A 144,179-nucleotide genomic window follows, 5' to 3' on the forward strand; every position below is an offset into this window, starting at 1 on the left:
TAGATGCCTAAAATTTGAAACCTGGAACTCAAAGGTAACCTGAACTTAAAAGAAAGAAAACAGATGAAATGCCAAAAATTTCCTTGGTATAATACATAGAAGAAGCCCCCATAACTTTGGTATTGGAAGATTGGGGTGCATTTACCATGTGTTACTATAAATCATTTCCTAACTATATCCCTTGAGAAAGACCAAAAGATACTTTCTTTACCAAGACTTTGAGAAAAATATTGTGTCATGAAAGTACCAAGATCTATGAAACGTGCTTATTGGTAATTTGTTTAGGATTTAAGATGCTTATGAGAGGGATTGTACTAGAAATAGGTTTCTGGTTTCAGTGGGTAAGAGAATTACAGAGGAGCAGAGGCCAAGTAGTTGCATTTAATCTCCATGATAAAAAGGCCAGTATGGTAAACAAACCCTCAACCTGGCTAATCATTTGGAGATTCCTTAGGACAAAGCCAATTCAAAGTTTCTAGAAGATTCCTAAGTGATATGCACAATGGCTAATCATTTGGAGATTCCTTAGGACAAAGCCAATTCAAAGTTTCTAGAAGATTCCTAAGCGATATGCACAATACTTTGTGAATGTTGGGGGAGGGTGGAGCTTCATGTCTGATGAATTTTGGTCAAACTTGAGAAACCACAGTATAAATTTGTTATCACAAACCCAGTCCCAATACCTGAATCAGTTGCTAGACCCAGTTCTCCTTGAAAGAAATAGAGGCAGATAGCATCATGATTGGACCTTGTAATAATATCAAAGTATGTATCATGTTTCTTTCTCCAAGTCTTTCTCAAAGGAATATGGAGCCATTTATCACTGGGAAAATGAAAGTATCCAGACCTTTTGCAGATTAGTAAACACTAACTCAGTGCTAACACTATTGTTCACAAAAGTCCCAAATACCACCGTGGTCCATAAATATCAGATAATAAATAAATATTTGGCTCAATGGACTCCCAAATCATTCTATTTTTGAAATACAGCACACACACACACCCCCAAGTACTAGCAAAATCTCCACTAGTTTTTTTTTTTTTTTTTTTGTGGTACGCGGGCCTCTCACTGTTGTGGCCTCTCCCGTTGCGGAGCACAGGCTCCAGACGCGCAGGCTCAGCGGCCATGGCTTACGGGCCCAGCCGCTCCGCGGCATGTGGGATCTTCCCAGACCGGGGCATGAACCCGTGTCCCCTGCATCGGCAGGCGGACTCTCAACCACTGCGCCACCAGGGAAGCCCTCCACTAGTTTTGATGAGCCATAAAGTAGTTTCCCCTGGAACTTCTTGTTCTTAATGAAATGTGGTAAATTAAAAAAAATTAAAACAATAAACCATCCCTAGGGAAATCTTTTCCTCCAAAGTATGATTAGTGCTGCTATCAAAGACTTGAGAAATATAGGAGTGGTGATCCTAATATAACTCCACTTATGTCTCCAGTAGCAGAGGTGCAGAAAGTGAGGAATCTCAGACAATAAGCCTGAATTATCTCAAGTGAAATAGATTTGATTCTAAGGGTAACTGCTGTTCCAGATGTGATTTCTGTGCTGGAGAAACTCAGCACACTCACTGGCACTTGGAACTCATTTGTGGATTTGGTAATATTTTCCTCTCTCTACTAATAAATAGGAAGTATCAATAGAAGTTTGCCTAAACAAACAAGGACAGTGATATACCATAAATGTCTTGTCTTTTCTTTTCAACCATGTCCAAATTAGTTTCCAGGGTCTTTGACTGTCTCATCATTCCCAAGGACATTTTGATGGTCTACTACATGGATAATTCCATATTAATAGCATCTGGAGGGAAAGAATTAACAGGTATCTTAAATACTTTGGCAAGATATATGCAGGCCATAGGTTTGAAGATAAATTTCACAAAAATACAAGGTCTCACCACTATCGTGAATTTTCTAGTGACCCACTGCTCTGGCGAATGGTTTGTCCATGTGGTCAGGGGATTAGAGGGGCAAGTTTGAAAAACTGTAGCAAGGGCATTTAGGTAGGAGGTATGTGTCTTTCAGAAAAATTATAGATTGTGAGCTTATTTTGAAATGCTTACCAAAGGTCACACTCACTGCAGAGGAGGCTCTTACTAATCAGTAGTGATTTTCTTGAAGTATCCTTCTCTTGCTCTGTTATGTATTTTAAGTGGCCATGGAACAAGGTTCCATGATGGCTCATGATGGCTTAAAAACATGCACCATTCAGGCTATGCCCACTCATGGATGTCCAAATTACCATCCACTATAAGTAACACTAAAATACAGATATATATTACATCAAAGAGGACCATCCAGGTGTCTGTAACAGGGTAATAACGTCAAAACCCTTCCAAGATAGGTTGTATCAGTTTTATTCACTGGCATAGATATTTAATATGGATTTGTATCCTTGCCCATCAAGCATCTTCAAGGAATATTATAAGGGTTCTTACTGCTCTAACATTGTTACAGATTTCCACATATTATTTCTTCTACTGTGGAAAGTACTTGAGAGGAAAAAAGGCAAAGGACTGATATGTTTTGAATCATTAGCCTTGTTATATTTGATATAACCCAGAAGTATCTTTCATTATAAAATCTTTGAATGACCTATTGAAATCTCAGTTACTTAAAAAATTTTTGCTTCTCATTCCCATAAATTTGGAGTGTGCTGTTTTAGAGCTATTAGGCCATAAGGGAAGCATATTTCCACCAGAACACAACATTTCTATTGCTATAGAAGCCCTTTTCATAACACTGTCATTTTCAGCTTCATATGACTCTAGAAAAAAAATGAAATGCTAAGCATTTTAGTATTGGTTGGCATAACTGATCCTGATTCTGAAGAAAAAATAGGGCTATTACTTTACAATGAAGAAGGAGAATTATGGGTGTAACCCATGTGATCTCTCAGGGCACCTTCTTATTTATGATAGTGTAGTTCAATGAAAGAAAAAAATCATAAACTAGAAAGACTGCCAAAGGCTTGGATGCAACAACAATAAAGGTTTAGGTAACTTAGGTTCACAACCAAAAACAACCTACTTGGTCAGCTGGGGTGCTGGTTGAAGGCAGAGTATGCAGAATGAGTAATGAAGGAGAGAAGTCATAAACAGAGGCTCTGCTTTCATACACAGTTGTAGAAATGAGGGTAATAACGCCTACATGTCTGTTTTTGCCATATGATGAATATATTTACATACCTTAATCTCCAATTTATTTTTATTTTCCTTCATTATTGTATATGGTGTATGCTACTTAACATTTGGTTCATGAAAGCAGAATTTCAACATGGGATGGTGCCTGCATAACAGGAATGGACATTAGTGGATTTTGAGCTGGAATGAAATAACTGATGAGACATTACTTTGTCTCCCTTTGGTGAAAGAGTGAGTATGCTTATTGTTGCATGGTTGTATGATGTTCTGAGTATCCTTTTTCTTTTCCTTTCTGGAAATCTAAGCATAGGAAGTATTTACACAAATGACAAATGGTGATAGCCCTTTTTTATTCTCTTGTCTACTCAGCGTCTCTATGCCCTTTGTAGTTCGGACAATTTCCCCATTGCATTGGTTTGGTGAGACTCCATTTCAGAAACAAAAAGGACCATGCAATTCTCTTTTCTCGCTCCATAGTAGCTGGAGTGAGGTTTTGGTCCTAGGCTTCGCTAACTGGGAATATATATTGAAGGAGTAATGCAAAGATAAGGGGCATTTTAGAAATAATTTAATTTGGTTTCAGAAGTGTTGAAATCAGTGGTGGGAGTTTTGCAGTTCCAGAAGTGAGCTACCAGAGATAATAGGGCCAGTGGAGCCAGAAGAGTTTTCTATCCAGAGCCTTTTTCCTGGGCCAAGCCCTGGTCTATGTTTTCTACTTGCCATCAGGCTCCATACAACACCCTGACTTCAAGACTTTGAGCTCTCTAATAGCCTTTGTGGTCGGGTTAACAGGATTGATTTCTGTGGACTCCAACTTCAGTAAGTACAACAATACTATTTGTGTTTTGTTAAAAATTGTATAGTTTTATATGTGTATGTGTGTATATAGTTATATATATGTATAGTTATATATATAGTTTTATATATACATTTATATTTATATATAACAAATTATCAAGTTATAGCTAAGTCATCATAATACTTTTTTCATTTCTCTTTCCTTTCTTAAACCTGACACCCAATATTAATATTCATGAGAAGATAATGGCTAGATCATATTTTTCCTGTAACAGTATTCCTCCCCTGAATGGGGAGCTACTGTTTATTTAACTTAAGTATAAAATTCATTTTAATTTTACCTTTCACAGTCCAATTCCTGATATTGATCACAAAGCACATGCCTGCACGTGACACTGTGTTAGGTGTGATGTAGACAGAATAAACAGACACAGGAACCCTCTCTCAAAGTCCGTTTGCAGCCCAAGAGAACCAGTGTGATTATAAATAAACATGAACATTCATAGTGTAGAACAGAGATGGGGGAAATTAATATTTTTATCTATTTATTTGATATGATGTACAATGGCTGAGTGTCAGATTTGGGAGAGAAATAATGTTTTTATATGAGAAAAGAACATGGAAAATATGAGAGCTTTTTATTTTATTTTTTCCCAATAGTCAGTGTAATTATTCAACTTGGTGGTAAACTTTAAAGATTCAAAATGAGTTCTTTCTCTATTCATTAAGATAGAATCATGAATGTTTGGCATAGACAGCATATGTCTGTGCAGGACAATGTGCTATGTCTGACTGCTAATAAATCCCTCATGAAGTTGAGTCTTCTGTCTTTATGACATTTGAGCTCCTGGCATACTAATTTTATCTGACACAATACAGTCAGATCCTCCGGATGTGTCTTCATATTGATCAGTTTCATTTAAATAGTGGGTATTTGTTCCTTTAAGACAGTATCCTAGAAGTACCTGTTGGATGAGTAGTGGCGCAAAACATGCATTTATTTTTACATGGTTTAATAGATACAGTTTGAGTTCTGAATAATTAAATAATGTTTGATCTTATAAAATGTTTACAATTGGAAGTATTTTACCAGAGATTAAGACTTCAGAAGGAAGTTGAAATATTATCATTTATGCTTAGTGTAAAATTTGACAAAGATCAAAAATAGTTGACATTATGCCTGTTGAATCCCAATTAGTCACCTGATCTTTACAAAAGGTATCTAAAATAAATGTGCAAGGACTCTTCATTGCCTACAGACATCAATTCCTCCACACTTGCCCTTCTTCTGAGTACCTTTTGCTTCAAGAGAAACTGTGCCCTTCTCCAAGGCAAGAAAGAAAATGCTGATTGACATGGATTGATCTAGAGAATATCATGCTAAGTGAAGTAAGTCAGAGAAAGAAAAATATAATATCACTTATATGTGGAATCTAAAAATTAATACAAATGAATCTATATACAAAACAAAAATGGATTCACAGACATAAAAAACAAATTTATGGTTACCAAAGGGGAAGGGAGGGGGAGGATAAATTTGGAGTATGGGATTAACAGATACAAACTACTATACATAAAACAGGTTAGCAACAAGGATTTACTATGTAGCACAGGGAACTATATTCAATGTCTAGTGATAAGCTGTAATGGAAAATAATCTGAGAAAAAAAATATAACTAAATCACTTTACTGTACACCCCAAACTAACATAATATTGTAAATCAACTATATTTCAATAAAAAAAGAAAATGCTGATTGGTTTGAGTTAGCCATAGTGGTTCTATTATTGTGTTGTCAGTAATTGGTTCAGAAGTGAGCTTGTGACACAGCTGTAACCAGTGAGACTTAACTAGATATTCTGAGGAAGTTTCTCTTGTTGCTAAAATGGAAAGAAACACTGACTGCTTTTGGCAGTTTTCCTGTGAGTATATGATGCTTCAAACTGCTGCAGCCATACCGCAAACAAAACAAACAAAAAAAATTCATGAGGAGAGAGGCCAATATGTCAAGGTTTGCAGAGCAGGAAGACAAAAAGAACCTGGCTTATGGACTATATCATAAAGCTTGTGAATTATCCTTGCACTGCCCTATCCTTGGACAGATTATTATGTGACATATGAAAGTCATTATTACAATAAAGCATCTTTTGTTATGTTTTCTATACTTGTAGGTAAAATGTTCTAGCTAATTTAATAAATGTTTTTACTACCAAAAGAAAACTAAAATTGCTATTCAAGTATATGTAGATTAGAGTGACTCAGTTTTAGGGATAGCATTGATTTGACTCTCTTAGGGAAACAAATCCTCTAAAAAACTTTAGTACTTTATTACTGGTGTGTTGTTACACCATTGTTGAGAATCTCTGAGAATATGCTGGAGTGGATAAGGGGAACTCTACATCGTACTCTAGTCTGTCATTGACTATGATGGCTTGGATATCGTTAGTATCATCAATATAAGTTGAAGTAATGAACGATGATGCTTTAGGGACCTCAGCTTTCTATCAGTGAGATGAAATGATTATATGTTAGTTTATTAAAAATCCATTCCAGCTCTAAATTTATTTATTCTGTTTATTTCAAAATCATGATAATTTGTTTCTTGTAAGAAATAATTTACAAAAGTTCCTAGAATCCTGGGAAAGTTTATTTATCTGTTTATTTATTTATTTATTTCCTTTTCTTTTTATGAGATGAATAGTTATGTACTTTGACACCAGCATTGACACAGGCACTGGGGATAAAACACTATACAACAAAAATGTGATCCATGCCCTTGCTGATCAATAGAAGAGAATCATTTACAAAACTACAAATATAAACATTTAGTGAGATCCACAGGGTCTGAGAATACATGCCCAGGGAAATTAACTTGAATCTGAGATTTTAGGGATATGTAGAACTTAACCTGTCTGAGGGGGCTTCAGGCTTAGAGAGAGTAGCAGTATGGATGAATGTACAGTGTAGAGTGAAGGTTGAATACATTTGAGAAACAGAAAAGATTCCAGTGGTATTGGGGCAGTGGGAAGAGATGTGTAATATGAAGTTGGATAGAAAGGCAGGGACTGGTTTTAGAACACTGTTAAAAATTGTCTATTTTATCACTTTCCTTTGGAAAATGGTCATTGTCTTTTGGGGTAAAAGAGGAAAAGTTGGAGGGCTCCCTGCTTTTGTCTCTCCAGACATACGTGTTCTTCTCTTGTGATCTTCTTTTTACTCCTGAACATGGCTCAACCACTCTTTGAACATAATATCTATCTTTGTGAAAGCTGCATTTTCAAGATCTTCACTTCTAGTGCTAGGTGACCTTACAAATGAGGCTTACCAGTTCGGCAGAAGAAATCAAAGTGGAATGAAAAGTAATAGTTTAGGAATGGTCTGGCATCCAGATAAATATTTTCTAGGCAACTGAGTGCCCATCCCCTGTTTTTAGTTTGGTAGTCACTATACAACAATATAGAATAAACAAAGCAGATCCTAAGAGGAAGCATTATATTCATGTATGTTTTTTAACACACTAAAAGGCAATCAATTAATTATTTACTCACACCCATACTAGGCAGTTATTGCCTGGCCTAGGAAATGAGATCAGTACAATCAAGAAGAAAACTCAAACACTCTCTTATACTAGCCATATTGACTTATTTTTATCCCAGATAAGCCCTCATTGAATTTGAATATAGTTCCTATCTACTTAAAAAATGAGTTGACTTGTATATAACTAACAAGTACCTACTGTATAGCACAGAGAACTCTACTCAATACTCTGTAATGGCCTATATGGGAAAATAATCTAAAAAAGAGTGGATATATGTATATGCATAACTGATTCACTTTGCTATATACCTGAAACTAGCACAACATTGTAAGTCAACTATACTCCAATAAAAATTTTTAAAAATGAGTTGACTAACATTTGGATGAAATGTAATTTTTCACATTATATTGATTTCAGATAACAACTCTTAAGATTCCAAGATTCTTTCCTTACTTAGATATTTTCTATAAATATTTTTTTCTTTATTTTAACAATTATTTTTGAAGTTTTATCATTTTTTTCTTGAGATTTCCTTTAGGGCTTCTAAGTGTTGGTCATTGAGTACTTCTCATTTTTTCCTTCAGTTTTGAGTTAACTTTTGCTAATTTCTTTCAGTTTGGGGCTTTTGTTGTCAATAGTTTCTACCTCAATAAAGGTAGAACAAGATGATTTATCATTCTTAATATAAAGCACATGTGACTCAAGCCCTGGAATTCTCTTGTTCTCATTTTAACAGTGAATCATTGAGTGTGACATGTATCCCCGAAAGAGTGTGTTTTGATAAATATTAGTTCTGTGGCATGTACTGTGGTATATGTATATTTTACACCAGAGCTTCTGTATTTTTCAAGGAAAAAAATGGGACACAGGTCCAAGAGACTACAAATCTAAGTGGAAAATGGCAGAATAGAGTCAGGAATCTGAGCTGATTGTTGGCAGTATTACAGGAAAGGAAAGACAGAATCTTGGAGTTCCATGCTACCCAGGCAACCAGGACTGAGAGACCAAAATGCCAGAAAGAATTAAATGTGTTTAGGTGAGCTTGTTATTCTGTTCCACATTTCCCATGAAGGCATTTGCTGATTCATAACTAAGCCCAACACAAAGTAGCAGTTAAAAGTCTAGGAAATCAAGCAGAAATTATGGAAGTCTCATGAAGTTGAGAAGATAAAATTGGAAGCCAGGAACCTCAAGAAAGGGTGTCATGGTAAATAGTCCAGAATTCCAGTTAGGACCATCAGAGGGCTATGATTGAGAAGTAAGTTTTCATTTAATATAGTAGCCAAAAGCTATAATGTGGCCATGGAGCATGTAAAATGCACCCAGTCCAAATCAAAATACACTGTAAGTGCAAAATACAGAGCAGATATTGAAGCCTTACTACAAAAAAGAAGAATATGAAATATCCCATTAACAAACTTACATTGATAATGAGCTGAAGCAATAATAGTTTGGATATATTTGGCTAAATAAAGTAATAATAAAAGTTACTTTCTCCTTCTCCTTCCTACCATTTAAATGAGCCATTTAATGTTTGAAATGATATGTGTCTCATATTTCTTTTGAAATGCACTGTGTAAAGGTGAGTCAGAAAAAGACTAGACCTCATAAAGACTTAAGGTTTTAATTTGATCACTTCTAGGCTAGATTTAAGATGATCTTCACTCTTGCTAACTACCTATCAAAAATCAAAAGAAAATACTTTCTGGAGGGAGATGGCTGCAGCCAAAACCTTAGGCAACTATGTAACATATATTTTAAATTGTCATTTAATCAACAATTTTCAAACATATTAAAAGGTAGAATTAAATGATTATAAGACAGCAGAAAAAAAGAAACATGATAGAAATAAACACATACACCATACTCCAGAAAATGATATTATCAGACATAGACTTTAAAATAAGTGTGATTAATATGTTTAAAAAATAGATGCCAAAATGTATAATTTAAGCAAATAATCTACAGTGAAAAAATCAAAGGGAAAACATAGCACTGAAAAATAAAATAAGCAACATTAAGAATTGAATAAATGGGTTTAATAGCAGATTAGATACAGAAAAGACAATTCACTAGAAGAGAGCCATACTAAAGCATAAAGATAAAAAAAATACATAAGATAACACAAGCATATTTGTAATGCAATGAAAAATTAGAATATGCATGCAATTTGAGTATCTTAAAGGAGGAGAGAGAATGGTCCAGAAGCCATATTTGAAGTCATACTGGACAATAATTTTCTAAAAGTGTTGAGAAACATCAAGCCTCAGATTTTAAGAAGAATTATAAGCATAGATCAGGATAAACACAAAGAAAGCTGCATGCTAGCACATCAGAGGTAAAATACTAAAAATTTTAGATTAAGACAAGGAAATACAGGAAGGAATGAAGAGCAACAAAAATACATACTAATGGTAAAATATGTGTGTATATCTAAATGAACTTTAAATATGCAAAATAATAATACATTATTTGAAGCATGTAAGGCCCTTGAACTCTCAAAGAAGTGATAAAGTTTAATTTATAGATTAATTTATATTAGCTTCTAAAACCAAGGATGAATGTAGTTATCTCTAGGCTAAAAAATGAAAGAAAAGCAAATATGTAAGTAACAAGCTAATAAAGGATAAAAATGCTTGATACATCCAAACAAAGAAAGAAGAAAGAAGAAAAATTAAAATATATTGACAATTAGGAAAAATAATAAGAGGAGGAATTTAAATTTAAATATATTAATAGTAACAAACTATATTATGTATAAATAGATTACTTGTGTCAATGAAAAGATTGGATAAATCTTAAAGATGGTATAAATTTTTACAAAGATTGGATAAAAAATGTGGATAGGGCTTCCCTGGTGGCGCAGTGGTTGAGAGTCTGCCTGCCGATGCAGGGGACACGGGTTTGTGCCCCGGTCCAGGAAGATCCCACATGCCGCAGAGTGGCTGGGCCCGTGAGCCATGGCCACTGAGCCTGCGCATCCAGAGCCTGTGCTCCACAACGGGAGAGACCACAACAGTAAGAGGCCCACAAACCACAAAAAAAAAAAAAAAAAAAAAAATGTGGATAATTACACATATATGAAATAAATATATATATATATGAAATATATAGATGATACATATGATGATATATATGTGTAGGATATATAAAATATAGATATAATCTATATCTATATAAATAATATCTATAGATATAGATAAGAATGCTTAGGAAATTAAAATAGAAAGTTTATGCCATGCAAAGACTAAACAAAAAAATTCAGATGTAGTGAATATAATAGCAGACAATGTAGATTCCAAGCAAAAATACCTCGTAATGATAAAATATTCAATCCAACAAGATGATAAAAATTCTAAATGTGTATGCACCTAAAATTATAGCCTCAAGAAAAAGAAATTGATAAAACTAAAAGGAGAAATAGACAATTTACAGTTAGCTTGTGATTTTAACCACCTTGTTCAGTAACTGATAGAAGAAACAGATTAAAATTACTTATATCTCATAGAGTATAGATGATTTCAATCACATGATTATCAAACTTGACCTTATTTACATACATAGAAATCTGAACTCAATAGCTTAAGACCATATGCTGAGCCATAAAGTAAGTCTTGACAAATTTCTAAGGATTGAAATCACAGAAAGTATATTCTCTAACCACAGAGTAATTATGCTAAAATCAATAGAAAATAAAGCAGCAGAAAAAGCTTTAATTTTTCCAATAGTTTTCTAAAGAATCCATAGGTCAAAGAATACATTAGAAAATATTAGAAAATATTTTCTGCTGAATGATGATCAAACTGCAAATTTTCAAGACATGTGGGATGCAACATAAGCAATGCCTAGAGGGAAATGATAGTCTTGGAAGCATATATTAGAAAAGAAGAATGGCTGAAAATCAATGAGCTAAGTGTCTTCTGATGACATTAAAAACAGAAGTACAAATTAAACTCCCAAAAATGTAAAAGAAAGGAAACAATGAATAAGAGCAGACTTATACTCATAAAATTAAAAAAAAAATACACTATATAGAAAATAATAAAGTTAAAACTCAATTTTTAAAGACTGCTAGGATAAAACGTAAGACAAATTAACAAAATAAGGAATTGGGGGAAAAACAATATTATTAAGATATAATATTATGAATAATTTTATGTCAATGATTTTTTAAAATTATATTAAATGGACAAATTCCTAGTAAAATATAGCTTTCCAATCTGATACAAGAAATATTACAAGCACTAATTATTTCTATATTTATTAACTATAGAAAGTTTAAAAATAAACAGTATGAATCTGTGGTGTTAATTATCAGGATATTGGTTATTTTTGTCTAGGAGGGTGGGATAGTAACTGGGAAGGGACTTGAGGAGAACTCCTGATTTATTTTGTTTTCTTTTCTTTTTTTTTTAACATCTTTATTGGGGTATAATTGCTTTACAATGGTGTGTTATTTTCTGCTTTATAACAAAGTGAATCAGTTATACATATACATATGTTCCCATATCTCTTCCCTCTTCTATCTCCCTGCCTCCCACCCTCCCTATCCCACCCCTCCAGGCGGTCACAAAGCACTGAGCTGATCTCCCTGTGCTATGCGGCTTCTTCCCACTAGCTATCTACCTTACGTTTGGTAGTGTATATGTGTCCATGCCTCTCTCTTGCTTTGTCACAGCTGAACTCCTGATTTATTAATATAACTTCATTTTTTGATCTGAATGGACAATAATATATATTTTTAAAGTTTACGTATACAATTATCCCCCCTTATCCACATGGGATACATTTTAAGACCCCCGGTGGATGCCAGAAACCACAGATAATACTGAACGTTATATATGCTATGCTTATTTTTATACATACATACCTATGATAAAGTTTAATTTATCAATTAGGCACAGTAAGAGAGTAACAATGAATATTATATAATAGTAAAGGGTACAATCCATCAGGAAAACAGTTATTAGTATATATGCAGCTAACATAGGATCACCAAAATATATAGAACAATTATTAACAGAACTAAAGTAAGAAATTGAAAACAACACTATAATAGTAGGGTACTTTAACACCCCACTTACATCAGTAGAAGAATCATCCAAACAAAAAAATCAAAGAGGAAACAGAGACCTTAAATGAAACATTATATCAGATGGATTTGATAGATTTGTACAGAACATTCCATCCAAATGCAGCAGAATATACATTCTTCTCAAATGGACTTGGAACTTTCTCAAAGATAGACTGTATGTTGAGATACAAAAAAATCTCAATAAATTTAAGAAGACTGAATAATATCAAGCATCTTTTCCAATTATAATGGTATGAAACTAGAGGTAAACTACAAGAAGAAAGCAGGGAAAATTACAGACTTGTGGAGACCGAACATCATGTTACTGACCAACTACTGGGTAAACAAAGAAATCAAAGGTAAAATAAGAAATACCTGAAGACAAAGTAAAATGAAAATCTGACACACCAAAATCTATGGATACAACAAAAATTATACTAGAGGGAAGTTTACACAAATACAGGCCTACCTCAAGAAACAAAAAAAAAAAATCTCAAATAAAACCCAACCTTACTCCTAAAGGAACTAGAAAAAGAAGAACAAATGGAGGCTGAAGTCAGTAGAAGTAGGGCATAATAAAAAAAAGAGAAGAAATAAATGAAATAGAGACTTAAAAGACAATAGAAAAGATCAATGAAACTAAGCTGGTTCTTTGAAAAGACAAAATTGACAGATTTTTAGTTAGACTAACTAAGAAAAAATGAGAGAATGTTCTGAAAAATAAAATCTGAAACAAAAGAAGAGAAATAACAGATGCCACAGAAATACAAATGACATTAAGAGAATATATGAACAACCATATACCAAAAAAATGGACAACCTAGAAGAAATGAACAAATTCTTAGAATCATATATCCTTCCAAGAATGAATCCTGAAGAAATAGAAAATCTGAATAGACTGATTGATTACTAATAAAGAAAGTGAAACAGTAATTAAAAACCTCTCAAAAAAAGATGTCCAGTGCCAGATGACTTCACAGGTGAATTCTATAAAAATATTCAAAGATTTAATACCTACCCTTCTTAAACTCATCTAAAAAATTGCAGAGGAAGGAATGCTTCCTAACTTATTTTATGAGGCCAAAATCACCTTGATGCCAAAACCAGACAAATACAATGCAAAAAAAAAAAAAAAAAAAAAATCACAGGCCAGTATCTCCAACAAATATAGGCACAAAAATCCTCAACAAAATATTAACAAACCAAATACAGCAATATATTAAAAGGATCATACACCATGATCAAGTGGGATTTATTCCAGGATGCAAGGATGATTCAACATCCATAAATCAGTCAACCTGATACACTGCATTAACAAAATGAAAGATAAAAACAAAATATGATCATTTCAAAAGATGTAGAAAAAGTATTTGATAAGATTCAACACCCATTTATGATAATAACTCTCATAAAAATACATAAAGAAGGGATGGACCACAACATAATAAAGGCCGTATATGACAAAATCACAGCTAACATCATGCTTGATTGTGAAAAATTGAAAGCCATCCCTCTGAGATCAGAAACAAAACAAGTATGTCTACTCTCACCACTCTTATTTAACACAGTATGGAAGCCCTACCCAGATAATTTGGCAATAAAAGAAAAAACATACAAATTGGAAAGGAGGAAGTAAAACTGTCACTATTTGAAAACGGCATGATTTTGTGTATAGAAAACCCTAAAGAGTTAAAAAAAAAAAAAAAAACCCTATTAGACATAATAAAAAAATACAGTATAGTTGCAGGATACAAAATCAACAATAAAAATATATTGTGTTTCTATACACTAAGAATGAGCTAAAAGAAAAGGAAATTAAGAAAACAATCCAATTTACAATTGCAAAAAAAAGAATAAAATAACCAGGAATAAATTTAACCAAGGAGGTGAAAGACCTGTACTCTGAAAGCTATAAGACATTGTTGAAAAAAATTGAAGAAGACACAAATAAATGAAGCAATACTTCATGCTTATTGATTGAAAGAATTAACAATGTTAAAATGTCCATATTACTTAAAGCAATGTACAGATTCAATGAAATCCCTATCACAATCCCAAAGAAATTTTTCATAGAAATAGAACGAAAAATTCTGAAATGCATATAGAACCACAAAAGACTTTGCATAGCCAAAGTGATACTTAGAAAAAAGAATAAGCCTGGAGGTAGCACAGTCCCTAATTTCAAACTATATTACAAAGCTACAGTAACCCAAACAGCATGATATTGGCAGAAAAACTGATACATAGATCAATGGAACAGCATTGAGAGCTCAGAAATAAACCCACACATATATGGAAAATTAATTTATGAGCCAGAAGTAAAGAACATACAATAGAGAAAGGACAGTCTCTTCAATAAATGGTATTGGGGAAACTGGACAGCCACATGTAAAAAAATAAAACTAGACCACTATCTCACACCATACACAAAAATCAACTCAAAATGAATTAAAGACTTGAATGTAAAACCTGAAACCATGAAACTCCCAGAAGGAAACATAGGCTGTATAATTTTTTTTTTATTGGTCCATATGTGACCCATCTTATTTTAATTAATTATTTAATTATCAGATACTGAAATCTAATTATGAATCCTTCAAATGTGTAGTTTTTTTTTAACATCTTTATTGGAGTATAATTGCTTTACAATGTTATGTTAGTTTCTGCTGTATACCAAAGTGAATCAGCTGTATGTATACATATATCCCCATATCCCCTTCCTCTTACACCTCTCTCCCACTTTCCCTATCCCATCCCTCTAGGTGGTCACGAAGCACCGAGCTGATCTCCCTGTGCTATGTGGCTGTTCCCACTAGCTATCTATTTTACATTTGGTAGTGTATATATGTAAATGCTACTCTCTCGCTTTGTCCCAGTTTACCCTACGCTCCCCCATGTCCTCAAGTCTATTTTCTACATCTGCATCTTTATTCCTGTCCTGCCCCTAGGTTCATCAGGACCTTTTTTTTTTTTTTTTTAGATTCCATATATGTACGCATTAGCGCACTGTTCATGGGAATGTAAATTAGTAGAGCCACTATGGAGAACAGTATGGAGGTTCCTTAAAAAACTAAAAATAGAACTACCATATGACCCAGCAATACCACTACTGGGCATATACCCTGAGAAAACCAAAATTCAAAAAGAGACATGTACCATGATGTTCATTGCAGCACTGTTTACAATAGTCAGGACATGGAAGTCACCTAAGTGTCCATTGACAGATGAATGGATAAAGACATTGTGGCACATATATACAATGGAATATTACTCAGCCATAAAAAGGTGAAATCTTGTCATTTACAACAACATGGATGGATCTTGAGGGTGTTATGCTAAGTTAAATAAGTAAGATGGAGAAAGACAGATATCATATGATTTAACTCATATGTGGTATATAAAAATCAAATAACAGCAAAAAATAAATAAATGAATAAACTAAACCAAAAGAAAACAAACATGTAGATACAGAGAACAGAGTAATGGTTACCAGAGGGGAAGGGGTCGGGGATGATGAAATGGGTAAAGGGCATCAGCTGTTTTGTGAGGGACAGAAAGTAGATTTTTGGAGGTGAGCACCCTGTAGTGTTTACAGAAGTAGAAATGTAATGTTATACACATGAAACATTTAATGTTATAAACAAATGTTACCTCAATAAAAAATTAACAAAAAAAGAGATTGACAACACTAACTAATAATAAAATAGAACAATTATAACAATATACTGTAATAAAAGTTATGTGAATGTGGTCCCTCTCCCTCATTAAATATCTTATTGTAAAATTTAATGCCTTTTCCATCTTAACTAAGCACTGTGGCTGCTACTGCTGCAGTTTGAGGTGTGATGGCAAATGTAGCACAAATTTCTTTTTCCTCCTTCACAATTTCACTGATAGAATATTTGTTCTTACCGGAGATATTAGCAACCTCAGCAAACAATTTGTTTTCTTATTAACTAGAGAACTTTTACCTTTTCAATTAAAGGAAGCACCTTATGGCTTCTCTTTGGCATGTGCGAATTGCCAACATCACTACTCTTATGCTTTGGGGCCATTATTAAGTAAAATAAGTGTCACTTGAACACAGGTACTGCAGTGCTGCCACAATCAATCTGATAACCTAGATGGCTACTGAGTAATGGGTGGGATAACTGGACAAAGGGATGACTCATGTCCCACCTGGGACGAGGGGGAGGGAATGAGATTTCATCATGCTATTCAAACAGTGAACAGTTTAAAACTTATTGTTTATTTCTGCAATTTACCATGTAATATTTTCAGACCTTGGTTGACTGCAGATAACTGAAACCTCAGAAAGCAAAACTTTGGATAAGGCGGGTATACTTTTCCAAACTATGGTTAAGGAAAAAACAAACAAACAAACAGACAACAAAACAATACTTCAATCAACGATGTTAAAGGAAAGACAAATTATCCTTCTACAGAAAATTATATTACAAAAGTGTTGACACATGAAAAGCCAAAGATATGTAACCAAAAATATAGGAAAACAATGCTAGAGGTGTGTGGCAGGTTCTTAATTGATAAAAATAGTATGCTGTTTTTCTGGAGAAGTTCAGCATATATCATTTAGGATGCTTTTACTTGTGCAGAACAGAAAAAACAGCCCATTTGTTGAAACAGTAAGAAAGGGAAACCAGGATCTCACAGAAGAGGAGGTTCAAGATGAGCAGACTTAGGGTTATGCAGACCCAAGCTCCTCCCTTCTCTCAGTTTTGCTCTACATGGACTTTAACTTCACCCCAAATCTAGATACTGTGGTGACTTGCAATGGTCCTTATCAGGGTTTATGGTTTCTTTGTGCATGTCTGGTGACAGAGAGATGAACTGCCGTCATTTGGTTCCTTCTTTCTTGTCTTCTTTTTTAAATTTTCTATAATTTTACAGTGATTGATAATTTTTAACTTTGGGGTTTTATTCCAACATAAAGATTGTTTAATTTTTCCTTTTAACCATTAACTTTTTCTTCTTTTATTACTATTTTTTAAAATTGAAGTCTAATTCATATACCGTTAACACATCTTAGTTTCAGGTGCACAACATATTGACTCAATATTTGTATACATTTTGAAATGATCAATGCAATAAGTCTAGTTAACATCTATCACCATACATAGTTACAAAGATTTTTTCTTTTTTTCTTGTGATGAGAACTTTTAAGACCTACACTCTTAGCAACTTTCATATGTGATACAGCATTATTAACTGTAGTCACCATGCTATACATTACATCCCCATAAGTTACTTATTGTATAGATGGAAGTTTGTACCTTTTGACTCTCTTCACCCATTCCCTGTCCAATCCTCCCTCCCCTACACCCTGTAACCACCAATCTGTTCTCTGTTATCTATATGTTTAGTTTTGGGCTTGTTTTATATTTTTAGATTCCACATGTGAGATCATACTGTACTTGGCCTTCTCTGTCTGACTTATTTCACTAAGCATAATGCCCTCAAGGTTCATCCATGTTGTTGGAAATGGCAACTTGGATCCTTCTTAAGAGCATTGTCCCTAACGATTTTTCTTAAGAATTGTCCCCAACTTCCAGAATCTCATTAGTCAGAACTGGATCAAATGGTCTATCTTTAATCAGTATGGAATAAAAACATCCTTAGAGCAATCAGACCCATCCTTGATGGTGGAACTCAGCTTCTCTAAGGCAACAGACTGTATGAGGGTGGGCTGGGGATATGAATAAAACAATGGGATGATGAATAGTGAGTACCTCAAGCAGTCATTAGGGTCCTCTAGGAAATATGGATGCAACATCCATTCAACAATTTCATTCATAATTGTCCCCTTTGTATTTCTGTTTTATTCACTAGGATATTTTTGCTTACTTGTTACTTCTTGAGAATTGTGCCTTGAATATTCTCTGCCATTAAGCATCCTTGACTTAGATTTGTCTAAAAGACCTTTTAGTACTTGCTTTAAAACCTATGTAGTTATACTTAAATTCTTGCATTAAATTTTTATATGAAATATTTTCATTTCCCAAGTTATACACTAACTTCAATCATATTTATATGTGCATTTCATGTTGGCCTTTGTTTTCTTAATGTCATTCCATTGCATTGAATACTTAACATTAGTCCTGCTCTCACACACCACACATTTTCTTGGAGCTGAGAGCAATGCTCAGAGGGGAGATTTGGGATAAAGTTATCTGGAAAAAAAGGCAAAAGCAGTAGATAAAGGAGTGTTGGGAGCTGGATTCAACCATCCTGCTAAATTCAGAATTCTGGCACATTTTGCATCAAAAGAAGTTAATATTCCCAGAATGTACTTTAGGAATTTGGGGCAGCTTCTGAGGCATGGACCAAATATCAATATGCCCAAAGTTCTTTAACATTGTCAGTGCTGGAAACTTTCCTCGGGATCCAGTCTAAAAGAAGTGGATATTCACTAACCACACTGTGACTCAATCAGCAACAGTATAAAGTATCTGATTCCATTTTTTTATTTGTAATAGATAGGACATATCCTCCGAACTTCATGACTTTCTTGTATGACATCCTATTATCCTGTTACCTGCCTATCCCAGACTGTTGTTATCAGGTTATCAACCTTCACTTATCACAGATATGTGTGTACATATACACATATACAGGAAATTGGAGATACCAAAAATGAAATTAAAAGTATAATTATTTCCATTCAAAATATCCAGTTTTACAAAATAATTCACAATAACATTATTTATAATGAATTTCCCTATGACTCTGAAATAGAATTTTATTGAATTAATGCTCCATACCAAAAAAAAAAAAAAAAAAGAAAATCAAAGTTTTGCAACAGGATGAAAGCAAATACTAATTATTATAGAAATTATTATCATTCAAGTCTTAACTGTATACTGTAGAAAAAAAACTGGCTTTACTTTTTAGATAGTGTTTCAACATACCCTCTGCTGTCTGGTAATAAGATATTGGGTCATTTATAAAGGTTCAAAGAGATCTTTAGATTTCCAAACACACAAAAAGCTAGAAAAGACTATGTATAAACTCTTTACAAAGTGGTGAAGATGACTATAGCTGGATCTACTCATGCAAAATGTAGGATTGAAGCCTGAAATTGGATGTAACTTTAAAAACAACAGCTTGGTTGCCTCCCTGAGCTCCTGTGGAGATAACATATACTCCAAAGCTGGGTAAATCTGTTGTAGATCTTGGCTGCAATTTATAGGTGGTGCATCTTTGGAAAAGTCACATCATCTCTCTTGGCCTCCCTTTTTTCTTTCACAAGATGGAGATAATTGGTGAATTGAACGTGGCCTCTGGGATAAGTCAAACCCTCAAATTTCAAAAACTACTGATCAATAAAGGTGTGATTTATGGCAAGCTCCTTTACTTTCTCAAATGTTTCCCATCTACAAAATGGGAGTGATGCTTAACTTGCAGATTTCTTGAGAAGATTAAATAAGATATGTATTTTTCTTGTAGTACATGAAACCCAAAAGCATTTGATAACAGCAAGAGGGCTCTACCACGGGTTAGGAACTATTTGAGGAACTAACAATACATAGGTGAAAGGCAGCAGAACGTTTAACTGCAAAGAACTCAGCAAAATTAAGTTCCTGTAGGGTTTAAATGAGATAGTGTCTGTAAAGAAAACTAGCACATGTGAGCACTCAATGCATGTTACTTTTTACTTTTTTTTTTTTTTTTGTCCACGCTGTGCAGCATGTGGTATGTTAGTTCCCGGACCAACCTGTGCCTCCTGCAGTGGAAGCGGGGAATCCTAACCCCTGGACAGCCAGGGAATTCCCAGTTTTTAACTTTTTTAAAGTTTATTTTATGGAAGTTGACTCCTGATGCTCAAAGGCTACATTTAGAGATGTTTAATGAATAAGATCTCTAAATAAATAATTTTCACTTAATATTTAAACATAATTTTAGAAAATGTTGCAGGGTGTGTAGATCTCATTTATAATGGTGGTAGTTGTTTCCTGGGCATCTATGGTTGCCCATGCACTTTCATTCCCACTACATTCCATAATGTTCTCCACAACTTCATGAGAATGTATCAGCTGCATTTTACTAAGAGAAGCTCAGAGAGGTTAGGTAGCACGCCTGAGGGCATGCATCCAAGCTTGCGCACACATGCATGCATTGTGACGCTCACTGTGTCCTCTCCCTTCCCGGATGCCAGCTGTCTGGTGCACTGGCACTTTAGGTGCAGCCGAGGGCACTTGACCTTTGTCCATCCCATTAGATCATCAGAGCAACCAACAGGGCTGTGACACTTAAGGTGGCAAGGCAGCTGCAGGCTTGCCCACCTGACAGCTGGATTTGGAAATAAACGGGTGCAAGGTAATGACTGCACTGCCCAGGGATTAGAAAGGCTGGGGCTGCTCTCTGAGGCTCCCTGCATCCATGTGCGCTGCTGCTAACTATAGTATTAGCAGGAGTAATAATAATGTCATGGTAGCTTGGTAGTAACAGCAGTGGTAATGCTAGCCGCAGTGGAAGCAGCAGCAACACTAGTAGTGGTGATAACAATAATAAAAGCGGGAGCAGCAATCACAATAATAATACGCCTTTTCAGGAAAGATGGTCTAAAAGGGTTAAGAATCATAGGAAGGCGACAGTCTGGACGGGCTGAAAACCCCTAGCGGGATGGAAGGGTATAAAGATGCCAGGAAGTGGCTGGGGAATAATAAAATAAGAGGGAAGCTAAACCAGTGACCCTTGTCGGCAGTGAAAAGCGGCAGATTAGAAAATGTTTCATGCTAATTTCCATGGAGATTTCTTTAATTTATAGAAGATTGCTTCCCAGCCTGGCCTGCCGCGCGCCGGCAGTGTCCTCGGTGGTCGCGCTGCCTGGATGCTCTGCAGCGCGCGGGTCACTCCTGCGCCTCCGACGTCTCTATCAGCTCCGCCCGCGCGCTCTCCTGCCCCTGCTCTCGCTTTTTTTTTTTTTTCCTTTCCGCCACAGTGTTAGCATTCTTGTCACATGATGGCTTCATCGGGCCCCCTCTTCTCCTGATCCTTTCAAGCTCTTTCTCCTGCCTGGCATATCAAAGGAGATTTGTGGGTCACCGAGCCGGGACGCCGCATATGAAGTCATCAGCCCGCTGGGCACCACCTCGCTCATTTGCCGCGTTGTTCTTGCGAGACGCTGGGGGTTGCTGGGTCTCTTCAATAACTCGATTAGTAGTTAAGCGACATATGTGAGCTTTGAAAGATGTTTTATATATATATATATGTATATGTATAAAGTTAGAGACAGTCCGAGAGTTTAGTCTCACTCTCCCAAATGAAACTTATTAGAGCATAAAATAAAGGAACACATCATAGGACTTAGAAATGCTTTACAGAGTTATTATTGTTTAGCATTATGGTTATTATTTTAGGATTTATTTAACAATTTAAATATTAAACTCAGTGCTAATTCAGCCACAAAATTACGAGCTGCAATTGTTTTTGGTATGTATATATGTGCACAGGCCTTTTAAATAAAAACTGTTTTAGGTTTACCAAATAATTGAGATTTGAATGCTTTTGCCATAACAGTAAAATACATTTTAATTGCAAGTGTTATACAAGGTATCTGTATATAGATGGATGGATATACCGTATAAGATGTAATCTCTAAAATAAAGACTCAGACATAGAGAATGGGCTTGAGGACACAGGGAGGGGGAATGGTAAGCTGAGTCGAAGTGAGAGAGTGGCATGGACATATGTACACTACCAAATGTAAAACAGATAGCTCGTGGGAAGCAGCCACATAGCACAGGGAGATCAGCTCGGTGCTTTGTGACCACCTAGAGGGGTGGGATAGGGAGGGTGGGAGAGAGACACAAGAGGGAGGAGATATGGGGATATATGTATATATATATATAGCTGATTCCCTTTGTTACAAAGCAGAAACTAACACACCATATAAAGCAATTATACTCCAATAAAGATGTTAAAGTAAAATAAAATGAAATAAGCCCCAGAGACAGGCTGAGTATTTAAATGGGTTTCCAGGTAAAGATGGCTCTTGTTTGCAGAATTCTGTAGGACAGATGAGAAGACTGCTCCTTCCTACCTCCTCATGATCTTGCTCATGCTTCATCCAGCTCTCTTAAGGCAGGAAATGGGCATAATTCCCACTGAAGCTCTAACTAAAGCCTTAGGCACTGGCTTCAGTGGAAGTTGGAGTAAAACTGTTCTGCCAAGTCATTTTTGATGAAAGACTCACAGCCTTGGCTGCTCCTATAGTCTGTATTCCTTTTAACTGTGTTTTTTCCTATACTTGAAACTTTGTTTCTCCTACACCTGAATGGATACCTTCCAGGCTGTATTTCCAAAGGGTCACTGCCATGTTGCCTTATTTTTGCAGACACAATTGTTATGAATAGGCTTTAGTTAGTCACACCTTGAAAAGTCAGGGCAAGTTTCTTTGGCATTAATTACCTATCGTAAAATTCTGCCTTTAAAAAACTGAAGTGTCCGCTGAAAATTTTGCCTAAAGACATAAATTCTCAATCAGTGAGGTGTGTTTGGGGAAGTACAATGTGGGCTTTGTATTGAAATTCTTTTTGTAACTAAATGTAGCAATAAATTGTATATCTTATATATTATATTTGTATATCATATAATATCAAAAAATATAACCTTTTTCTATGTCATGCATAGATTAACTCACAAGTACTATATTTAGCTAAAGAAAAGTTCTTGAGGCCCTTTTCCAGAACTTTGCTGTTTAATCACTAAAAATTACTCAGAGTTGAGATGGCAATTATGTGACATTCCTGCCACCATTTCCTTCTACCATGCCCGTGGCAGGGGTTGGCAAGAATCCTGGTCGGCATGTGTCTAAACAGCTTCTTCAACCCACCAACCAGGAGCCCAGGGCCTATACATCAGATGAATTCTATTTGTCATCCATTATTCAGGTTAATAAGCATGCTTTGTAATTGTGAGCTAATAAAATTGTCCCTTATTATCAGTTCTTGAATATTTACAATGTAAAGTTTTTATTTGATGGTACCTATGACAAGAAGGTTGATTTTTTTTTAAATTATTTTGGCCGCACCACGCCACACGTGGGATCTTAGTTTCCCAACCAGGGATCCAACTCATGCTCCCTGCAGTGGAAGCATGGAGTCTTAACTACTGGACCAACAGGAAAGTCCCAAGAAGGTTGAGTTTATGTATGTTTCAACCCCAGGTGATTTTGGACAGATGTTAGACTCTACTTTGCTGTTTCACTTTGACAATATTCAGAACCTCATTTGTAGAATGTAGAGACCCTTTAGATAAGTTCCTGCATCTGGAAGCACTGCCTGTAAACTGGGGTTGGATTTCCAAAATGAGAAAAGACATACATTTCCAACTGGCTGCCATAGTCACTTGCGGCCTCCAGATTTTGATAACACGGCTACAAATATTTACACTGAAGAACTGTGATTCATAACCAATTATAATATTTTTAATAATAGCATATTAAAATCTTTCTCTCTAACAAAATGTGGAAGGTATTAAGGAGTTTTTCTTTCTTTCTTTCCTGTTTCAAACATACATACATTTTGCATCTCAGAAATTTCTAATGAGGCATGGTGTCTATGGTAGAAATATTAGTCTGGAAATGGAGCATATGCTTGGAATTATAGGATTTGGAATTTGATAACCCCTCAATCATAACAGTGGTCATGGGTCACGTCTATTAAAATGAAACCTTAGCTGTCATGTGGAGGGAAAATACCAACATGTTTGCTTTACTTTGTTCTCATTAAGCTCCTGTGTTTAATTTTGGTCTCTCATATTCATCTCTCTTTGTCACCTCCTCAAAATTTCAGATTACTCTTGCATTTAATTCTGGGCTTAATGACTGTACCTTCTCACAGGATCAAATACCATCATCCAGAGTTAAAGTTAGGCAGGATGGTAAGTGTTATATCATTAATTTCATAAATATGCAATAGTAAAATTAAGTGTTACCCAGTGCTGTCAGTGTTCAGCAAATTCCTTCATGTATGCTAGAATATATTAACTGACAATGTGCCTGGGATATTAGATATTCACACTTTGTAAGAAGATTTTCCAAAAGTGATTTTGCCCCTTTTGTTTAAGGGTTGTATGGATTGTCAAGATAGGAAATGAGAAAGGGGGATTTTATATCACATCTTAGTGCCCAGACCAGATATGTCACCACTTTCCACTGTCAGTGGAAATGTTCTTAGTGGACTCAGAATCCTTATGACACTTTGATTCTTACATTAATACTGATGAGAGCTGAGGTATAAGCCAGGAACTATTTATTAGTGTCTTAATGCAGATAATATAACCAAAATAATCTCAATATTTAAGCAGTGTTTTAGGAGCTTTAGGCCTACTTGCCTTATTTGGATAATCCTATTTTTTATCTCTTTTGGGAATCTGCAAATTTCCATTGATTGATGTTGATGACATCTCCAGTCTTGCTTATGTCTTTTGGAGTGAAAAGATGGAAAGCAGTAGCTGGGCCTAAGATGAGAGAGGGGCTGGGAGCAAACAAAGATAGAAAGTACAAAACAAAGAGAGGAAACATTGCCAGTAGAAAGGCTTTTAAGATTTTTAGTACATATAAGTGTGTTTTACCCCTCCACCCATCAGTGCTTCCACTTGACTCTGCCTATTCATCCAAAAAAACAAAAAAAAAGAGAGAGAGAAAAAAAAGCTTTTGAAGGTTGAGTGAGAAGAATACCCCCAGATGGCACCAAAAATGGCACATGAAACTTACGAGAAATGGCACATGACTTACTTTTTAACTGCTTTCAGAACCCAAGAATAAATGGGTAGGGATAACAGTTAGGGTTCTGAGAATAGACCCTACCCAAAGTCTGGCTCCTGGGCCGGGCTTCCCCAGCCTTGGCACAGTTCATATTGGTGCTGGATGATTCTTTGCTGTGGGCTGTCCTGTGTACTGCAGGATACTTAGCTGCATTTCTGGCTTCTAACCCACTCTCACCATTGTGGTGAGATAACCAAAAATGTCCCCCTCCAAGTTGCCAAATGTCCTTGGGGAAATCGAGGAGGCAAAATGGCCTTGTGTTGAGAACCACTGTTTCGGGATACTTCACTTTTTCACTCACTGTGCATTTTCCCATCTCTTCTCTTCTCCATCCCTTTACCACTAACACCTTCTCTAGCTTCCTCCCTTTCATCTTTTAGGTCTCAGCTGAGTAGGTAGCTCCTCTAGGAAGTTCTCCTTGACTTGGAAGGATTTAGGTGCCTTACCTGTGCCCCAGACCTAGCAGGCATCAATCAGTCTTTACGGCCTCCCACCCAACCCCCATGGGAGTGCTAGGACCTTTACAGGAACTGAGTCTGCCCTCCAGGTACTTCTGCCCCGAGCATTGTTCCTAACACAGGAGAAAAAGTGCCCACGGGATGGATGCTGAGCAAGCAAAAGCGGAAGACTGAATTACAGGTGTGCTTTGCATATATGGATCCCTATTTTGACCAGGGCAAATGCCAAAGCAATCTTCCCTTTCTTAGTAAAGCCTGAGCCTCTTTCAGAGCTACTTTATAAAATTCGCTCCACAGCAGCATAATGACGAATGTAATTTCTAAGGTGACTGGCTGCTTTATTTGGCTGTTATTTTCCCAAAGAACTCATTTAGGAATTTAGGTTGATAAAAATGTCAGCTCTGCTGGTGCTTTTCACTTCAATATGGCATATTTCCCTGGTCTCCAAACCTTGGGGAAAACGCTCCCCTAGAGAGCCGGAGGAAAGGGAAGCAGGCCTCTCCTTGTGCCAATGTTTCCTGCCCTCTTCTCCAGGCAGTCTGCTTGTAGAGAAAGAGGACTTGGCAGGCAATGAGGTCTTTCCATGGGCATGCGCTGGAGAGTTTCCACCACAATGGCAGGATCACACCTTGTGTCTGGATCCTCTCCTGCTTCATTAAGATTTTTCTGTGCTGTTCCCTCTCATTCTTCTTAGGAAGTGGGCCATTTCAAAAGGAGTGAGATGACTCTAATTTTGTGCTTTCAAAAAGCACACAGGCAAAATTTAGATACATATGGATGCATGGACCCAGCATATGAGCTGCACTGACTCCCAAACACTGCAGAGGATGGTGTCTGAGCAGGATGTTCTCTCCCTTTCAAGCCCAGGAGCCTCTCCCTCTCCTTGGCCTTGAAATATCTCAGCAGGAAATGTAGTTTTAGCAAAAGTAAAGGCACACCAGAGGACAGAAATTTAATGTAAACAAGGCATAAAATAGTGAGAAAAAGATTTTTCCTCTTGCTTTGGTATCTCCCCCTACCTTGCCTGCTTACCAAAACAAACAAACAAACAAAAAGTAGGTCAAGTAACATACCTTCAGAGGAAGAAAGAAGGCTGAGACAGAATGTTCTCAACACTGTCTTGAGTTGGCATGGTCATCCAGTATCTGTGTCTCTATCTCCCTCCATTTGTCAAAAATACAATGAAACAAGCTAATGAGTGGTTTCCAAATTGCAGGCAATCAAGAATGCCCCTATTTTAAGTAACAAAACCAAGTAACTGAGTACCAAAAGACCACATCCACTCTTGTGATACATGACAAGTTTGTGAATTAGTATGTTTCCCTTAATGATAATTCTTGACATTTATTGAACATATGTTGTGTGCTAAGTCACTGAGCTAAATCAAGAAGTCACTGAGCTAAGAACGTTATAAATATCATCTCATTTCATTACAACAGCCACTTACAATTAACATCCATCCACAGGACTAGCGGAATAAAACAGTGCGCAAATTGCAGGAATCAGGCACGTGGAGTTCAACTTGGCTGTTTAATTATTTTTATTTTTTAATTTAACTTTTAATTTTGAGATAATTATAGATTCACTTGTAGTTGTAAGAAAAGAAACTTAGAGATCTGTGATCTGTGTACCCTTTGCCTGATTTCCCCCCGATGGAAACATCTTGCAAAATTTGAGTACAGTATCACAACCAGAAAATTGATACTGATCCACTGATTAGAAAATGCCAAATTTGTTTTCCAGAGTGGCTTTACAAGTTTACAGTTCTACTAGCAATGTATGAATGATCTGATTACTCTGACTTTTCACTGGCATTTGATGTTTATCATTATTTTTAATTTTAGCCATTCTGTTAGGTCTGTAGTGACATCTCATTGTGTTTTTAGTTTTTTTTTTTTAAGTTTTTTTGATGTAGACCATTTTTAAAGACTTTATTGCATTTGTTACAATATTACTTCTTTTTTATGTTTTGTTTTTTTGGCCACAAGGCATGTGGGATCTTAGCTCCCCGACCAGAGATCAAATCACCACTCTCTGCATTGGAAGGCAAAATCTTAACCACTGGAAGGCCAGGGAGTCCCTCATTGTGGTTTTAATTTGCCTTTCCCCAGTGGCTAAGCACCTTGAACATCTTTTCATGTCGTTTACCTATCTTGGTATGTAGCTCTCAATTTTTAAAATTTCTCTATCTCCCTCCATAGATAGATTTTTTAAGTAGATATCCATGTATATGAATAAAGATGTAAGGGGCATCTTGTTATTTGTCATATGGCACTCAGAAGAAGATGAATAAGGTACAGTCAAAAGAGATTCATGGGAGCCAATATCATATGGTCTTTTCGGATCTTTTGCCATGCACAAAGCTGTAATGTAGGCAGTGGGAAGAATTACTATCTGTCTATCAATCTATCTATCTTTCTATCTATCTATCTGTCTATCTAATCTCAAGAACATTTAGGATGCTATTAATAGTAAAGAGAAAGTTCCTGGAGTATCTAGTTTTTGTTTTGTTTTAACTTCAATAAAAATGTGCTTCTAAGTGCTTGTTATCATATACTGATCCATGGTCCAATTTGAAGGTTTGTTTCTTTGTGTTTTTTCTGTAGAGGGAGAGATCACCGTGGGGTAACCCTGCTCTTTCACTGCGTCTGGGTCGTCAGAGAGGTGAGAACTAGAGTCAATAGATCCCAGCAAATAGCATGCTCTCTGGTGAAATCCCCCACTATTTTCCTTTATTTCTAAACAGTTCTATGTTTTTGGTGTTCTGGGTAACCCTCCAATTATCACCTTTAGAGCTAGGTCAGCAATCTTTCTGGTGAGATCATGAGATAAAAATACTTTGATATAAGACAAGTCACAGTGTGACTTCCAGTTGGTTAGTTAACATCTCTGAGTCCACTTTTCTCAACTGTGACTCAGGAATAACACTTCAGATTGTAGTTGTGAGGATTAAATGGGATGATCATGTACAGTGTTAAGCATAGGTTCTGCTCATGATAATCACCCCCCACACCCTGCCTCCCAATGACATTTCCATTTCTACCTTTTCTTGCCTCTTGCTTCAAGCTCTGCATACTGGGAGCCCTGATTTTCCACTAACAACGGTATTAACTACACCAATTTGGTATAACCAGTCCCTATTGAACTCACTCAGGCACCTGGGGATTAAGATAAGTCTCCTGCTGCCATCACACACCAGCTAAGTTTTTCCCCAAGCGCTCTGAACTTATTGCATCAAGTCACAGGGTAGAGACATTTTACTTTGGAAGACTGGCCTATCTACTCCAACTTTCTTGTTATTTCCCTTAAAAAGCAAAAATTAAAGATTAAAGACTGGGGATTTCCCTGACATATGCTACATCATGGATGAACCTTGTAAATATGCTATTTGAAGTAAGCCAGACATCAAAGGCAGATCCTGTATGATTCCACTCATGTGAGGTACTTAGAGTAGCCAAATTCATAGAGTCAGAAAGTAGAATTATGGTTGTCAGGAGCTGGGGGGAGGAGGGAATGAGGAGTTAGTGCTTAATGGGCACAGAGTTTCAGTTTTCCAAGATGGAAACAATTCTGGAGATAGATGGTGTTGACTTTGTACAAAACTGTGAATGTACATAATGACACTGAATTGTACACTTAAAAACAGTTAAAATCGTTAATGTTATGTATATTTTATGGCAATTTAAAAATAAATCAGTAATGTTTTGATTTGTTTTGTTTTAATGACTACCTACACTTGAATATGTGCAGTGGCAAAGACCTCACTTCAACAGGAAATCCAATTTAATTTTGGATAGCTCTAATTGCCATAAGATTTTCCTTTTGCTGGACTGAAATGTGTTTCTTCTGAACATTAAGCAGTGACCTTAGTGCTTTCCCTTTGAGTTGTGTAAAACATCTTCCACACAATTGTGTTTAAACATCCAAATTTTGGTACTGCATTTTCCCTAAGCCCCTTGTTCTAAATAAACAATCCATTTTCCTTTTCCATTGGCTCTTCATATGGCAGATGTTTCTAGACCTGGCTATTTTATCATTCTTTGCTTAATTGATATTCCTATAAAACAACTATTCCCCAATTAAAAAAAAACAACAACACAAAAAACAAAAACATGCTGCTGGGAACTGACCACCATTCACTTGAGATGAATGTATCATAACCTTCATGTTTGTGGATACTATGGTTCTATTAATGCATCCTAATATGGCATCCAACTTTTAAACACTCATGGCAGAGTTTTGTCTCAGTTATAACTGCTATGTGGCCACTTAAAACATTCTCATGTCGTAAGTTGCCTACCTCCAGATGCAGAGCCTATCTGCTGATTCTCAGTTCATTTGTCTATTCCTCCAGCATGGTGGAAAGCCTTCTACTCATGCCAGGTTTGGGGCCCTGGAGATGCCAATCTGATTCCTGTTGTCAAGAGCTCATGGTATTTCGTGAGTTAGGTGGGAGGGGTGATGAGCAGCATGCAACATGAAGCTGATAATTAGCCAGCAGGAGAGATATGCAGCGATAAAATATGGACCAGATGCAGGGGTAGTATAGGAGATGCAATTGATGGGTTAGGACAGGAGGAGGCTTAGGGCAGGTTTCCTGGAGGAGAGGTCTGACAAGGGATAGTATTATCTAATATTATAATATTATGTTTGCTTAATCCTTCAGAGGCTGACCCTTGTCTATTTTGAACCTACTTCTTTTACCTTTCCCTCTTAGTGGCATGATCTCACACACTCTGAAAGTGATGACCCAGCTGTGGCTAATTATAGCCCAAACTGAAACTCACTGCGCCATCCTTTTGTCTAATTTAATTTCTGGTGCTACATCTTCCACTCTGGCTTTTCTGTAAACTTTGTCCAGTGTTGGCCCCTAATCTTCAGGAATAACAAGAAAAATATTGTTTTCATTTGGATTTGCTCAGGCACCCAATAGGTGCTCAGGAAAAATGTCTAGGGAATGAGTGAACAAATGACTGAGTGAACAACATGTGTGCTAACTTGTGATCATCTAGGGAGTCATATGTCTCTTAATTTTGATGTCTCAGTCTTGTCCTTAGGGAGCTACTGGGTAAAGTAATAATTGTGACTCTTCACAAACTTAACTCAAAATGGATCATAAACTTAAATGTAAAATAGAAAACTATAAAACTCTTAGAAGATAATAGGAAAAAACCTAGATGACCTTCAGTATAGCGGTAAATTTTTAGATACAATACAATCCATGAAAGAAATCGTTCATAAGCTGGATCTCATTAAAATTAAAAACTTCTGCTCTGGGAAAGACAATGTCAAGAGATTGAGAAGACAAGCCACAGACTGGGAGAAAATATTTGCAAAAAACACATCTGATAAAGGACTTTTACTTAACATGTACAAAGAATTCTTAAAACTCAACAGTAAGAAAACAAACAAGCTGATTTAAAAGTAGACTGTTGACCTTTATAAGCATTTCACCAAAGAAGATATACAGATGGCAAATAAGCATATAAAAAAAATCTCCATATCATATGTCAGCAGGGAAATTAATATTAAAACAACAATGAGATACCACTACATACTTATTAGAATGGCCAAAATTTGGAACACTGACAACACAAAATGCTGGCAAGGGTGTGGAGCAACAGGAACTTTCATTCATTGTTGGTGGGATGCAAAATGGTACAGCCACTTTGGAAGACAATTTGGCAGTTTCTTATAAAATTAAACATACTCTTACCATATATTCCAGTAATCACACTCCTTGATAGTTACCCAAAGGAGTTGAACACTTCTTTTTATATAAAAACCTGTACACAGATGTTTATAGTAGCTTTATCCATACATGCCAAAACCTGGAAGCAACCAAGATGTCATTCAGCAGATGAATGGATAAATAAACTGTTGCACATCCAGACAATGAAGTGTTACTCAGTGTTAAAAAGAAATGAGCTATTAAGCAATGAAAAGATGTGGAGGAACTTTAAACGCATATTACTAAGGGAAAGAAACCTATCTGAAAGGCTGCATACTATATAATTCCAACTATATGGAAAGGGAAAAACTATGGAGACAAAAAGATCATTGGTTGCCAAAGGTTAGGGGTGAAGGAGGAATGAATAAGCATAGCAGAGAAGATTTTAAGGACAGTGAAAATACTCTGTATGATACTATAATGGTGGATACATTTGTCCAAACCCATAGAATGTACAATACCAAGAGTGAACCCTGATGTGAACTATGAACTCTGGGTGATTATGATCTGTCAATGTAGGTCCATCAATTGTAACAAATGTACCACTCTGGTGGGGGAGGTTGATAATGGGGTGGCTATGAATATGTGGGGGGCAGAGATCATATGGGAGATTGCTGTACCTTCCCCTCAGTTTTGCTGTCAACCTAAAACTTCTTTTAAATAGTCTTAAAAAAATAATAGCAATAATTGTGGGTTCCCAGAGTTTGGAAACCATTGTTGAATTTGAATCTGAATTTTAACCAGAAACTTGAAAGTTTGTGGTGCTCACATTCTGTTAGACAATAAACCAATATTTAATACCTGTTTGTGTCAGGGGATGGCCAGTGCCAAAATAAAAAAAAAACTGGGTTGGCAGTGGGGTCAGGTGGAGGGAGCATGATGACGAAGCTAGCAGTACCTTGCTCCCTGTGATTTGTCAGAGAGCTTCTCTGAAATGGTCAAGTGAGGAGAGACCTAAGTGGAATCTCTGGTCACATGACAGAACAATTTTAGGAAGAACAGTGTATACATTTGTAAAATTTCTTTTAGCTTTTACTGGATTTTTTTAATCATACAAAATTTATAGAATAAGCATCATATTACTTAAAGAAAAATGCAAATGGATAAACAAAAATGAAGAAAAAGAGCCATAAGTGTAGAAAAACATGTTGTCTTGCTATTCATTATAAAGCATCCTGGAATTAAGAGTGATCTTTATCCTCTCTTTATTTTCCAATTTTTCTTTGTTTTTTTGCTTTTATCATGAACAAGAATTATATATTAAAAAAATAAATACACTATACAAAATGAAGTTTCCCTCAACAGAGAAATTTAAACTTCACAAGCTTAGATTTTATGGGATCAGTAGGCACAGAGTAGACTAAAGTCAGCCCTCCCTATATGCCAGTGCAGAACCAAGGATACGGAGGGCCCACTATTTTTTTTTTTTTTTTTTTTTTGCCATTTTATATAACAGACTTGAGCAAACAATGGATTGTGGTGTCTACTAGGGTCGTGGAACATATTTCCCATGGATACTGAGGGACAGCTGTGTATGGCAGAGTCAGCTTGCTGTGACAGAGCCGGCCTAAGTTTTGTCAGGTTTCTCTGGAAACCTCTTAATCTTTAACCAAGCCCTGACAAAGTGTAAAATGTAATAGGGAACTGAGGAATGGTCAGCTAGCCATCCAAAGCTAACAGAAATCCTGAATAGAGAGAAAGAGAGAGAGATAGGGCATGAGGTTGGGGGGGTGGAGAGAGAGAGAGAGAAACAGAGAAACAGAAACACAGAGACAGGGAGGGAGGAGTGGGGAATCATTTCACTGCTTTCAGGTTAAGTGAAGCAGGACACCAAACCCCTTGCATTCTGGAGCCATTCTCTCAAAACCCATTCACAGGTTTACCTGCGATATAGACAGTGAGGATAAAACAATTCTCTTAAGTGTTCTTCGCTGAGGTGAGTTTTATAGCTTAGCTGGGAATTGCCCAGAGAGCACAGACACTCGGTTTCTAAGCCTAATAGCATGTGGGAAGAAGTGTTGGTAGCCTTGAAGGAGAATCTTTTCTCTTGACATTTTCTGAGCACCTCTGAACACTCAAGGGCTGCTTAGAGTTCAGATAAAAATCTGCTCTTTGAGATATTTATCTGCACTAGTTTTAATCTAAATCTTTCACACCACCCATCCCTGCAGAGGGGTCATAAGCCTTCATTGAGTTCTTTTTAGCCATTGGGCTGCTCTTTGATTATTTTGGGATTTTACAGCTAGAGTAAATTTCATTTCATATTTTGTTTGAAAATAACAAAAAAATAGATATTGGATTTTTTTCTTTCTTTTGGGCTTTTGGCTCCTCAATAAACCTTTATATTTTTTCCTGTGCACTGAGATCCTCCAAGTTAATGCACACACTCAGAAATTTTAAGTATAAGCAACAACATGTCAATGAACCTTAGGGGTGTTTTTAAAGAATCATTTAGTAGGTGAAATCCTCCTTTTGGTTCTAATGGATCAATACTCATATGACCCTCTTGCATGGGAGCTGATTTTCCTCAGGATTCAAGTAAACTGCTTTCCTTTGGAGACTTTGAATATTTGAATGTAGAACACTGGCTCCTCGCCTGGTTCTAGTTGTTGGGCTTGTGGGATATTGTAAAACACATAATGATACTCTGTATGGAGAAAGACAGGATATGGCTTTTCCATACTTTCAGCAAGTGGCACTTAAAGTTTTGTAGATGGAGCTGGAGCCAGGGTGTCTAGAACACCAAGCTTTCTGACGGTCTAGCTTTTAAGTGCAGCATTTGGCTTTTCATAGTTGGTGACCCTTGGGGCTTGTCCACTAACAGCATCCTCTGATATTGGTGCTATATGTTAGGACTGTCACAGGAAGTCTAAATTAAATGGCAAGTACCCTCATGCCTTAGATCTTCTTTGGAATATCTGCACAGAGATGGGCCCTCCCTGAAGGAGGAAGAAAAAACTCCCTTGGGGAGCCAGAAGTCAATAAAGTACAGGATCTGTACCAAATTGATTGTACCCATAGAAAGGCATTGGCTGCATAAGGTATCAATTAGAGTTTTATTAATAGGTGCAGTTTGGAAGCTTAGATTGACATTGATTTTAATGAGGAATTTATCAATCAAAAATTAGCCCATAGTCATTTACTATTGATTCCAAAGTAGGGATCTTTAGTGAATTATAACAGCAAACTGGCTTTGGTATCTTAAAGGAAAGTTAGTGTCTTTTAGAGAAAAATTATTGTTTTGGCTTTTGAAATTTTATATTCATGTGCTTTATTCTTTTATTCTTTTTTTTTTTTGCTCATATATTCAAGAGAATGAGAGAGTGGACAGGAAAACATCTGGAAGAATTACATCATTCCTAGTGTTGATGTCAATATGATGTCATAAATATATAACATGAATCTACTTACCATACTATGTGATATACAGTTCCCTCAGAGACTTATGGGGAAATGATTTTCCATAAATGACTTATCATTTAAAGCATAAGGGAACTTAATATGTAAAGAAACCCCATGAGAGGGCTTCCCTGGTGGCGCAGTGGTTGAGAGTCTGCCTGCCGATCCAGGGGACACGGGTTCGTGCCCCGGTCCGGGAAGATCCCACATGCCGCGGAGCGGCTGGGCCCATGAGCCATGGCCGCTGAGCCTGCGAGTCCGGAGCCTGTGCTCCGCAACGGGAGAGGCCACAGGCCACAACAGTGAGAGGCCCGCGTCCCGCAAAAAAAAAAAAAAAAGAAACCCCATGAGGAATCTACGTGCAAAGTGAAGGACTTGCTTGCAATGTGAAACATCTCCTGCTTTACAATCCGCAGTCTTGAAAATTGCAATTCTAGATCTAAAGATTTCTACCCAAATGGTTTACACCAGTTCCCTAATGCATGTACAGTTGCTTCTCTGTCATACCCATCTGTGTGGGGTGTTCTGATTTGTATATGTCTTTTCAAGTAAAACATGGTCAGAAGAGGCTTCCCAGGACCACAGAACCCAAAAAAATCAGCTCCATATCCCATTCTAGCACTTTCTATTTCCTTGCCCTATTTGATTTTTTTATACTTACCACTATAAGAAATATATATATATATATGACAATACACAAAATTATATGTATTTTTTCTCTCTGTGCCTCCTTTCTCCTTCAACTAAAATCAATTGGAATGGAAGACCTTGCTTTCAGAAATTCAGTCATTTTGTTCATGGTTGTAGCCTTGTTGCCTGGGATGTAGTTACCCTCAATGCATATTTTTTAAATGAATCAGTGGTTGCTTTGCTGAGGTTAAGTAGATAGGTAGCATTATTCATGCCCCAAACTGAAGCAGGTAATACTGAGCATATATTTACAGGCAGAGTCTTATTAGCTGCAAGCAAGATGCTTTGACCAGGTCTCTCAGATGGCAACAGTGAAACAGTTAAGAAGGAGAGCTGGAACTCTGACTCTGAAGCTTATTGTGCTGTGGCCCTCGGATAGTTGCTTCATCTCTCTGAGTCCCACTTTCCTCACCCCTTAAAATGGGTTTTATTAACTAAAATTAGAGTTGTCATGTCATCTAACAATCCCACTTCTGGGCATATATCTGGACAAAAACATACATGCACCCCTATGTCCATGGAAGTACTATTCGCGATGGCCAAGACATGGAAGCAACATGAATGTCCATCAACAGATGAATGGATAAAGAAGATATGGTACATATATATAATGGAATATTACTCAGCAATAAAAAAGAATGAAACAATACCATTTGCAGCAACATAGATGGACCTGGAGATTATCATACTAAGTGAAGTAAGTCAGAAAGAGAAAGACAAATACCATATAATATCACTTATATGTGGAATCTAAAATATGATGCAAATGAAGTTATCTATGAAATAGAAACAGACTCACAGACATAGAGAACAGAACTGTGGTTGCCATGGGGGAGGATGGGTTGGGGAGGGACAGAGTGGGAGTTTGGGATTAGCAGAAGCAAACTATTATATATAGAATGGATAAACAACAAGGTCCTACTGTATATCACAGGGAACTATATTCAATGTCCTATGATAATGCATAATGGAAAATAATACAAAGAAGTATATATATATATATATATATATATATATATATATATATATATATATATATGAATCACTTTGCTGTACAGCAGAAATTAATCCAACACGCTAAATCAACTATACCTTAATTTTTAAAAAGATGGATTTCATTAATGGTGATAGCTGTGAGATCTTTATGATGATTAAATGAGCAACTATCTACACAATGTTCATAGAAGTGCTTGGCACAAAGAAGAGCACCATAAATGTTAGCTATTTTATTATTATTGTTGTTGCTGTTCATTTATTTCATTATTGACATTTTAGGCTATTTTACTCAAAGGTATTTTATGCTAAAAATGCAAATCAAAGCAATTGTTAAAGCCGGAATTAAGGTATAATAAGAGTTAAGCCACTGGTGTATGAGAAGATAATTTAACAATTTAACATTACTACTTTTGCCCATGAGATGTTTAATGACCACCAGTGGGGAGTTCTGCCTTCTTTCTACAAGACTTCCCTTGCTTCATTTGCAAAATAGGTGCTTACATACACAAGATTTCTCTTTAACAGTGTTTTCCCAGTTCAGCTGCCATTCTTCTGATTAACCAACTCTCTCTTTAAAGACTCAAGTCATGAAGTTATTTTTTTGTGGCATTCACTCAAGTATAGAAACAAGGATTGCCAATGCTTTTCCAGCAGGCTTCATTTCATTTTCATCATGCAAACTTGCAGATGTTGTTTACATGAAAGACACATTTGTAGAAAGAAGGTAATATTGACAGATAACATCTGCTGTAAGGAACAATTCTGAAAAGTGTTGTTAAGCTAATTCCTTTATTTTGCTGTAATTTCCCACAATTGTTAGGGCCTTAGTCATGAGTGTTTAACTCAAATTAGAACATAATTTTTGGTAAGTTTTACTCTCTTAAACTGTTCTTTCTGATATTTAATGCACATCAATATGTTTAAAACTTGTGTACTTTCTGTGTACCTAAAAGCTTTCAAAGACTTCTAATTTCTAGAATAAAACCCAACTCTATGTATGTTCTATATGGTTATATGTGATTTGATATTTCCTATTGCTTTCATTTCTTGACACACCCTTCTTGCTTTCCCTACGGTGCTCCCCTGACCTGGTTTTATTTATTTTTAAAATTGAGACATAATTGACATATAACATTGTGTAAGTTTAAGGTGTATAATGTATCGATTGGATACATGTATATTGCAATAAGATTTCCATTGTAGCATTAGTTCTATTGTATCACATAATTATAATTTCTTCTAGTAGTAGGAACAGTTGACAGTTCATTTACCATCTCAGAGTTTTTACATTCAGTGTTTATCTCTCTGGACACTCAACCCCAGATTTTCACATGGCTTATTCCTTCTTATCATTCATGCCCTGACTTAAATACTAACTCCCTGGATTTTCTCTTCCATATAATACAAAGTAGCATACCTCTACACCAGTCATTTCCTAATACATCTTCCTTCATTTTCATCATTATTCTTAGCATTATCTGAAATTATTATCAAATATATATACATACACACGTGTACATATACAGTTATGCAAATATGTATAAAATGTATTTTAAGTTACTTCATTTTATCTGTAAGACTTAAGACCCACAAAACCAGAATCCTTCTATGCCTTTTCCCTTGCTGTATCTCTTGTGCTTAGAACCACATTTGTTGGCCAAGTGAATAATTATGTGGATGCCAGGTACTATGGGGGATACAGAGAAGTTTCAAAGGGGATTTTAGCTCTTTAGAAGCCTTCTGTATAATAAGAGAGTTAAGCCACTGGTGTATGAGAAGATAATTTAACAAGTCAGTATAATTAAGTGATGAAAGCTATAAATACTGGGAGATCTGAAAGCAGAGAAATCACTTTACACTGATCAAGGGTGGATTGATAGTGGTGGTGGGTTTTAAGCTGGGCCATGAAAGAAGAGTGGGGTTTATAAAAAGAGCATAGTCATAATTCAGCTCTTTATTTCATAAATCCAAGCATAAGTCATTTCATTTTAATTTCACCCTACGTGTATTCAGTAGAGCCCAGGTGAATCAAAGGAAGAAAAAGCATGTTGGTTTCATTTTTTGTTGCTGTCCTCATGGATCTTACATGAATTAGATGATCCCCCAAGTGGAGTTCTGCCCAGCTTTACAGCTCTGTCATATGTCCGTTGCCCTTTACCTCTTATGTTTTAGATGTACTGTTTCCCCCACCCTGTAAATCCCCTAGAAAGTGCCCTGTTCATCCTCTTTTCTGGACCTTCACTCAGGCTTTTCACTGGGCCAGCCCTCTCTCCTAGCCATGCCATTTCACCTAAGGCCTTCCTATCCTTCACTTTGTAGTTTATGACTCCATAGCTCAGAAGTTCCCTCAGTTTTCCTCCAGACTAGCCTTGGTCTCCTGCCCTCTGCTTTTACCATCCTGTGCTTCTCTTCTATTGCCCAGCACAATTGTTATTACCTGTGGAATGATTGTATCTCCCCCAAGACTATAGCGCATATAAGGATAGGGATTCTGTTTTCATCATTTCTGTGTCTCATGACCAGCACAGTGCCTGGCACATCAGAGAAGTTAAGTAAGTGTTCCCCAAATTGCTGAATGAATGTGGAGGAGAGGTAGAAAACTGTAGTCCTTACATGGGATGTTGGAATGCCGAACTTGATGTGAAAACATTTCTACCATCATAAAATGTTGCTTAATGGAAACCAACATGAAAATGCCAACACTACCTTATTTACAAGGTGCTTTGTTCACTAGAGCTATTAAAGGGCCATCTTGATGGAAAGTTGTGTATAATTGTAGGTATTATGCCAGAGACCACTTACTGTTAAGGATGCCAGACCAAAGAGGCAGTGCTGTACTCTGGAGACCTTCACCCAACAGCATTATTAAAAGAATCTGTAAGGGTTAACAGATGGGTGGTAGCTCATTAAAACCAACCCTAAATGCTTTACTTTGACCACAAACTCATAACATGGAGAATTCTGGGGAGCCTAGTGAAGTCCGAAGTGCATCCTTCAGGCTGCCTCGTTAGGCTTGCCAAGAGGGTGGGCACTTTGAATAACAGTTAATAGCAATAATAGCTAATGCTGATGGGGACCTCCTCTCCTCTGCCATGCACTATTCTGGGTGCTTTATACATATCATTGTCAATCTTTACAGAAAACCTTCTAGGTTTAAATTTTATCATCTTCATATACAGTCTAGGAAATTGAAGGTCAGAAAGACTTTGTGGTCACAGGGAAGAAACTGTTAAAGACTGTCTTTTCCCCTTAAACAATGACAATTGACAGGGTGTCCCAATTGCTCTAATGGTGCTCCTTATAAGAAAATACTGTTGGCTGATATAACATATGCCTCTCACTCCCTTGAATCTAAGATACTGTGCAGTGTAGAATGTGTCTTCAACTCATGACATGTTTGGCTATGTGCAAGTGCCCCTAACCTCTCTGTAAGAAGAGAGGGATCTATGTCATAAGCTTGAGGTAAGGATTAGAAGAGTTGGCACATGCACAGCAAATTGGATCACGCCTGGATCTTCATAAGCACATGAGAGATATTAGTTATCATCCTGAGGCATTTGAGGTGAGTGCTAGTTTGTACATTTTTATCCATTCCTTTGTCCCACAGCCATTCACTGAGAACCACTCCATGCCTAGCCCTGTTTTAGTTTTCAGTGACTGAAGAGACCTGCTGCATTTCAAGATCTGTGCTCATGATCTTGACCATTTTAACAAAATCTTTAAGTTGGATAGTGTAGTATTTTAGAAAATCAAAAAAGTCTTATTTCATCTGAATATTTTACTTTTTTTTTTTTTTTCTTTTTTTGTGGTACGCGGGCCTCTCACTGTTGTGGCCTCACCCACCGCGTAGCACAGGCTCCAGACGCGCAGGCCCAGCGGCCATGGCTCACGGGCCCAGCTGCTCCGCGGCATGTGGGATCCTCCTGCAACGGGGCGCGAACCCGTGTTCGCGCGTCGGCAGGCGGACTCTCAACCACTGCGCCACCAGGGAAGCCCTATCTTACGTTTATAAGTAATCAATTTTATTTTCTCCCTTAATTCATGTCTTTGGAAGCCTGTTGGCTTTGTTTTAAGATTGATTGGGCTGTTTTGGCAGAAACAGTGCTTTAAGGAACCAACAATCTTTCCACCAGGCACTCAACTCGTCAAATGTTGGTTTCTAGTTCATTGTCCTGATTTTGACAGACAGTTGTCTGTAGACAAAATACTATTTCTTTCAGTGTTGCGTCTGGGTGTAATACTTTGAAGATACATGAAACCTCTGCTAGGTATCCCTATTTTAATTAAAATTCAAGTCAATAAGTTACTATGATCTAAATATAATAGTGTAAAATGATCTCCCTCCTCTGAGGATAGGGGAGATGAGAGCTGGTCTTGTCTCCCTGATGCCCCATTACTGGAAAATGCCTTGTCAAGTGACTCAGGATGTTAGTTCCCGAAACAGGGTTACACTTTAGTTAATGGGAATGAAGTAGCTTTCTTAGAACAATTGGAGATCTACATATGCACAGTAATAGATAAGTTTTATTCTGGATGTGTTAGAAAAGGGAAGTGGATGCTTGGTGAGGAAGACTCAGCTCTGCTTCCTCTGCCTGAGCAATGGGAACAGAGCTTCCCCGAGCCCCCCTGTCCCACCCTGTGGCATCTGTAGTCACTGAGACATGGGTGCCCACTTCCTTAGCACCCTGGAAAAAGCCAGTGGAGGAAAAAAATTTAGTAGTCAGTGGATTGTCAGTACTGAAGAGGCTGGGGATGAGAGATCATCACCACAAGATTATAAAGGGTGAATGCCTGGGAAAAGAATATGCTATAGGAGACAGCACTCTTGAGTACAGGGCAGTGAGACTGGGATGGTAGGTTGGTCAGGAATATACTGAGAAGGGCAGGTGACTTGGGCATCAGGGCAAGACATTATGCTGAGAAGAAGGAACCTGAAATATTTCCCTTGTGCCCTATGTATTCTTGGTCTATGAACTTATATGCATTATGCATTTAATATTCCCCATTCCCTGCATAGCCCTAAGTATTAGATGCTCACTCTGAGGCACAGAGGGGTTAGTAACACAGTTCCTACTGGCAGCTGTGTCCAACTCCAAAGCAATTTTCTCCTGTAGGAGGCAACTGGGAATCATGGTGGTGGGGATGAGAGTTGAGTAGCAGAGGACCATGACATGAGTGCAATATGATTCCAGTTCAAGAAATCACGCTCAAGATCTTATCCACAGGGCTTCCCTGGTGGTGCAGTGGATAAGAATCTGCCTGCCAATGCAGGGGACATGGGTTCGATCCCTGGTCTGGGAAGATCCCACATGGCACAGAACAACTAAGCCTGTGCGCCACAACTACTGAAGCCTACGCACCTAGAGCCCGTGCTCCGCAACAAGAGAAGCCACTGCAGTGAGAAGCCCGCAAACCACAACCAAGAGTAGCCCCAGCCCACCACAACTAGAGAAAGCCGGCGTGCAGCAACAAAGATCCAACACAGCCAAAAATAAATAAATAAAATAAAATAAAAATTAAAAATAAATCTTATCCACAAAGCCAGTGCAAAAGAACATTAATTCATTTTCTCTCATCTAAATGTTTTTATTTCAGAAAAGGCTAAATATAATTAATGTAAGGTTTGATATATGTGCTTATTAATAAGTGAATCCCTAACAAGATTCTAGCTTAATGAGTTACAGGTATCTGTGGGGATGTAAGAAGGTCAGAGTGTGATATAGTCAGATGAGACTAGATTTGTTTTTATGTCATATCCTCTCCCTATCAGTATGTTACTTTTGTGGTAGATTTCTGAGTCACACCAATCAATAGAATTATCCTCTTCTTTCTTTCTGTGCCTTCATTTAAACATCAAGGTGAAATTCAAAGGCTTGTAGAGACTACCTGGGTCATTCAAAAGATCACTGGTCTTCTGGGAATTGCCTTTGTTTTTTCATCACTGCATTTTATTGCCCAGGTTTGGGTTGTGTCCCCCGATCACCCTTGTCTTCCTCCTCACACCCTTTAAGGAACTGAGCACAGCACATGCAAACAGTTCCTGTAGACATGGAATAAGGTGAGGGGATAAAAAACAGGGGTTTGTTTGTTTGTTTTTTTGAGCAGTTTAATTGCAGTCTTATGCGGGAACTCCCAATGATGACCAGAGATTTTATAAAACATTGTAGCCTCATTCAACAACAGACTACTAATTAGTTCATTTACTTGGGTACTAAACTCATTTAAGAAAAGGAGCAGAGCCTAATTAGAGAAATCTCAAAGGATATTAAACCTCAATCCTTTAAAGTTACAGTTTGAGAAAAACACAAATTCACAAAAGCATACATATTTGCACACATGAACTTGCATGCACACACATACTGAAACCGAGAACTCATATGAATAGTACTCCCAAGTGTTTGGTGATAGCTGTTAATTAGAAAGGACTTCAGTCACTATTGTTGGCCTTATATATATAAAAAAGACATGGCTAACATGAAATATATTCACACTGAACCAAACCATAAATTCATTCTCCCTTCAACTTCAGAATCTTTGAAAGATATGGTGGAAATTAGAGGTTATTCAAAAAAAAAAAAAAAAAAAGACATTGGTGTGCTATTCTTCCATCATTATGGTATTTTTTCTTGCATTTAATGGGATTTTTTATGAACCTCAAATCTTATTTAGGCTGATGCTTGTGTTCTGGAAGACCAATCATTTCATTTATTTGTATAGTCCCCAGATATTTTCTCAATGGCAGTTATATTCCAGGCATTGTACAAGGCACTTTGTAGGGGGTTACCAGAACCAGACATGAGTCCTGCCATCTCAGGGGCAGATATATATCAGTTCAATCAACAAATGATTAATGATTGTTTGCAAATGCAAAGGTTAATAAGGGATCATCCTTTTAGAAAGTGAGACAGAAATAGAAATAAGTAATATACACATACACATGCATATATATATTTCATTCTATTATCTACTATTCTGTTATAATTATATTCTAATTATTTTATTAGACAGATGATAGATAGCTAAATAGATAGATGGATAGATAGATAGATAGGTAGATATAGATATATAAAGACATATGCAGAAAGGAACTATCCAATAGCCATATTAATAGTGTTTTGGAGACAATTTTCATATGTGTGGATTTCTTTGAATCTCACTTTCATGCTTCTCCTCTCTCTCCCTCTTTCTGTATTTCTCTAACACTTATTGCGTGAAGACCCTCTGCCGGTCACTGTATTGGCTGTGTGCCATGTTGAGTATTTGTCATTTAATATTCTCAACCATCTTATGAAGAAGGAGCTATTATTTCTAATTTGTTATGAAAAGGAAATGAAAACTAAGCAAGTTTAAAGAACTTGCTATGCACATGAAACAAGCAAGTGGTGAGGGCAGGATACAGATTCATACAGCCTGACTTCAGAGGCCCCCTACCCTGTTCTGAATTGGGATGTATAACTCTCTATAATAAGATAAATTATACATCAATGATATCACATCAGTGATATTTGTATATAAAGTATTACTAAACCAAATGTGAAAAGAAAAGTCTGATTACAACATATTATTACCTTAGTGGTTTCTCAAATCACTTTTTCTTCCTGTTTTCTGAGGTTAATTACAGTCATATGAAAACACAGAGACACGGGGAGAACATGTGAAGATAGAGGCAGAGACTAGATTGATGCATCTACAAGTCAAGGGATGCCAAGAATTACAGGCTGTCACCAGCAGCTAGGAGTGAGGGATGGAACAGCTTCTCTTTCAGAGCCTTCAGATAGAACCAACCTGGCCGACACCTTGATTTCAGAATTCTAACCTCCAGAACTGGGAGATAAATTTATTTGTTTAAGCCACCTAGTTCGTTTTAATTAGGAAACTACATAGTCATGGCTTAGCTTTGTAACATATATAATATATTACATTATATACAATATAACTAATTTGCACTATGGGTTTTTAAATGTGAATTTATTTTTGTCAGAGTAAGCTCTGAGGAACAAATGACGAATTAATAGGGGCAAAGTAACACTTTGGAGATTAAATATTATTTTGGTAAATCTGAACATCCTTAATAATTATTAAGAGGCTGCTCTATTTGTCATAAATGTGCATGTTAAATTAGTCAGCTGGTCTCACTGTTAATCAAAGAGGGGGTCAGGGGTCATAACCATCAGCTACACAGGAAAGATTCATTCCCTCTCCCACATCCTGAGAACGGACTTCCTGGCTTGCAGCCACGGCAAATGTTAACATGTGTATGGTGTGCATTTTTGCCCAAGTGGAAAGAGTAATTTCTGGTTATAAAAGTAATGCCTGCTCTTTGCAAGGAATTTAGAAATAAAAAATACGTATATTAAGGAAAATAAAAATCCCCTGTAATCCCATCATCCAGAGGTACCAAAATCAAATGTGCGTATATGAATACCTACAGTAGGTGTGGTCAAGAATAAGATTACTCCACACATAAAAATATTTTTCATCTTGCTGTGTATTATGGGGATTGTTTTCTGCCGATAAATTATGACTAGATATTTTTAAAAATAGATCTTTATTGGAGTATAATTGCTTCACAATACTGTGTTAGTTTCTGTTGTACACCAAAGTGAATCAGCTATATGCATACATATGTCCCCATATTCCCTTCCTCTTGAGCCTCCCTCCCACCCTCCCTATCCCACCCCTCTAGGTGGTCACAAAGCACCGAGCTGATCTCCCTGTGCTATGCTGCTGCTTCCGACTAGCTAGCTATTTTATTCTGTAGTGTATATATGTCGATGCTACTCTCACTTCGCCCCAGCTTCCCCCCCCACCCCTTGTCCTCAAGTCCATTCTCTATGTCTATGTCTTTATTCTTGCCCTGCAACTAGGTTCATCAGTACCAATTTTTTTTTTTTTTTAGATTCCATATATATGTGTTAGCATACAGTATTTGTTTTTCTCTTTCTGACTTACTTCACTCTGTATGACAGACTCTAGATCCATCCACTTCACTACAAATAACTCAATTTCATTTCTTTTTATGGCTGAGTAATATTTCATTGTGTATATGTGTCACATCTTCTTTATCCATTCATCTGTCGATGGATGGACATTTAGGTTGGTTCCATGTCCTGGTTATTGTAAACAGTGTTACAATGAACATTGGGGTGCATGTCTCTTTTTGAATTATGGTTTTCTCAGGGCATATGCCCAGTAGTGGGATTGCTGGGTCATATGGTAGTTTTATTTTTAGTTTTTTAAGGAACCTTCATACTGTTTTCCATAGTGGTTGTATCAATTTACATTCTCACCAACAGTGCAGGAGGGTTCATTTTTTACCACCTCCTTTCCAGCATTTATTGTTTCTAGATTTTTTGATAATGGCCATTCTGACTGGTGTGAGGTGATACCTCATTGTAGTTTTTCTTTGCATTTCTCTAATAATTAGTGATGTTGAGAATCTTTTCAGGTGCCTCTTGACCATCTGTATGTCTTCCTTGGTGAAATGTTAAACCATGCATGGATACAGCGTAATAGATTTAACCATTCTCCTGTTGGTAAACACTGAAGTTGCTGTAGTAATTTTTGTTGCTTTGAACCATCTAATCAATTTTGTGTACGTATGTTTGTAAAACTGATTACTTCCTTGGAATCTACATATATTTACAGGGAGCTGTGAAATATTTACGGTACCTAGTTAAACTACAGGTAGGCTAGACAAGCAGAAAAATGTTAATCTTGGAGAGCTTGGGCTCTGTTTAACTTGATTGTTTCCCAAAACCAGATGGTTTCTTTGGTCTGCCTGTCTCCAGATGATACCATTTATGGGAACAGAGCTCTTCAGGGACAAATAATAATAAAAGGCATGTTTATGTCACTAAAAGGTCTTATAGCTCAAATATAACATGTGCAATGAGTGAGTGATTCTACAACCTGATTTTCACCCATACAGGTCAGACATAATGAGTAGGGGTGTGTGTGTGTGTGTGTGTGTGTGTGTGTGTGTGTGTGTGTTGGAAGGTCCAGGTCGCTGATGACTAATTGTAGCAAGGTCAGTGTGAATGGGGTGAACTTATTGGGATGGATATGAAAGGTCTGAGACATCTGAGACGGATCAGCAAGGGGCATAAGATTGAAAGTGAGAGGGAACAATTGTGGAACAGGGGAGGCTTGGATCTGTCTGTGGTTCAGCTGCCACATCTTTCCTTCTGGGAAGCCTCCCCTCTCCTCTTTGGAGGGAGTATTTATCTCCCTGATAACTTTCAGGATACTTCTGACAGCCTATGGATCTCTACCTCTCCTTGACACAATTGGAAGCATTTTTCAACATGTGAATATATACGTGAGCGTACTCTAGAGTGTGTTAAAGTGAAGTTGCTGAAATGGGCCCAAGGCAATTTAGGGGAAAGCTTTGAGGAGAGAGAAGGGAAGGGAACCCTGAGAACCTTGCACCGGTACTTTATGGGAGAGGTGAACTGCAATGAGGCACTTTGAAGCTCAAGTGTGTTCCAATTTCATGAACAGATAACAGGGCTGGAAGGTTGGTGCTCTGCCCCCTCAGCCTTCTCCTGTACATGACTGGGACCCTAGGTCTTTCTCTTCAGAATTAAACCTAACCTTAACTGTCAGATTAATCCTGTTCTCATGAGAAACTCTAGAAACCTTCATTTAGGAGTCCAGCATCAGGACGTGTGACATTGTATCTTAGTTCTAGTAGCCCTGCCCTCTCCTCTGCCTAGATCCTTGGGTAATGGGTGCACTCATTTTCTTCCCCAGGCCTCAGTCCTTGCATTGAGAAGCTGCCTAGAGAGCCATTTCTTCTGGAACTATGACTGACCTTGCTCTGTTTATTTCCAGCACTGGGGACCAACCCAGGAGATAGAATATTCTCTCTATTTTGCTTACTGCTTTATAGAAGTATTATTAACACAAAATAAATGTCATATATTTAAAATGTGCAATTTGATAAGTTTTGATATATGCCCACAATCATGTAACCATTACAACAATCAAAATAATAAACCTATCTATTACCTGCAAAAGTTTCTTTTTACCCCTGGTTATCCTTCCCTCCTGCCTTCATGCAACCACTGATCTTCTTTCTGTCACTGTACATTCATTTTCCTTTTTTCGAATTTCAGATAAATGGAATCATGCATCATGTACTCTTTTTTTTTGGCCATGCTTCTTTTACTCAAGATAATTATTCTGAGATTTATTCCTGTAGTTGCATGTGTTAATAACATAACATTAATTGTTAAGCAGTATTCTACGTATTATGTATCACAATTTCTTTATGTACTCATCTGTTGATGAATATTTTGAATTGTTTCTAATTTTTGGTTATTACCAAAAAGAGCTGCTATGAGTATTCATGAACAAGTCTTTGTATGAACATATGTTATTGTTTCTCTTTGACAAATAACTGGAAGTAGAATGGCTGGATCACATGACAGGTGTATTTTAACTTTTTAAGAAACCACCAAATTGTTTTCTAAAGTGTTTGTACCAGTTTATTTCACCCTCAAAAGTATATTAGAGTTCCAGTTTCTTCCAATCTTCATCAACACTTGGTATGGGGATTTTATTAATTTCTCCACTGTAGTAGTTATACAACAGTATCTAACTGTGGTTATAATTTGCATTCTCCTAATGACTAGTGATGTTGAGCAGTTTTTTTCATGCACTTATGTGTTATCTTTATGTCTCCTTTGATAAAATGTCTGTTCAAGTCTTTTGCCCATTTTTATTGGGTTGTTTGTTTTCTTATTATATTTTGAGAGTTCTTTATACATTATGGATATAAATCCTTTATCAGATATAAATTGCAAATATTATCTCCAAGTCTATGGTTTTTCATTTCATTCTCCTAAAAAATGTGTTTTAAAGAGCATGCATTTTTACTTTTGATGAAGTTCAATTTACCGATTTTTTTTCTTTCATAAATTGTGCTTTAATGTTGTACCTAAATACAACCTAACCTACGATTAACCCCAGAATTTTCTTATGTTTACTCTACAAATTGTATAGTTTTATGTTTTATCTTTGTATCTATGGTCCATTTTGAGTTAATTTTTGTAAATGGTATGAAAAAAGGCTTGAAGTGGGATTCTTTTGGTTTTTTTTTTTTTTTTGGTTTTCTATTTTTCACATGGCTATCCAATTTTTTCAGCACCATTTGTTGAAAAGATATCTTTTCACCAACTAAATGCTTTTGCATGTTAGTTAAAAATTTGTTGTTCATATATGTGTGGGTCTATTTCTGTACTCTGCTCTTTTCCATTGATCTATTTGTCAAAAATATTGATGTCAGTTCTACATTGTCTTGATAATTAGGCCTTTGTAATAAGTATTGAAATCAGGTAATTATAGTCTTCCAACTTTATTCTTCTTTTTAATGTTGTTTTGGATATTGTAGGTCCTTTGAACTCCTTATGAATTTTAGAATCAGTTTGTCAATTTCCACAAACAAAATTGGCATTTTCATTTAGACTGTGTTGAATCCAAGATCAATTTAGGGAGATAAATAAAAGGTGGCATATTCATACAATGGAATACTATTTGGCAATGAAAGTAATTATGCACTGACACATGCTACAGTGTAGATGAATCTTGAAAATGTTTAAAATATTTATAAACAGAAACCTCAATTAAATAGAACTGGGAGATCTGAAGGGGGAGTTCTCACACTCTGAAGACAGCAGAGGATCCTCCAAAATAAGAAAGACTCTTCCTCTTTCCTGGCAAGGACTCAGCCAATAAAAAACCATAAACTTTGTGTTTACCATAACCTTCCCAATTTCCTTTTCCCTCCCTGTAAAAGTGCTCCCATTCTCTTGCTGGGCTGGGATTTGCTTGTCTCACCATGGTTACAGACCCCAAATTACAATTCTCTTCTGATCCGTTTTTTGCTGGAGAAATATCTGGCAGTCTATTTATTTTAGGTCAACACATGATAAGTGCAAAAAGCCATTCACAAAGAACCACATATTGTAAAATTCAATTTTTATGAAATGTCCAGAATAAGCAAGTTTATAGAGACAGAAAGTAGTTTTGTAGGGCCAAGGAGTTGGAGGGGAAAAGGAATGATTGTTAGTGAGTACAGGGTTTCTTTTGGTGGGACAAAATATTTTAAAATTAGATTGTGGTGATGACTGCATAATTCTGTCAGTGCACTAAAAACCATTTAATTCTACACTTTAAATGGGTGAATTGCATGGTACTTGAATTATATCTCAATAAAACTGTTTTTGTAAAAAGATCAACTTGCAAAGAACTGATATCTTAACAATCTTGAGTCTTTGGCCCATGAGTATGGTATATATTTTCTTTTATTTAGGTCTTCTTTAGTTTCTCACAGCAATATATTTTGGCTTTCAGGTCTTATATATCTTTTATTTTTTTTTATATTTACCCCTAAATATTTCATATTTTTGCTGATATTGTAAAGTGTATTTTTTATTTCAAGTTTTGGTTGCCCATGTGTAAAAATACAATTGATTTTTTTTTTTTTTTTTTTGGTACGCAGGCCTCCCACTGCTGTGTCGTCTCCCGTTGAGGAGCACAGGCTCCAGACGCGCAGGCTCAGAGGCCATGGCTCACGGGCCCAGCCACTCCGTGGCATGTGGGATCTTCCCGGACCGGGGCACGAACCCGTGTCCCCTGCATTGGCAGGCGGACTCTCAACCACTGCACCACCAGGGAAGCCCTACAATTGATTTTTGTATGTGGATCTTGTATCCTGTGACTTTGCCAAACTCACTTATTAATTCTAATAGCGTTTAGGTAGATTCCATAGAAACAGACAATCACATGGTCTTCAAATAAATCTCTCTCATGGACACACTTCTCTAATAATGAGTGCATCCTGTACCCCTATCTCTCTAGTTCTCTTTGCCTCATCATGATGCTACTGATAATGTATTCCCAGATTCTGACTGCCAATGAAGGCTGTTCTGAACATTGGGCATTACATTATCCTGACTCCATAAACTATCTTTTAGGAAAAAGGAGTTCCCAGGCTAAGTAGCTGGCTCCAAATTAGCCAACTCTATAAGAGCATTTAGTTTTTGGTCCTGAAGGCTCCCCATCTGGTCCATGTGATTGTCTACTGATGGTTCTGAGATCTTACTTTGATGGATAAAGAAATACAGAGAACCATGTTTAATACTACAGGATTTTCTTGAGAAGGATTTTTTGTTTTTTTGTTTTTTTCAATCTGGGAGAACGTGGGCCATATAAAATAGCATAAATAAAAATACAAATTTCTGGTTTATCTTAAAAAAGAGAAGGCCCAGCAAACTTGGATATATATTTCCATTTGCTATGGCAAGATAAATGCTGCTCCTGAGTCACTTGACTGATTTAGGTCATTTACCTGACCCTTATATTTGCATTTGAGTTTCAGGTTCTGCCTTCATCATGTGGAATTGCCTAGGCTTAGCAAGAGACAGGGACTCATTCATTTGTTTATCTATCAGTACTCATTGAGCTTATAGATTGCATGCCAAACACTATGGGAGTTATTTTCTACAGGCAGAAAAATTAACATTTACTCCCTGTTTCCAGAGAGCTCACAATTTAGGTGGAATCATTAAGATGCTATTGTTATATATCTTTTTGAATTATAGTTCTTTCAGGATATATGCCCAGGAGTGGGATTGCGGGATCATATGTTAATTCTATTTTTAGTTTTCTGAGGAACCTCAATAGAATGGATGGACAAAAAGATCCTACTGTATAGCACAGGGTCCTGGTATAAACCATAATGGAAAATAATATAAAAAAGAATATATATGTACATATATACATATACATATATCTCTCTATATATATCTGAATCACTGCTGTACAGCAGAAATTAACACAACATTGTAAATCAACCATACTTCAATAAAAAATAAATAAAATAAAATATCAGTTTTGGGATAGATTAAAAAAAAGATGCTATTGTGCTGTGTCATTTCAGAATATGTTCCTAAATGAATATAGAATAGGGGGTGGTGGTCATAAAGAGCTTTCCAGAAGAAGTCAGAGTCTCTGGAATACAAAGAATTGCTAGGTAGAAAAGGAGGAGAAGATGATGTACTGGTGGAGGGAACAGTATGCGGAAGGCACTAAGGCATGAACTGAAAATACAAGCGTTGGGACTTGCAATTAATTAATTATGGCTGGGACTGAAAGGATGGGGAGGAACTGAAGCTAGAGATAAAAGCTCCAAAACAGAAGTGACTATTAAAAGAGAACATTGCTTGCTGTTAAATTAATTGCCTCCAGTAAGCCCAAATAACTCTTACTTAACACAAGTGGATAACTGTTTTCCAACCAGAAAGTAGATTACTGGCTGCCATGTAAGATTCATAAGCTCCACCTCCATCACTCTGTATCTCTTCTGGAGATTTCTGTTATCATGTGGAGTATGTGCATGAGTTGCTCACACATTTCAATTTGCTTTATTTTTTTTCACACGTTCATTTTTTTTTCCTTTTGTAGAAATAATTTTCTTGTATCCTCTCAATGTAAGTTAAAGGTACAGAAGTTTTTTTGGAAAGAATGAAAATGATGAGCTCTCAATCAAGCACTAGTAACCCCAGACAAACAACTGAACTTACAAAATTTCTATTTCAAACATGGTATTCCAACAGTGGGATTTCTTCAATGCTTTTTTTGTGCTGGTTTCATCATCAGTGAGGCCATTTCCCACCCTCACTCCCGTTCATCTCAAAATTTCTTGGCAACATCCCGGTGAAATAAAATCCCAATTAACCCTCATTAACCCGGTAACATTTTCTAGGGGAGGTGTTTCCCAGTATCATGAGAAGAACTTAGGTTGTGATGAGAATACAGTGTGAGTTGAAAAGTCTCTAATATCAAATCTAAGATGGGGGAAGGACAGACAAAGGAAAGGAAAGGAAGCTTAAAGTCACAAGGAATGATAATGTTGCAACAAATGTGAATTTATTATTATTTACCTTCAGGAAAACAGGAAAACGGTTCGTATCTTCTTCCTTAATTGCTTGGTTGACCTCAGGGGAAAAAAAAGAGAGAGAGAGAGAGAAAGGTAAAGAGGTCTAAGTTAAATGCACAACATTTCTTCTGAAAATGCTCAGCCTTTGCCCCCAGGTGCTTTCCTTTTCGGCTGAGTACCCATGTGGTTTCTGCGTTTTCTGAGCAGAGAGAGCCGGAGTTGCTCTAATAGCCCTTGAGAAAGTGCTTCAGGAGGTATTTGCAGAGAGCAGGGTGCCAGGCCACAGCCTTGTCTCCTCGACATGTCCCAGATATTGAACCTTCCAGTAACTACAATTACAACCCAAACCACAAAATGTAGATTTACAGATTGTTTTCAACAACACCCATTCAAATTTACTTATATTTACACTAGAAAAATTAGGGTAAGTGCTATTGTGACCAGAGAAACAGACCAGGATCAATAACCAACCAATTCTTGGCTAATAAAGCACTTCTCTAAGGTCTACGGTTGCTCTATTCTGACTTTGAGGTTGGCCTCTAATGTCTTATCCATTGACTTTTCCCGTAAATATGTCTAATTGAGGCTATGCAGGATTCTAAAGAGAAATGATACACTCAGTTTGGTAAGAATTGCTAATTAACCAAGTATGTAAAACCCGTAGCTGTAGCTGCTGCGACTCCCAGCATTGCTCTTGTGGTGAAAATTTATACACAAGGAATTAAACCATCAACTTCCATTTTAGATATAGAGACTCTGCGTGTGTGTCTCTGTGTGTGTGTGTGTGTGTGTGTGTGTGTGTGTGTGTGTGCGTGTGCGTTACTTCTCCCTCTTCCAAACCCTAATGGTTCCAAAATCACTTTTAAAAAAGGAACTTAAAAGAAATGTCTGTAACAGTATTTTCCAATGTTATAAACCTTTAACCAGGAAAATAACATACAGGATATTTTCATGTTACACAGGAATTCTTCAATCATGCTTAGCCTCAGTATGTACAAAGTTATCTTGTTTTACAGCCATGAAAGATTATATTTCATATTAGAAAGGTCAAGAGAGATTAATTTGGGTCCTTGTATACTTGAATCATTCATTTTGTTCTGGTAACAGAGCAGGGTATTTAATCAAACCTAAAGGAAATAAAATAATGAATGACAAGGGAAAGGAACAGTGAGAGATCAAGAAAAGGTTTCTGAATAGATATTTCCAGGTGGGAGTGTCATGCCACAATGATGCCTGTTCACGCAAAGGCTTTTTGACAAAGTCACCTCTGCCAGGAGTGCTTGGTTGATATATCCTGCCTCCCCTCACCCCTTGTTATCTCTGTTCCTTTGGTCAGAGGCAACAATCCCCCGCCAGTTTGATTAGAGTCTAGTACAGGGGTGATGTTTGAGATTACCATTACCACAGAGGCCTGTTAGTGTGGCTCTCTTTTGCCCTGTTCCTACCTGACCCCAGGTCACAAGGAAAATAAGGTGAGAGTGTGACTCGGAGTAAAGCTCTCGCTGGTGCTGGGGTGGGGAATGCACAAAGAAATGCCTGCCTTGCAAACACCCTGGCTTTACTGGTATCCTGGGACTCAAGTTTTCCATCAGATTTATTTCTCTCCTCCACTTTTTATGGAAGGAGGGCAAATCATAGCAGTGTTCCATTTGAGGGGGGAGAAAGGATCGGTTTATTTAAGTTGAAACAATACAGGCTATGCCTACCAGGATGTCATGAAGACACTCTTATGTGGTTAGAACTATGACGTACCTAATGGGCAAAGTATAGATTCCATAGTCTCCATGTACCTGTGTCCTGGTTGGACCAATCTGAAAGTGTTAGAATATTATAGTCTAAGAGTGATATAACATTTTAATACAACTTAATAAAACAAACCAACATAATATGTTTATTGCCAATTTGATCTTCAGGGAAAACTTGAGAGAGAGGAACTATTTTTATTCCAATATACAGATGAGGAAATTACAAAGTTCCATTCTCAAGGATTTCACAGTCATATGGAGGAAACACTGAGTGATACTAGTTTATGACAAAGGATGTCATACAGGTATTTGGACAGCTGCTGAGGGACGACTGCCCTACACCTGCCTACACCAGGTTTAAGTTTAAGGTGCACATTGATGGAACAGAAGTCATTTAGAGCAAGGGTCCCAAACCCCTGGTACTGGTCCATCGCCTGTTAGGAACCAGGCTGCACAGCAGGAGGTAAGCAGCGGGTGAGGGGGCTAAGCTTCATCTACCACTCCCCATCGCTCCTCATTGCTTGCATTACCGCCAGAACCATAGCCCCCATTGCTCACATTACTGCCTGAATCATCCCCCCACCACCCCGTGGAAAAATTGTCTTCCATGAAACAGGTCCCTGGTGCCAAAAAGGTTGGGGACCGCTGATTTAGAGAAATGAGGAGTCCTCTATTATGAAGTATCACTGATGAGTCCCCAGACATTTGATCTTGAAAATTAAAAACCTGTATCCATTAAAACACAATTAAAAAATTAAAGAGATAAGCCAGAAACTAGAAGAAGATATTTTCAGCCTATATAACAGGCAAAGATTAGAATTTAGCATATACAAAGAGCTCCTACAAATAAAAAGATAAATATATCTAATTAGTAAATAGACAAAAAACATGAATAGGAATTTTAGAGAAGTGGATATTGCCATTCAATATGTGAAACATTCATCTTAGCTTTATTAGTAATAATGTAAATGTTAAGACCACAAAGAGAGATCATTTTGTACCACTACACTGGCAAAAATCAAAGGAGTCTAAATAAAACTCTTATATATTGCTGGTAGGAGTATTAATTAGTGCAACTACTTTGAAAACAATGTAGAATGATCTTGTGAAGTTAAATGTTCACGTACCCTAAGACCCAGCACATGTGTCCCAGGAGATATGCCTGTGAATCTTCATATCAGCACTGCTCATAAGGGCAAAAAGCTGGAAACAACCCAAATATCCATCAACAGGAGAATGGATAAATAAATTGTGGTATAGTAAACATGATGGAATATCTTCAGTGGTAATAATGAATAAGCTATAGCTACAAACAACAACATGGATTAATTCTGGAAATGTAATATAATTCTGGAAACACAATATCAAACAAAAATAGCAACACAGAGAAGACTTCATACAGTCTGATATTTGCATAGTAAATCTTAAATATAAGTACAATTAATCGATATATTTTTAAAGCATAATACATATGTGATAAATGCATTCTAACCAGACAAGGGAAAATAAACACAGATTTCAGGATGATGAGTGCTTCTATAAAGAGGTAAGATAACAGGAGGGGGAAGGGCACATAGCTGCAAGTTATTGGTGATAAAAGCTCATTGGCAACTATATTAGAATCTCACACATTGACTGGGAAATTAGACTAAATGATATATAAAATATTTTTTACAGTGAGCCAAAATGCTCTAAATAGGCAAAGTACATCCTTTCACTACAAATTAGTAAACTGGAAATGATGTTAAACAGAAGTTACCTAAATTCCTAAAAAAGTGTCATTTTGAATTGCTCAAAGAATGCAAGAGTGAAACCCTCAACACAGATTTTTCATGAGCCCGCAATATGAGAACAATAGTCAAACTTATCAAATATGACAATGTTAAATGGTAAATTTACAATCTTATATGCTGAAAGGAAATACATTGAACTATTCTTTTAATAAATATTAAACTATGCCCTAAGAATATAAAGAACAAAGCACAATGAATATTAAAGCAAAAAGCAATGAATTAAAAATAGGAAGAAATACAATGTATTAGTGCAAAAGCTAGCTCTTTGAGAAAAAAAATGATTTCCTGGGAAATTCAACAACAGAAAACCTGAAAGAAACACTCAGATGATTAGCAAAAGAAAAGAGAAAGAACAACTGAAATGAAATTAACATAAGAGATGACCCGGATTCCTTCTGCTTCGGACCACTCTGCCCTTACACGCTTTTCTCACTCTTGGTAAACAAGTAGGAAGGATACAGAGGAGGGGGGTGCTGCTCTGGTCTTTGTTTTCATCTTCTCATTGATTCGATTATACAATAATGTAGCTAAGGGCACTGTATTCTTTGTATATTCATTAGAATACTGGGAGGTATTTATGAATTTTTAAAGACAGAGTTCTGAGTCAATTCTTGGTTATTGACAGCCCCCTTTGCCCAGAGCACTGGGCCAGGCAAAGTTCAGGAGCAAAAGAGGGAGGGAGGCCACAGCACCTACCTTCAAGGAGCAGACTAGCCTGGGACTCTGCCGGCAAGGGTATTCCCTGACTAACCTAGCCTCTGGCAGATTGATTCTCCTGATAGAAGAAGGAAGAACAAGGCAAGGAGAAATAAAGGTTCCTGATAGCCAATGACCCTGCCCAGCTTGGGACTTCTGGGAAGACCAGCATCCCTCCCCTCTTTTCCCACTTCCCAAACTGAGTGGCAGGTATGATAATCTGCAGTGAGGGTTTCAAGAATCAGAGTAATCATATGATAATCATAACAGATAGTTGAAAAAAAAAAAAAGATACTTTTAAAGAAAAAGAACACAAAGGGCAAGTTATAATGAATATATGTATATAAGTAAATAAAGGCTATAGAAAAAAATGCCAGTTTAACAATAATTATCTCTGAGTGACTGTAATTTTCTCCTTTTCTATATTTTCTAAATATTCTACCATAGAAATTTATGAAATTATATCTTCATAAGAAAATTATTTTCACACTATTAATATTCTCAGCAATTTTTCATTTATGTAAAATAATTTTCTTTTTAGCCTCACCTTCCTGGGGGCCTGCTCTTTCATTTGCTGTGTGAATATATAACCAAAACTCTGTAACTTCTGGCCTCCAATTAAAGAAAGGATTGGGTCTAAGGGAAATAGGCTCAGCTGGGAGTGCTGGTCAGTGAAATGAGTCAGGGGCAGTGAGTGAGGAATAATGGCACTGCTTACAGTTGTGTTCTTGTAAGCAGAGTGAAGAGAATGTTGGGGCAATTATCCAGTGAATAATAATAATTATAATCCTTATATCCAATATAAGGATAGGATCCTCAGAATCAAAGATTGAACAACTTAGGACTTCGCTCTTGTTGCTATTTTCTAAAGTGATTCACAAATTTACCTCCACTTTAGAATCCCCTGGCATCTCTCAAATCTCCTGCTGTCCAGAACACATCACAAATCAATTAAATCTACATCTCTGGGGCTGGAAACCAGGCTTCTGGACATCTTTAAATTTTCCAGTGATTCTAATATGGATCCAAGTTTGAGAACCATCCAGGTTTTCTTTGCATGGAAGAGAGATAATTAAACAGTAATCCCTCTTGATTTGCATTGTTCAACCGGGTAGAAGCAGTTTAAGGAGTTGCTATAAGACCAACATCACATTTTGACCTCTTTGCAGGATCCATGTCTAAGGAGTTGGACCATACCACAGGCAGACTTCACTACATGTGTATAAAAAGATCATGTGATATGTTAGAAAAAGTGCAAGCTCTGAAGGCAAACAGACCAGAGCTTCATTTCATTACCTGGGTCAGACCCCTGATGTGCCCCAGCTCTTACTGCAGCCAGGAGTGTCCAGGTCCACAGAGTCCTGGACAGTCCATAGTACCTGCAACCTGAGAGTACCTGGCCTGCCTCCGGCTGGGCTACTCACCTCTTCCTGAGCCCAATTAGTGTAGACCACTGGGGACTGAGAGCCCTGGAAAGGTGCCTTCTCCTTTCTTCCCAGGCTGGTGTTTTGAGACCTTCTTAAGCCTCCTCAGAAGGTCCTGTAAGCGTTCCATGGTAGACACCTCCACGTGCTTCCTTGGTTTTCTTTCTTTCTTTCTTTCTTTCTGCCTCATACCCTGGCCCTAGATCATCATCCTGGAGATTATATCCTCATATACGCTATCTACATATAACAGGTCACTCATCTCAGTCTTTTGTTTCAGGGGAGCCCAAGTTTGGACACACTCCCAGTATCTCATGTACAGAGTTAAACATTTGGAGCATAAATATAGTAATATATTTTTTGCATAGGTTGCTGTAAGAATTAAATGAAAAAATAAAAATGATAAATAACATATAATGACTAGCTCCATGTACTAGGCATATCTACTCCATAAAGAAGGTGTTTTTCACCAGTTCCAGACACAGAAACTGAGGTATAGAGAGGTTCCCTAACTTTTCTGGGACTTAAATTCAGTGCTGTTCAACTCCAGAACTGAGGCTTATACCTTACCAGAATATTTTCTTCCCTTCATTTACTACCTTCCCATGACCTTTCAATCTCCCAAATAAAAGCCAAAAAAACGCACAAAAAACAAAAGATCATAAAACAAAAAATAGAGCTGCTTCTCATCTCAAGAGAAAAACTTCTTAATTGGCCAGAACTAGTTTGAGATAAAAGCTGTCCTTGTGTGTCCATGGCATGTCCTTACTTCCTCTTTCCACTTCTCTGTGCCTCAGACTGGGAGTGGATGCTACAATCCAGACTCATGGTGTAAGGGATACAGAAACACCTTCCACAGTCAACTCTCAGCCCAATTTATGCTCAATGCGCTATGCTATGCAGAGTCATAAAAAGGCAGAGGATTCAAGCTCACCCCCACTATATACAGCTGTAGGAATGAAAATTACATTTTAAAAATTCCAGAAAAATTCTTAGTCATTTCGGTCTTTTCAAAAAGCTAAATATTTTTAATGTCATCTATCTTATCATTGTCTAATTTGTTAATACCTTTGCATCAGTTTAAAATAATGAAAGGCAGCTTTGTTGTCATTGGAAGACATAGAACTTAAGCATTCTTCTAATACCAGCTGTATGCCTGTGTGAAACTTATTTTGTCTTAAAAAAAATGAAAGGGTTCTACTGACGTCTATGTTATGGCATAGAAAAGGTGTAAGAAAAGAGTTCTTGTGGTAGAAATACCACACATGAGGCAGTACTTGGTTTAAAGGGAGAAGAACTCTTAATATCTACACAGAAGTGAGGGCAAGATTTGACTACCTATGATGTGAAAAGCTCTGAGAAGAGGATGGAGAGGACAACCATACATCTTGGTTTGCCTGGGATACTTGGTTTACCTAGCTCAGAACTAGTTACTAGTTACTCTTCTTGTCCTATTATCCAAAGCACTTGTCCCAGATGAGTATTTTTAAAGTATTATTTTCTCATTTTTAAAATATTATTATTAATCATGGCACTGCAGTCTTGTCCAGGGCTGTGTGAGATGCATGTATGGTAAATGTATCAATAGTTCTTATTCTAAGGCTTAGTCAAATCTTAAAAACAACCGGTGATAGCTCTCTCCTGACAAAACATAACTACCACCTCCTTTTCAGGGACGGTATACAAGAAGCTCCCTGTTAATAAGTGCACTGGGCATGGGCAGCTGGGACATCTAGTGCCTTGAAACCTCAAGTTCTGGAGGGAATGAAACTGAACAGGATCCTGCAAGGCCTTCCCAGGGACACATCTGCCACCCTGCCCATGCCCCTGCATCCTGTTTGTAGAAAAGCTTTAGCTTACCCAAGTTCCAAAGAACAAATTTAATCAGTAAAGTGAAAAAATGTAGAAGCAAAGGAAAATAGTCAAGCAAGACAAATTAATAATAGTTTAGCCATAAAACAAAGTCAAAGACCCTTAGTTCTTCCTTAAGGACTTATAGATAATATCTTGAGCCACATCCTTGAATTGTTTAGTATTTGCAGATATTAAGACCCCCATAAGGTGGAAGACTTTAACTACCTGCTGACCACCAGCATGCAGACCTCAGACCGGAAAGAACCAGAAGGTTGATGATTGAGATTACCAAAATCTCACCCTGTTCCCTCACCATCAAACAATCAGAGAATTGTGCATGAGTTGATAGGGTACCCTGTGACCCTCTCCCTCACACTGTCTTTAAAAATTCTTCCCTGAGGGCTTCCCTGGTGGCGCAGTGGTTGAGAGTCCGCCTGCTGATGTAGGAGACACAGGTTTGTGCCCCGTTCTGGGAGGATCCTACATGCCTCAGAGCAGCTGCACCCGTAAGCCAATGGCCACTGAGCCTGCGTGTCCAGAGCCTGTGCTCCACAACGGGAGAGGCCACAACAGTGAGAGGTCTGCGTACCGCAAAAAACAAAACAAAACAAAAAAACTTCCCTGAAAGCCATCCAGGAGTCTTTTGAGCATGAGCTACCTGTTATCCTTGCTTTGCCCTGCAATAAACACTGTACTTTTCCTTTGCCATAACCTGGTGTCAGTAGATTGGCTTTCCTGTGTGCTGGGTGATCAAAACCAAGTTTGGTTTCATAACGGAAGAAGCATCCAATGCCACTGGTCCTGCCAGCCTTTGAATATGTATGATGGCCTAAGAATCCTGGTTGGTGGCTCTATTGGAAACTTAGGAAATTATAGATTAGTTACATATGAAATCTGAGTGAGAAAGAGGTTAAGCAATACTGCCATAAAGTGTATAGAGAGAGTAGTATAAACCCTCTTGCAACTATGGTTTTATCATTTATAACATGGTGTAAATTTACAACTATTCCTTTATTCTATTATTGATATTATCTCATTTTGGGGCAATAAACCTGTTCAGTACCAATGACTTCAGAAACAGGAAGCATATATTGAATAAAAAAATCAGGCTCAAGGTCTAAATTTCTGTTGGAAATTTGCTGATAAATGACTAATTTGACAAAATGTCAACATTTGTCATCTGCCATGAAGATCCTGAGGATATCACTGATCACATGAAAACCAGAAGACACAAATATGCTGACAAAACATCAATATTCAACCTCAACAGTTTGTAGTGATGTTAAAACTGTGCCAAAAAATGACCATTTAATGAATGCAACTACAGAAGATAGGTTTATAGATTGTTTTGTGGCACATGACTTCCACTTGAATCGTGTAACTGCTCTCCACTGAATTTGCTCATTTTTTTTAATTGCAAGTTGTGTAACCAAGACTTGTGAATTGTACAAGAAGTCAAGAGAGAACTGCTAATGTGTCATCTCTGTTAGAAAATGAAGAAAACGGCAAGGGATGAAGACTCCAGTTTTATATCAGTGTCATCAGATGTTTTAAGTAGAATTTAGTTAATTTCAATATTGTTTTATTTTCATCCAATTTATTGAATCAAACTAAAGCTACTGAAACATATTCTATCAGAGATGAAATACCTGACATTATTATGCATGTTACAGTCAATTCAGTCAAAAATTTCAACATAGGTAAAGATTTTGTTGATTTTGGGGTAACAAAACCAATTTAAATTTGGTGTAGTGTTGTGATGAAAGTGATGTTTTACTAATTTAATAAATCTATGGTGCAGAAATATTTTTATCAGATTGGTTATGGTACATGCATAGTTCATAATTCATCAAAACAGACTGCTGTAATGTGCCAAAAAATAGAAGTAGCTGTTGTTATAATTGACAATTATTTTTAAAATTGAGATGTAATTGACATATAATGTTATATTAGTTTCAAGTGTATTACATAATTATTCAATAATTTATACACTGTGAAATAATCATTAAATAAGTTTAGTTACCAACCAAGAATTGATATTTTCATGTGTACAGAAAGTAACTAAACTACAATTTTGTATATGAGACAAAATTGATGTTGAATTTTAAGAAAATGAAATGGCAGTATATACTTTCTCTCTTTGCTGCCCCCATTACTTGATTTTTTAAATATTTTAGATTTATTGAAATGTATTTATAAATAAACATATATGACCGACAAAGGTTGTAAAATTTCAGGAAAAGCTTTGTTTGCATTTCGTTCAATATATTGAAAAACATCAATCAGAATATTCAACCAATGGAACACCAAAAGCTTTACTGATAACAATAAAAAAAACTGGCAAACAGGAAAACAGTCAAAATCAAGACTGAAACTGAACAAAACAAATAATGAGAGTTGAAATTGTACATGATTTAATTTTGAAATCTATGTTCTTTGGAATATCTTGATTTTGAGAAAGAATTTTCAGTAATGTTCTTATATTAAATTGGATACATTTTTATTCTGTACTGGAATGGAACAAAAGTGAAGAGGTCTACCATTTGTAGTACCTAAGTTTGGTGAAATTATATTTAAAAGAATCATAAATGGAGACAATTTATTTGATGAGTTTCATCTTTGAAAAATAGTTGCTTTAAAACTGAGAATGGAAACAAAATGAAAGTGTTTATAAAAATATCTTAGCCTAACCATTTACATATTTTCAGGTTAGAAATTAAATTTTCTTCATTTAATAGAATATACTCTTCACTTACCAGGTACATCTGCATCTGTAAGAAAAGTATTTTCTTAAAAAATTGCATGTTCTATATAGTAACAATAATAGAATGTGCCAACAATTAAAATTATTAGCATAAAGTTCAGCTCTGTAGAAGATCATAGGCAACTTTATGAAAAAGGTAAAAATAATAAAACCATGTATATAGCACACATTATTCTAAAGAGCACCAATGACATGGTACTAGAGACAGCTAAAATCAGATTAAAATATCAAATATTTAGCAAGTATAATTATTCTGCTTGTTATTTTTTAATGTTTAGATAATCAAAATAATACATGTTAAAATGTACCTAGCTTGATGTTATTTTTATTTTTCAGACAGAATTTCCCTTTTCAAGATAGGTTTTGAATAAAACTATTTTATAGATCCACCAATGTGGTGAAGCCAATTGGTGCCAATAAATAATTATTAAAATATATAATTATAATTGTTTTTATTTCCCTTTCACTGAAGGCTCTCATTCAAGGACATAGGTTAATTATATGGTCACCCTTCAGGAACCTCAGAGTCTAGCTCAGTGGGGGCTGAACATGTATGCTGAAGTCATTGAAATAACCACATGAGGCAACATGGGAAAGGTAGGACAGACTCAGTGATTAGTTGCTAAGAGAATGACTCAGATAGTGATGCTTGAAGCTCACAGGACAGTGAGGTCACTGCTGGATTTGAAAGTTTTTATAGAGATGTTTACCTTGGGTTAGGCTCAGGAAGTGAAAGGGATCTGGTGAGACTCAGGAAAACAAGGCACAGTTTGGAAGAGAACTTCCTGGATGACCACAGTGCAAATAGCAGACAGTCAGGACTCAGTGAGATGGCTGTTACTGGCTTTCCTAGAACCTATCACTCTCTCGGGATCCAATAAAGAACATTTGCTTCAGGAAAGAGCCAAACTCCTTCTGCTACTCATTGTTTCCAGCTTGGTCTTTCACAGTCCCCTCAGGCTCTTCTTATCTCTCTATGAGTAAGAGAACATTTCTTCACTATGGCTTTTCTTGAAACTGTCATTCAATTTGGAGGCCTGAATATATAGTGATGATGATGGTAGTGATAATGCTATTCTATGACCCAAATCTCCTTGAGTGTTTGCTTTAGCCATTAAAAATGAAGAGTCATAATGTTACAGTTTCCCAAGGCCAGGGTGAAGCCCCATGTCCTCCAGGAAACCTGGCTTCTGTCAGCATCAGTACCAAGAGTATGATTTTTTTTTTCTTTTGAAAATAACTTTATTCTTTTGGCAAAATAATATTTATTGTACAAATGAAAATGATAAAAATGGTAACCATTATTAGCACTTTGGTGAATATCCTTTCAAACATTTCTCTAAGCATATATATGCATGTGTGTATGTTTTTTATATAAGTCAGATCATACTATGCATTTTGTTTTGTAGTTTTCCTTTTCACTCAACAATATTAAATGGATGGCTTTCCATGTCAATAAAAATGGTTGCACATCATTGTAGGATCTACATTTTGTGCATGCACCATGTTTGACTAAATGTTCTTTGGAAGAGCATCCATTTTCTCTTATGAATAATGCTGTACTGAATATCTTGTGCAATCCTATCCAGCTTGTATGATTATGTCTTAATTTGAAATATTATGGTAGGGTAGCAGGGTCAAGACATATATGCACATGATATTGGATACATGTGGTCAAACTGCCCCCTGGAAAGATTGTCCTATTTATGTGTATGTGACATATACCTCAAGCAAAAGCACATGTTTTCACACATACAAATTAAACACTGAGTTTTAATAATGTTTTAAATCTTTTCTATATTAACAAAAATAATATTCCATTGTCTGTATATCAGTGAGGTTGATCACTACTGCACATTTACTAGCTATTTGTATTTCTTCATTCACAAATCATCTCTTTACCCATCTTCCTCTTGGACTCCTCCCCATCTTTATAGGTATTTATTATATATGCCTTTAATTCTGTGGCTTGTATTTCAGTTTTGCTGTAGAGAAGTTTTTGACTTGTTTGGTTTTAACTTGAGGTAGACAAATATATCAGCTGTTTCCTTTTGTGCTTTCCAATCTTTATTACATGCTTAGAAAGCCCTTGTCAACCACATTAATAAACTTGCATCTTTTGCTTTTGCTGCTCATCAAATGTTGCCTTAAATTATTTGTTATTCTTTCTATGCATTTTACCCATATTCCCAAGTAGATCATTGGTCAAGGAGTAGAAGTTACCTTATTTGTTTCCCATAGATAAAGATCCTAGCTTAGCACCTTGTATATGGGAGTAATTCAGTAATTATGATTGATGAACCCCCACATATCAAAAATATATTTATAACTAACATCTGGTGTTGTTGAGGATATGGCAAAAAAGGTATTTTTATCTTCTTTTGGTTGGGCTTTAAATTCTTAAAATCATTTTGGAGGACAACTGGTAACATATACCAAACCCCTTTAAGATATAACTTTACCCCTCAGAATTCATTCCTAGTCAGAGATATATAGAAAAATAAATATACTAGGGGAATATACTTCCTCACAGATTTATTTATGGCAACAAAAATTTAAAAATATCCTAGAGGTATTGCATAATGTATGACGTATTTATAGATTATTATACTGTAAAATAATGTGGTTAAAGAAAATTACTTTTAAATGCTCTTGATGTAATGTTAAATTAAAATTTAAAAAAACAGAAATTGTATTTCATCATAAAAGTATTATATGCCCATAATAGGGAAAGTTCATATGGTATAGAAGGGAATCATTTGGAAATTAAAACTTTTTTCACCCCTTTCTCCCAACTCACTCCCCAGAAATAACAACAATTAATAGTTTGTGTACTTTACTTGGTAAATGCTTCTACATTTTAAATAATGCAAGTATATGCATCTCTGTTTCCTGATTTTTTTCTGAAACCTTAGGGATCTGGAGCATTTTCACTACTTCCTAGTTCCTCTCCATTTCTCTTACTTTTTGAAGGTCAGAAACATCACAAAAATGTGTCTAGAGGTGTGTCTTTTTTAAAAATTTCATCTAATTCTCCCTGGAGTGGAGATGATGGTGACTCATTTAAATCTAAAGACTGATGTATGTCTTCTGCTCTGAGCTATTTTGTTTTATTATTTCTTCATTGTTTATCTTTTGTTCTGGAACTTTTTCTACATAGCTATGGGAGAAGATGGGTAGAGCTTCTATTTTATATTCTTACTAATATTTTTATTTCTTTTCATTTTACTCCTGGCAATGGGAAATTTATTTATTATCTTCCAGGTCCCCAAACCAATTTTTAGTTGTCTGTATTTTTATACAATCTATTCATTGAACTTGGGAGGACCATATGTTCCAAGAATTCTTGTTATTCTTTGGCTTTAACCACACCTTCTAGTTTTATTGTAGCAGTGCCTAAACTGAGAAGGTGGTCTCAGGGATGAAGAGAAGGAGAGTGCAATGGAAAATCTAGAGGGATGTTCAACAAGACTGCAGGTGTCTGGATCTGGGACTTGAGGAAGAGGAACACTCTCTAGTTTCTTGTCCAAGTTCAGTGAGAGCTCTGGCTTTTCAGATGTGTAAAGGGCTGAAGCTTACTAGCTTTGAATTCTTAAGTGTGTGGCTCAGAGCCTGCTGATCTGAGGAATGAAATAAAAGGCAACATTTGATGAACATTTTAAAAAGGTACAGGGAAGGATGATACACAAAGAATTTACTTCCTTGAAGTGGCAGTGTTTTAGTAGGTTGAGTATCTTTTTGGGATAAGGAAGTGACATTTTAGGTTGAGAGATGAAACATATGCAGATAGAAAAACAAGAGAAACATTTATAGATAATGATGATGATGGTGATGGTGATGATAACTACTCTAATTTACCAAACATCTCCCTTGTGCCCAAGCAGTGGGGTCCAAATATTTACCATATGTCCAGGCACCAGGGGTAAGTAAATATCTACACTGAACTTCAGTCTCATATGGTTCTTGGTGGCTATTATTTTCCCCATCATTTATAAATATAATAAAACCAAGCGTTCAAAAGCAAACACAGCAACAGGTAAGAAAGCTGATCTCCCTAATGCCAGTATCTCTTGCTCTTGGATGCTCCCTGTACTTCCTCAAGGTATCCAGCTTGACTAGAATAAGCACATTATGCTTGTAAATGGGGAAAGAATAGTAAATGATTTTGTAGGCCATGCTCAGAAATAGAGATTTTATTTATCAGGCAATGGACAGTCACTGAAAGTTCCTGAGCAGAGAAATGTTATGAACATGGATAATCTGCCTATGCTATGCTAGTGGATTGGTTTTGGTGTAATGGAAAACAAAAAGGCTAATTAGGATTTGTTGCAGAGTTGATGGAGAAATCATGAGGTTTGAGACTGGAATTGTATAACAGGAATAGAGATAAGGGAATTGTATGTAAAGGCTTGAGTGTGTGAGGTGTAGCAGAGAAGTAAAATCACCTAGAGCTGGGGACAAGCTTGGGGATTCTTGGAAATGTCAATTGCTACTTTGAGAAATGTCCAGAGGGGTCACTGGTTTGAACAGTCTTGTGTTGACTGTCTGTTGATGACTAGAATGTCCACTTTGCCCACCTCATTAGACATAGTTAATGTGCAATTTTCTATTCCGTAGCAAGAGAAACAAATTAAAAAATTGAAACAGTAAAACAAGAGTTTATACCTCATCAGATTGGGTATAAAGGAAAACACTTCAACATGATAAGCTATGATAAACCCATAGCTAACTCAATGTTGGGAAGTTAAAAGCTTTTCGCCAAAGATCAGGAACAAGAAAAGGATTCCTTCTCTCCACTCTTAATTTAATAAAGTTCCGGAAGTCCTAGCTAGAAAACTCAGACAAGACAAAGAGAGAAAAGACATATAAATGTAAAGGAAGAAGTAAAATTGTTGTTATTTGCAGATGATATGATTTTACATATAAAAAAATCTCAAAGACCAAACAAAAAACTGTTGGAACTAATCAATGAATTCAGTAAACTTGCAGGATATAAAATCAACATAGAGAAATCAGTTACATTTCTGTACATTAACAATGAAACATCTGAAAAAGAAATGAAGAAAACTATTCCATTCACAAGCATCAAAAATAAATTTAACAAATGAAGTGAAAATTATGTACAAAAAATACCCCCAAGTCTTTTTCCTTTTTAACATCTTTATTGGAGTATAATTGCTTTACAATGCTGTGTTAGGTTCTGCTTTATAACAAAGTGAATCAGCTATTCATATACATATATCTCCATATCTACTCCCTCTTGCATCTCCTTCCCACCTTCCCTATCCCACCCCTCCAGATCATCAGAAATCACTGAGCTGATCTCCCTGTGCTAGGTGACTGCTTCCCACTAGCTATCTATTTTACATTTGGTAGTATTTATAAGTCCATGCCACTCTCTCACTTTGTTCCAGCTTACCCTTACCCTTCCCTGTGTCCTCAAGTCCATTCTCTACTTCGCTACCTCTACATCTTTATTCCTGTCCTGCCCATAGGTTCATCAGAACGATTTTTTTCTTTAGATTCCATATATATATATATATATATATATATATATATATATATATATATATATATATGTTAGTATACAGTATTTGTTTTTCTCTTTCTGACTTACTTCACTCTGTATGACAGACTCTAGGTCCATCCACAGCACTACAAATAACTTAATTTTGTTCCTTTTTATGGCTGAGTAATATTCCATCGTATATATGTGCCACATCTTTATCCATTCATCTGTTGATGGACACTTAGGTTGCTTCTATTTCCTGGTTATTGTAGATAGAGCTGCAATGAACACTGAGTTAAATGACTCTTTCTGAATTGTAGTTTTCTCAGGGTATATGCCCAGTTGTGGGATTGCTGGGTTGTATGGTAGTTCTATTTGTCATTTTCTAGGGAACCTCCATACTGTTCTCCATAGAGTCTGTATCAATTTACATTCCTACCAACAGTGCAAGACAGTTCCCTTTTCTCCACAGTCTCTCCAGCATTTATTGTTTGTAGATTTTTTGATGATGGCATTCTGACTAGTGTGAGATGATACCTTATTGTAGTTTAATTTCATTTCTCTAATGATTAGTGATGTTGAGCACTCTTTCATGTGATTGTTGGCAATCTGTATATCTTCTTTGGAGAAATGTCTATTTAGGTTTTCTGCCCATTTTTGGATTGGGTTGTTTGTTTTTTTGATATTGAGTTGCATGGCTGCTTGTAAATTTTGGAGGTTAATCCTGTGTCAGTTGATTCATTTGCAAATATTTTCTCCCATTCTCAGGGTTGTCTTTTTGTCTTGTTTATGATTTCCTTTGCTGTGCAAAAGCTTTTAAGCTTCATTAGGTCCCATTTGTTTATTTTTGTTTTTATTTCCATTTCTCTAGGAGGTGGGTCAAAAAGGATCTTGCTGTGATTTCTGTCATAGAGTGTTCTGCCTGTGTTTTACTCTAAGAGTTTTATACTGTCTGGCCTTATATTCAGGTCTTTAATCCATTTTGAGTTTATTTTTGTGTATGGTGTTAGGGAGTGTTCTAATTTCATTCTTTTACATGTAGCTGTCCAGTTTCCCCAGCACCACTTATTGAAGAGGCTGTCTTTTCTCCACTGTATAGTCTGGCCTCCTTTATCAAAGATAAGGTGACCATATGTGTGTGGGTTTATCTCTGGGCTTTCTATCCTGTTCCATTGATCTATATTTCTGTTTTTGTGACAGTACCATACTGTCCTGCTTACTGTAGCTCTGTAGTATAGTTTGAATTCAAGGAGCCTGATTCCTCCAGCTCCATTTTTCATTCTCAAGATTGCCTAGGCTATTCAGGGTCTTTTGTGTTTAATAATTTCAAACTGAATTTTTTTGTTCTTGTTCCGTGAAAAATGCCATTGGTAGTTTGATAGGGCTTGCAATGAATCTGTAGATTGCCTTGGGTAGTGTAGTCATTTTCTCAATATTGATTATTCCAATCCAAGAACATGATATAACTCTCCATCTGTTTGTATCATCTTTAATTTCTTTCATCAGTGTCATAGTTTGCTGCATACAGTTCTTTAGTCTATGTAGGTAGATTTATTCCTAGGTATTTTATTGTTCTTTTTGCAATGATAAATGGGAGGGTTTCCTTAATTTCTCTTTCAGGTTTTGCATCATGAGTGTATAGGAATGTAAGAGATTTCTGTGCATTAATTTTGTATCCTGCTACTCTACCAAATTCATTGATTAACTCTAGTAGTTTTCTGTTGGCATTTTTAGGATTCCCTATGTATAGTATCATGTCATCTGCAAAGAGTGACAGCTTTACTTCTTTTCTGATTGGATTCCATTTATTTCTTTTTCTTCTCTGATTGCTCTGGCTAAAATTTCCAAAATTGTGTTGAATGATAGTGGTGAGAATGGGCAACGTTGTCTTGTTCCTGATATCGGTGAAAATGGTTTCAGTTTTTCACCATTGAGGTTGAGTTTGGCTGTGGGTTTGCCATATATGTCATATTTACATGTTGAGGTAAGTTCTCGCTATACCTACTTTCTGGAGGGTTTTTATCATAAATGGGTGTTGAACATTGTTGAAAGCTTTCTCTGCATCTACTGAGATGATCATATGATTTTTCTTCTTCAATTTGTTAATATGGTGCATCACGGTGATTGATTTCCGTCTATTGAAGAATCCTTGCATTCCTCAGATAAACCCCACTTGATCATGGTGTATGATCCTTTTAATGTGCTGTTGGATTCTGTTTGTTAGTATTTTGTTGAGGATTTTTGCATCTAAGTTCATCAGTGATATTGGCCTGTAGTATTCTTTCTTTGTGACATCTTTGTCTGGTTTTGGTATCAGTGTGATGATGGCCCCATAGATTGAGTTTGGGAGTGTTTCCCCTTCTACTATATTTTGGAAGAGTTTGAGAAGGATAGGTGTTAGCTCTTCTCTGAATGTTTGATAGAATTCACCTGTGAAGCCATCTGGTCATGGACTATTGTTTGTTGGAAGACTTTTAATTCCAGTCTCAATTTCAGTGCTTGTAATTGGTCTGTTTATATTTTCTATTTCTTCCTGGTTCAGTCTCGGAAGGTTGTGCTTTTCTAAGAATTTCTTCCAGGTTGTCCATTATATTGGAATATAGTAATACAAGTAATTAGCTTGTAGTAATCTCTCATGATCCCTTGTATTTCTGTAGTGTCAGTTATTACTTCTTTTTATTTCTAATTCTGTTTATTTGAGTCTTCTCCCTTTTGTTCTTGATGAGTCTGGCTAATGGCTTATCAATTTTGTTTATCTTCTCAAAGAACAAGCTTTTAGTTTTATTGATCTTTGCTATCATTTCCTTCATTTCTTTTTCATTTATTTCTGATCTGATTTTTATGATTTCTTTCCTTCTGCTAACTTTTATTTTTTATTGTTCTTCTTTCTCTAATTACTTTAGGTGCAAGGCTAGGTTGTTTATTCGAGATGTTTCCTGTTTCTTAAGGTGGGCTTGTGTTGCTATAAACTTCCCTCTTAGAACTGCTTTTGCTTCATCCCATAGGTTCTGGGTTGTTGTGTCTCCATTGTCATTTGTTTCTAGGTATTTTTGTATTTCCTCTTTGATTTCTGCAATGATCACTTCGTTATTAAGTAGAGTATTGTTTAGCCTCCATGTGTTTGTATTTTTTACAGATCTTTTCCTGTAATTGATATCTAGTCTCATAGCATTGTTGTCGGAAAAAATACTTGATACAATTTCAATTTTCTTGAATTTACCAAGGCCTGATTTGTGACCCAAGATATGATCTATCCTGGAGAATGTTCCATGAGCACTTGAGAAAAATGTATATTCTGTTGTTTTTGGATGGAGTGTCCTATAAATATCAATTAAGTCCATCTTGTTTAATGTATCATTTAAGCTTGTGTTTCCTTATTTATTTTCATTTTGGATGATCTGTCCATTGGTGAAAGTGGGGTGTTAAAGTTCCCTTGCTATGTATGTGTTACTACCGATTTCCCCTTTTATGGCTTTTAGTATTTGCCTTATGTATTGAGGTGCTCCTATGTTGGGTGCATAAATATTTACAATTGTTATATCTTCTTCTTGGAACAATTCCTTGACCATTATGTAGTGCTCTTCTTTGTCTCTTCTAATAGTCTTTATTTTAAAGTCTATTTTGCCTGATATGAGAATTGCTACTCCAGCTTTCTTTTGGTTTCCATTTGCATGGAATATCTTTTTCCATCCCCTTACTTTCAGTCTGTATGTGTCTCTAGGTCTGAAGTGGGTCTCTTGTAGACAGCATATATATGGGTCTTGTTTTTGTATCCATTCAGCCAATCTGTGTCTTTTGGTGGGAGCATTTAGTCCATTTACATTTAAGGTAATTATTGATATGTATGTTTCTATTCCCATTTTCTAAATTGATTTGTGTTCATTATTGTAGGTCTTTTCCTTCTCTTGTGTTTCTTGCCTAGAGAAATTCCTTTAGCATTTGTTGTAAAGCTGGTTTGATGGTGCTGAACTCTCTCAGCTTTTGCTTGTCTGTAAAGGTTTTAATTTCTCCGTCAAACCTGAATGCGATCCTTGCTGGGTAGAGTAATCTTGGTTGTAGGTTTTTCTCCTTCATCACTTTAAATATGTCCTGCCACTCCCTTCTGGCTTGCAGAGTTTCTGCTGAAAGATTAGCTGTTCACCTTATGGGGATTCCCTTGTGTGTTATTTGTTGTTTTTCCCTTGCTGCTTTTAATATGTTTTCTTTGTATTTAATTTTTGATAGTTTGAGTAATATGTATCTTGGCATGTTTCTCCTTGGATTTATCCTGTTTGGCACTCTCTGTGCTTCCTGGTCTTGATTAACTATTTCCTTTCCCATATTAGGGAAGTTTTCAACTATAATCTCTTCAAATATTTTCTCAGTCCCTTTTTTTTTCTCTTCTTCTTCTGGAATCCCAATAATTCGAACGTTGGTACATTTAATGTTGTCCCAGAGGTCTCTGAGACTGTCCTCAGTTCTTTTCATTGTTTTTTCTTTATTCTGCTCTGCAGTAGTTATTTCCACTATTTTATCTTCCAGGTCACTTTTCCATTCTTCTGCCTCAGTTATTCTGCTATTGATCCCTTCTAGAGAATTTTTCATTTTATTTATTGTGTTGTTCATCGTTGTTTGTTTCATCTTTAGATCCTCTAGGTCCTTGTTGAATGTTTCTTGCATTTTGTCTATTCTATTTCCAAGATTTTGGATCATCTTTACTATCATTACTCTGAACTATTTTTCAGGTAGACTGCCTATTTCCTTTTCATTTGTTAGGTCTTGTGGGTTTTCATCTTGCTCCTTCATCTACAGTGTGTTTTCCTATCTTCTCATGTTGCTTATCTTACTGTGTTTGGGGTCTCCTTTTCGCAGGCTGCAGGTTCGTAGTTCCCGTTGTTTTTGTTGTCTGTCCCCAGTGGCTAAGGTTGGTTTAAGGGGTTGTTTAGGCTTCCTGGTGGAGGGGACTAGTGCTTGTGTTCTGGTGGATGAGGCTGGATCTTGTCTTTCTGGTGGGCAGGTCCATGTCTGGTGGTGTGTTTTGGGGTGTCTGTGGACTTATGATTTTAGGCAGCATCTCTGCTAATGGGTGGGGTTGTGTTCCTGTTTTGCTAGTTGTTTGGCATAGCTTGTCCAGCACTGTAGCTTGCTGGTCGTTGAGTGAAGCTGGGTGCTGGTGTTAAGATGGAGGTCTCTGGGAGATTTTCGCCATTTGATATTATGTGGAGCTAGGAGGTCTCTTGTTGACCAGTGTCCTGAAGTTGGCTCTCCCACCTCAGCGGCACAGCACTGACTCCTGGCTGCAGCACCAAGAGCCTTTCATCCACACGGCTCAGGATAAAAGTTAGCAAAAGTAGAGAGAAAGAATTAGTAGAAGCAGGAAGAAAGAAAGGGAGAAAGAAAGAAAGAAAGAAAGAAAGAAAGAAAGAAAGAAAGAAAGAAAGAAAGGAAGGAAGGAAGGAAGGAAGGAAGAAAGAACAAAAGAAGGAAAGAAAGAAAGGACAGAGGGAGGGAGGGATGGTGGGAGGAAGGAAGGCAGGAAGGAAGGAGGGAAGGAAGGAAAAAAAGACAGAAAGAAAGAAAATAAAGTAAAATAAAATAAAGTAAAATATAATAAAGTTATTAAATTAAAAAATAATTAAGAAAGAAAAAAAAACGTACTGGTAGAACCTTAGGACAAGTGGTGGAAGCAAAGCTATACAGACAAAATCTCATACAGAAGCATATACATACACACTCACAAAAAGAGGAAAAGGGGAAAAAATCATAAATCTTGCTCTCAAAGTCCACCTCCTCAATTTGGGATGATTTGTTGTCTAAAGGAGGGAAGGAAGGAAGGAAGGAAGGAAGGAAAGAAAGAAAGAAAGAAAGAAAGAAAGAAAGAAAGAAAGAAAGAAAGAAAGAAAGAAAGGAAGGAAGAAAGGAAGGAAGGAAGGAAGGATGGAAGGAAGAAAGAAAGAAGATAAAGTAAAATAAAATATAGTTATTAAAATTAATTATTAAGAAAAAAAAAAACGGACAGATAGAACCCTAGGACAAATGGTGGAATCAAAGCTATACAGAAAAAATCTCATACAGAAGCATATACATACAAACTCACAAAAAGAGGAAAAGGGTAAAAAAATTATAAATCTTGCTCTCAAAGTCCACCTCCTCAATTTGGGATGATTCGTTGTCTATTCATGTATTCCACAGATGCAGGGTACATCAAGTTGATTGTGGAGCTTTAATCTGCTGCTTCTGAGGCTGTTGGGAGAGATTTCACTTTCTCTTCTTTGTTCTCACAGCTCACAGGGGCTCAGCTTTGGATTTGGCCCCGCCTCTGCGTGTAGGTCGCCGGAGGACGTCTGTTTTTTGCTCAGACAGGACAGGGTTAAAGGAGCCGCTGATTCAGGGGCTCTGGCTCACTCAGGCCAGGGGGAGAAAGGGGCTTGGAGTGCGGGGCGAGCCTGTGGCAGCAGAGGCCGGTGTGACGTTGCACCAGCCTGAGCCTCGCCATGCATTCTCCTGGGGAAGTTGTCCCTAGATCCTGGGAACCTGGCAGTGGCGAGCTGCACAGGCTCCCCAGAAGGGAGGTGTGGATAGTGACCTGTGCTCGCACACAGGCTTCTTGGTGGCGGCAGCAGCAGCCTTAGCGTCTCATGCCTGTCTCTGGTGTCCCCGCTTTTAGCCGCGGCTAGTGCCTGTCTCTGGAGCTCCTTTAAGCAGCACTCTTAATCCCCTCTACTTGTGCACCAAGAAACAAAGAGGGAAGAAAAAGTCTCTTGCCTCTTCGGCAGCTCCAGACCTTTTCCCGGACTCCCTTCCAGCTAGCCGTGGTGCACTAACGCCTTCAGGCTGTGTTCATGCTGCCAACCCCAGTCCTTTCCCTGCGCTCCAACCAAAGCCCGAGCCTCAGCTTGCAGCCCCGCCCGCCCCGGTGGGTGAGCAGACAAGCCTCTCTGGCTGGTGAGTGCCGGTTAGCACTGATCCTCTGTGCGGGAATCTCCCCGCTTTGCCCTCCGCACCCCTGTTGCTGCGCTCTCCTCCCTAGTGCCGAAGCTCCCCTACTCCGCCACCCGCAGTCTCCGCCCACGAAGGGGCTTCCTAGTGTGTGGAAATCTTTCCTCCTTCACAGCTCCCTCCCACTGGTGCACGTGCCGTCCCTATTCTTTTGTCTCTGTTTTTTCTTTTTTTCTTATTCCCTACCCATGTACGTGGGGAGTTTCTTGCCTTTTGAGAGGTCTGAGGTCTTCTGCCAGCGTTCAGTAGGTGTTCTGTAGGAGTTGTTCCACCTGTAGATGTATTTCTGGTGTATCTGTGGGGAGGAAGGTGATCACATCTTACTCTTCCCCCATCTAGGAGTGCTTTCTTCATTTGATATTATGTAGAGCTGGGAGGTCTCTGCCAGACCAATGTCCTGAACCCGGCTCTCGCATCTCAGAAGCACAGGTCTGACACCTGGCTGGAGCACCAAGACCCCATCATCCACACTGCTCATAAGGAAAGAAAGAAAGAAAGAAAGAAAGAAAGAAAGAAAGAAAGAAAGAAAGAAAGAAAGAAAGAAAGAAAGAAAGAAAGAAAGAAAGAAAGAAAGAAAGAAAGAAAGAAAGAAAGAAAGAAAGGAAGGAAGGAAGGAAGGAAGGAAGGAAGGAAGGAAGGTTATTAAAATAAAAAATTATTATTAAAAGTTAAAAAGTTAAACTAATAAAAAAAGGAGAAAAAAGAAAGAAAGGAGAACAACCAAAGAAAAAAACAAATAGACCTATGATAACAGCTCTAAAAACTATACACAAAAAAAAATTCAAAACACAGACAGACAGAACCTTAGGACAAATAGTACAAGCAAAGCTATACAGACAAAATAACACAAAGAAGCATACACATACACACTCACAAAAAAAGAAAAAGGAAAAAAATATACATATCTATATATTTTAAAAAAAGGAAGAATAGAGCACCCAAATCAATAAATAAATCTACCAATGGTAATAAACTCTAAATACTAAACTAATATAAACATAAAGCCAGGAACAAATTAGATGCAGAAAGGAAACCCCAAGTTTACAGTTGCTCCCATAATCCACTGCCTCAATTTTGGTATGATTCATTGTCTATTCAGGTATTCCACAGTTGCAGGGTATGTCAAGTTGATTGTGGAGACATAATCTGCTGCTTCTGAGGCTGTTGGGAGAAATTTCCCTTTCTCTTCTTCGTTCGCACAGCTCCTGGAGTTCAGCTTTGGATTTGGCTCTGCCTCTGTGAGTTGGTTGCCTGATGGCATCTGTTCCTGCCCAGATAGGACCTGGTTAAAGTAGCAGCTGATTAGGGGTCTCTGGCTCACTCAGGTCAGGGGGAGGGAGGGGTATGGAATGCAGGGTGAGCCTGCGGCAGCAGAGGCTAGCATGCCATTGCAACAGGCTGACGCGAGCCATGTGTTCTCCCGGGGAATTTGTCCCTGGATCACAGAACCCTGGCAACTGTGGGCTGCACATGCTCCCCGGAGGGGAGGTGTTGAAAGTGACCTGTGCTTGCACACAAGCTTTTGGTGGCTGCAGTCGCAGCCTTAGTGTTTCATGCCCGTCTCTGGTGTCCACACTGATAGCCATGGCTCACGCCCATCTCTGGAGCTCATTTAGGTGGTGCTCTGAATTCCCTCTCCTCATGCAACCGGAAACAATGGTCTCTTGCCTCTTAGGCATGTCCAGACTTTTTCCAGGACTCCTTCCTGGCTAGCTGTGGTGCACTGGCCCCCTTCATGCTGTGTTTATGCAGCCAACCTCAGTCCTCTCCCTGGGATCTGACCTCTGAAGCCCGAGCCTCAGTTCCCAGCCCCCACCCGCCCTGGCAAGTGAGCAGACAAGCCTCTTGGGATGGTGAGTGCTGGTTGGCACCAATCCTCTGTGTGGGAATCTCTCTGCTTTGCCCTCTGCACCCCTGTTGCTGTGCTCTCCTCTGTGGCTCAGAAGATTTCCCTTCACCCACCCACCCCCGTCTCCACCAGTGAAGGGGCTTTCTAGTGTGTGGAAACATTTCCTCCTTCACAGCTCACTCCCAGAGGTGCAGGACTTGTCCCTATTCTTTTGTCTGTGTTTTTTCTTTTGCCCTACCCAGGTATGCTGGGAGTTTCTTGCCTTTTGGGAAGTCTGAGGTCTTCTTCCATGGTTCAGTAGGTGTTCTGTAGGGGTTTTTCCACATGTAGATGTATTTCTGATGTATTTGTGGGGAGGAAGGTGATCTCCACATCTTTCTTCTCTGTCACCTTGAAGGTCTCCCCCCAAGTCTTTTTTGAAAGAAATTGAAGACACATACAAATGGAAAGATACCTTGAGTTCATGGATTGGAAGAATTAATATTGTTTAACTGTTCATACTCCCAAAGCAATCTATAGACTTAAAGCAATCCTTATGAAAATTCCAATGGCATTTCCACAGGAAAAAAAAAAAATCCTAAAATTTGTATAGAACCACAAAATACCCCAAATATCCAAAGCAATCATCAGAAAGAAGAACAAAGCATCAAACTTCCTGATTTCAAACTATACTACAAAGCAATAATAAAACAGTATGGGGCTTCCCTGGTGGCACAGTGGTTGAGAGTCTGCCTGCCGATGCAGGGGACATGGGTTCGTGCCCCAGTCCGGGAAGATCCCACATGCCGCGGAGCGGCTAGGCCCATGAGCCATGGCCGCTGAGCCTGTGCGTCCGGAGCCTGTGCTCTGCAATGGGAGAGGCCACAGCAGTGAGAGGCCCACGTACCGCAAAAAAAAAAAAAAAAAAAAAAAAGAAAAACCAGTATGGCACTGCCATAAAAATAGATACATAGACCAATGGAACAGAATAGACAGCACAGAAATAAACCCCCACATCAACTAATATCTGGCAAGAGAGCTAAGGACATCCAATGGAAAAAATATAGTCTTTTCAACACATGGTGTTGAGAAAACCAGATAAACACATGCAGAAAAATAAACTTGGACCTGTATTTTATCCCATTCACAAAAATTAACTCATAATGGACCAAAGACTTAAACATAAGACATGATACCTTAAAACTCCTATAAGAAAACATGGAGGAAAATCTCCTCAACATTGGTCTTGATAGTTTTTGGATATTACACCAAAAGTACAAATGACAAAAGCAAAAATCAACAGGTGGGACCACATCAAACTTAAAGGCTTCTGCACAGCAAAAGAAACAATCAACAAACTAAAATGTAACCTACAGAATGGGAGAAAATATTTGAGAAACATACATAAGATGAGGGGTTAATATCTAATATATATATAAGAAACTCATACAATTCAATAACAAAAAAATAAACAGTCCAATTTTAAAAATGGGCAAAGGAGCTAAATAGACATTTTTTTACAAAAAATACAACCAGATGGCCAACAGGTACATGAGAAGATTCTCAACATCACTAATCATCAGGGAAATACAAATCAAAACCACAATAAGATATCCCCTCAGACCTGTTAGAATGGCTATCATCAATAGGATAAGAGATAATAAGTATTGGTGAGTATGTGGAGAAAAGGAAACCCTTGTATACTGTTGGTGAGAATGTAAATTGGTTTAGCCACTATGGAAAACAACATGGAGGTTCCTCAAAAAATTATATAGAGAACTACCATATGATCCAGCAATTCTACTTGTGGGATATACCCAAAGGAAATAAAAACAGGGTAGTGAGGAGACCTATGCACTCCCATGTTTATTGGGACATTATTCACAATAGCAAAGATACGATGCTCTGTACCATATGAAGCATTCAGTGCTCTTCAATGAATGAATGGCAAGAGGGAGAAGATATGGGGATATATGTATAATTGATTCACTTTGTTATAGAGCAGAAACTAACACACCATTGTAAAGCAATTATACTCCAATAAAGATATTAAAAAAAAGAATATGTGATATATATATATACTGATATATATATATATATATATATATATATATATATATATATATCATTCAGCTATGAGAAAGAAGAAATGCTTGCCATGGATGGAACTTGAAGACACTATGCTGTTAGATAAGTCAGACAAAGACAAATACTATATGATATCACTTATATGTGGAATCTATGAAAGCCAAAGTCATAAAAACAGAGAGTAGAATGGTGGTTCCTAGGGGATGAGGGTGGGAGGATAAGAGAAATATTTTTTTAAGGGTACAAACTTGCAACTAATAGATAAATAAGTCCCATAGATCTAAAGCACAGTATAGTGATTATAGACAAGAATATTGTATTATAAATATCAAAGTTGCAAGACCAGAACTTAATTATTCCCACCCCCCAAAAAAGAAATGATAATTATGTGAGGTAATAGAGGTGCCAGCTAATGCTACAATGGCAACCATATTGAAATATATAAATGTATCAAATCAACATGTTGCACATCTTAAACTTACACAGCATTATTTATATGTCAAATATATTTCTATTAACCCCAAAACCCACAGGGTTTTATAGTATTTACTTATTGTGTAATAAATTAATATATTCTTCTCTCTAATGTATAATTTTACTCCAGTTATGCAGCCTATATGCTACGGTTCTTTATGTGACTGCTGCTTTGATTACCTGCCTGGTAAGATCCACTGCAGCATAAGACAATTTGAGCATTCTATATGGTTGAGTTTACTTCTCTGTGTAGTACCTCTTTGAGTACCTCTCATCACTCGAAAGATGTTGGATGTGGATTTTTTAAATAGAGTTTTTTGAAACAATAAAGTGTCAACAGGGTCAATAATACCTACTGCATTCTAGGAACCCTAGTGACTGTCCAGACACCCAATCCAAGTTTTGCCTTTTCTCTTTTGTTCCAGCTGGCTAGCAGTACCTCTTCCTCTGTTAGTTTTGGCAAGATGGTAATAAAAGCGGGGGTGGTGGTGGTAATGGAAATGGCCAGCCGTTCAGTTACAGCTTATTGGACAGGTCAATGCAGGAAAACATGCATAAGGCATCTTACAAAGTACAGGGGAAAAGCACAGTTCTAAGATTGCTTTCTTATTACCAAGGAGAGGATGCAATGTAGACTGCATTGCCTGGACTGCAGTCCACAGGTGGGCAAGAAGAACCAACCAACTGACCAGACACCAATCCTGATGACACTTGCAAGTCTGGCAACTTTCATTTCCTCTCCTCTATTCTGTTTAAGGTCAGACTTTCAGGTGCCCCTATCAGGTGCCTGACTTTATCAGGCAGTTCCTCATAGACGTACCTGTACACACAGATACAGTTCATACTCAAATGTTTTTTTGCAGCAGTAGAACAAGATGCATCTAAAAATTCAGCTTTCATTGGCATTTTTCTTATCAGGATTTTCCCTCACCTTCCTGAATGCAAGTGGTGAATTTAAGGATCATGTGGCTTCCGGTGAAGTGAACGGGCTGTCTTCCAAAGCTTTCATAAAAGTGACTCATTTAAGCAGCGGGACACTTTCTTGAGATGTTGAGGACTTCGAAATGGATTTTGCTCCTGTAAAATTGGTAATGCTTGCAACAATGCAGAGATCTCTTACCACAAAAAACAAGGCAATTAATGTGTCTTTAATTTGCACCTAACCAAACAGAAAGGGCGCGTTTATTCCATGCGACATGTAGACAAATTTTTTTTAAAAAAAACAAAGTTTCATGCTGTGACTACAATTAGTGTAATTGTCAGCTCTTCTCTAAAAACAAATATGTATTAAGAGAAACGCCAGCATTGTGCCCTCCTCTGGTGTGAAAATGAGACAATCAAAATCTATTGTAATTACCTCAGTGATATTATAATTAGCAATGATTAAGTTATTCCATGCTGTTTTTTTCCTCTTGGCTACAATTAAAAAAGTATATATCTTTCTGCAGCACATTACTGCTGATCATTTTACCTCAATACATGTCTAGTAAGTGGATAAATTAGAAGTAACTTTAAAGCGCAACTCCGTTAAAACATATATCTCTCTATTTAACTGCCTTAACCTTGTAGAGGCATCTGTGTTCTTTGCTGCTTGGTAAAAAAAGTTTCTTCCTGGTTTCTTGCTCAGGAATCAAATATGTTTTTTTTTTGTTTGTTTGTTTTTAAATTACAGATAGCTGAATATTATGATTAATCATTCATTTCTTGTCAGGCATGCCCACCTAGCTCAAAATTCCTGCACTGGGCAAAAACCAGGTTTTAAAATAAATTACTGAAAAGGCAGCCAGCTGTACTATCACAAAAGAAAAGGTCCTGAGTAAATGTATGTCTTTCTAGTTGGATTAGGAGAAAAAGTGAATTAGGCCATAATTACAAATATGTCTTTTTTATATTACACATAACTTTTTTTTTTCTCATAGATACTTTCATGTCATATCTTCCTACTTACTGTTTGTTTTCTTTTTTTAACATCTTTATTGGAGTATAATTGCTTTACAATGGTGTGTTAGTTTCTGCTTTATAACAAAATGAATCAATTATACATATATATATGTTCCCATATCTCTTCCCTCTTGCATCTCCCTTCCTTCCACCCTCCATACCCCACCACTCTAGGTGGTCACAAACCACTGAGCTGATCTCCCTATGCTATGCGACTGCTTCCCACTAGCTATCTATTTGATGTTTGGTAGTGTATATATGTCCATGCCACTCTCTCACTTTGTAACAGTTTACCCTTCCCCCTCCCCATATCCTCAAGTCCATTCTCTAGTAGGTTGGTGTCTTTATTCCCATCTTGCACCTAGGTTCTTCATGACCTTTTTTTTCCCTTAGATTCCATATATATGTGTTAGCATACAGTATTTGTTTTTCTCTTTCTGACTTACTTCACTCTGTATGACAGTCTCTAGATCCATCCACATCTCAACAAATGACCCAATTTCATTCCTTTTTATGGCTGAGTAATATTCCATTGTATCTATGTGCCACATCTTATTTATCCATTCATCTGTTGATGGACACTGAGGTTGCTTCCATGTCCTGGTTATTGTAAATAGAGCTGCAATGAATATTTTGGTACATGACTCTTTTTGAATTATGGTTTTCTCAGGGTATATGCCCAGTAGTGAGATTGCTGGGTCGATGGTAGTTCTATTTTTAGTTTTTTAAGGAACATCTATACTGTTCTCCATAGTGGCTGTATCAATTTACATTCCTACCAACAGTGCAAGAGTGTTCCCTTTTCTCCACACCCTCTCCAGCATTTATTGTTTCTAGATTTTTTGATAATGACCATTGTGACTGGTGTGAGATGATATCTCATTGTAGTTTTGATTTGCATTTCTCTAATGATTAATGATGTTGAGCTTTCTTTCATGTGTTTGTTGGAAATCTGTATATCTCCTTTGGAGAAATGTCTATTTAGGTCTTCTGCCCATTTTTGGATTGGGTTGTTTGTTTCTTTGATATTGAGCTGCATGAGCTGCTTGTAAATTTTGGAAATTAGTCCTTTGTCAGTTGCTTCATTTGCAAATATTTTCTCCCATTCTAAGGGTTGTCTTTTGGTCTTGTTTATGGTTTCCTTTGCTGTGCAAAAGCCTTGAAGTTTCATTAGGTTCCATTTATTTATATATATATATATATATTTTTTTTTCCATTTCTCTAGGAGGTGGGTCAAAAAGGATCTTGCTGTGATTTATATCATAGAGTGTTCTGCCTATGTTTTCCTCTAAGCGTTTGATAGTGTCTGGCCTTACATTTAGATCTTTAATCCATTTTGAGTTTACTTTTGTGTATGGTGTTATGGAGTGTTCTAATTTCATACTTTCACATGTACCTGTCCAGTTTTCCCAGAACCACTTATTGAAGAGGCTGTCTTTTCTCCACTGTATGTTCTTGCCTCCTTTATCAAAGACAAGGTGACCATATGTGTGTGAGTTTATCTCTGGGCTTTCTATCATGTTCCATTGATCTATATTTCTGTTTTGTGCCAGTACCACACTGTCTTGATTACTGTAGCTTTGTAGTATAGTCTGAAGTCAGGGAGTCTGATTCCTCCAGATCCATTTTTTGTTCTCAAGATTGCTTTGGCTATTCTGGGTATTTTGTGTTTCCATACAAATTGTGAAAATTTTTGTTCTAGTTCTGTGAAAAATGCCAGTGGTATTTTGATAGGGATTGCATTGAATCTGTAGATTGCTTTGGGTAGTAGAGTCATTTTCACAATATTGATTCTTCCAATCCAAGAACATTGTATATCTCTCCATCTGTTGGTATCACCTTTAATTTCTTTCATCAGTGTCTTATAATTTTCTTCAAACAGGTCTTTTGTCTCATTATGTAGGTTTATTCCTTGATATTTTATTCTTTTTGTTGCAATGGTAAATGGGAGAGTTTTCTTAATTTCACTTTCAAATTTTTCATCATTAGTGTATAGGAATGCAAGAGATTTCTGTGCATTAATTTTGTATCCTGCAACTTTTCCAAATTCATTGATTAGCTCTAGTAGTTTTCTGCTAGCATCTTTAGGAGTCTCTATGTATAGTATCATGTCATCTGCAAACAGTGACAGTTATACTACTTCTTTTCCTATTTGAATTCCTTTATTTTTTTTTCTTCTTTTGGATTCCTTTAATTTTTTTTTCTTCTATGATTGCCATGGCTAAAACTTCCAAAACTATACTGAGTAACAGTGGTGAGGGTGGGCAACATTGTCTTGTTCCTGATCTTAGTGGAAATGGTTTCCGTTTTTCACCATTGAAAACAATGTTGGCTGTCAGTGTGTCATACATGGCCTTTATTATGTTGAGCTAAGTTCCCTCTATGCCTACATTCTGGAAGGGTTTTATCATAAATGGGTGTTGAATTGTGTTGAAAACATTTTCTGCATCTACTGAGAAGATCATATAGATTTTATCCTTCAATTTGTTAATATGGTGTATCACATTGATTGATTTACATATATTGAAGAATCCTTGCATTCCTGGGGTAAATATCACTTAATCATGGTGTATGATCCTTTTAATGTGCTCTTGGATTCTGTTTGCTAGTATTTTGTTGAAGATTTTTGCCCCTATCTTCATCAGTGATATTGGCCTATAGTTTTCTTTCTTTGTGACATCTTTTTCTGGTTTTGGTATCAGGGTGATGGTGGCCTCATAGAATGAGTTTGGGAGTGTTCTTCTCTCTGCTATATTTTGGAAGAGTTTGAGAAGGATAGGTGTTAGCTCTTCTCTAAGTGTTTTATAGAATTCGCCTGTGCAGCCATCTGGTCCTGGGCTTTTGCTTGTTGGAAGATTTTTAATCACAGTTTCAATTTCAGTGCTTGTGATTGGTCTGTTTATATTTTCTATTTCTTCCTGATTCAGTCTCAGAAAGTTGTGCTTTCCAAGAATTTGTCCATTTCTTCCAGGTTGTCCATTTTATTGGCATAGAGTTGCTTGTAGTAATCTCTCATGATCCTTTGTATTTCTGCAGTGTCAGTTGTTACTTCTTTTTCTTTTCTAATTCTATTGATTTGAGTCTCCTCCCTTTTTTTTTTTGATGAGTCTGGCTAATGCTTTATCAATTTTGTTTATCTTTTCAAAGAACCAACTTTTGGTTTTGTTGATCTTTGCTATCGTTTCATTCATTTATTTTTCATTTATTTCTGATCTCATCTTTATGATTTCTTTCCTTCTGCTAACTTTGGGGTTTTTGTTCTTCTTTTTCTAATTGCTTTATGTGCAAGGTTAAGTTGTTTATTTGAGATGTTACCTGTTTCTTAAGGTAGGATTGTATTGCTATAAACTTTGCTCTTAGAGCAGCTTTTGTTGCATCCCATAGGTTTTGGGTGGTAATGTCTCCATTGTCATTTGTTTCTAGGTATTTTTTGATTTTCTCTTTGATTTCTGCAATGATCACTTTGTTATTAAGTAGTGTATTGTTTAGCCTCCATGTGTTTGTATTTTTTACAGATCTTTTCCTGTCATTGATATCTAATCTCATAGCCTTGTGGTCAGAAAAGATACTTGATACGATTTCAATTTTCTTCAATTTACCAAGGCTTGATTTGTGACCCAAAGTATGATCTCTCCTGGAGAATGTTTCATGAGCACTTGAGAAGAATGTCTGTTCTGTTGTTATTGGATGGAATGTCCTATAAATATCAATTAAGTCAATTTTGTTTAATGTACCATTTCAAGCTTGTGTTTCCTTATTTGTTTTCATTTTGGATGATCTGTCCATTGGTGAAAGTGGGGTGTTAAAGTCCCCTACTATGATTGTGTTACTGTCGATTTCCCCTTTTATGGCTTTTAGTATTTGCCTTATGTATTGAGGTGCTCCTATGTTGGGTGCCTAAATATTTACGATTGCTATATCTTCTTCTTGCATTGATCACTTGATCATTATGTAGCGTCTCTCTTTTCTCTTGTAATAGTCTTTACTTTAAAGTCTATTTTTTCTGATATGAGAATTGGTGCTCCAGCTTTCTTTTGATTTCCATTTGCTTTGAATATCTTTTTCCATCCCCTCACTTTCAGTCTCTATGTGTCCCTAGGTCTGAAGTGGGTCTCTTGTAGACAGCATATATACAGGTCTTGTTTTTGCATCCATTCAGTGAATCTGTGTCTTTTGGTTGGAGCATTTAATCCATTTACATTTAAGGTAATTTTTGATATGTATGCTCATATTACAATTTTCTTAATTGTTTTGTGATTATTATTGTAAGTCTTTTCCTTCTCTTGTTTTTCCATCCTAGAGAAATTCCTTTAATATTTGTTGTAAAGCTGGTTTTGTGGTGCTGAATTCTCTCAGCTTTTGCTTGTCTGTAAAGGTTTTAATTTCTCCGTCAAATCTGAATGAGATCCTTGCTGGGTAGAGTAATCTTGGTTGTAGGTTTTTCTCCTTCATCACTTTAAATATGTCCTGCCACTCCCTTCTGGCTTGCAGAGTTTCTGCTGAAAGATTAGCTGTTCACCTTATGGGGATTCCCTTGTGTGTTATTTGTTGTTTTTCCCTTGCTGCTTTTAATATGCTTTCTTTGTATTTAATTTTTGATAGTTTGAGTAATATGTATCTTGGCATGTTTCTCCTTGGGTTTATCCTGTTTGGCACTCTCTGTACTTCCTGATCTTGATTAACTATTTCCTTTCCCATATTAGGGAAGTTTTCAACTATAATCTCTTCAAATATTTTCTCAGTCCCTTCCTTTTTTCTCCTTCTTCTGGGACCCCTATAATTTGAATGTTGGTGCATTTAATATTGTCCCAGAGGTCTCTGAAACTGTCCTCAGTTCTTTTCATTGTTTTTTCTTTATTCAGCTCTGCAGTAGTTATTTCCACTATTTTATCTTCCAGATCACTTTTCCATTCTTCTGCCTCAGTTATTCTGCTATTGATCCCTGCTAGAGAATTTTTAATTTCATTTATTGTGTTGTTCATCATTGTTTGCTCTTTAGTTCTTCTAGGTCCTTGTTAAACATTTCTTGTATTTTCTCTCTTCTATTTCCAAGATTTTGGATATCTTTACTATCATTATTCTGAATTGTTTTTCATGTAGACTGCCTATTTCCTCTTCATTTATTTGGTCTGGTGGGTTTTTTCCTTGCTCCTTCATCTGCTGTTTTTCTGTCTTCTCATTTTGCTTCACTTACTGTGTTTGGTGTCTCCTTTTCTCAGGCTGAAGGTTTGTAGTTCCCTTTGTTTTGGTGTCTGTCCCCTGTGGCTAAGGTTGGTTCAGTAGGCTTCCTGGTGGAGGGGACTAGTGCCTGTGTTCTGGTGGATGAGGCTGGATCTTGTCTTTCACGTGGGGAGGTCCACATCTGGTGGTGTGTTTTGGGGTGTCTGTGGCCTTATTATAATTTTAGGCAGCCTCTCTGCTAGTGGATGGGGCTGTGTTCCTGTCTTGCTAGTTGTTTGGCATAGGCTGTCCAGCACTGTAGCTTGCTGGTCGTTGAGTGAGGCTGAGTCTTGGCTTTGAGATGGAGACTTTGGGGAGATTTTCATCATTTGATATTACGTGGAGCTGGGAGGTCTCTTGTGGACCAGTGTCCTGAAGTTGGCTCTCCCACCTCAGAGGCAGAGCCCTGACTCCTGGCTGGAGCACCAAGAGCCTTTCATCTACACAGCTCAGAATAAAATTGAGAAAAAATAGAAAGAAAGAAAGAAAGAAAGAAAGAAAGAAAGAAAGAAAGAAAGAAAGAAAGAAAGAAAGAAAGAAAGAAAGAAAGAAAGAAAGAAAGAGGATAAAATAAAATAAAAGAAGGTAAGATAAAATAAAATAGTTATTACAGTAAAAATAAAAAAAATAATTATTAAGAAAATATTTTAAAAAGTAAAAAAAAAAAAAAAAAACGGGTGGACAGAACCCTAAGACAAATGGGAAAGCAAAACTATACAGACAAAATCAGACCCAGAAGCATATACATACACACTCACAAAAGAGAAAAAGGGGAAAAAATAATATATCTTTGCTCCCAATGTCCACCTCCTCAATATGGGATGATTCATTGTCTATTCAGTTATTCCACAGATGCAGGGTACATCAAGTTGATTGTCGAGATTTAATCCGCTGCTCTTGAGGCTGCTGGGAGAAACTTCCCTTTCTCTTCTTTGTTTTCACAGTTCCTGGGGTTCAGCTCTGGATTTGGACCCGCCTCTGTGTGTAGGTCGCCTGAGGGTGTCTGTTCTTCGCTCAGACAGGACGGGGTTAAAGGAGCCAGTGATTCGGGGGCTCTGGCTCACTCAGGCCCGGGGGAGGGAGGGTTACGGATGCGGGCGAGCCTGTGGCAGCAGATGCTGGCATGACATTGCGCCAGCGTGAGGCGCGCCGTGTGTTCTCCCGGGGAATTGTCCCTGGATCCCGGGAACCTGGCAGTGGCGAGCTGCACAGGCTCCCCAGAAGGGAGGTGTGGAGAGTGACCTGTGCTCGCACACAGGCTTCTTAGTGGCGGCAGCAGCAGCCTTAGCATCTCCTGCACGTCTCTGTGGTCTGCGCTGATAGCCGCGGCTTGTGCCCGTCTCTGGAGCTCCTTTAATCAGCGCTCTGAATCCCCTCTCCTCGTGCACCAGGAAACAAAGAGGCAAGAAAAAGTCTCTTGTCTCCTCGGCAGCTCCAGACTTTTTCCTGGACTCCCTCCCAGCTATCCGTGGCTCACTAACCCCTTCAGGCTGTTTTCACGCCGCCAACCCCAGTCCTCTCCCTGGGATTTCCCGAGGCTCAGCTCCCAGCCCCTGCCCACCCCAGCAGGTGAGCAGACAAGCCTCTCGGGCTGGTGAGTGCTGGTCGGCACCAATCCTCTGTGCGGGACTCTCTCTGCTTTGTCCTCTGCACCCCTGTTGCTGCGCTGTCCTCCGTGGCTCTGAAGCTTCCCCACCACAATCCGCAGCCTCCGCCCACGAAGGGGCTCCTTGTGTGTAGAAACCTTTCCTCCTTCACAGCTCCCTCCCACTGGTGCAGGTCCCATCCCTATTCTTTGTCTCTGTTTTTTCTTTTTTCTTTTGCCCTACCCAGGTACGTGGGGAGTTTCTTGCCTTTTGGGAGGTCTGAGGTCTTCTGCCAGCGTTCAGTAGGTATTCTATAGGAGGAGTTCCACATGTAGATGTATTTCTGATGTATCTGTGGGGAGGAAGATGATCTCGCATGTTTCTCTTCTGCCATCTTGAAGCTCCCCCCCACTTACTCTTGATGGAGAAAATGAGTTTATGAGAAAATGAAGATTTGATTACAGTTTGAAACTTGATTCAGTTTGTGAGGCAAGAGGTGGTTATAGTGTGACCTTTGTTGAAAACGAAACAACAGGTCCAAAGTGGAGTCACTTGTGCTAAGCCCATGTCACCAAAGTGAGACTTAATACTTAATGTAATTGCAGTTTCAACCTCCCCCAGAATGTAATCTTAACCAGCCAGTCTGGAATCTCCCGGTCAGCACGAGTGATGGAATCACCTGGTAAACCCTGTCCATCCCCTAAAGGAAGGGGACCCTGTCTGAAACAATCCCCTCTTTCCTTGTCCTGCCCACTCTTCTGCCTATAAAAGTCTTCCATTTTGTATAACTCCTACGAGCTCCTTTCTATTTACTAGGTGGGATGCTGCCCAGTCCATGAATCATTGAACAAAGCCAACTAGATTTTTAAATTCACTCAGTTGAATTTTGTGTTTTAATACCTTATTCCTCTCAAACATTTAAAGCCAAGGAGACTCATTTGCCCATATATCTTCCTACCAGAGTTTCTGATTTTCTCTGTAATTTTTGATTAATAGACATATTCACAAACTTGTATGTTCTTTGGAACACTTAAAATAACTTTGCTCTAGAAGTAACAAAATAAATGGCAGAAACACATTTTTTCCCTTTGTTTGCATTGTTACTGGTAAACAGTTCCTTGTATCCTTCAGTTATTTTTTCCCTATATATGCATGTTTGATTTGGTAGCAGCTACTACAGCAACATCTACAAGGGACCTTTGGATGTCCAGGGATACTGACAAGGGGCATCCCTTGCAGCAGATCCTCTCCAGATCACAGTGAGCAACCAGCAGGTTTTAGGCATGGCTTGCATTTTTGCTGAGAAGTTACATTCCCTGAGGTTGGGGATGGAAATAAAGGGCTTAAAGGGGATTAACTTTTGCTATTTCACTGGGAAGTTAACTGAAGCAGGAAAACATACTGATATGGTAAAAAAAAAACCCAGAAACATGTAGAACTTTCCCATATTCCCATTCCTGTGATATGGGACTTGCAGAAGGACAAGAAATGGAGGGACAAGGGTGAAGAGTGGGGGAGTCAGAGTCACAGGGACCAGGCCCACTTGTGAAATCATTCTCAGCTACTACTGATTTACACAAGATGCCATTTTGAAAAAGTAGGTTAATTTTTAAGAATTTGGGGTACCATGGGAAAGTAAAATAATGAACATTCATGTTCTAAGTCCTAGAAAATAATAAAACTATTTAGGACTGTTTCCTAGAAGTTCCAGTCCTGGGATCCTTTTTACAAGGCCAACTTCATGGGTGTGTGACCTCTGCAGTGACATAGAAGGGCCATGTGCTTGTTAAAAGATCTGCAGTAGCCATCTTGAAATTCTTAATCATGTTTTGAACAAGGGACCTTGTGTTTTCATTTTGCCTTGGGTGTTGCAAATTATGAAGCCCATGGTGCCTTCTTATTTTTCACCTTTCCTGTAGCAACAGAAGGAAGTTCAGTTGTCAACAGCCACTCCGCCTTTCATCTGGAGGGTTTTGAGTGACATTGCTCAGAACTAGTGTGTCACATCAAGCACCTCAGAGGACATGGACGTTCTGGATTTCTATCCTTCAGATATACCAGGAAGATGTACTTGCAGGGGATGGGGAGGCAGTGTGGGTAAATAATTTACTTATTCCAAACACTTTCTCTTACTATTTTCTCAGGCACATTCTACTTGTGCACACAAGCTGATTGAAAAAAATAATAATAAACAGTTCCACCTAGTGTTATATCACACATGCATGCACACAACGGCTGTGAACAGAGGTTGCTCAGATCCAGACACTGTAAAATCTCTCCCATAGTGCTAATGACAAGCTTGTTCAATTCCCATCGTGCTATGAAGCACTTTTCCCATTCGTGTTTATCCTCACGTGTTGATGGCAGGTGGGAATTGGAAACCCCTAGCACTCCAAGATGCCCATCAGTGCTCCTGTTTACAAAGTGGCACCCTCAGGAGTGAGCTGCTGGGATACTTGACAGCCCTGAATACTTGTCACCCCTACACAGCTCCGTTACTCTGAGTTTTGTTTAATACTTCTTATTTATTAGCAAGTTGACAGCTATTTTAGTTCACTGGATATTGCTTTACTGGGAGAAATGAAACAGGAGCATGGGAAAGAAGACAATTCTGCCTTCTAGTGTTTTTGAAGTAATGTGAGAGGCAAGGAAAGGAGATGGTTCCACCAGCATAGGACATACATAATGAGTCCACCTGGTGGGAAGGAACATGGTTTATTTGGAGCTGGACATTAAAGTTTATGGAGTGAAAGAATCAGGCATCATGTTTATGAAACTTCCAGGAAGTGATCTCCCCCCTTCCAGAATGTGATACTTTCCCGGAGGCCTTCTTTTCACTTCAGGGATTCTCCCTGGCTGCCCGCATCCCTTCACTTCTCTCTCTGCAAAATCATACTGGGCTTCTGTTTTCTCTTCTCTCTTAGGGGTTAAAAACACTAGTGATCTTTAAACAGTTAAATCAAACAGGACCTGGGCATCTCGAAGTTTACTGAAGTTTACTGCTTCCTCATTCTAAAGTAAATATGTACTACATGACTGAAGTCTGCTCTTCTCCACATCAAATGTTCTCTTTGCCTTCAAGTTGCTATGAATGTTTTCATCCCCTAAAGATTCATATGTTGAAACTTAACTCCCAGCTTGATGGTATCAAGGAGATGGGATCTTTGGGAAGGAATCAGGTCATGAGGGTGGAGCCCTCATGAATGGGATTAGTGTTCTTATAAAAGAGACACAGAGAACAACTCACCCCTTCCACCACATGAGGTTATAGAGAAAAGACAGTCATTATGTTACCGAACCCAGATCCGGCTGCTCGTCACTCGAAAGCCAATTCTTGAGAGACAAGTATTGGTAAGAAATGTAAGGTTTCTTTATTTCAGAGGCCAGCAACAGGAGGAGAGGGTGGACTCCTGTCTGAGAACCAACTCCCAATGGCTGTTCAGGGGACAGGGGTTTTTAAAAGGGAGTTTCAGGGTTGTACAGGCAAATGGAGGGAGCAGAACAGCATAGTCAGTTCTGACAGCTATCTTGAGATCAGTAATGTGGTGGTCTGATCAGTATCATCTTGATTGTTTTAAGTACAGTTAATCTTTAGTTCCAGAGTTTTTCCCATTTCTTTGAGGTCAGTTTTTGGAATTGTGTGAAGTGGAGTAGCTTATGTCATGGCTTCAATTTAGTCATCATATAGTCATCCTCCTCCACCTGGTGGGGGCTTCAGTATCTGCAAAACAGCTCACAGGATATGGCTCAGAATATTATCTATAGGTCTTAAGGAAGAACTAAAGATCCTTGACTATGCTTAATGACTAAACTATTATTATTTGGTCTTCTTTGACTGTTTTCCTTTGTTTCTGCATTTTGTCACTTCTCTGATTAAACTTATTCTTTAGCTAAAGTTTTTCCACAGACAAAAAGCAAGCTGAGGACATGGGGGGCAAGGACTATAGGGTCCTGCTCCATATCAATTATGAGGAAGCAAATCTCACCATACACAGAGTCTGCTGTGCTAGGATCTTGGATTTCCCAGCCTCCAGAACTGTGAGAAATAAATGTTGTTTATAAACCACACAGTCCATGGTATTTTTGTTATACCAAAAGGGACTAAAATAAAAGCTCACATATGATATAATATAATCAAGGCTATCTGGGTTTCATTTCTCTGCACACAATCTAGGCTGTCTAAACTCATACAACTATTATATTTTACTTTTAATATCATATTAGAAAATCCTTTTTGAAGTGAGGCATGCTATATTAACTTCATGAACTAATTAATTAATACAAATACACCACTCTAGAATTTGTTGGGCTAAAGATAGAAGTCAAGTAAATATACCATAAGTGTAGAAGTGAAGTAGGATTATTGCAGTTGTAGTTTTGGATAAGCTAGTTTTTAAATTAAAAAAATGTTAGCATATTGTAATACATGTAAACTTTCAGGTACACAGCCTGAGTTCCAATCCTAATTTTATCATTTATTGCCACACAGAGCCTGGGTTGCCTCAATGATAGAGATAAAGATAGCAATGGTATTTGTTTCTTTGGAATAATTTGGAAACAAATTATTTAATAGACATGAACATTTGGATAGTGCCTGACACATAAAAGTTGTTCAATAAAAGTCAGCTATTGATATTGCCCCAGGTAACAATTTTTTTTGTTTTGTTCTGTTTTGTTGTCGGAACAACTTTGCTTCACCTTAATAAATTCAGCCTATTAATTTAGCCCATCACTACCCTTGGGACACTGATCATCACCCAATCCATTAGCTATATGTCCCCAGCTTTTGTTAACCCTAAATTTGATTAGTGTTAGAGGTAATTTTTTTCCTTCTCCTAAATTCTTATCATGATTTTGCAGCTCTCACTTTATTAAATTATTAATAGTTTAATAATGATTAAATATTGCTTTGTGCTGTTATCACCGTTTTTCACTATTCTATAAGCTTCCAGGCTGCAGAGAGTTCAGAAAATTCTTTGCACCACTATGCCCATGTGAAGCATTCTGCATATGGATAAGTTTTCACTAAATTTTTGTTGAATTAATAAGTGTAAATTCACTTTTATTTTGTCCAAGTTATTCATTCGTCTCTGAATTAATTTAACTTAAGATACACCTTATGAGAAACCTTTGATTTGTCACCCATTTACCTGGTGATTTCACTATAATCTGGAATAGAGGCTCAAGCATGAGGAAGTACATTATTAAAATGTTCACCGTCTCAGTCTTTCAGTAGAGATCATATAACTCAAGGTAACCCAGTTCAATCATAGCAGGCATTCAACAAATATTTGAATAACACATAAGCATTAATACCAATTAACATTTGTTTCACAAAAATACAATATAAAATGAATATATATCTTTTATGAATTTGTGAATATTTTATGTGCTCTGTACATGCAACACTAGCTTTACGACAAAACACTGTTTCTTGTTTATATGATCTTGAAGAATCTTTCTCGTATTGTGTCCTACCCTCAGCTTATTTTAATTTTTATTCCTTCCCTATTCCTTCAAAACTATTCTTTCCAAACTCATCAATGAACATAGAACTCTTCATTTCATATTCTACCCACTTTATACCCCCTGTCTCTCCAATTTCAGTAAATGTCACCAACATCTACACAGTTGAACAAGTCAAAAATCTAAAGCTCTTCCATTAATCTTTTCTGTTTCTCATCTCCTTACCTTCAATCCATCAGAAAGTACTTTTTGCTCAAATTCCAAAACATATCCCCAGTAGGCCCACTTTTCTCCATTTCCTCTGCACCCCTGCCCAACTGTGATCATCTTTTTTTAAGTCTCCTGCCTCTCATTTTCCCTTTGCTTCTACTCTGATCCATCACACTATATGAAAAAAAACATGAGTAAGATATAGTCAGTTCCTTCTTAAAAATCTTCAACAAAGTCCTGTCCAGAGCAGAATCAAGTCCAGATTGCACAGTATGATATTTCTGGACCTGGGAGATGGAGCTTCTGTCGACCTATTCAGTCTGATCCCCTCCACCCCAAAACCTGCTCCCATTGCACCCATTCCTTTCACCACAGAGATTCCATGCTGAAGGGTCTTTCAACTCCACATTCCTCTCACCACTTCTCATAGCATGCTAACCTTTATATTCACAAGGGACACTCAGCTGTCCTTCATGTCACTGCTGAAGTGGCACCTTCTTCATGATGGTTTCCTTGACCCTGCTTTTGAGCTGTTTCCAAACCCTACATGTGTCTTTTTTTGTGGTGCTCATTACACTCCATGATGATTGCTTCTTTCCTCTTCTAAGCCTGCCTGGAGTTACCTGGAGAAAGGTTTAATTCATCTAAATAATTAGGGATATATGTCCTGTATCTTGCATACAGTATGTGTTCAACAGGGTTAGCACCTCTCCTTTTTCAACCTGGTGAGGTGGGACATAGTTTATTGGTGGTCATAGCATTGAATGAAATGCATATTTGCAATGAAAATTGTCATCAACTCACTTTGTAGTAATAATATTTAGCCACACATGTTAAATGTTATGAACATTAAACTATATTTTAACTTTTCAGAATTAAGCACCATCATAAAACATTTATCCCAATGTTCACTTAAAACTGCATTTATCCCACTTTACCACTTTTTAAGGTATGGTTTTGCTATCATCACAGTCTAAACCCAGACACTATCATTTCATCTTAATCTTCAGATACTTACATTTCAGTCATCCTGAATGATATCTGTGTCTATGTTCACACTATTCCTTCTTTCTGAAATGTCCTCTCTCAGTTTCTCTGTCAGTTTAAACTTTACTCTTTCACATTTCATCACAGTTACAATTTCCTCCATGGACCCTCCCTGGTTGTTACCAGTCAGACCTAACCACTCCGTCCCCTGTACTGCCTTCCTCTCTCCATCCATCTCTCTCATAAACTGGGTCCTGTCTGATGTAGTTGTGCTTGTCCACTGGATGATTAGCTCCTAAAGGCAGGGCTGTGTCCTACCCATGTCTGTGTCACCTGTACCCTGAGTAGTGCCTGCTACAAATTATGCTTCATCTTCACCTGCCATGCTTGGGATAGTTATTGGGCTCAGTTTTCTTCACTGTAGGAAACAGGTCAGTGACACTGCTTCTATCATCCAATAGATCATACCTTTGACCCTGATAAATTTTTTTATGAACTATCTCTCTTCTTAGTTGCAATCAGTCATTATGTGCCTGGAAATATTTCCTTAGACTATGGACTGAGTAACTCTGAAAAAATTCATTGTGTTACATTAAAAAAAAATCAAAGCCTATTGGCAGGCAACAGTTGTGTCATCTTTACATCTCACATGCTTGGAAGAAGTACATTTTACCTTCATAGCTTTTTACACTTTGGTACTTGAAATATTCATGCTGGGTAACCTTGAATTACATTTTAAGTGGATTTTCCTATATGGAACTAAATTTAGGGTTTGCTTCTAACTTGTAAACATAAGGCACTTAGTTGCAATTCTTGGGGCTATGTACTAGCATTTTTATTATTATTTAAACTGAATTCTGTAATTGAAATGAAATACTCTCTTTCTAACACTGATAGAAATGTGTATGGTGGATCTTAGTTTGGCTGGAACTCATTTCACTCAAAGGAAGAAGAAAAAACAAATAGAGGTAAAAATAAAAGTGAGGAAACGATTCCAACAATACTCAGCTGATGTCATTGCCACCTAAATTTTGGACAAATTGTTCCAGTGTCTGTGAGATCAAGAAGGAACATTCAGTCAGAAAGAAAGTCTCTTTGTGATTAAGATGAGAAAACTGTATCAAGTAGCCAGGGCTTTGCTACCTTCTGTCCATAAGAAAGAGCAATCCCATTAAAGTAATAGCTAGAGATGGTTCACTCCATCCAAGGACTGATAATGAGGTAGGTTTGTTCTGGGTATAATGAGTCCTCCACCTTCTTTACCTCCTTATAAGTTGCTGACATGTGTTGAGGAGAGAGTCCTTGTAGGTATAATTCTGACACTTAAAACTGAAAACAAAACAAAATAAAATTAATTAATCTTAAATATCTCCAGCTGGCACCTTGAGATCAGATTTCTAGTTTCTAGAACTGTGAGACAATAAATATCCATTTTTCAAGCTACTCATTTTGAGGTACTTTGTTACACAGCCCCAGAAAACCAATACACCAGCTAATAGTACTTTGTGGCAAAAACAAAGTGATATTGGAAGCTAACTAGACTGATATTTAAGTATGTCTCATAAACTGTCTCAGAAGAAGATTCTGAGGATTACATGCAAACATTGTATATAAATATAAATATCAACATATCTTTATTTGTAGAGGACAAGAGGAAGATGTCTGTTATAAAAATATTTTCACTGAAATGTTACAGTTATAATTTTATCCTGAAAGAATATAGGGTAGTTTTGCCTCAAATATATTCTGAATAGAAAATATAGCTCCTAATTAGAAATCTCTCCTTTTATATTGTTGTGAAAAATTTTCATGTCACTGACCATACCAATTTCTCAAAATAGGTTAGCCTGTGAGAAAGATAGTGGAGAATTCGAGTTTCCTCTTTGCTAATAAGACATGAGTAATAACCAGAGTTTTCAGTTCAAAAGTTGTTAGTCAAATCTGCCTACAGCAGAAATCAATGTGATTTTTTGGGAGGAAAGATGCACCAAGCAAGGAGAAAACAATTCTAGTAATATCTTCTTGCTCCGACTCTCAGAGTCGACACACTTTTTTTTACCCCCAAACCATAACATGTTCCTTCTAATCAAGTTTTATTTTGTGCATTATTTTTATCGCTTATATGCAGAATCTTAAAAAAGTGATACAAATGAACTTATTTACAAAACAGAAACAGACACACAGACTTAGAGAATGAACCGCGGGGGAAGGGTGGGGGGAAGGGATAGATTGGAATTTGGGGATTGACATATACACACTGCTATATTTAAAATAAGATGCCTTTACATGGGAAAAAAGTGCTCATAAACTTGGCTAAGAAATTCATGGAAGAAACTATCCTTAGGTTATAATCAAAATTCTATACTAAGATTAATGTTCAACATCCCTTTCTACATCTTTAACATGCAAGAAGACCATGCAAAATGATATAAAGAAAAAAGGTTAAATGTCTAATAAGAGAACTGAAAAAAAAGCAAATTGTTTCTAGAGCCTTAAAGAAATTTAACTGAAGGTGCATATTCTTTCTACTTTAAAGTGTTGAAGTACATACACTTTTTCACTAGTTTTTTTTTTTAAGCATGTAAATAGAAGTGTCTCATGACAACTATATTTGCAGCTACAGAAATTTGTTCACACAGTACCTGTACATCCCTGCAGGATAGCTCTACCACACTGCTTTGCAGAGATTTATTTATCATGTCTCTCTATTCAGATTATCAGCTCCACAACAGCAGGGACCATACTTTTTTTTTTTTTTAACTCCTTTTTAAACTGCTGGATGTGTGTTCCTGGTCTATCAGCCTCAGCATCAACTGGGAACTTGCTGGAAATACAGAATCTTGGGTCCTATCTCAAGCCTACTGATTGAGAGTCTGCATTTAACAAGATACCAACATTCCAGGGGATTGCTATGCAAGGAGGAGAAGCACTATGCTAACTTTATGCACAGATGTTGCCTTATGAAAATGTTCAGACAGTGTTTATTGTGTGACAATTTCTATGTTAATGAATCTGAGGTCTAGCGCCTGTTGGTGTAGGCTCATCATGAAAACTTTCCCCTTCCCTTCTCTGCATTTTAGAGAGCTTAGCTAGCGTCTTTGTGTCATTTGACATGATTGAGAAATGAAAAGAAATAGGGAACTCAGAGATCTTTGAGAATGGAGCATTGTGCCTAGGGTCCCTTAAACAACCCCTCTTCCTCAACTATACAGGTCTAACTTTCAAGCCTGCTAGCCCAGACCCCCATACACCCCACCACTAATGCTAATGCTCTCAGCTTCATTTCTCTTTTCTTCCATGGGCTGGTGGAGACTGGCCTCTAGAATCACCCCTCATGGCCCAGATGACATTAAGATAATTCCCATTTCCCTGGCACATGAAAAAAGATAATTTTCCTCTTTCAAATCCTTTAGTGTGTATCAGTTACCTCCAGGGTTGAGTATTAAAAGCCTTTCACAATCTGGACTTTCCTGGTCTTTGGATTCTCATTCCTCTCTGCATCTCTATCCACCATCTGTGCTTCATTTACTTCATGCTGCTTATAAGAAACTCCAGAATGCCATGCTCTTCCAGACCACTCCACTTGTCTGCAAGGCAGATTCTACACTTTCTAAGAGGACTATTCTAATATCCCCTTGGGTAAGATTTACTTGTTATTCTTTGGTGCTCCATAGTATGTTGTATCTCTTCAAACATTATTTATGGATATTGTACCTCTCTTACCTGCTGGTCTTTCCTACTAAACTCTTTGAGGGCAGGTATTTCATCACTTTTATATCTTGGTCATCTGGGAACCATTCAATCAGTATCTGTTGATGAACAAGTAAATAACTTTTCTCACTGCTTTTGCTGAAGTCAGTAAATATCATCTACTATTTCTTTTACTATGACTACTGCCATTACTACTACATTTACAACTCTAGTGATAAAAACAGATGAGCAGTCCCTTAATGGCAGGGGCTGTATCATATTTATACCTGTACCCTCGTACCAAGCAGAGAATCTAGGGCATGGGAGGTGCTCAATAAAAGCTCATTGAATAAGAGTAGGTTTTCATATTCATAATCTATACAACAAGCCAATAAAAATGTAATTATCATCATGCCTTCTAGAGATTTACTTTAGTATCTGTTTTTTACAAATTTTACCGTTTAGTAAAGTAAATCAAGCACAGGCTATTTGACTCCAAATAGCACGCACTTTCTATTGTATCAGATCACTGTACATATGTTCCTTTAGCTCAGGTCATCACCACTTACTCTAAATATAAACACGGACACACATGGTGTATGTTTTAGAGTATGTTTTATATTAAACAGATCTTTCTCTACTGTCCTGGTGGCAATATGTAAATCAATATTTATGATCATGTGAGGATACACAATTGAGTTACACAAAAGCTTTTGAAATTCAGTCCATTTGTTAATAGAGCCAAAACTGTGTGTGAGTTCCTCAAATGTATATTTGTATTTACAATTAAGAAAGTAAAAAAAAAAATGTAGCTATGAAGGGAAATCCTATTTATTGCATGCCCAATAAAAGAAAGCTTGCCAAAAGTGGTGATGCTGGGTTGGTATGCTTTAATTTGGAAAGAAATATGGGGCAGTCAGATGAGATTATTTTTCCTACCAATTAGAAAAAAAATTAACCTTATATTGATGGAGAACAGATTTGTTCTGTTTCGCTTTTGTTACACATGCTGGGAACTCCAGTGGAGAAGAAATTGCACTGCCTTGAAAGTATATCACAGGAGGAATTTAACCATTACCCATATTTTGACTTGCAAATAAATTTTAGCTAGCATTTGACCAAAGCTCTGATCTTTTTTCTTTTATAATAATTTTGGTACAACTGGCAACTTTATGATTAAGGATTGCAGCCTCTTATTTCTGATACTTGGGAGAATACTATATGAAATGAAAGAGAGGATTGAATTATTCATCTTGCAACAGTTTCACTGATGGTGGCATTCATTGAGAAAATGAATAGAGTATTACCCAGATAAAACTATTTTGAGAATCTACATTGTTTTATTCATTATTTAAATTTTTATCTGTGCTAAAAGAAGACATGGACATTGTACAAGTTTTCATTCCATTTTGATTTTATGAACATTTTTAAAATATTACCAATAAAGTGAAACAGTCAATTGCTTAGAATAAAATATGCAAGTTCTTTATGAAATAGTTTTCTATTAGTTTTTGGAGACTAACATAAAGAATGGATATGTTTTAAAGAAAAAACAATTCATTGAAGTATTTGCAGAATCAGTGTTCTTATTTGTATTCTGGCTTTTAGTCTATATTTGATATCTGTCAAAACCCAGAAAAATGAGAGCAATAAACATATATTTTGAGAAGTAAGAAAACCATGTTTTGGCTAACTACTGCCATATATTATTTTTTAAATTCTTCACATTATAATTTTTTTGTTATTCATTATTTTAATTTTTTTTTAGCTCTTCATGTTTCTATTATTCTTAATTCTTCATGTTTCTACATTTTTCTAGGAAATCTAACCTTATTTATTTGCCTATGCTCAAGTATTGTTTACAAGAAGTTAGGAAAGAAAAAGCAGACTCTTCTATGTGAGCTGACTGTGAGAATTTATTTAAATCAGTGTTCTTTAAAGAGAGGGGCAAGATCTATTTGAGTGTGGAAAAAATACATTAAAGTGTATGATTACTTTTATTTAATAAAATAAGAAAATTAAATAATATTAATATTTAATATGTGGATTCACACTAGGTTTCTCACCATTTATCAATATGTCAGATATTCAACAGGTGAGGAATTCTGACTTAGAGTTCTCTTCTAGCCTGTTGTGATATGCTGCAATTTGCATGCTCCTGCTTACATGCATGTGTAATCTACATAAATCTAGCTTTAATTAACTAACTTTCATAAAATGGACAAGAACTAAAAAAAGAATTCTTGAAAAAAATCTATCAAAAAAATAATGCAAATGTATGTGCTCAAAAAGAAAAAGACAGAACTCAACAGACACACCTTAAGGTAAGGAGGAGATGGAATTTTGTAAAGAGCATTTGGAAATGTTTTCACTATTATGTGTTGTTGTTTATCAAGAGATATGTGTACACATGTAAATGCCCCCATATCAACATACATGGACACACACACACATGCACATATACTCACACCTACACAACACAGACACAAAACCTCAGAAATAGTATTTTTCTAACTGCTTTAAAATATCATTCAAATTACAATTTTAATGGATTTTGAACCCATTTGTTGAGTATATAAAAATGAAACACATTTTGATTAGTTTGCATGATGAACTGATTGACAAAAATGAGATAAAAATTTGTTATTTCAAATAACAAACTTTGTATATCAGTGGATGATAGTAACAGAAAGTGGCACATTTTTGTGAGATATTTTTCAACTCTGACAGCTATCGTAACCAGATCATTGGAACAAACTGAATTTAAAAACATAACTTCAAATGTTTGTAAACTTTGAAAGAAAAATAATATTTCTGCTTTAGCCATGCTGTTAATAATTTTAGTGAATGCAAAAAGTTGTTTAGAGTGTTAATAAACAAAAATCCTGTCTCATGTTATTTTTATTTCCTATTTCCTATTATTGTATACATAATATGCATACAGCACGAAAATATGTAATCCATAAAAAAAACCTTTCTATGCATATATTGAGATTGAGTGAGTTTGTAGGCCACTGGGAAGTATCAAGGGCATCAATATTTGACTGTAGGTTGGTCTCATCTCTCTGTATTTGATAGCAATGATTATGTCTTCTTTGTAGTGTGGCACAGTATTGAAAAAGATGATTTATCAGAGATGTTAACAAAAAAAGTTACAGTAGAAACATTTGATCCTGGAAACACAGTGTGATGATTTCTTGTGCAGAGATTTATGCTATTAATTTTCTTAAAGAATATTATATAATCCATGCAAAATATTGTAAAACTACACTAATTCAGATTAATTAGGAAGAAAAGCCTATCTACTTTATTTTATTACAACAAAGTTACAAAATTTCTTTTAAAAACAAGACAGTGTCTGCTATTTTCTGATACACATAGTGAGTTAAAGAAGCTCTGAAAAGTGGGGCAACTTTCATGATTTTCAGTTTGCATACATAAATAATAATTCCATTATTATGTGTAAATACATGCCTCTCTAATGTTTGAAATTTTTTCCCTTAAATAAATATTCTTGCCTACCATTGTGTGCACATTGATAATTTGTCCAGCAAAGTATTTTATGCAAAGATTTGTTTCAGCCTAGCCACAGTCTTATTTATTATAAATTCTAGATTAGCAAAGTAAAAAGTCCTTAGACTTCGTTGAACTTCTCTTTTTAGTTCAATAATCATGATTTAAAATTTGAATTTCTGTTTCAGTCTCCCAATCTCCTAAAAGATATGGCCTTTCTTGTCATACCCATTACTCCTACCACTATAAAAGTGGAGAAATCTAGCTCTATCTTTCAACTAAACTGCCTCTTTTTCACCTTAGAAGATTGTTAGCCATGAAGTCAGGAAGTGTAGATCTTAAAATGTCTCTGAAGGCAATAGGTGTTGAATAAGCTGTTAAACAAAAGAATTGGGAGTCCTTTGTCATCATCTGGAAGCAGCATTGATTGATATGAACAGGACTCAGCATTGGTTTTAGATAAACAAGACAAAGACAAAGATTGAGAGTAACTGTTGAGGCTAAGGTGTAAGAAAAAAATGTCAACAAAATAACAAAGAACTTTGCTATTTCTCTATGGCCTTTCCTTATGGTCAGGTTCACATCAAACAACCCGTGCACTGAGCTACCTCTTTCATGGGGATGGTCAAATCCTACATAGGTATGGTGTTCACTCACTTTCCCCCTTCCCATCTCGCAGGGTAACAGAATGCAGAGAAAACCAAATAAACTGTACACACTTTGCAAAGTTTAAAAAAAAAGATACAAATGAACTTATTTACAAAACAGAAACAGACTCCAAACACAAATTTATGGTTATCAAAGGGGAAACGTGGCGGGAAGGGGGACATATACATATACACACTACTATATATAACATAGATAATCAACAAGGGCCTACTGTATAGCAGAGGGAACTCTACTCAATATTCTGCAATAACCTATATGGCAAAATAATCTGAAAAAGAATGCATATATGTGTGTGTATATATATATATATATATATATATATATCTGAGTCACTTTGCTGTACACCTAAAAGTAATGCAACATTGTAAATCAAATATACTCTAATAAAAAATGAAAATTAAATTGAAAAAAAAGTAAGCTTGCTATCACTGAGTATAAAGCTGGCAGCTCCTCCAAAGGAAGGCAATTCATCCCTGTAAAGTTCCATAGAAAATCATACACAAATAATTGCTAACATCCATACAGAAGATGTTGCTCCACACATAAGAGATTGGTAATACAAAAAATCTGAATATTCATTTGGTAAAATTAGACCTGTTCCAGTGCAATTTGTAGCCCTCCATGCCCCTTTCTGAAGGAGAGAAGTGGGATAACTCCAATTTAAAAGTGGCCAAGAATGGCTAAGTTTGCAGTCAGCTCAGTACCAGAAAAATCATTTTTCACTTTCAGATGCCCATCTCCTCTTTCCCTGGATGTTTCATGCATGAGTCCTTTACCTGGGCAAGCTCGCTAAGTGCTGGATGATAGAAAATCCTAGCTCTAGCCATTACTGTTGTTGAAATGCATTCCTCCTAAAGTACTGCCAGGAACCCCTCCTCAGATATATATTTTTTAACATCTTTATTGGAGTATAATTGCTTTACAATGTTGTGTTAGTTTCTGTTGTATAACAAAGTGAATCAACTATATAAATACATATATCCCCATATTCCCTCCCTCTTGCACCTCCCTCTCACACTCCCTATCCCACCCCTCTAGGTGGTCACAAAGCACCAAACTGATTTCCCTGTGTTATGCAGCTCTTCCCACTAGCTATCTATTTTACCTTTGGTAGTGTATATATGTCAATGCTACTTTCTCACTTTGTCCCAACTTGCCCTTCCCCCTCCCCATGTTCTCAAGTCCATTCTCTACGACGACATCTTTATTCCTGTTCTGCCCCTAGGTTCAGAAAAAAAAAATCAGAACCATTTTTTTTTTTTAGATTACATATACATGTGTTACGTACATTATTTGTTTATCTCTATTTGACTTATTTCAGTCTGTATGACAGACTCTATGACCATCCACTTCACTACAAATAACTCAATTTCATTTGTTTTTGGCTGAATAATAATCCACTGTGTATATGATGTATCCATTCATCTGTTGATGGACACTTAGGTTGCTTCCATGTCATGGCTATTGTAAATAGAGGTGCAATGAATGTTGTGGTACATGACTCTTTTTTTTTAATTTAATTTAATTTTTTTTTATACAGCAAGTTCTTATTAGTCATCAATTTTATGCACATTAGTGTATAAATGTCAATCTCAATAGCCCAATTCATCACACCACCACTCCCACCCCTTCGTGGCTTTCCCCCCTTGGTGTCCATATGTTTGTTCTCTACATCTGTGTCTCAATTTCTGCCCTGCAAACCGGTTCATCTGTACCATTTTTCTAGATTCCACATATATGCGTTAATATACGATATTTGTTTTTCTCTTTCTGACTTACTTCACTCTGTATGACAGTCTCTAGATCCATCCACGTCTCAACAAATGACCCAATTTCATTCCTTTTTATGGCTGAGTAATATTCCATTGTATATATGTGCCACATCTTCTTTATCCATTCATCTGTTGATGGACACTTAGGTTGCTTCCATGTCCTGGCTATTGTAAATAGAGCTGCAATGAACATTTTGGTACATGACTCTTTTTGAATTATGGTTTTCTCAGGGTACAGGCCCAGTAGTGGGATTGCTGGGTCATATGGTACTTCTATTTTTAGTTTTTAAAGGAACCTCCATACTGTTCTCCATAGTGGTTGTATCAATTTACATTCCCACCAACAGTGCAAGAGTGTTCCCTTTTCTCCACACCCTCTCCAGCATTTATTGTTTCTAGATTTTTTGATAATGACCATTGTGACTGGTGTGAGATGATATCTCATTGTAGTTTTGATTTGCATTTCTCTAATGATTAATGATGTTGAGGTTTCTTTCATGCGTTTGTTGGCAATCTGTATATCTTCTTTGGAGAAATGTCTATTTAGGTCTTCTGCCCATTTTTGGATTGGGTTGTTTGTTTTTTGATATTGAGCTGCATGAGCTGCTTGTAAATTTTGGAGATTAATACTTTGTCAATTGCTTCATTTGCAAATATCTTCTCCCATTCTGAGGGTTGTCTTTTGGTCTTGTTTATGGTTTCCTTTGCTGTGCAAAAGCTTTGAAGTTTCATTAGGTCCCATTTGTTTATTTTTATTTCCATTGCTCTAGGAGGTGGATCAAAAAAGATCTTGCTGTGATTTATGTCAAAGAGTGTTCTTCCTACATTTTCCTCTAAGAGTTTTACAGTGTCCAGTCTTACATTTAGGTCTCTAATCCATTTTGAGTTTATTTTTGTGTATGGTGTTAGGGAGTGTTCTAATTTCATTACTTTACATGTAGCTGTCCAGTTTTCCCAGCACCACTTATTGAAGAGACTGTCTTTCCTCCATTGTATATCTTTGCCTCCTTTGTCATAGATTAGTTGACCCTTGGTGCATGGCTTTAACTCTCAGCTTTCTATTTTGTTCCATTGATCTATGTTTCTGTTTTTGTTCCAATACCATATTGTCTTGATTACTGTAGCTTTGTAGTGGAGTCTGAAGTCAGGGAGTGTGATTCCTCCAGCTCAGTTTTTTTTCTTGCAAGACTGCTTTGGCTCATCGGGGTCTTTTTTGTCTCCATACAGATTTTAAGATTTTTTGTTCTAGTTCCATAAGAAATGCCATTGGTAATTTGATAGGGATTGCATTGAATCTGTAGATTGCTTTGGGTAGTATAGCCATTTTCACAATATTGAGTCTCCCAATCTAAGAACATGGTATATCTCTCCATCTGTTGGTATCATCTTTAATTTCTTTCATCAGTGTCGTATAGTTTTCTGCATACAGGTTTTTTGTCTCCCTAGGTAGGTTTATTCCTAGGTATTTTATTCTTTTTTTTTTTTGCAATGGTAAACGGGAGTGTTTTCTTAATTTCTCTTTCAGATTTTTCAGCACTAGTGTATAGGAATGCAAGAGATATCTGTACATTAATCTTGTACCCTGCAACTTTACCAAGTTCATTGATTAGCTCTAGTAGCTTCCTGGTGGCATCCTTAGGATTCTGTATATATAGTACCATGTCATCTGCAAACAGTGACAGTTTTACTTCTTCGTTTCCAGTTTGTATTCCTTTTATTTCTTTTTCTTCTCTGATTGCCATGGTTAAGACTTCCAAAATTATGTTGAATTATAGCGGTGAGAGTGGACATCCTTGTCTTGTTCCTGATCTTAGAGGAAATGCATTCAGGTTTTTACCATTGAGAATGATGTTTGCTGTGGGTTTGTCATATATGGCCTTTATTATGATGAGGTAGGTTCCCTCTATGCCCAATTTCTGGAGAGTTTTTATCATTAATGGGTGTTGAATTTTGTCAAAAGATTTTTCTGCATGTATTGAGATGATCATGTGGTTTTTATTCTTCAGTTTTTTAATATGGTGTATCACATTGATTGATTTGTGTATATTGAAGAGTCCTTGCATCCCTGGGATAAATCCCACTTGATCATGGTGTATGATCCTTTTAATATGTCATTGGATTCTGTTTGCTAGTATTTTGTTGAGGATTTTTGCATCTATATTCATCAGTGATGATGGTCTGTAATGTTCTTTTTTTGTAGTATCTTTGTCTGGTTTTGGTATCAAGGTGATAGTGGCCTCATAGAATGAGTTTGGGATTATTCCTTCCTCTGCAATTTTTTGGAAGAGTTTGAGAAGGATGGGTGTTAGCTCTTCTCTAAATGTTTGATACAATTCACATGTGAAGCCATCTGGTCCCAGCCTTTTATTTTGGAAGATTTTTAATCACAGTTTCAATTTCATTACTTATGATTGGTCTGTTCATATTTTCTATTTCTTCCTGATTAAGTCTTGGAAGGTTATACCTTTCTAAGAATTTGTCCATTTCTTCCAGGTTGTCCATTTTATTGGCATATAATTTCTTGTAGTAATCTCTTAGGATACTCTGTATTTCCGTGGTGACTGTTGTAACTTCTCCTTTTTCATTTCTAATTTTATTGATTTGAGACTTCTCCCTCTTTTTCTTGATGAGTCTGGCTAATGGTTTATCAATTTTGTTTATCTTCTCAAGTAACCAGCTTTTAGGTTTCTTGATCTTTGCTATTGTTTTCTTTGTTTCTATTTCTTTTATTTCTGCTCTATCTTTATTATTTCTTTCCTTCTGCTAACTTTGTGTTTTATTTGCTCTTCTTTCTCTAGTTCCTTTAGGTTCAAGGTTAGATTGTTTACCTGAGATTTTTGTTGTTTCTTGAGGTAGGCTTGAATAGCTATAAACTTCCCTCTTAGAACTGCTTTTGCTGCATCCCATAGGTTTTGGATTTTCGTGTTTTCATTGTCATTTGTCTCTAGGTATATTTTGATTTCCTCTTTGATTTCTTCAGTGATCTCTTGGTTTTTTAGTAACGTAGTGCTTAGCCTCCATGTGTTTGTGTTTTTTATGTTTTCTTCCCTGTAATTCATTTCTAGTTTCATAGCGTTGTGATAAGAAAAGATGCTTGATATGATTTCAATTTTCTTAAATTTACTGAGGCTTGATTTGTGACCCAAGATGTGCTCTATCTGGGAGAAAGTTCCATGAGCACTTGAGAAGAAAGTGTAATCTGCTGTTTTTGGATGGAATGTCCTTAAAATATCAATGAAATGTACCTGTCTATTGTGTCATTTAAAGCTTGTGTTTCTTTATTAATTTTCTGTCTGGCTGATCTGTCCATTGGTGTAACTGAGGTGTTAAAATCCCCCAGTATGAGTGTGTTATTGTCGAGTTCCTCTTTTACAGCTGTCAGCAGTTGCCTTATATATTTAGGTGCCCCTATGTTGTGTGCATATATATTTATAATTGTTATATCTTCCACTTGGATTGATCCCTTGATCATTATGTAGTGTCCTTCCTTGTCTCTTGTAACATTATTTATTTTAAAGTCTATTTTATCTGATATGAGTATTGCTACTCCAGCTTTCTTTTGATTTCCATTTGCATGGAATATCTTTTTCCATCCCTTCACTTTCAGTCTGTATGTGTCCCTAGGTCTGAAGTGGGTCTCTTGTAGACGGTATATATATAGGTCTTGTTTTTGTATCCATTCAGCAAGCCTGTATCTTTTGGTTGGAGCATTTAATCCATTCACGTGTTAGGTAATTATCGATATGTGTGTTCCTATGACCATTTTCTTAATTGTTTTGGGTTTGTTTTTGTAGATACTTTTCTTCTCTTGTGTTTCCCACATAGAGATGTTCGTTTAGCATTTGCTGCAGAGCTGATTTTGTGGTGCTGAATTCTCTTAGTTTTTGCTTGTCTGTAAAGCTTTTGATTTCTCCATCGAATCTGAATGAGATCCTTGCCTGGTAGAGTAATCTTGGTTGTAGGTTCTTCCTTTTCATCACTTTAAGTATATCATGCCACCCCCTTCTGGCTTGTAGAGTTTCTGCTGAGAAATCAGCTGTTAACCTTATCAGAGTTCCCTTGTATGTTATTTGTCATTTTTCCCTTGCGGCTTTCAATATTTTTTCTTTATCTTTAATATTTGCCAATTTGATTACTATGTGTCTTGGGTGTTTGTCCTTGGGTTTATCCTGTATGGGACTCTGTGCTTCCTGGACTTGGGTGGTCATTTCCTTTCCCATGTTAGGGAATTTTTCGAGTAGAATCTCTTCAAATATTCAAATTATAATATGAATGTTTTTGCATTTAATGTTGTCCCAGAAGTCTCTTAGGCTGTCTTCATTTCTTTTCATGCTTTTTTCTTTATTCTGTTCCACAGCAGTGAATTCCACCATTCTGTCATCCAGATTACTTTTCCATTCTTCTGCCTCAGTTATTGTGCTATTGATTCCTTCTAGTGCAGTTTTCATTTCAGTTATTGTATTGTTCATCTCCATTTGTTTGTTCTTTAATTGTTCTAGGTCTTTGTTAAACATTTCTTTCATCTTCTCGATCTTTGCCTCCATTCTTTTTCTGAGGTCCTGGATCATCTTCACTATCATTATTCTGAATTCTTTTTCTGGAAGGTTGCCTATCTCCACTTCATTTAGTTGTTTTTCTGGGGTTTTATCTTGTTCCTTCATCTTGTACATAGCCCTCTGCCTTTTCATCTTGTCTATCTTTCTGTGAATGTGGTTTTTGTTCACAGGCTGCAGGATTGTTGTTCTTCTTGGATCTCCTGTCTGCCCTCTGGTGGATGAGGCTATCTAAGAGGACTTTGCAATTTTCCTGATTGGAGGGACTGATGACGGGTAGAGCTGACTGTTGCTCTGGTGGGCAGTGCTTATTAAAACATTAATCTGCTTGACTGTTGATGGGCGGAGTTTAGTTCCCTCCCTACTGGTTGTTTGGCCTGAGGCAACCCAACACTGGAGACTACCTGGGCTCTTTGGTGTGGCTAATGGCAGACTCTGGGAGGGGTCACACCAAGGAGAACTTCCCAGAACTTCTGCTGCCAGTGTCCTTGTCCTCAGAGTGAGACACAGTCACTCCCTGCCTCAGCAGGAGACCCTCCAACACTAGCAGGTAGGTCTGATTCAGTCTCCCCTGGGATCACTGCTCCTTCCCCTGGGTCCCAATGCACACACTACTTTGTGTGTGCCCTCCAAGAGTGGAGTCTCTGTTTCCCCCAGTCCTGTCAAAGTCCTGCAAACAAATCCCACTAGGCTTCAAAGTCTGATTCTCTAGGAATTCCTCCTCCCATTACTGGACCCCCAGGATGGGAAGCCTGACGTGGGGCTCATAACCTTCAGTCCAGTGGGTGGACGTCTGTGGTATAAGTGTTCTCCAGTCTGTATCACCCACCATGCAGTTATGGGATTAGATTTTTCTGTAATTGCACACCTCCTACCATCTCATTGTGTTTTCTCCATTTTCTTGGATGTGGGATAACTTTTTTCGTGAGTTCCAGTCCATGAGTCTTTTTTTTTTTTTTGCAGTGCATGGGTCTCTCACTGTTGTGGCCTCTACCGTTGTGGAGCACAGGCTCCAGACACGCAGGCTCAGCGGCCATGGCTCACGGGCTCAGCTGCTTCGTGTCATGTGGGATCCTCCCAGACCAGGGCATGAACCCATGTCCCCTGCATCGGCAGGTGGATGGTCAACCACTGCGCCAGCAGGGAAGCCCTCATGAGTCTTTTTGAATTATGGTTTTCTCAGGATATTTGCCCAGTAGTGGGATTGCTGATCATATGGTAATTCTATTTTTAGATTTTTAAGGAAATTTCATATTGTTCTCCATAGTGGTTGTATCAATTTACATTCCCACCAACAGTGCAGGAGTGTTCCCTTTTCTCCACACCCTCTCCAGCATTTATTGTTTGTAGATTTTTTTGATGATGGCCATTCTGACTAGTGGGTTTTGATTTGCATTTCTCTAATGATTAGTGATGTTGAGCATCCTTTCATGTTTTTGTTGGCAATCTGTATATATTCTTTGGAGAAATGTCTATTAAGGTCTTCTGCCCATTTTTGGATTGGGTTGTTTGTTTTATTGAAATTGAGTTGCATGAGCTGCTTGTAAATTTTGGAGATTAATACTTTGTCTGTTGCTTTGTTTGCAAATATTTTCTCCCATTATGAGGGTAGTCTTTTCATCTTGTTTATGATTTCCTTTGTTGTGCAAAAGCTTTTAAGTTTCATTAGGTCTTGTTTGTTTATTTTTGTTTTTATTTCCATTTCTCTAGGAGGTTGGCCAGAAAGGATCTTGCTGTGAGTTATGTCATACAGTGTTCTGCCTTTGTTTTCCTCTAAGAGTTTGATAGTGTCTGGCCTTACATTTAGGTCTTTAATCCACTTTGAATTTATTTTTGCATATGGTATTAGGAAGTGTTCTAATTTCGTTCTTTTATAGGTAGCTGTCCAGTTTTCCCAGCACCACTTATTAAAGAGGCTGTCTTTTCTCCATTGTATTCTCTTGCTTCACTTATCAAAGATAAGTTGATCATATGTGTGTGGGTTTATCTCTGGGCTTTCTATCCTGTTCCATTGATATAAATTTTTGGTTTTGTGCCACTACCATTCTGTCGTGATTACTGTATCTTTGTAGTATAGTCTAAAGTCACGGAGCCTGATTCCTCCAGCTCCATGTTTCTTTCTCAAGATTGCTTTGACTATTCAGGGTCTTTTGTGTTTCCATTCAAATTGTGAAATTTTTTGTTTTACTTCTGTAAAAAATGCCATTGGTAGTTTGATAGAGATTTCATTGAATCTGTAGACTGTTTTGGCTAGTGATTTTCACTAGGTTGATTCTTCCAATCCAAGAACATGGCATATCTCTCCATCTGTTTTTATCATGTTTAATTTCTTTCATCAGTGTCTTATAGTTTTCTGCAACGAGGTCTTTTGTCTCCTTATGTAAGATTATTCCTAGGTATTTTATTCTTTTTGTTGCAATTGTAAATGGTAGTGTTTCCTTAGTTTTTCTTTCAGATTTTTCATCATTAGTGTACAGGAATGCAAGAGATTTCTGTGCATTTATTTTGTATCCTGCTACTTTACCAGATTCATTGATTAACTCTAGTAGTTTTCTGTTAGCATCTTTAGGATTCTCCATGTATTGTACCATGTCATCTGAAAAGAGTGACAACTTTACTTCTTTTCCATTTGGATTCCTTTTATTTCTTTTTCTTCACTGATTGCTGTAGCTAAAACTTCCAAAACTATGTTGAATAAAAATGGTGAGAGTGGGCAACCTTGTTTTGTTCCTGATCTTAGAGGAAATGCTTTAAATTTTTCACCATTGAGAATGATGTTAGCTGTGGTTTCTCATATATGGCCTTTATTATGTTGAGGTAGGTTCCCTCTATGCTTATTTTCTAGAGAGTTTTTATCATTAATGTGTGTTGAATTTTGTCAAAAGCTTTTTCTGCAACTATAGGATTATCACTGGTTTTTCACCTTCAGTTTCTAATATGGTTTATCAAATTGATTGATTTGCGTATATTGAAGAATCCTTGCATTCCTGAGGTAAACCCCACTTGATAATGCTGTTGGATTCTGTTAGCTAGTATTTTGTTGTGGATTTTTGCATCTATGTTTATCAGTGACATTGGCCTGTAGTTTTCTTTCTTTGTGACATCTTTGTTTGGTTTTGAGATCATGGTGATGGGTGCTTTGTTGAATGAGTTAGGGAGTGTTCCTCCCTCTGCTATATTTTGGAAAAATTTGAAAAGGATGAGTGTTAGCTTTTCTCTAAATATATGATAGAATTCACCTGTGAAGCCATCTGGGTCTAGGATTTTGTTTACTGGAAGATTTTTTTTTTATACAGTAGGTTTTTATTAGTGATCCATTTTATACATATTAGTGTATATGTGTTAATCCCAATCTCCCAATTAATCCCACCACCATCACCCTGCCCCTACTTTCCCCCTTTGGTGTCCACACATTTGTAATCTATATATGTGACTCTGTTTCTGCCTTGCAAACCAGCTCATCTGTACCATTTTTTGTAGATTTGTTGGAAGATTTTTAATCACAGTCTCAATTTCATTGCTTGTGATTGGTCAGTTCATAGTTTGTATTTCTTCCTGATTCAGTCTTGGAAGGTTCTGCTATTCAAAGAGTTTGTCCATTTCTTCCAGGTTATCCATTCTATTGGCATATAGTTGCTTGCAGTAATCTCTTATGATGCTTTGTATTTCTGCAGTGTCAGTTGTTCCTTCTCCATTTTCGTTTCTAATTTTGTTCATTTAAATCTTCTCCCTTTTTTTCCTGATGAGTCTGGCTAAGGATTTAGCAATTTTGTTTGTCTTCTCAAAGAACCAGGTTGTAGTTTTATTGATCTTTATTATTGTTTCCTTCATTTATTTCTGATCTGATCTTTATGATTTATTTCCTTCTGCTAACTTTGGGTTTTCTTTTTGTTGTTGTTGTTGTTGTTGTTCTTTCTCTAATTTATTTAGGTGTAAGGTTAGGTTGTTTGACATTTTTCTTGTTTCTTAAGGTAGGATTGTATTGGTATAAACTTCCCTCTTAGAACTGCTTTTGTTGCATCCCATAGGTTTTGGCTCATTGTCTTTTCATTGTCATTTGTTTCTAGGTATTTTTTTATTTTGTCTTTGACTTCCTCAGTGATCTCTTTGTTACTTAGTAGCATTTTTTTTTTTTTTTTTGCAGTATGTGGGTCTCTCACTGTTTTGGCCTCTCCCATTGTGGAGCACAGGCTCTGGACGCACAGGCTCAGCGGCCATGGCTCACAGGCCTAGCCACTCTGCGGCATGTGGGATCTTGCCAGACCGGGGCATGCACCCACGTTTCCTGCTTCAGCAGGTGGACACTCAACCACTGCACCACCAGGGAAGCCCTACTTAATAGCATATTGTTTAGCCTTCATGTGTTTGTATTTTTTACAGTGTTTTTCCTGTAATTGATATCTAGTCTCATAGCATGGTCAGAAAAGATACTTGATATGATTTTAATTTTCTTAAATTTACTGAGGCTTGATCTGTGACCCAAGATTTGATTTATCCTTTGAGAATATTCCATAAGCACTTGAGAAGAAAGTGTATTCTGTTTGTTTTTGGATGGAATGTCCTATAATATCAATTAAGTCCATCTTGTTTATTGTGTCATTTAAAGCTTGTGTTTCCTTATTTATTTTCATTTCAGATGATCTCTCCATTGGTGAAAATGAGGTGTTAAAGTCCGTTGCTATTACTATGTTACTTCTCCTTTTATAGCTGTTAGCATTTTCCTTATGGATTGAGGTACTCCTATGTTGGGTGCATAAATATTTACAATTGTTATATCTTCTTCTTGGATTGATGCCTTGATCATTATGTAGTGTCTTTCTTTGACTCTTGTAATAGTCTTTATTTTAAAGTCTATTTTGTCTGATATGAAAATTGCTACTCTAGCTTTCTTTTGATTTCCATTTGCATGGAGTGTCTTCTTCCATCCCCTCATTTTCAGTCTGTATGTATACCAAGATCTGAAGTGGGTCTCTTGTAGACAGTATATATATGGGTCTTCTTTTTGTATCCATTTGGCCAGTCTATGTCTTTTGTTTGGAGCATTTAATCCATTTTCATTTAAGGTAATTATCAAAATGTATGTTCCTATGACCATTTTCTTAATTGTTTTGGGTTTGTTTATGTAGGTCTTTTCCTTCTGTTGTGTTTCCTGCCTAGAGAAGTTCCTTTAGCATTTGTTGTAAAGTTGGTTTTGTGGTGCTGAATTGTCTTAACTTTCGTTTGTCTTTAAATGTTTTAATTTCTCCATTGAATCTGAATGAGATTCTTGCAGGGTAGAGTAATCTTGGTTGTAGGATTTTCCCTTTCATCATTTTAAATATGTCCAGCCACTGCCTTCTGGCTTGTGGTGTTTCTGCTGAAAGATCAGCTGTTAACCTTATGGTGATTCCCTTGTATGTTATTTGTTGTTTTTCCCTTGCTGCTTTTAATATTTTTTCTTTGTATTTAATTTGCATAGTTTGATTAATATGTGTCTTGGCTTGTTTCTCTTTGGATTTTTCCTGTATGGGACTCTCTGTGCTTCCTGGTCTCGATTGACTATTTCTTTTCCCATGTTGGGAAGTTTTCAACTATAATCTCTTCAAATATTTTCTCACACCCTTTTTTTTTTTTTTTTCTCTTCTTCTTGTGAGACACCTATAATTTGAATGCTGGTGCATTTAATTTATCCCAGAGACCTCTGAGACTGTCCTCAATTCTTTTCATTCTTTTTTCTTTATTGTGCTCTGTGGTAGTTATTTCCAATATTTTATCTTCTAGGTCACTTATCCTTTCTTCTGCCTCAGTTATTCTGCTATTGATTCCTTCTAGAGAATTTTTAACTTCATTTGTTGTGCTGTTCATCATTGTTTTTTTGCTCTTTGGTTCTTCTAGGTCCTCCTTAAACGTTTCTTGTATTTTCTCCATTCTATTTCCAAGATTTTGGATCATGCTTACTATCATTATTCTGAATACTTTTTCAGGTAGACTGCCTATTTCCTCTTCATTTGTTTGGTCTGGTGTGGTTTTACCTTGCTCCTTAATTTGCTGCATAATTCTCTGTCCTCTCATTTTGTTTAACTTACTGAGTTTGGGGTCTCCTTTTCACAGGCTGCAGAGTTTTAGTTCCCATTGTTTTTGGTGTCTGACCTCAGTGGTTGAGGTTGGTTCAGGCTTGTGTAGGCTTCCTTGTGGAGGGGACTGGTGTCTATGTTCTTGTGTGCAGGACTGGATCTTGTCTTTCTGATTGCACAGTGCCACATCTGGTCGTGTGTTTTGGGGTGTCTGTGAACCTAGTATGATTTTAGGCAGCCTCTCTGCTAATGAGTGGAGTTGTGTTCTTGTCTTGCTAGTTGTTTGGCATAGGGTGTCCAGCACTGGAGCTTGCTGACTGTTGAGTGGAGCTGGGTCTTAGTGTTGAGATAGAGATCTCTGGGAGATCTCTCACTGATTGATATTACATGGGGCTGGGAGGTCTCTTGTCGTCTAATGTCCTGGACTTGGTTCTCACACCTTGGAATGTCGGGTCTGACACCTGGCTGGAGCACCAAGACCCTGTCCTGTCAGAAGAAAAGGCGGAAAAAAAGGGAGGAAAAATAAATAAAATAAAATGAAGCAAAATAAATAATAAATTAAAAATAATAAAATTAAAAAATAATAAAATTAAAAATATATAAATCAATAAAAGGTAAGAGCATCCAAACTAATAAACAAATCCACCAATTATAACCAGCACTACAATCTAAACTAGGATAAACCTGAAAAACAGAAACAAATCAGTCACAGACAGCAATCCCCAAGTCTACATTTGCTGCCAAAGTCCACTGCCTAAATTTTGGGTACATTCAGATATTCCACAGATGCAGGGTTCATCAGGTTGATAGTGGGGATTTAGTCTGCTGCTCCTGAGGCTGCACAGAGAAATTTCCCTTTCTCTTCTTTGTTCACACAGCTCCCAGGGTTCAGCTTTGGTTTTGGCCCACCTCTGTGTGTAGGTCACCCTTAGGTACCTGTTCCCTGTCCAGACAGGAGGAGGTTAAAGCAGCGGCTGATTAGGGGGCTCTTGCTCTCTCAGACTGGGGAGAGGGAGGGGTACGGTAGTCATAATTGGAATGCACAGTGAGCCTGCAACGACAGAGGCCAGCATGACATTGCAACAGCCTGAGGCATGCTGTGTGTTCTCCCAGGGAAGCTGTCTCTGGATCTCAGGACCCTGGCAGTGGCGTGCTGCATAGACTCCCAGGGGAGGATGTAGGTAGTGACCTCTGTTGCACACAGGATTCTTGGTGACAGCGGCAGCATCGTTAGTGCTTCATGCCTGTCTCTGGGGTCCAAGCTGATAGCCGTGGCTTGTGCCCGTCTCTGGAGCTTGCATAGGTGGTGCTCTGCCTTCTGTGGGCCCACGGGGAAGGAATCCCCTCTCCTCACACACCCTGAAACAATGGTCTCTTGCCTCTTTGGCAGGTCCAGACTTTTTCTCTGACTCCCTCCCAACTAGTTGTGGTGCACTAGCCCCCTTCAGGCTGTCTTCACACAGCCAACCCCAATCCTCTCCCTGGGGTCTGACCTCCAAAGTCTTAGCCTCAGATCCCAGCCTCCACTGCCCTTGTGGGTGAGCAGATAAGTGTCTCAGACTGGTGAGGACTGGTCAGCACTGATGCTCTGTGTGGGAATCTCCCTGCTTTGACCTCTGCACCCTTGTTGCTGTGCTCTCTTCCATGGCTCTGAAATGTGCCCCCCTCCCACCCCCCATCTCCACCAGTGAAGGGGATTCCTAGCATGTGGAAACTTTTTCTCCTTCACAGCTCCCTCCCAGTGGTGCAGGTCCCATCCTTATTCTTTTGTCTCTGTGCTTTTTTGTCTTTTGCCCTACCCAGTTATGTGGGGTTTTTCTGGCCTTTGGGAAGTCTGAGGTCTTCTGCCAGAGTTCAATAGGTGTTCTGTAGGAGCTGTTCCACATGTAGATGTAATTTTGATGTATTTGTGGGGAGGAAAGAGATCTCCACAACTTACTCCTCTTCCATCTTGAAGGTCAGACCCCCTCAGATTTTTATCTGTTGGCAATTATCTTCCCATCAGACATCTTGTATACCTAAGTGTGTGGACTATCTCACTTGTTAGTGAAGCACAGTTTATTTCCCATCACCTCCTACACCAACACTCTTGGTGTAGGTAATCTCACTTCACTCTTAATTGGAGCATAGACTTATACTGGCCTCCCTAATGAAATTCTTAGTTAGAAAGTACAATCTGCAAGACAAAAAGTAAACATAATGAATTTTAAGCACTGTATAGTAGACACAAAAAGCATCAATGATTGACTAGAATATGGTTAAATTCCAGGTTAATATTTATTTACAATATTTCTTGTCTCTAATATGCTTAAATTGAATAAAGTTAATCAACAAGAGATGTTATCTTTTAGAGGCTGGGGAATAAATTCCAAGTCAGTGCTTATGTTTCCATCCCTGAATACGATTAAAAAATTTTGAGGAGAAAGCAGTCAATATCCTAATGTATTAATTCCCTTAGACATTTCCCCCAGGGCCTTCACCTTCTGACCTAACTTTCTGCACTTCCTCTTTCATGCTCCCAGGATTCCAGAGAAGTTTCTCCACAACCAAGCACCACCATCCATTGGAGCTTAAAATACAGGTTTGTTGGAATTTAATGTTTAGCTTCTCAACCAAACTAAATAAATGTCAGCTTGAAATTATTGAACATGGTATACTTTTATGCAAAAAGAATCAGTTTTGGAATTTCCTTAATAATGTTAGAGTTAGAATAACCTTTACTGTGTATTCATGATTTGGTTTATGTGTCACAAAGATATGGGTTTTAGCTCTCACAGGATTTGACATAGGACAACAACACATATTAATAGATATCAGGGATTTGGATTCAATTAGATTTATATTTAAATCATGGTGTTCTCCACTAAATATCTCTAAGATCTTCAGCAAGTCACATAACCTCTTAAGCCTTAGTTCTCACACTTATAAAATAAGGGTAGCATGCCTTCCTGGTAGAGTTGATGTGAGGATTAATTAGGACACTTAGTGTAAAACACTTAGCATGTTTCCTGGAAGATAATACTATTACTGTGAGACCCTGGTAAAGTATGTAGGAGAAAATTAAAAGTAACCCTTCTAGGGAGGATTGGTTCAAGATGGTGGAGTAGAAGGACATTCTCTCACTCCCCGCTATGAGACCACTGGAATCACAATTAACTGCTGAACAATCATTGGCAGGAAAACACTGGAACTCACCAAAAGAGTACCACACATTCAAAGACAAATGAGAAACCACAATGAGATTGTAGGAGGGGCAAAATCACAATAAAATCAAATCCATAACTGCTGGGTGGGTGGCTCACAAACTGGAGAACACTTATATCACAGAACTCCACCCACTGGAGTGAAGGTTTTGAGCTCCATGTCAGGTTTCCCAACCTGGGGGTCTGGCAACAGGAGGAGGAATTCCTAGAGAAACAGATTTTGAATGCTAGAGGGATTTGACTGCGGGAATTCAACAGGACTTGGGGAAACAGAGACTCGATTCTTGGAGGGCACACACAAAGTAGTGTACACATCGGGACCCAGGGGAAGGAGCAGTGAGCCTGCAGGAGACTGAATCAGACCTACCTGCTAGTGTTGGAGGGTCTCCTGCAGAGACAGAGGGTGACTTTGTCTCACTGTGAGAATAAGGACACTGGCAACAGAAGTTCTGGGAAGTACTCTTCGATGTGAGCCCTCCCAGAGTCCACCATTAGCCCCACCAAATGGCCCGGGTAGGCTACAGTGTTGTTGCCTCAGACCAATCAACAGGAATGGGAACCCAGACCCACTCATCAGCAGACAATCAGATAAAAGTTTCACTGAGCTCTGCCCACCAGAGAAACAGTGAGATCTACTCACCACCAGTCCCTCCTATCAGGAAAATTGCAAAGTCCTCTTAGATAGCCTCATCCACCAGAGGGCAGACAGGAGATGCAAGAAGAACAAAATCCTGCAGCCTGTGGAACAAAAATCACATTCACAGAAAGATATACAAGATGAAAAGGCAGAGGGCTATGTACCAGATGAAGGAACAAGATAAAACTCCAGAAAAACAACTAAATGAGCAGGAGATAGGAGACCTTCCAGAAAAAGAATTCATAATAATGATAGTGAAGATGATCCAGGACCTCAGAAAAAGAATGGAGGCAGGGCTTCCCTGGTGGCGAAGTGGTTGAGAGTCCGTCTGCTGATGCAGGAGACACGGGTTTGTGCCCTGGTCTGGGAAGATCCCACATGCCATGGAGCAGCTGGGCACGTGAGCCATGGCTGCTGAGCCTGTGCATCTGGAGCCTGTGTTCCACAATGGGGAGGCCACAACAGTGAGAGACCTGCATATCGAAAAAAAAAAAAAAAAAAAAAAAGAATGGAGGCAAAGATCGAGAAGATGAAAGAAATGTTTAACAAAGACCTAGAACAATTAAAGAACAAACAAATGGAGATGAACAATACAATAACTGAAATGAAAACTGCACCAGAAGGAATCAATAGCACAATAACTGAGGCAGAAGAATGGATAAGTGATCTGGAAGACAGAATGGTGGAATTCACTGCTGTGGAACAGAATAAAGAAAAAAGAATGAAAAGAAATGAAGACAGCCTAAGAGACTTCTGGGACAACATTAAATGCAACAACATTCATATTATAGGTGTGTCAGAAGGAGAAGAGAGAGAGAAAGGACCCGAGAAAATATTTGAAGAGATTCTACTCAAAAACTTCCCTAACATGGGAAAGGAAATGGCCACCCAAGTCCAGGAAACACAGAAAGTTCCATACAGGATAAACCCAAGGAGAAACACCCAAGACACATAGTAATCAAATTGGCAAAAATTAAAGACAAAGAAAAATTATTGAAAGCAGCAAGGGAAAAATGACAAATAACATACAAGGGAACTCTGATAAGGTTAACAGCTGATTTCTCAGCAGAAACTCTACAAGCCAGAAGGGAGTGGCATGATATACTTAAAGTGATGAAAGGGAAGAACCTACAACCAAGATTACTCTACCTGGCAAAGATCTCATTCAGATTCGATGGAGAAATCAAAAGCTTTACAGACAAGCAGTAGCTAAGAGAATTCAATACCACCAAGCCAGCTCTACAACAAAAAGGCTAAATGAAACTCTCTAAGTGGGAAACACAAGAGAAGAAAAGGACCTACAAAAACATACCCAAAACAATTAAGAAAATGGTCATAGGAACATACATATTGATCATTACCTTAAACGTGAATGAATTAAATGCTCCAACCAAAAGACACAGGCTTGCTGAATAGATAAAAAAAACAAGACCCATATATATGCCATCTACAAGAGAACAACTTCAGACCTAGGGACATATACAGACTGAAAGTGAGGGGATGGAAAAAGATATTCCATGCAAATATAAATCAAAAGAAAACTGGTGTAGCAGTACTCATATTGGATAAAATAGACTTTAAATAAAGAATGTTACAAGAGAAAAGGAAGTACACTACATAATGATCAAGGGATAAATCCAAGAGGAAGATATAACAATTATAAATATATATACACCCAACATAAGATTACCTCAATTCCTGAGGCTACTGCTAACAGCTATAAAAGAGGAAATCAACAGTAACATAATAACAGTGGGGAACTTTAGCACTTCCTTTACACCAATGGACAGATCATCCAGACAGAAAATTAATAAGGAAACACAGCTTTAAATGACACAATAGATCAGATAGATTTAATTGATATTTATAGGACATTCCATCCCAAACCAGCAGATTACACTTTCTTCTCAAGTGCGCACAGAACATTCTCCAGGATAGATCACATCTTGGGTCACAAATCAAGCCTCAGTAAATTTAAGAAAATTGAAATCATATCAAGCATCTTCTCTCACCACAATGCTATGAGATTAGAAATCAGTTAGAGGGAAAAAAAATAAAAAAGACAAAAATACGGGGGCTAAACAATACATTACTATTTAACCAAGAGATCACTGAAGAAATCAAAGAGGAAATAAAAAAATACCTAGAGACAAATGACAATGAAAACACGATGATCCAACACCTAGGGGATGCAGCAAAAGCAGATCTAAGAGGGAAGTTTATAGCAATAAAATCCTACCCCAGCGCTTCCCTGGTGGCGCAGTGGTTGAGAGTTCACCTGCCAATGCAGGGACACGGGTTCATGCCCCGATCCAGGAAGGTCCCACATGCCGCAGAATGGCTGGGCCCGTGAGCCATGGCTGCTGAGACTGTGTGTCCGGAGCCTGTGCTATGCAATGGGAGAGGCCACAACAGAGACAGGCCCACGTACTGGAACAACAACAACAACAAAATCCTACCTCAAGAAACAACAAGCATCTCAAATAAACAACCTAAACTTACACCTAAAGGAACTGGAAGAACAAACAAAAAACAAAGTTAATAGAAGGAAAGAAATCATAAAATCAGAGCAGAAATTAATGAAAGAGAAGCAAAAAAGACAATAGCAAAGATCAATAAAATTAAAAGCTGGTTCTTTGAGAAGATAAACAAAATTGATATAACATTAGCCAGACTCATCAAGAAAAAGAGGGAGAGGTCTCAAATCAATAAAATTTTAAATGAAAAAGGAGAAGTTACAAGAGACACAGCAGAAATGCAAAGCATCCTAAGAGACTACTACAAGCAACTCTATGCCAATAAAATGGAAAACCTGGAAGAAACGGACAAATTCTTAGAAAGGTATAACATTCCAACACTGAACCACAAAGAAATAGAAAATATGATCAGACCACTCAGAAGTAATGAAATTGATACTGTGATTAAAAATCTTCCAACAAACAAAAGCCCAGGACAGATGGCTTCACATGTGAATTCTATCAAACATTTAGAGAAGAGCTAACACCCATCCTTCTCAAACTCTTCCAAAAAATTGCAGAGGAAAGAACACTCCCAAACTCATTCTGTGAGGCCACCATCACCCTGATAAAAACCAGACAAAGATACTACAAAAAAAGAAAATTACAGACCAATATCACTGATGAATACAGATGCAAAAATCCTCCACAAAAGGCTAGCAAACAGAATCCAACAACACATTAAAAGGATCATACACCATGATCAAGTGGGATTTATCCCAGGGATGCAAGGATTCTTCAATATACTTAAATCAATCAATGTGATACACGATATTAACAAATTGAAAAATAAAAACCATATGATCATCTCAATAGATGCAGAAAAAGCTTTTGACAAAATTCAACACCCATTTATGTTAAAAACTCTCCAGAAATTGGGCATAGAGGGAGACTACCTCAACATAATAAAGGCCATATATGACAAACCCACAGCAAACATCATTCCCAGTGGTGAAAACCTGAAAGCATTTCCTCTAAGATCAGGAACAAGACAAGGATGTCCACTCTCACCACTATTATTCAACATAGCTTTGGAAGTTTTAGCCACAGCAATCAGAGAAGAAAAAGAAATAAAAGGAATCCAAATTGGAAAAGAAGAAGTAAAGCTGTCACTGTTTGTAGATGAAGTGATACTATTCATAAAGAATCCTAAAGATGCTACCAGAAAACTACTATAAGTAATTGATGAATTTGGTGGAGTAGTGGGATACAAAATTAATGCACAGAAATCTCTTGCATCCTTATACACTAACGATGAAAAATCTGAAAATCAAATTAAGGAAACACTGCCATTTACCATTGCAAAAAAAAAAAAAAAAAAAAAGAATAAAATACCTAGGAATAAACCTACCTAGGGAGACAAAAGACCTCTATGCAGAAAACTATAAGACATTGATCAAAGAAATTAAAGATGATACAAACAGATGGAGAGATATACCATGTTCTTGGATTGGAAGAATCAATATTGTAAAAATGACTATACCACCCAAATCTACAGATTCGATGCAATCCCTCTGAAACTACCAATGGCATTTTTCACAGAACTAGAACAAACAAAATTCACAATTTGTATGGAAACACAATAGACCCCGAATAGCCAAAGAGGTCTTGAGGTAGAAAAGCGGAGCTGGAAGAATCAGACTCCCTGACTTCAGACTTTATTGCAAAGCTACAGTAATCAAGCAATATGGTTGTGGCACAAAAACAGAAATACAGATCAATGGAAAAGGATAGAAAGCCCAGAGATAAACCCACGCACCTATGGTTAACTAATCTATGACAAAGGAACCAAGGGTAAACAATGGAGAAAAGACAGTCTCTTTAATAAATGGTGCTGGGAAAACCAGACAGCTACATGTAAAACAAAGAAATTAGAACACTCCCTAGCACCATACACAAAAATAATCTCAAAATGGATTAGAGCCCTAAATGTAAGACTGGACACTATAAAACTCTTAGAGGAAAACATAGGAAGACATAAATCACAGCAAGATCTTTTTTCATCCACCTCCTAGAGCAATGGAAATAAAAAATAAACTAATGGGACCTAATGAAACTTCAAAGCTTTTGCAAAGCAAAGGAAACTACAAACAAGACGAAATGACAACTCTCAGAATGGGAGAAGATATTTGGAAATGAATCAATGGGCAAAGGATTAATCTCCAAAATATATAAACAGCTCATGCAGCTCAATATTTTAAAAAAGCAAAAACAATCCAAGAATGGTCAGAAGACCTAAATAGCCATTTCTCCAAAGAAGACATACAGATGGCCAAGAAGCACATGAAAATCTGCTCAACATAACTAATTGTTAGAGAAATGCAAACCAAACGACAATGAGGTATCACCTCACACCAGTTAGAATGGGCATCATCAGAAAATCTACAAACAACAAATGCTGGAGAGTGTGTGGAGAAAACGGAACCCTCTCGCACTGTTGGTAGGAATGTATACTGATACAGCCACTATGGAGAAGAGTAAGGAGGTTTCTTAAAAAACTAAAAATAGAATTACCATATGACCCAGCAATCCCACTACTGGGCATATACCCAGAGAAAACCATAATTCAAAGGACACATGTACCCCAATATTCACTGCAGCACTATTTATAATGGTCAGTACATGGAAGCAACCTAAATGCCCATCAAAAGATGAATGGTTAAAGAAGAAGTGGTACATATACACAATGGAATATTACTCAGCCATGAAAAGGGACGAAACTGAGACGTGGATGGATCTAGAGGCTGTCATACAGAGTGAAGTATGTCAGAAAAAGAAAAACAAATATTGTATATTAACACATATATGTGAAACCTAGGAAAATTATACAGATGAGCCATTTTTCAGGGCAGAAATTGAGACACAGATGTACAGAACAGCACATGGACACCAAGGGGGGAATATGGTGGAGGTCGTGGGGGTGTGATGAATTGGGAGATTTTGATTGACATATATACACTATTACGTATAAAATGGGTAACTAATAAGAACTTGCTGTATAAAAAAATTAAATTAAATTAAGTTACAAAATAGTAGCCCTTCTAGTGACTGATACATTCATGATTGCATCCATCCATTCTTTCAACATCCATTCATATATTCACACATTCACCTAGAAAGCACATTTTATTGTGAATAATATATACCAGGTCTGCTTTGGTGCTGGGAACAAAAATGAATAGAAGAGTGCTGTGAATGAAACTGTGTCCCCCCCAAAAATTCATAGATTGAAGCTCTAATCCCCAGTGTGCCAATGTGACTATATTTACAGATAAGGTCTTTAGGAAGTAATTAAGATTAAATGAGGTCCTGAGGGTAGAGAGCCTCTTTCTCTCTGTCGCTCTCTCCATGTGTACACACTGAAGAAAGGCCATCTGTTGAGGAGTGAGTATCTGAAAAGAAGGTAACCACCTACAAGCCATGAGAGAGCTCACGAGGAAATGAATCAGCCAACACTTTGACCTTGGACTTTCTAGCCTCCAGACTGATGAGAAGATACATTTCTATTGTTTAAGCCACCAAGTCTGTGTTATTACATTATGGTAGCTTGAGCAGACTAATACAAAGAGAATCTCTAATTCCCTACTAACAAACTTAAAATGCTAAAAATTTTATAATTTTTCTCATTTATGAGACACTGTAGAAAGTTTGATTATTTAAGAGTTGATAAATTTAAAATCACCAATATATTGGAGATGAGATCTCACTTGAGTAAGCACTGGAATAGGTATTTCAAAGATCTATAAAAAAAAGAGATCCTTATTTCCTTTCAATCACATGATAGTTGTAAGCTCACATTTCCCTTAAAAACCATCACTGAATTAATAGTAAATTCTCCATATCTAAACTAGATTTTAAAAGTGAACAACATTGGGGTTTTCACTTCTGGGTAGATGTACATTTCTCTATTACTCTCCTTAAGTACAACAGAAATATTCCTGGATATTATCTATATGACAAACATGAAGACACAGAAAGGTGGAGAGAGGAAGGCAGAATAGTTAGGGTTCTCAGGACAACATGATGGTGAATTCCTTCGTCTTTCTTCTTGTCTTATATCTCCCAGACTGGATGCTGGAAAAGCAGATGATCTTATTCAGAAAAGTCACTAATAAATAGGAACAAAAGCAACAATGAACTAGAAGGAGGAGAGCCTTAATTCCAGAGTGCTATAGTATATTATTTAAAATGTGAAGATTTAACAAACCAACCCAATCCAAAACTGGGCAGAAGACCTAAATAGACATTTCTCCAAAGAAGATATACAGATTGCTAACAAACACATGAAAGGAGGCTCAACATCACTAATCATTTGAGAAATTAAATCAAAACTACAATGAGGTATCACCTCACACTGTTCAGAATGGCCATCATCAAAAATTTATAAACAATAAATGTTGGAGAGGGTGTGGAAAAAAGGGAACCCTCTTGCACTGTTGGTGGGAATGTAAACTGATATAGCCACTATGGAGAACAGTATGGTTGTTCCTTAAAAAACTAAAAATAGAATTACCATACAACACAGCAATCCCACTAATGGGCATATACTCTGAGAAAACCATAATTCAAAAAGAGTCATGCACCACAACGTTCATTGCAACTCTATTTACAATAGCCAGGACATGGAAGCAACCTAAGTGTCCATCGACAAATGAATGGATAAAGAAGATGTGGCACATATATACAATGGAATATTACTCAGCCCTAAAAAGAAATGAAATTGAGTTATATGTAATGAGGTGGATGGACCTAGAGACTTTCATACAGAGTGAAGTAAGTCAGAATGAGAAAAACAAATACTGTATGCTAACACATATATATGGAATCTAAAAAAAAAGAAAGGTTCTGATGAACCTAGGGGCAGGACAGGAATAAAGACATAGACATAGAGAACGGACTTGAAGACACAGAGAGGGGGAAGTGCAAGCTAGGATGAAGTGAGAGAGTGGCATGGACATATATACACTACCAAATGTAAAATAGATAGTGGGAAGCAGCAGCATAGCACAGGGAGATCAGCTTGGTGCTTTGTGTCCACCTAGAGGGGTGGGTTAGGGAGGGTGGGAGGGAGATGCAAGTGGGAGGAGATATGAGTATATATGTATATATAGATGATTCACTTTGTTATACAGCAGAAACTAACACACTATTGTAAAGCAATTATACTCCAATAAAGATGTTAAAAAATATATAAATAAAATATGAAGGTTTTCAGCAATAATTAGGAGATATTCAAAATATCAAAAAAGTATGGCTTACAAACAAGAAAAAAGCAGTTTAATGCAAACTGTACCTGAGGAAGCCCAGACGTGAGTTACATTAGACATAAAATTTAAATCAGCTATTTCAAGCATGTTCAAAGAGTTAAAGGAAACCATGTCTGGAGAATTAAAGGAAAGGATGAAAATAGTGTCTTATTGAGTAGAGAATATCAATAGACAGAAGCTATAATGAAAACTGAATAGAAATTCTGCAGCTAAAAAGCACAATAAATGAAATTTTTAAAAAAATTTACTAGAACTGAGCAAGAGGAAATCTGAACTGGCAGAAGAAAGAATCAGCAAACTGAAATATAACGCAATAGAAATTTAACCACCCAAAGAGCAGAGAGACAAAGGAATAGACAATAAGTGAACAGTGCCTCAGAAAAATATAAGAGACAATTAAGCATATCAACATAAGTATAATGGGAGTTTCAAAAAGAGAGGAGAGTGAAAGGGAACAGAAAAAATATCCAAAGAAATAATGACTGAAAACTTCCAATCTTCAGCTCTGATGAAAAATATTTAAATACATGTCTAAGAAGTTCAAAAAATTCCTACTAAGATCCAGATCCCAGATGCCATGGTGAAAACATTGAAAGACAAAGGCAAAGAGAGATTCTTGAAAGCAGCAAGAGAAAAGTGGCTATGTACAGGGAATCTTCAATAACATTTGCAGCTGATTCTATTGCACCAGAATAAAGAATAAGAACAGCACAATCATCTCAATAGATGAAAACCATTTAACAGGACCCAAACCCTTTTATGATAAAAAAAAAATTCAACTAACTAGGGTTAGAAGGGAACTTCCTCAACTTAACAAAGTCTATGAAAAATACACAGCTAACATCATCGGAAGGAAAAAAGACTAAAACTTTGACCTAAGTTCATGCAGAAAATAAAGGTGTTTGTTATTACCACTTCTATTCAATATTGTCTTGGAAGTTCCATCCAGGGTAAAGGGAAAAAAAGAAAGCTAAAAGCCATTCAGAGTGGAAAGAAGAAGTAAATCTATCTCCATTTCTAGATGAATTGATCTTGTATACAGAAAAGCCTAAGGCATCCACAAAATTACAATTAAAACTAATAAATGAATTCAGAAAGGTGCAGGATATAAGTCAGCATACAAAAGTCAATTGTATATCAATATACTAGAAATGAACAATGCAGGGATTGCCTGGCTAGCTCAGTTGGTAGAGCATGAGACTCTTAATCTCAGGGTCGTGGGTTCGAGCCCCACATTGGGTGAATACTCTTTAGAAATGAACAATGCAAAAGTAAAACCTTGAAAAGAATTCTATTTATATTAGCATAAAAAAATAATTAGATATCAATTTAACAAAGAAAGTTCAAGACATACACTGGATACTCTAAAGCACTGTTGAAAGTAAAGTAATGAAAGAAAACTAAAATAAATAGAAAAACATTAATCTCTGAATCAGTATATTTAATACTGCTAAGATGGCCATACTCCACAAACCCATGTACAAATTCAATGCAAGCCATCCCTATCGGAATCCCAGCTGCATTTTTTTTCAGTAATTGGGAAGCTGATCTTAAAATTAAAGGGACCCATCTTTGCTCCCCCTAAAACACTTCTTGAAAAGGGAGGACAAAATTGGAGTACTCTTACTTCCTGATTTACAAACTCACTACAAAGCTACAGTAATACAAACAGTGTGTGTTAGAATAAGGATAGATATATAAATGGATGAAATAGAATTGGAAGTAAATAAACCCTTACCTTTATGGTGAATTAATTTTGGACATAGGTGCCAAGATAATTCAATGTAGGAGTAAATCGTCTTCAACAGATAGTGTTGATACAACACTTACATATTGATACATGTAAGTGAATAAAGTTGGATGCCTATCTTATATCACATACAAAACTAATACAAAATGGACCATAGACCTAAATGAATGAGTGAAAACTATGCAATGCTTAGCATAAAATATGAGTAAATCTTTGCAATCTTGGAAAGTCAATAGTTTCATAGCTAAAACACGAGAAGTAAAAGTGACAACAACAAAAAATTAAGTAATTGAACTTCATCAAAATTAAAAACTGTGCTTCAAAGACATCACAAAAGAGAGAAAATATTCAATGGAATGGGAAAAAATATTTGAAAATGATATATATGATAAGGGACTTATATTAAAAAAATAAAGAACTTACAAGTCACCAATAAAAGGACAAATAAGAAAATTTAAAACTGGACAAAGAGTTTGAATAAAACTTTCTCCCAAAAGATTATTTAAATCATCAAGTGCATGAAAATACTGCATGAAAATTCAATTAATCCTCAACATTAATAGTCATTAGTGAAATAAATCAAAGTCACAATAAGACAATACTTTACATTTAATAAGATAATTATATAAAAAGAGAAAAAGTAACAAATGTTAGCATGGTTGTGGAGAAATTGGTACTCTTTTACATTGTTGGTGGGGTTGTAAAATTATGTAGCTGCTCTTGAAAACAAGTTCACAGTTCCTCAAAATGTTAGACATTGAGTTAACCATATGATGCAGCAATCTGCTTCTAAGTATATATACAAAACTATGATCTTGTGTATACTGCCTCTATTTCTTAATAGAGTGTTGCTGTGAAATCCAAATTTTATGGCTTGATGGGTCAGACAACTTCCCTTCATGATGAGCAACTGAAATCACATGTTAATTTAGTGGCCCATGTAAAATTTCAATCACTGCTAATGACCAATAGCAAGTCAGAAGCTGTTTCTCAAAGTTAAAAATTGATATCTGCAGCAGATGGCAGGGCTTTGGTGTAAATTCTAAGGGTCTTCCCTGTGATTCAACTATAATGTCCTATAAAAGACTCCAAATATCTCTATCTGCCATAGACACTTTGGATCTAGTGGATTATATAGCCCTAAGTGTCAGAATAGCATTTACAGTAGCCTGGACTTGCAGAGCCTTCTCTTGTTCTGGGTTCCATTCAAAACCAGCAGCTTTGTGAATCACTTGGTACATGGGCTGGAAGAGCACACTCACCCAAATGAAAAATATATTGCCTCCCAAATCCAAAGAGGTCCACTAAGTATGGTGCCTCTTTTTGAGTTGCAGGAAGAACTACGTGCAACAACTTTCACCTTGGAAGGCATGTTTTGACATGGTCCAGACCATCAAAGCCCTAGAGATATTATAGACATAAAATCTCTCTGAATTTTTATCAGGGACATTTTTATCACACTCTCTGACACACGTGTCTTACCAATAAGTTTAGAGAAGTTGTTATTTCTTGCTCACCATATCTAGAATAGTGAATAATATCCTTAATGTAATGAACCAGTATGATGTCTTGTAGAAGGGAAAGGTGATTAAGATCCTTGTGGACTAAATTATAAGTCTAGAGAGTTGCTATATCCCTGAAATAGGAAAGTAAGGTGAATTGTTGACCTTGCAAGGTGAAAGAAAACTGCTCCCAGGTTTTTTTTTTTTCAACATCTTTATTGGAGTATAATTGTTTTGCAATCCCAGGTCTATTTATCAGGTATTATGAACAAAAAGCTTTGCCAGATTAATAGCTGAATACTGGGTACCAGGGGATGTGTTAATTTTCTCAAGCATCAAAACCACATCTAGAACTGCAGCTGTAATTGGAGTCACAACCTGGTGTTTACAATAATTCCCTGTAATTCTTCAAAATCTATATGTTTTCTTCATAAGACAAATCGAGTTGAATGGGAATGTGGTGGGAATTACCACACTGCATCCTTCAAGTCCTTGATGGTAGCACTAATCTCTGCAGTCCCTCCAGGAATGCAGTATTGATTTTAGGTTACAATTTTTCTAAGTAGAGGCAGTTTTTGTGTTTTCCACTTGGCCTTTCCTAGTATAATAGCCCTCACTCCACATTTTAGGGAACCAATGTGGGGATTCTGCCAGTTGTAGAGTATGCCTGTTACAACCATGTATTCAGGACCTAGTGAAATAACCACAAGATAGAATTATGGACTGAGGTTCAAAATCCGTAGGACAAGCCATCAAGAAGGGCAGCCTGGAAACTCTCACACAATAGCTGATGCTGCAGTCTACAGCTAGAATTTCTTCTTCCTCAGGCAAACCTCAGTTCTGCTCTTAAGGCCTTTCAAATGATTGTATCAGGTTTACTCAGATTATTGATAATCTCCTCTACTTAAAATCATATACCATATCCTGGGCAAAAAGCACATCCCAAGAATTGCTATCATGAAGAATCTGATCTCTAAACCTATGCAATCGAACTAGAAATTAAAAGCAGAAAGGTAGGGACTTCCCTGGTGGCACAGTGGTTAAGGATCCTCCTGCCAATGCAGGGGACATGGTTCGATCCCTGGTCCGAGAAGATCCCACATGCTGCGAAGCAACTAGGCCTGGCTGCCACAACTACTGAGCCTTCACTCTGGAGTCTGTGAGTCACAACTACTGAGCCTGCGTGCTACAACTGTTGAAGCCCTTATGCCTAGAACCCATGCTCCGCAACAAGAGAAGCCACCGCAATGAGAAGCCTGCACACTGCAACGAAGAGTAGCTACTGCTTGCTGCAACTAGAGAAAGCCCTCACACAGCAATGAAAACCCAACACAGCCATAAATTAATTAATTAATTAATTTAAAAAAAAGAATTTCAGGGGATTAAAACCTGTTCAAATAAACACCCATCACCCAGCTACTCTGGAACTTCTCTCTGCTAGAAGTAGTGTATTCATTTCCTAGGGCTGCCTTAAAAAAAAAAAAAGGGAGAAAGGTAATAGGAAATTCTTCAAATACATTGTAATTAAACACGACACTTCTAAATGATCCATGGGTAAAAGAAGACACCTCAAGAGAATGAAAAAAATACATTGAATTTAAGATGAAAATAAAACATATTCAAATTTGGGGGATACAACTAATGCAGTGCTAAGAGGGAAATTTATAGCATTAAATGCTTATATTAGGAGAGAGAAAAAGTCTCAAATCAATAACCTAAGTACTTACCTCAAGAATCCAGTTAAAAAACAACAAAATAACTTCCAATCAGAAATAAATAAATAAATAAAAATTTGAACAGAAACCCAATAGAGAATAATCAATAAAACAGGATGTGTTCTGTTTTATCAATTATCAATTGATATAATCCACCATATTAATACACTAAAAGAAGATAAATCACATGATTATATTAACTAATGCAGAAAAGGCATTTGACAAGACTCAGTATTCATTTATGATAGAACTCCCAGAAAAATAGGAAGAGGAGGAATTGCCTCAACTTTATAAAGAATATCCACAGGTAGCATTATATTTACAGTAAAAGACTAATGCTTTGCTCCTAATATTAGAAACAAGGCAAGGGATGTCTGTTCTTACTATTACTCAACATACTGCTGGAAATTTTAGCCATTGTAATACAGGAAAGGAAAAAAATGCACACAGTTTGGGAAGGAAAAAATAAAATTACCTTATAATTGTCTACATAGAAAATCCTAAGTAATCTACCAAATAAATGATAGTCCTAGAATTAATAAGTTCAGCAACTTCGCAAAATATAAGATAAACACACAGAAAATCAACTGCATTTCTATATACTATCAATGAATATGTGGACACAGAATTTAAAAAACAATAACTATTTACAACTGGAAATTTTAGTTATTAAATATGATTTACTTTGGTGTGAATCTAACAAAACATGTATAGAACTTATATGTTGAAAACTATAAAATGATGATGAAAAAAATCAAAGGTCAAAATGAATAAAGAGGCATATCATGTTCATTCATTAGAAAACTCAACATAAGACAGATGTCAATTATTCTCAAATTGAAACATGGGTTTTATAAAGTTCTTACCAAAATCCCAGCAAGATTATATTTTTTATAGATATAGACAAGACTAACAATTTTATGGTACAGCAAAAGAACTAGAATAGCTAAAATTATTATTAAAAAAGAAGAATAAATTGTAAGAAGTCAATCTACCTGATATCAAGACATTATATAGCTATAGTAAACATGAATATAATGGAAAGATAGATATGGATCAATAAATCATACAAAATAACCGAGAAATAGATCCACAGAAATAAGGCCAACTAATTTTGACAAGTGTGAAAAAGAAATTCAATGGAGAAAAGATAACCATTTCAACAAATGGTACCAGATTAATTGCATATCCATAAATCACAAAAAAGAGCTTCAACCCAAGACTAATATATATATATATATATATATATATATATATATATATAAAAATAAAATTATTGGGGTATAGTTGTTTTACAATGTTGTGTTAGTTTCTACAGTACAGCACAGTGAAATAGAGTCAATATGTCAATCTCCCAATTCATTCCACCTTCCCTTTCCCCCCTTGGTTTCCATACATTTGTTCTCTACATCTGTGTCTCTTTTTCTGCCTTGCAAACTTGTTCATCTGTACCATTTTTCTAGATTCCACAAATATGCATTAATATACAATATTTGTTTTTCTCTTTCTGACTTACTTCACTCTGTATGACAGTCTCTAGGTCCATCCATGTCTCTACAAATGACCCCATTTTATTCCTTTTTATAGCTGAGTAATATTCCATTGTATATATGTACCATATCTTCTTTATCCATTTGTCTGTTGATGGACATTTAGGTTGCTTCCATGACCTGACTATTGTAAATAGTGCACCAATGAACATTGGGGTACATGTTTCTTTTTCTTTTTTCTTTGCGTTACACAGGCCTCTCACTGTTGTGGCCTCTCCCGTTGCAGAGCACAGGCTCCGGACGCGCAGGCTCAGTGGCCATGGCTCACGGGCCCAGCCGCTCTGCGGCATGTGGGATCCTCCCGGACCAGGGCATGAACCCGTGTCCCCTGCATTGGCAGGCGGACTCTCAACCACTGTGCCACCAGGGAAGCCCGCATGTTTCTTTTTGAACTATGGTTTTCTCTAGGTATATGCCCAGTAGTGGGATTGCTGGGTCATATGGTAATTCTATTTTTAGTTTTTTAAGGAAGCTCCACACTGTTTTCCATAGTGGTTGTATCAATTTACATTTCCACCAACTGTGCAAGAGTTTCTCCCCTTTTCTCCACAGTCTCTCCAGCATTTATTGTTTTTAGATTTTCTAATGATGCCCATTCTAACCAGTGTGAGGTGATACCTCATTGTAGTGAAGTCCTAGCCATGGCAATCAGAGAAGAAAAATAAATAAAAGGAATACAAATTGGAAAAGAAGTAAACCTTCACTGTTTGCAAATGACATGATACTATACATATAAAATCCTAAAGAAGCCACTAGAAAACTACAAGAGCTAATCAATGAATGTGATAAAATTGCAGGATACGAAATTAATGCAGGGAAATCTCTTGCATTCCTATACACAACAAAAATCAGAAAGAGAAATTAAGGAAACAATCCCATACACCATTGCAACAAAAAGAATAAAATACCTAAGAATAAACCTACCTAAGGAGGTAAAATACCTGTACTCAGAAAACTATAAGACACTGATGAAAAAAATCAAAGAAGGCACAAACAGATGGAGAGATATACCATGTTCTTAGATTGGAAGAACCAAGACATATTTTATACATAATTAACTCAACTGGATCAACTCAAAATGGATCATGGACTTAAATGTAAAATGTAAAAGTACAGAAGTACTAGGAAATAATGGGGAAAAAAGATCTTTGGGTTCTTAGGTAAGTAAGTGAAGAGTTCTTAGACTTCACACAAAAAGCAAATCTATGTTAAAAAAAAAAAGCTGACAATTGGACCTCATCAAAATTAAAATCTTTTGGGGCTTCCCTGGTGGCACAGTGGTTGAGAGTCCACCTGCCGATGCAGGGGACACAGGTTTGTGCCGCAGTCCGGGAAGATCCCACATGCCGCGGAACGGCTGGGCCTGTGAGCCATGGCAAAAAAAAAAAAAAAAAAAAAAAAAAATTGAAATCTTTTGCTCTGTGAAAATCATCTTTGATAGGATATAAAGACAATCTAAAGTCTGGGAGATAGCTGACAAATAACTGGTATCTAGACTATATAAATAATTGTCAAAACTCAACAATAATACAAGCCAGAACAAAATAACAACAAAACTAAAAAGTTTAATTTGAAACTGGGCCAAAGAAATGAGATATTTTCCTGAAAAGTATATACAGATAGAAAAATATCACATGAAAAGATATTTAACACCATTAGTCATTAGGGAAATGCAAATTAAAATCACAATGCAGTAGTCCTATAACTTGTCATGATGGTTAAAATAAAAAATAGTGACAACAACAAATGCTAGCAAGGAAATGGTGAAAGTGGATCACTCATAACATTGTTGGTAGAAATGTAAGATTGTAAAGTCACCCTGGAAAACAGTTTGGCAGTTTCTTATAAAACCAAAGATGCAACTACCATACAACCCAGTAATTACACTTTTGGGCATTTATACCAGAGTAATGAAAACTTGTGTTCACTCACAAACCTGTACATGTATGTGCATAGGAGCTTTATTCATAATTTTCCAGAACTAGAAAAAACCCAGGCTTATTTAATGGGTCAGTGATGAAAAAATATGGTATATTCATACCAGGGAATACCACTAAGAAATAAAGGAAATGAACTACTTATATTCATGATATCTAGAGGAATCTCCAGAGAATTATGCTGAATGAAAAAGAAAAAAATCAATCCCAGAAGGCTACACACTATGATTCCATTTTTATAACATTTTTGAAATGACAGAATTATACCAAAAAAAAAGAAGATTAGTAGTTACTGAGGGTTATGAAGAGGTTGTAGGCAGGAGAGAAGTAGGTGTGGCTATAAATGGGAACCACAGGGATCTTTTTGGTGATAGAATGTTCTGTCCTTTCACCGGCTGAATCTTAATATCCTGGTTGTGATACTGTACTATAGTTTTTCAAGGACCAGTTACCATTGGTGGAAACTGGTTAAAGGGTACACATAATCTCCTTGTTTTATTTTTTACAACTATATGTCTATCTAGAATTAACTTAAAACAAAATGTTTAGTTTAAAAATGTGAATAACATTAAAAATTCCTTTTGTGCTTGAAGGAGAAAAAATGAATTGTGGAATGTACTCAAGTAATCACTAGGTGTTCCATTTACTACTGACTCAGTGTTTTAAATATCCCATTACTGTAAAGACCTTAGACAAAGATAATAAAATCAATCCTAATTAATTCCTTCTGTGTTCTTACACTCACAGTATATATCTCCTGAGGTGTTTCAGTCTAATTTGACAATAATGGAGATGGAAAACAGTAAGATGATTTTGACTTTATAGAATAATGTACACAAGTCCTACATAATAAGGTTTTCTATCATCAAAAAGTACTCATGCTTTTATAAAGCAAGACTGGGAAGTTCTGATAGTTTGTCAGGATCAGCTCATCATCGTGATAGATTTTATATGAATTGCATAGGTCTATAAAATAACAATATTATACTATTTTTTTCTAAGTCTAGGTTGTGGCTAGATAATATTACATGTAATTTTACAAATGATAAGAATGGTACACATGTGTCTTTTTTAAGTTGAGGTATAAGTTGCATGGATTGAAATAAATAGATGTAAAGTATACAGTTGGATGAGTTCTGACAAAAGCATACTCCCTTATAACCCACATCCCTATAGAAATACAGAACAGTCACATCACTCCAGAAAGCTTCCTCCTACCTTTCCCCTCATCAACAACAACTTATCTGTTATCTCTTTCAACATGTCATTACTTCTTCTGCATCATGTCCTATCAAGTTTCTAAACTGTTATTTTATAAAATCAGGTTAGTTGTGTTTTACTTATCAAGTTGTAGAAGTTCTATATACTTTATGGATACAAATTCTTTTGTGAGGTATAACTACTGTGCAGTCATTAAAATTTTTAAATTTTTGATAAAATTTTGGTTTTTATTTATTATTTTTAATAGATTACCAATAATCAATGGTTAATGATTACCAGGTTCTTTGAGACTTCTCAAAGGTTTCCAGGAAATCTTTGCTTATCCCCAAATTATGAAATATTCTCCTATATTTTCTTCTAGAAACTTTGTTATTTTAACTTCTGTTTGAAGTCTGCGACCTCTCAAATATTAATATTTTTGTATGGTGTGAGAAAAAGGTTGAATTGTCTTTCTTTCTTCAATATGAACATCCGGTTGTTTCAGGATTACTTTTTGAAAACAATTTTCTGTCTCAAGTTTATTGTTTTGGCATCTTTGTGTAAATTCAATTATTCATATAGCTATGGCTCTATTTCTGGACTCTATTTCATTTTAAAACAGTTTTATTGAAGTATAAATCACTTACAATAAAACATATATTTAAACTGTACAATTTGATTGGCTTGTCATATATATGTATATATGGCAAGCCCATCAAATTGTATATATATATATATATATATATATATATATATATATATATATATACACACCTATGAAACCTTAACCATCAAGATGTTAAGCCTATCCATTAACTCAAAAGTTTCTTCCTGCAATACAATAATTCCTCCACCTTCCCCTCATGTATTCACCCATGCCATTGCCTAGCAACAACTGATCTACTTTCCTTCCCTAAAGGTTAGTTTGTATCTGCTAGAATTTTATATAAATGGGATCATACAGCATGTATTCCCTCTTATCTGTCATTTTTGTTCAGCATAATTATCCTGATATTAATCTATGGTGTATCATATATCAAGAATTCATTTATTCATTTTCATTGTTAAGTAATACATCATTGTATGATAGATACACCATAGTTTGTTTATTCAATCAAATGTTGAAGGACTGGGACCTCCCTGGTGGTCCAGTGGTTAAGACTTCACCTTCTCATGCTGGTGTTATGGATTCGATCACTGGTCAGGGAGCTAAGGTCCCACATGCCTTACTACCAAAAATCCAAAACATAAAAAAACAGAAGCGATGTTGTAACAAATTCAATAAAGACTTTAAAAATGGTCCACATCAAAAAAAAAAATCTTAAAAAAAAAGTTAAAGGACATATGGGTTGTTTTGCAGTTTTGCCTTTTACAAATTAAGCTGCTATGAACATTTATATATAAATATTTTCATAGACTTACACTTCAATTTGCCTTTGGCAAACAAAGGGAAATTGGAAATTGAATGGCTTAGATAATATGGTAAGTGTTGTAAGTCCATGTTTAACTTTTTAAGGAATGCCAAACTCTACAAAGCTACATATTTGTTTAAAACAAGTAGCTCTTTTACCTACCACTTCATCTTTGCTGGAAGTGAAATATTCATGCTCAATGTTGATGTTTGTATATCTTTATACCAGTACCAGACTATTGGTCCTACAGAGTGTTTTCATATCAGAAAAAATTTACTTTTATTTTTCATGACTCTTTTGCCTGTGCTGGTCCCTTTGCATTTCCATATAAATCATAGTATCAGCTTCTTGTTTTTCACATGCACACAAAATCTATGTTTGCATTTTTATTGAGGTTGTATTGACCCTGTAGATAAATTTGGAAATAATTGATATCTTAATAGTATTCAATCTTCCAATAAAAAAATATGTTCATGTAACCATAACTTAGGCCAACTTTAATTTATCTCACCAAGGTTTGTGTTTTTTAATGTAGAAATTTTGAACATTTTTAAATTAAATTTGTTTCCAGATATTTTAAGTGTTTCGATGCTATTGGAAATTGTATTGTGTTTCTTAATTTTCTAATTTTTTTTTTCTAGCATATAGATATAGATCTGTACATATATAGATATATAATTTTACTCTGCAATTTGCTTAAATTACTAATTTAGTTGCACTTGTTTTTTTGTGTATCATTTAAGCTTTTCTATGAAAATAAAATTTTATTCTCTGATAAACAAAATTGTACTGGCTAAACCCTCCAGTAAAATGACAAAAAGTTATAGGCACCCATTTGGAAATGAAGAAGTAAAGCAATCCTATTCTTATTCATAGGAAATAGATGATACAATCCTGTGTGTAGAAAATCTTGAGGCATCTACATAATAACGACTGGAATTAGTAAATGAGTTTAGCAAAAAACAGATCAATATACTGAAAGACTGAATTTGCCAATAAACAATGGACAAACTGTATATGACGAGAGAATTCTGCCACACAGCCACTGAAGCAATCAGTGTAAAATAGTCAGGAACTAGTCAATGAATACACTCTTATTTTTTGTTTCCACTTCCATCTCAGGATCAATTAGACAAAACCAAATATGCTCCCTAAACCAAATACATAAAACAGTCCTAGTTAGCCCACCAACAACTTCTCTATGCCAGCAAACCCCCAATCAGAGCATACCCAAAGCCCTTCACTGTTTTCCTCTATCATCTTCCCATTCCCCTGCTTGTCTTTGATTTTCTGACAAAACAAATGATGGTAGCTAACTCTCTTATTTTATAGCAAGCTCTGAAGAAATTGCTTCTGTTTGTTCTCATTTGGGAGTCTTCATTTATTTTCACAATATACATTATATTCTTATATATTTGCAGCAAATAATAGGAATATGAATTAAAATTAACTACATTCATCATAGCATCAAAGGGAATAAAATACTCTGGGGGAAAATTTAACAAAGGTAGCACAGCATCTGTACACTGCAAGCAACAAAACATTGCTGAGATAATTAAAAAAATATAAAAAATAACAAATGGACAGATATTCCCACTTTGTGAATTTGAAGAATCAGTACTTTTATAATAAAGGAATATCTTTCAGAATGGTGGTAGGAAGAGGGAGATAGACACTCATTACAGTGAAACAGCTATTTAACTGCTGAAATTTACAAAAATAACTTTTACAGTTTGGGGGGATTGTCCTAAGATAACAAAGCAAATAGAAGAACATACATTCAAGAAAATCTCAGAAAAGGGAGAGTCTATGGCATTTGAGCCATAACCTATATCCTCTCCTCCTGGTCTGGCTCAGTATGTTAGAAGCTCCACTCTGGGTATATGCAGTCAAAATGATTGGGCTCCCTCTCCACATAGCTTTAGCCTAGGTACTATAGTTTCACTCTGGAGAGGTTGGCATAGAACTCTTTCACCACCTCAGCTTCATTTGTAGAAGTTCAATTTTGGGTAGGCTCAGTGAAGAACACTAAGTCTCTCTTCCTGCACTCTGCATCCTTGAATAGGATGGAAACTCTACTCTAGGTATGACAAACTCAGCATATGGACTTCAAACACCACTGCTACAGATTGATGGTAGGGTGAAAGTTCCATACCAGGAAGACAACCCAAGAAATCAGGGGCTACTGTCCCCACACAGAGCCTCACTCACAAAGCAGGGTGTCACTCTGGGAGAAGCTGGTCATTATCCTGCTCCTAGCTCCAGGACAGTGGCATAGAAACATGAAGACAGTTCCTCATCCAATAGAGAATATCAGTAAAGAGATAGAAAAACTTTAAAAAGAACTAGATGAAAAAAGTTTGAAAATACAATAACCAAAAAAAAAAAAAAATCATTAGAGGGGCTCAAAAGTAGATATAAGCTGGCAGAAGAAAGGATTGACAAACTTAATAATAGGTTGATAGGAATGATGAGATTTTCAAAAGAGAGGAGTAAAAGAAACTCAGAAAAAAAAAAATGCTAAGATACCATTAAATGCACCAATACACACATAATAGGAGCCCCAGAAAGAGAGAAAGAGAAAAATGAACAAACATTTTTTTCAAAGAAGTAATGGATGAAAACTTTGTAAAATCTGATGAAAAATATTAACCTACTCATCCAAGAAGCTCAGCAAACTCTAAGTGGGTTAATGTAAACAGGTCCAGAACCCAGAGACATAATAGTCAAAATGTAATACAAGAAAAAAATGTTAATAAAGACAAAGAGAAAAATTTTAAAGCAGCAAGAAAAAATAACTCCTCACAAAAAGATCCCAAAATATTAACGTGTTATTCATCATAAGCAATAATAAAAGTCAGAGGGAGTGGGTTGACATATTTAAAGTGTAGAAGGAAAAAAATGGCCAAATGAGAATTTTATTTGAGTCAAACTACCTTTCAGAAATGAATAAAGACATCCACAGATAAACAAAAACTGAGAAATTTACTTGATAGCAGACCTGACCTATAAGATGTTCTAAAGGAATTTCTTCAGACTGAGAGCAAGTGACACCAGAGAGTAATTTAAATCTACACTTTTAAGAAAAGAGCCCAGGAAAGATAGTTATATAGGTATTTTATTTAATTATATATATATCCTTTCCTTTACTTTTATAATTGGTTTAAAAACCAAATTAATAAATAATATGTATATAATTGTATTTTGATGTCTATTACACATAAAACTATAATATGTTTGACAATAAGCACAAAGGAGTTGAGTGGGAAAAAACATGAAATGGAGAAAGAAAATAAAACCAAATGATAAGGCAAATCCACAGGAGAAATAAAGAGAACGAAAAAGGGAAAATAAGAAAACTATATGACAATACAGTTTACTGTCATATAGTTTTCTTATTTTAGAAATATGTTCTTTCTTCTCTAGCTACTTTAAATGCCTAAATCATAAAAAGTTATATTTATAATAATATATTGTTGGATTAGTCACACACATAGAAGTAACTGTATAAAAATAACAGCAAAAAAAGAGGGAGTAAAACTAGAGTTATTAGGAATAAACTTTCTGTCTTACTGAAAATTAGTATAAATATGAATTATATCTATGTTAAGATGAATATTGTGAGCACTATAGCAACGACTAAGAAAATAACTCAAATACTTGAAAAAAAAAGATCACGTGAATTAAAATAACATGCTAGAAAATATCTGTCTAATACAAAAGAAGGCAAAAAAGAGTTAAAGGAACAACAACAACAAATATGAGGCATAGAAATATCCAAAAGTAAAACAGCTGAAAGCTAAATCAAGCCATACTAATAATAACATTAGATGTGAATAATTTAAACAATCCAGTCAAAGGTAGAAACTGTCAGACTGGATTAAAAAAAAAAAAGACCCAATTATGTGCTATCTTCAGAAGTCACACACTTGATTCAAGATACAAATAGATTGAAGGTAAAGGATGAAGAAAGATATAATATGCAAATAGCAATCATAAAAAGCTGGAATGGCTATACTAACATTAGCCCAAGATAAACTTGAAATAAAAAGAGAAAATAAAACATGAATAGAGATAAAGAAAGGTTTTAGGGTCAGAAAGATAGAAAAATAAAAAATGTATGTCCATCTAAAAGCAGAGCCCCAAAATATGTGAAGAAAAAACCTTCAAAATTGAAGAGAAAATAGAAAATATAACAATAGTAATAGTTGGAGACTTCAAAACTCTATTTTTAATAACTTAAGGAATAAATAGAATACTCACATGGATATAGAAGACTTGAAAAATACTCTAAATCAACTAGACATGACTTACCCCTTTAAATCACTGCATCCTGAAATAGCAGAATACAAACACGGAATATTCACTAGGATTGACCACAACCTAGGCCATAAAATAAACACCAAGAAATATGAAATAATTGAAATCATAGCAAGTATATTCTTCAACAAAAATGGAATAATTTTAGAAATTAAGAAGAGAAGGAAGTTTGAGAACTTTACAAATATGTGGAAATTAAGTTAGAGTTCTAAAAATACCAATGGCTCAAAGAAGGTAAATTAGAAAATATTTGAAGAAGGAAAAGATAAGCACAACATACCAAAATTTATGGGATGCACTGAAGCAGTGTTTATAGGAAAAACATGTAGCTGTAAAACACCTTTATTTAAAAAGAAGAAATATTTCAAAGAGTGTTAAGCAAAATAAAGACCCTCTTCGAAGATGCCCACATCTTAATCCCTGGCATCTGTGAGTATGTTATCTCTCATACTTCATGCCAAAAGGCAACAAAATGTGAAGATAGAATTATGTTTACTAATCAGCTGACCTTAAAGTAGTGGGATTATTCTGGATTATATAGGTAGAACAAATGTAAGTACACAGATCTTTTTTTTTTTTTAACATCTTTATTGGAGCATAATTTCTTTACAGTGGTGTGTTAGTTTCTGCTTTATAACAAAGTGAATCAGTTATACATATACATATGTTTCCATATCTCTTCCCTCCTGAGTGTCCCTCCTGCCCACCCTCCCTATCCCACCCCTCTAGGTGGTCACAAACCACCTAGAAGAATAGAAAATTCAAATATTCTATTGAAGAATAGAAAATCAATACAGAAAAATAAATGAAAACCATAGGTGATTTGGGGAAAGATTTTAAAAATTCACTAACTTTTATCTAGACTAATCAAGAAAAGAAGGAGAGAAGATTCAAAGTATTAAAATCCGTAATAAAAGGTAGAACATCCCTACTGACTTTACAGAAATAAAAAGAATAAGGGAATACTAGTAAAATTGTGTGCCAAAAATTACATGAACTAGATTAAATAAACAAATCCATAAAAAGACACAAACTACCTAAAACTACTCAGGAAGAAATATATATCATGAATAAACCTATAAAAAGAAAAGAGAGGAAAGAGATTATTTAAGAATTTCCTACAAATAAAAGCCCAGAAACAGATAGATTCACTGGTGAATTCTACCCAACATTTAAGAATCGATACCAATTCTTCATAAACTCTTTCAAAAACAGAAGAGGAATTATTTCCTAACTCATTTAATGAGAACAGCATTACCTTGTTACCAAAACCAGATGAAGATATCATAAACAAAAAAGAAAATTACAGACCAATATCCTGTATTGGATATTATGAATATTATGAATATAGATACAAAATCTTCAACAAAATACTAGTGAACAAAATACAGCAATACCTAAAAAAAGGAGCAACAAGCAACAAGCTTATAATAACAATAAGCGAGCAGGATTTATCACAGATGAAAGATAAGTTTAATATCAAAAGTTAATCAATATAATATACCATATTAATAAAGGACAAAGCCATGTGATTATCTTAATGTCAATGGATGCAGAAAAAGCCTTTAACAACACCTAACAACATTTCATGATATAAATGGTGAACAAACTAAGAAATGAAGGGGATTTCCTCAGCCTAATAAAGTCATCTGTAAAAAATGCACTGCCAAGATCATAGTCAATGATAAAAGACTGAAAGATTTTCCCCTAAGATCTTGGAGAAAACTAGTATGCTCATTCTACGCACTTCTATTTAACATTGTACTAGAGGCTCTAGCTAAAGCAATGGAGCAAGAAAAA

The 144,179-nt window shown here is 36.7% G+C and overlaps 1 non-coding gene across 1 annotated transcript; it reads left to right on the forward strand.

The window, feature by feature from the left end:
• Positions 1-128,162: 128,162 nt before the first annotated feature.
• TRNAK-CUU (transfer RNA lysine (anticodon CUU)) lies at positions 128,163-128,235 on the forward strand. The gene has a single exon. It is a non-coding gene; the product is annotated as a tRNA-Lys (tRNA).
• The last annotated feature ends 15,944 nt before the right edge of the window (positions 128,236-144,179 follow it).

Source organism: Delphinus delphis, chromosome 2 (genome assembly GCF_949987515.2).
Source record: "Delphinus delphis chromosome 2, mDelDel1.2, whole genome shotgun sequence".
NCBI classification, from domain to species: Eukaryota; Metazoa; Chordata; class Mammalia; order Artiodactyla; family Delphinidae; genus Delphinus; species Delphinus delphis.